At 34.6% G+C, this 119,824-nt stretch overlaps 6 protein-coding genes across 7 annotated transcripts; 3 read left to right on the top strand and 3 right to left on the bottom strand.

Annotated features, from left to right (window-relative positions):
- The first annotated feature begins 8,941 nt into the window (after positions 1–8,941).
- On the top strand, positions 8,942–17,123 carry LOC137404891 (ryncolin-4-like). Its single transcript, XM_068091116.1, has 5 exons — positions 8,942–9,206; positions 10,174–10,410; positions 12,147–12,283; positions 14,494–14,617; positions 17,011–17,123. Exons 1-5 carry the CDS (start codon positions 8,942–8,944, stop codon positions 17,121–17,123), a joined length of 876 nt encoding a protein of 291 aa, XP_067947217.1.
- Positions 17,124–24,245: 7,122 nt separating this feature from the next.
- Positions 24,246–32,344, top strand: LOC137404890 (fibrinogen-like protein 1). Its single transcript, XM_068091115.1, has 5 exons — positions 24,246–24,498; positions 25,449–25,679; positions 27,027–27,163; positions 30,209–30,335; positions 32,156–32,344. The coding sequence occupies exons 1-5, from the start codon at positions 24,246–24,248 to the stop codon at positions 32,266–32,268; spliced, it is 861 nt and encodes a 286-aa protein (XP_067947216.1). The 3' UTR covers positions 32,269–32,344.
- A 4,926-nt stretch (positions 32,345–37,270) lies between these two features.
- On the bottom strand, positions 37,271–41,919 carry LOC137405423 (protein mono-ADP-ribosyltransferase PARP12-like). Its single transcript, XM_068091678.1, has 4 exons — positions 41,825–41,919; positions 41,466–41,608; positions 39,997–40,174; positions 37,271–37,596 (listed from the first exon to the last, which is right to left on the bottom strand). Exons 1-4 carry the CDS (start codon positions 41,862–41,864, stop codon positions 37,346–37,348), a joined length of 612 nt encoding a protein of 203 aa, XP_067947779.1. The 5' UTR covers positions 41,865–41,919; the 3' UTR covers positions 37,271–37,345.
- Positions 41,920–61,566: 19,647 nt separating this feature from the next.
- On the top strand, positions 61,567–102,993 carry LOC137404634 (transmembrane protein 135-like). 2 transcript variants are annotated; one of them, XM_068090859.1, is made up of 14 exons: positions 61,567–61,695; positions 71,548–71,732; positions 74,291–74,384; positions 78,010–78,137; positions 81,737–81,829; positions 85,417–85,450; positions 86,995–87,107; positions 89,791–89,832; positions 90,628–90,817; positions 92,801–92,968; positions 95,487–95,630; positions 97,068–97,166; positions 99,955–100,022; positions 102,500–102,993. In XM_068090859.1, the coding sequence occupies exons 2-14, from the start codon at positions 71,611–71,613 to the stop codon at positions 102,636–102,638; spliced, it is 1,434 nt and encodes a 477-aa protein (XP_067946960.1). In that variant the 5' UTR covers positions 61,567–61,695; positions 71,548–71,610; the 3' UTR covers positions 102,639–102,993. The 2 variants fall into 2 exon arrangements, with proteins under 2 accessions (XP_067946960.1, XP_067946961.1); XM_068090860.1 differs by lacking the exon at positions 81,737–81,829 and adding an exon at positions 81,076–81,165.
- A 413-nt stretch (positions 102,994–103,406) lies between these two features.
- LOC137404629 (EGFR adapter protein-like) lies at positions 103,407–105,634 on the bottom strand. Its single transcript, XM_068090855.1, has 4 exons — positions 105,577–105,634; positions 105,366–105,434; positions 104,370–104,541; positions 103,407–103,832 (listed from the first exon to the last, which is right to left on the bottom strand). The coding sequence occupies exons 1-4, from the start codon at positions 105,612–105,614 to the stop codon at positions 103,710–103,712; spliced, it is 402 nt and encodes a 133-aa protein (XP_067946956.1). The 5' UTR covers positions 105,615–105,634; the 3' UTR covers positions 103,407–103,709.
- Positions 105,635–105,924: 290 nt separating this feature from the next.
- Positions 105,925–111,097, bottom strand: LOC137404888 (SH2 domain-containing protein 5-like). The gene is made up of 6 exons (XM_068091114.1): positions 111,023–111,097; positions 109,394–109,474; positions 108,199–108,273; positions 106,901–107,047; positions 106,509–106,670; positions 105,925–105,951 (listed from the first exon to the last, which is right to left on the bottom strand). Exons 1-6 carry the CDS (start codon positions 111,095–111,097, stop codon positions 105,925–105,927), a joined length of 567 nt encoding a protein of 188 aa, XP_067947215.1.
- Between the last annotated feature and the right edge of the window lie 8,727 nt (positions 111,098–119,824).

Raw genomic sequence — 119,824 nt, 5'->3', positions numbered from 1 at the left:
GAGAGTGAAAGTGAGAGAGAAGAGGATGGCAGAAAGAGTGAGAGAGAGGGGAAAGAGTGGGGATAGGGAAAGGGCAGAGAGGCGAAGAGAGGAAAGAGAGAGAAATAGGGAAGGCGAGGATACACAGTTCTAGCTTAATGTTACCCCAGGTGTCCTCGTGACCTTTCGCGACCTTCAGCTGTCAGTTTCCTGTAGACATGAGTTATGACTGACAGCGGCAGTTGCCTCTCTCAATTGCTCCCATGCCCTTTTTGGATTTGAAAGGGAACCCACATCTGCAGAGTATTCTGAAAAGCAGTTTTCATTATTAAACGCTTCCGGGAATGATTTTCATTGTACTGGCTCAGAGACTTGACAGTAGATTTTTCTTGAAAATGATGATAGCCCTATTTTCAATCTGTCAATCTCCAGTTGGCATTGGTTACAACTCATCAATTTAAGATTTGAAAATAAGCCTAATAAAATGGCCAGATGATAAAAGGAAGCAAATCAAGAATGTTTAGCTTTAGTTGATATCAAGCAATAAAACTTACTGATTGAGCAGTTTAGAGTTCTTCCTTTGTGTCTAATAAATCAAATTCTTCTGTGTTTTTTTTAACTATTGGGCCTTTTTAGCAGGCTTACATGTAAAAAAATGGGAAAAGTTACAATTATTTAGATATATCAACAATCTCAGCTTTTGTTCATTTAGCCCTCTTAATGTAGCATAAAGATAAGAAGTAATATAATAAATATAATAAATCTAGAAGCATAAATACATGCTTCTAGATATAAAGAATAAAATACAATGTTTGTAGAAATAGAATGTCCTTGACTATCTTTAAAGGAAAAGAGACTTGCTTGTTCTTGACATGAAATATGAAACCTGAGAATCATAATGACTTGCAGAACAACTTGATTGTCCAATCTTTACTATAATAAGAGCCGTGTCTGTATGTTCCACGTAAAGAGTGTTATGAAAAAAGATTGCTGGCGTAATGGAATTGAACTCAAAAATACCAGTTTTGCAGGCAGGCACACTAACCACTGAGTCACTCAGTCACCATGCCTAACTATGGAATAGTAGTGCACATATTTATTCCACTAGACAATCTCACTTGGCGCACTAGATTGGCAGCATACTATTCATCGATAACACATAACACTGGCAGACTAGTGCATCGGGAGAGATCAGTAGTTGTGTCTATAAAGTTCAGAGAATAAGAATGCGCAGAACTATTCTGATATGCTAGAAGGCACATGATTAGCCAAGTGTAGGAATGTCATGCCGCTAAACCTACTGTAGGAGCTCAAACCCTCTACGATGGAAACATTTTTCCCAATCCTCTAACTGTGGCTTCAGGCACACAGACAAAACTCTTGTTATTGCAAAACAATTATTAAATATACCAAATGACATTTAGACAAAATTATAGTAAATTAAGAATTGTGGTTCTGCAAGAAAATAGTTTGTATTTTAAAGAGTTTTATAAAACCATGCAAGGCTTGTACTAGCTGATTACATCTGACAAACTGAAAGCTGTGAGGGCTATATAATATATATATAATATATATATTATATATATATTATATATATTGGACTAAAAATAGACTTTTTTAAACATGAACTTTTACAAATCGTTAATAGATTTGATCAGAAAGTATCTTCCATGTTCTATCATTTGCGATTGTTTTGATGTTGGAGATGATCTGACTGCAGAGATGTTTTAAAATTGAAGTAAAAAATAAATTCATCATTGTTAAAACGCTCAGAAGGAAAACATGTGCGAAAAGACATCACTAGTTGCTATGGTTACCATAGTTGATATTGACTATTGCTTTTAAGTTGTAGCATTATGTATTTTTATTCTAACAGTCTCTTTGCAACTATAGACGTCATAATCACACTTTCGCTTGATCTGAACATTTTAACCGTGATCAGGTTTTATCGATTTTAATTTTGAAACATCCTGGCAATCAGATCACCTCAAACATCAAAAACATTCGCAAATAATAGAAAAATACTGATACTTTTTGATAAAATCTACTAACATTTTGTGTAAGTTCATCATACAGACCTTAGATATTGAGTTATTGGTCACGATTTACCTCTATGGGCTACGTAGCAGAGCAGAATATCCTGTGGTACTCTATCTATTACTTTCAACGATTAAATAATGACAAATGTTGCATCATTGTTTATCTTGAGGTAGCGTGAGACATTGAAACTTGTGTATGCACTGTGGAGCATGTGAGGACAATTTCCTTTAGACTTTAATTCTGGCTGGCCAGTCATTGATGAAGTTGTGTTGCGTTAAGTTATTAATGTTTGCCAGATTAACTAGAGTGGAAGGCCTTAAATTCTTCACTAAACGATCAATAGGTGTTCTTTACGCAGATTATACGATGGAAATTTCCACATTTATATTCCTTTTATTCATTTCAATAACCGAACGCCTACAACTTTCTACTCCACTGATATTACCTGTCAATGACTGTTATCACTGGTATTTTAATTCCATGTTTATCTCTTTCTCAGATAGGAATACTATAGACTATTCTATACCTGAATTAGAAAGAGGGCTGTTATTCTTATTCTGTTATTCTGGAAAATTAAATTTTGTAATCAGCACAAATTTATTCATGATGGTTCATTACTTGTCTATTTACTAGTTGCTTGCTCAGAGAATCCAGTATAATCGTTATATTCAAGTTCATAAAATATCAGATGCACCTAACAAAGAAATAAAACATGATGAGACAACTTCACCTAACCATTTATTTCTAGGTAATTAGTGATCTACGAAATCTATGTATTTGTCAGCTTCTATGTGACATATATATATATATATTTAAAACATTTATTATATATATATGAAATATGTTTAAGAAGAGACATGTGTGTGGGGTTTAAAATGCAACAAACTGCTGAATAGTGGTGAGAAGCTAACAGTGTATTCAGGGTATATCAGTGATTCAGTTCCCTGCATTCTGCTGCTCTAGACCTTGTAAACCTTCATAATATGCTATCTTAGCGTTTGCATAGGCCAAATCCTTTCTTGCATATCTACAGCATAAATAGTCATCTCATTACTAAACTAAATGTTACTAAAGGTTTTAGGTAAAGAATAACAAGGACATATTTTTGAACTCTAATACACAAGTACATACATGAGTTCTTTTTTCTCAGGTTCTCTATCCTCGCCTAGAAGTATCCGCTTGACGTCAAGTGGCGCCACATAGTTATTTAACTCACGCGCTATCGATTTTGCATCAGCCAAGCGTTGGGAATCAGTTTTTTGAGTAAAAGGTTGGGAATTCCTTATGCTTTGATTAAATTGGTGATCAGCCCTGGCCAAGGCCCCATGTAGTTGATTATATCTAAAACACAGTTAGGATGTTATATAAGTTTTATACTTCAACAGGATCATCTATAAGTCTGTTTGAACTGCTGAGTGTTTCCTCTGTCACATGACTCTAACAATGAATATAGGTCACATGACTCTAACAATGAATATAGGTCACATGACTCTAACAATGAATGTAGGTCGTGTGCTCTACATTAAACTTCTAACATGTGTAGTTCTATGATCTGTTATTTTAATAAAATAACTAAATGTTGGCACTCATCTCTTTTCTCCCATTTTCTCACTTTTTCTCCTCTTACTTCATATATCTCACATTCATTACTAGCCTTTCTCATAAAACTCTAAGGCTTATATTAGAAATTATTAGTAACAATAATAATTGTTGTGTAAAGAATGATATTTACAATCTTGTCTCTTAGTCACAAGGCTGCTCCCTTAAATTCTGCAGCCTTTGTTGTTCTTCTTCTGCTTCCAGTAAAGTTTCCAGATAAGATATTCATCCGGACATGGCTGCTTTATCCTTTTTGACCTAATTTAGTGAATTATTATGTTCATTACATTTCATAATAAACATGTTATGAATAATAAAAATCACATTGCATAGCACTACTTTTCATATTTTTTAAAGAATACATCAGTGTTATGTATTATATAGATTTGTCCCTTTGACTCAAGAGCACATGTTCATGAGTACCAAAATAGGCTTAAATTTATTGAAAATTTGTTCATTCTTAGCCTAGTCTAAATACTTTTGAGTGTTTGCAATATTTCACAGCTAGTCACTAAGGCTACTTCATAAGAATTTATTTGCTTTAATTAAAATGACAGAAATACTTTTTTATATTATAAGTATTTAATACTCTTATCAAAATTGCTTCAAGGTGCACAAACAAAGCAATGGCGTTAATAGAGCCAATAAATAGAAAGTAACTCTCACTTTTTAATAGCACAACTCCAAAGTTCTCCAAGATGTTATCACTATGTTGAGTGTTGATTCTCAGTAATAACTACCTTATAACAGCTCAATCCAGAAAACACTGTTATATATCAGAGGGTAGCATTGGAGTCAATAAAATGATAAAAGGCTTCATTGAGTCTGGGATCTGAGCGCCACAAAAGTGATTACTATACAAAAGAAACTAAGTCAAAGCCTGCTGACCAACCAACTATAGACCACATAGCAACACCTAGCTTAAAATAAACAAGTGATGTTTCTGGTGCCAGCGCATAAAAGATATTGTAAGGCACACCATTGCAAAGTCTAGCAGGTTAGCGTGGGTTTCATACAACTTATAGAACACAGACTCTCACATCAATAACTAATTCTAAAAGCCTGATTGCCTCCTTTCATTATGAAGGAGGTTGCAAAATACACTGTTCTAATTGTTTTAACAGCGTTCTGTGCATCTCTGAAAAATGCAAAAAAACTTTCAAATATGCGAGTTCATTGGCTATATACTATTAGTGCAGGCATTACTGAAAAACTGCAACTGAGTATATAGAATTTCGAAGAAGGTGTCATAGAAATTAATCATGTAGCCAGAAGCTATTGTTTGCTGTTTCAAAGCAGGTAGTGAAACAAAGCTGGTCAAAGTGTCATCATTTATTTATGTTGCTATAAAAAGTTTTTCTTTTATTTAAATAAAAACAGATATTACATGTAAGAGAAAATATTTACAACAATAATATATATACTTAATATATATATATATATATATATATATATATATATATATATATATATATATATATATATATATATATTTATATAAATATAGAAATATACAACAAAGAAAAAAATTCCTTATTTTTTGCCAAAACTCAAAGCAGATTTGGCTAAAGTGTAATAGAAGAGTGTGAACAATTTGCTAAAAACTTGAGTGTGACAATTCCTTTGTTTAATATAATACTAGAGGATATGACACAGTTGACCTGCTGACTCAGACCACTAGATACTGAGTGTCTACCTCAATGTATGTGAGAAAACAGTATTTGTGTGTGTTTTTTATATCCATATATATATTTCTCAATGTTAGTATGTGTGTCATTCCAGCTATACCTATTAAAACCTTGGAATTAAAATTCCGCATTAAAATGCTTTTGCAAGTAATTTATCCAAGCGCTCTACCACTGAGCTACATAGCCTTCTTGATCAATGTTGTTATCATATTCCCTATACTGTATGGACGCCCTAATTATTTTAGCATTGTGCCCACGCGATGCCCTTATTAAGAAATCTTTTTCGTAAGGTTCAATTGCTATATCTAGGGTCAAGGCCAATTCTTCTCATGCAGACAATTATATTATCTCCGTAGGAAAAGCCTCGCCATTCTCTCTCCGTTCAGCCAGACAAAGACAGTACGATATCTCCTTTTTATATTTGTACCAGTATCAAGAGGCACCAGTATCGTCGTATTTAAAGTTTTGGTGGATAGGTTTTGGTGAAACAGTAATCTTGTTTATACACACACACTTCTATGCAAGAATTGTTATTATTAATTCAACATATTCAGGATTTTTATTTTATTTTTTCAGTTCGTATTATTTGTATCATTGCCGAATCATCTTGTATTGTAATCGTAGCAAAACGGCCTTAATTTAGCTATTACTTGTTAATTATTTTACTTGCTAATTATTTCAAATTTACATCTAAACCCTTTTATAGTTGTTTTATTTTTTTTTTAACTTATTTGACTTGCCCAAAAAATTTTCCTCATGATATGTAGTTTGAAAGGTACAGTTGTTTGACGAAGTTTAAAAACCTTTACAGCTGTTTTTATTTTATTTTTTAATTTATTTCAACTACACAAAACACTTTTCTCACGATATGTAGTTTGAAAGTTAGAATGGCAAATGTTGTTATATGTTAAATACAAATCTATTTTCTGTGCAAAGACTTTTTATTACCTGGGCAATGCCAGGTAGTACAGCTAGTTTGGTATATATTTAGTAAACACTTTGAGAAGGGGAGGAAGGGTTGAGGGGGAGAGGGTGAGAGTGGGAACGAAAAAGGATTAAGGGGAGAGGGAGAGACAGAGAGTGAGAGTAAGAGAGAGGGGGCTACAGAGAGGGAACTAGAGGGGGAAGAGAACGAGTCAGAGATAGGGGGAGAGGGGGAGAAGAGGGAGAGAGTCGAGAAAGAGAGATGGAGGTGGTAAGAAAGAGAGAAAGTGATTGGAGTGGAATGGAAAAAACGGGGAGAGTGAGAGAGAGCAGAGAGAGCGAGCGAGAGAAAGAGGGAGAGATTGAGAGAGAGAAGGAGAGAGAGAGAGAGAGAGAGAGGAAAAGAGGAAACAGAAAGGGAGAGGGAGAGGGAGGAGACAGGGAGAGAAAAAGAGAGAGAGAGAGGGGGAGAGAGAGGGAGAGTGAAGGAGAGAGAGAGAGAGGGAGAGAGAGGGAGAGAGAGTGTGTAGAGAGGAAAAGAGAAGGAGAGAGGGAAAGGGCGAGGGAAGAGAGAGAAGACACGGAGAGAGAAAGGGGGAGTGGGAAAGAGAGATTCTTCATTATTTTGACATATTCAGCACACCAACTGCCATATTTTAATTTGGAGAAAAGTTTTTGTTGACATCATATGGCAAAACAAGTTATATTGTGAGAACGAAAAAACATTGTAAGGCAAAGAAGTGTATAGCAGGGACATTGTCACTCAGAGGCGCACTATAGTTGTTTGATTAGCCTATCATGCGTCCGGTTAATTGAGGGGAAACATCATCTGTTTGTGTTGAGCCAATGAAAAACACGTTTGCATCTCACACCAACCTTAGTTTCACTTCAAAAACATTTTTTTATAGCTACAGCAATTCTTTTTTATGTTCAGACATATTACAGCTACGCAGGTTTCACAAACTGTAGATCAATCGACTTCTGACGATTATCTATTAGGCAATAGTAGTATAATGCCAGCAAATATTTATAGCAGTAATAAGAATACCCTAAGCTATAGTAATAGTAATAACTCGCCTGACTCGGAACATGTTTAACTTGTCAACCACGGTAGTATGAAAAGGACATGAAAGTGTCCGAACTGATTCTGCAACGCATTCGTGACCTTTTTATGACATCGGATGATGTACAATTTTCCGCCAACTCATTTAGTCAAATGTTATGACAACTCAGATATGCCACTATTAAGTATTACCGGTTTTACCAAGTAATTGTCTGTAATTGTAACTGTCTCGTTAAAAAAATTATTTGGTAGCAAAAGAGGTATTGGTAGTGGTAACCATTATTGTTATGATTATTTTAAAAAATTTATTCAAAAAATTTTAAATTTATATTTAAAAATAGCTCAAAATTATTGAAACTCATTAAACATTAAGCTAGCATAATGCCATTTTGTCTGCTTTTAATCAGAATTGTGCGTGTATAAGCCAGACACCTTATTTTGGTAATTTTATTTTGCGCTCTAGAATCGGCTTATATGTGGGGATATACGGCATGTTGTATTACATTCTATTCATTTGTCACAGGAAACGTGCGACGAGCCGGCCAAGCAATAGTATTCATTGTACATTCAACCATTTCTACAAAGTGATGAGGTCCTATGTTATATGTACATAAAAGCTATGGTCGCACTAGCTTTTGTACAATAATCACATAACTGCATTGTCATGGTGTGATTGGTACATTGAAAGATGCTTGCAGGTTATGAAGATAACAAATCTTATACCTGTTGCCAAATATGTGGAATTTGCTGTGCTGCCCGAAGCTCGGAGTACAACAATAATTAATTATGATACAAAAAAGTTCTGGAAACTCTCCATGAAGCACATTGAAGGTAAAGCACAAGGCAGATCCTACATTGTCAGTTGCTAAAAGCTTGCAAAAGTGTTTAAAAATATTTTTTGAACAATTTGCTACGAAATTTATTATTTTTGACATTATACAATCTGTGACCTTATCTGATTAGAGCCTGATGCAGTTCTTCTTCGAAATGAAGTATTTCAATTTTGCAATGGTCAGATTTTACTCCGAAAGAAATCAGTTAACCAATCAAAGCTGTATTTGTGAAACATCCAGCTCTGCTGAATGTCTGTAAATTTGCTGTCACTTTCTGCTCACGAATTGCTCGCACTCTCATTGCGTTTCTGTAGAGTTCCGCAGATGATATGATCTACATTAGACTCAGGACTCATGTAGGCGTAGTCCTAGTTTCTGCTACTAGTTTATCTTATCTTGTGGAAGTTTGAAGCTTTTAGCAAGTTACAAACTACGCTCAGACCTGCCAAGTGTACCAGAAGACAGACAATTTCAAGCCTGAGACCACTCAGTTTTTGGTCAGCAAATACTTTTTATGCTAGATATTGAAAACTTTTGAAACAGGTGATAAAAATAAATAAAAAGGTCTACGAGCCGAGTTCAAAGTAAAGTTAGAGTTATTCATCCTTGAAACTAAAGACTCGTATTTAAACATTGGTTACAAGTCAAAGAGGTAATTACATTAAAGGATGCAAATGTATTCAAATATTGTCATAGTTGGCAAGTCTGGTGGAGTTCATCACCTGTTGTTCTACTCTATGTTTACAAAGACCATGTACTGGTACAGATGTTAACCATTCATCCATTTTTGTTATTTCTCAACATCGAGCTGAAACATGTGGCTGCTCAGCCTACTAATAGCGATTACCTGTGTCTCAGGAGCTCTCATTGGCTATGACAGCCCAAAACAAGAACTTTTTATACTCAACCAGAAAATCAAAATTCTCTACAACCTAATTGAATCACAATGCTCGACTATCGTTGTTAGACGGTCCGCGGCTCAGGACTTGACAGACCCTGTAGAAGTGGTCATTGCGAGAACACTTCACCAAAAACTTTTACAAAAGTACCACGAATGCACACAGAAAGAAAAAATCCAAGGTAAGTTTTCTGCATTTGTTACTTGTGTACGCGCTCCATTCACAGTTCTTGTCTGGATAGAAAAAGGGTAAGATTTCTTTCTTTATATAATCGTGAAGATATATAGAATGGTGCTAGGTCGAAAATGCTGTTTCGAAAAATGGTAGCATTTCTTCACCTATATAATCGCTGCCAAAGCATGCATCAGTCAATCACTCTGCTTGATGGCACCATTTCTCTGCTTTTCTTCAAGAAATCTGCTTTACATCTCCTACACTTTAGAATGATGCTAGATACAACCCTTTAAATGCTGAAATGCTGTAGTGCAAGTTTCCTGACATCATTGCTAGGGTTTGTCTCCCCTCGCTACTCAGTATTCCATTGACAAGCCCACACAAGGAAACAGCTGGCTGTATAAAACTGATTGTAGCTATAAATATATATATATGCATACACATTTATGGATATATATATATATATATATATATATATATATCCACTATAGTATTATGCCTATCTTATTTGTTACATATTATATTAAATTATATGTATTATATAACTGTATTATATTGTATTATATCATATTATACTATATATCTCTTTATTATAATTCATAGTTAGATGTATGTATTGTATTTATATATTATGTTACTGTTATTTTAGTAAATACCTAATATAACTGTAAATTATATTATGCTATATTAATATTATTAAATATGTTATTATTAATATTATTATATTATTATAATTGTATTATTTTATAGTCTAGGTAGATGCATAATGTTTATGCAAACTAAAGTTTATTACAATAATAAGGATTATAATATAATTGTAATAAATTATAACAATTATTAATAAAGATAAAGCTAATATCTAAGATTAAATAATTTTAGGCATTATCATAGAGATGTTACTCCAGAAGAACACTTAAACTGTGATCTACTATTTTATTTTATTTTCATTATGAAGTCAAGGTTGATTTTTACAGCAGGTACTCAAGTGAGAGATTGTCAAGAATACTACGAGAAGGGAGAAACAAAGTCAGGGGTGTACAATATACGACCTGGCAATAATGCATCGCAAGAGTTTAGCGTGTGGTGTGACTTTGATAGCGCGCATGGATGGACTGTATTTCAGAGAAGGAGTAACGCAACAGTGAGCTTTGATAGACCTTGGGATGTGTATAAGAATGGTTTTGGTAATGTTGATGGAGAACATTGGTTAGGTACGCATACTTTGGACACATTTAGTTGTAGTTTTGTCATATTCCTTATTTACTAAAGCTGTGAGCACTAATTCAAGTATTGCTATCACAGTATATGATAGTCTCTGTATAGAATTCTTGGAGTCGTGTTTCCTTGAGCCTTTTTAACAATTTTTTCCTTCATCGACTCAATTGGTTTTGGGTGTTATTTGGCATTTGCATTTGCAACTTAAACAAATTTAGTGCAAATCTTTTTTATAATTTTCTGGTTTAGCATGACCGTGCTAGTCTGATGTTACATTTTACTTGCTTCTGAGTAAACAAGTTTAATTTCCGACAAATGTAAAGTTACTTTGTTTGACGATAATAATTAAAAGCAAAGATGAAACCTGAAAATTTCATAAATGGTATGAGTCTTATGAAAAAGATCCTTGATCTTGCTGTAGATTGTAATGAATAATAATATTTTTATGAATGATAATAGTTGTCATCGATAATAACAGTTGTAATGAATATTATAAGTAATAATGAATAATAACGAAACAGATAAAATTTATGTCTAAAGCATTGTCCTTAAAGATGGCTTGCTGGCATTTGGAATATGCAGGAATATTATTACACTTTAATAATATTAAGAATAGTATTCTAATAGTAAATAGATAATATTATAATATTACTAGCCGAATGCCCTGCGTTGCATGGGTATTAAAAACAGCTTATAAGCAATGGCAAATAATGTAATCGCTTGCCACTTGCTATTAGCCTAACAGATATCTAACTATTGTATTGCTAAACTTACTAATAAGTGCCGTAAGAGCAAGCTTTAGTGAAGTTCCGAGTAGTGAAGATAATGACTCACATCACCTAATGAATCCATAGCATCTTGCGTAGCTTAATTGGTTTGGTTATTGCCTGGTGAGAGGGAGGTTCTGAGATCAAATCAAGCATGAAGTGGATCTTTCATTCCTAGATTTTAATTGCTATAGCTGGACAGACAGACAGACCGATTGATGTATTCTGAAATTTATATACTATAGAAACCTAAATACTATCTACTGCTGGCAGATTTTCAACATAGTTTTGGTCACTTTTTTGTAAGAAATATCAATAATTGCTATAGTGTACAACAATACTTTTCAAATCTTGAAAACACTTTTTACATATAGTGTTTGTGTCACATGATATGACTAATAGTTACTGCAAAAGAACAAAACTCCTTTACGTCTCCACACATGTTACAGTAAAACCAGCCACTGTTTGTGCGTAATAATAATTTTTTTTATAATAAATAATTGTAAATATTTACAATGAAGACTGCCATTACAACAAATTGACACGTCTGTTCAGCTTGAGTACTCTGGCTGTTGTTTGCTGAGAGAGCGCCTTCGGGCCATTTTATAGCTAAGGCTATGGCCTAGGGACCAGTTGATCCTCTTTTCTGTCTAGCTCCTGGCTGGCTACTGCATCCGGGGCCTCGGTCACATCTGTTTTCAAAATTGTTTACTTTTGCTTTTTGGTACCGAATGCACTATGATTCTTAATGTTCTGTGGTCATGGCAGATTACAACTTTTAGTGTAGAAACGTCATCGGCACTCTATATGTGTTTTCAATTATATATCAGAAAATATTGTTTGTAAACTTACAAAAAAACATTAACAGATTGTAAAATTTCTCATTCAACTCAGTGCAGTATTCTCGTCGCTAAAATCTTTTATCATTCTCTTTGTTACGTATTTTGTTACCTACAATATTGTAGGAAATGACAAAATCTACCATCTTACTCAAACCAACCAAATACTGAATATACAGCTCAAAGCGGAAGACAATGTACCAGCATTTGGCACCTGGCAAGAGTTCTACATAGCTGATGAGAAGGACCAGTACAAACTGACTGTAAGTTACAATGATAAGTTTTCAACAGTTTAGACAAGTTTTCGACAGATTTATGAAGGTCTCAGAAACCATAGAGTTATCTCCTTCTAGAGTGATGTTATCACTTTAGAAAAAGATAACTCTATGTTAGAAATGCACAAACTGTCAAACTACATACCATGAAGTATAATCTGCTTACCAGTTACTGGTAAGCAGATTATACTTAGACGACTTCATTAAAAAATGGTTTAATTTGTTGATGAGATTTTGGTACAAGGGTTTGCGACGGCCGTTGATGAATAATTTTCGTTAGTTGTGTGCACATAAGCATTTATCATAAATCTCCTAAACAATCGCTTCGCTCGTGTTTGGTCGTGGGACTATACTTAACAATTTGCAATAGAATTATTTGCAACGATCAAACACGAGCGAAGCGATTGTTTGGGAGATATATGATAAATGCTTATGTGCACACAACTCACAAAAATTATTCATCAATGTATCACATATACGGTAGATGTGCCCTACAGTTAATATGTTGGTCATACTCTGCGTTGTCTACGTGTTATAGTATGTTTACTTAGAAGTTACATTTGCATTGTTTTGAGTTGTTCCTGAGTTTGGAATGTCTCTGAACTAAGAACGACCTTGATGCCGCGTGATTAAAAATAAAATGAATTACTTTTATGTTGTTTTACTTTACGTGTTACGAACCAATTCATAAACAGATATAAGTATAGCCAACACACAAAACACTCCGGTGGGGCCAGCTTCGATATGATCTAAATAAGGCGTCATCATCAGTCATGGTGGTCGCGTTTCGTTGTATAGTCTGTTGTTGATGTAGTCTTAGTTACTAACGCTCCTACGATAAACTACCACTTTTGATGATTGTACAAGCTTATTGCCTATATTACATCGAGCATTGTTATTTGCTTTTTACATGTACAACTTTTGCTCACTACGGTAGTTATGAATAACTTTGTATGATCTTAATTAAGTCAATCTATTAGATACAGAAGTTCTGATTGGTTATTAAAATAATTTTGAACTCATTTATAAATTCAAAATATTTATATAAATTTAATATATAAATATATCTATATTACATATAGATATATTTATATATAAATATATCTTGTTGTTTTTATTTTCCTCTTAATTTATTTTAGCTACACAAAACACTTCTCTCATGATATGTAGTTTGAAAGTTAGAATGGGAAATGTTGTTATCTGTTAAATACAAATCAATTTTCTGTTCAAAGACTCTTCTATTACACGGGCAACACCGGGTAGCACAGCTAGTATTTATATAATGTTGCAAAGTATTTATCTTTAATAACTTAATTTCTGGGAATCAAGTCTATAAATTAATGAACTCTTTTTAGCTTCTTACTACTCTTGTGTTTTCAGTTACTACTGTTGTGTGGCATAATTTGAAAGCATTTCTATTTTCAAAATGAAATTATTGCCAATAAAGTATTATATATCTAACATGCTTGTGTTTCATTAAAGCTAACAAACTTCGTTTTCTGGGAATTGTTTTTTCTTGGTTAACAGTCTAGTGTCTTATTTTATTGAGCTATCACTGAATTTATAAAAAAAGACTTGCATCTTAGCAGTCCAATGTGCCTTCAGAGGTCGTCATTGATAATACAGTCATATAATATGTACTTTAAGCTGGCAAAGAAAACTGACAAATCCTCAACTTTCTGCAATCAACTCCAAATTACTAGTCATGAAATTGTTCTGAGCTGCTATCCTCAGAGCACCGCACAAAATCGGATAATTTCACTGCCATATTACTTTGAGAGGTCACACACCCATAACAGTTTGTTCGACTTGAACAACACGATATGTGAAAATCATTCAGCGCTCTCACAAAAACTGACCAATAAAATGCTACAGCACTAACAGGTCTGAACAAGCCCAATTCACTAACTACATAAATATCTACACGATTATTTTGAAATGCAACAAGGTGGGCGAATGACGCCAATGCTTCCTGACTGCTTACCAGAATCTCCAGGTTCAATCCCTGTGTGATGCAACCTTTTTCCTGGCTCTGGACAAACACGACTTGTATTCATGCTAGTTGCTTAAAACTCTCAAGTTTCCAGTTACCCAACACAACTGTTTCTTTGTAACTTTCAAACTTGTCTTTTGTGAGTTGTCGCTTCTGATTTTCTAATTTCCTTGAACAACATGTTCAGCCAATGGTATAATTACAGGCAAATACTACGGGGTACAATGGCACTCTGATCGACTACCTATCTTATCACGATGGTATTCCGTTTACGACCAGTGACAGAGATAACGATCAGCTCGTCAAAAACTGTGCTATTAACCATGAAGGTACAGTATCATTTCCTAAGTGGATGAATTGTTATTAGCTAACAAAAAAGGAGATTAAAATGATATTAACATGGGTAAACAACTCCAGTAATCATTTTGAGTAGAAGCTGTCGAGTCTGAACAGCCATTAGATATTACATTCCCATTACATATTCTAGTGTCAGAGCTCATGAATTGTGCTCATTAAACTAGCATTATGATCCAACAAACTTTAGTAAAACTTAAGAATATTTTATTTTAAAATAGTATATTTTTCAGTACACTATTGTAAGATAGCATCATAAGCGGTAACAAATTTATTACAAATAGATAAAAGCTGTGGACTTGCATTGATAACACAAAATAATTACTATTATTACAAAAGTATTATTTTATGATTACTTTAAATAAATAGTAACAATAAAAGTGATCCATAAAATGTTAAAAACAAATAAAAGTGGTTGATTAGATTTGCATGGGTCATCGTTACATCAGCAACTAAAAAAGTCGTAGAGCCAAAGTCCCAAGCTTAATCTTCGCTGACCAGTGATTGGCCAACCGTCACACCGTTTGTTTTCATTTGATAATAATAATAATAATTCAACTTATCACTTGTTAGCAACTTGTCCTTTCAACTTGTACTGATAAAAAAATGTGAGTGATCTGTCTCGAAAGGTTACCTCGCCTTTGCCACATTCACTTCCATCCCTTTTCAATATTTTTAAATTATATTTTACTTTTCACATTACTTGAATAATAATAGCTTTAGTCCTACTAAACAGCTGCAAACTCTTAGGCTATGGCTAAACTTTTTCAATCTCGTGAAGAACTACTCTTGGTTTGAACACATTAATTCATATACTTATACACAGGAGTCAACAGATTTATAGGAGTTAAAAAACAATGGACAGTAACTACACTTTCACTTGGGAATTACATTTTTGCAGCAATATTTAATAACCAAATATCAATCAGTATTTTTTAATTAGTTCATGTCTTCTACAAAGTGGCTTGATGATATAAAAACATGCACGTATGTTATGATGTTAATCATGTTACACGTTATAACATGTTATAATATGTTATAACATGTTATAATATGTTATAACATGTTATAATATGTTATAACATGTTATAATATGTTATAACATGTAACTTATTCTTTTTAGTCATCATTTCACCTCTAAGAGCTGTGGCCTTGGCTTAAGGCTGGTTCACATTTGATCGCAGCATGTCGGAGTTGTCCTCTCGGTGATCATTTGTTGACTATGGGTGCCATAGATTGATGGCATTACAGAGGCAATGTCGCTAAGTGGCCAATGTTGAGAAAAACTTCAGCTGTTAAAAATTTCCAAGATTTTGCCATGCATCCATGACAGTCCTTCCAATATACATCACTTTAGTGATCGGGATTGACTGTCACGAATTGCTTAATATATGACAGTTGCTGCGAGACTAGCATTATATAATGAGAATGCTGTGACGCAGAATATTTTCTGAGTAAACAAGGCTGGGTTTGTGATAGTGTAAACGTTGTTATAATGAACAATCACCGATGTATTGTTGGATTAATACAATATATAATATATAAGGCGATTTTGTGTGAAACTGCCATTAGTTGTATTTTGTGAGGTAGATATAAAATATTTAAACTTTGAGCTACAACAGATCTTTTGGATAACAGCAATTGGTTAGCACCATAAACAATCAGCGTAACAGACATGTTGTCGCTAAAGCCCATTGTAGCACTAATTCAAGCACTACACTTTTGTATAATTAAGTTATAGAAAAGTGCTGATGATAAAAAGAACACAAAGATCATAACTATTATTGCTGTAGCGTATAAGCAAATTGTGCTTCCTTCTAAAAGCTTACTGGTTTAGTTTAAAACAGTTCGTATCAGGTTTTGCTTGTTTGTATTTAGGTTATTCTTCTTTCTATCGTTGCACATTTTCAGAAATGCTTTCATCTTCAAATAGAAGGGCTTCATTAACTTTATCTATGTTATTTTGTTGTAAGTGACCAAATTTATTTATTATTATTATATTATATTATTATTTCAACATTGTTTTGTATTGTATAAAAATAAAGAACAATAAAATAAAAATGGAACTTAAACGAAAAGCCGCAGTTTTTCTCACTTTTAATATTACTACGAATTAATATGATAATTATGGAACTCAAAACGCATTCATTCAAAATAGTCTCTTGTACTACTACTAGCTGCTCTGTGCTGTTAAATGGATTATTGATTATTTGATTTATTGACTTATCAGTATTATAAATATAATATATTTTGAAAGTTCACCGAACCCAAAACATTTTGTTTGAAATATCATTTTGTACAATTAACGGCTCTTGTTGCAATCGATTATAAACTTCGTTCTATAAACGATCGTTCTATAAACTTACAGGAGGCTGGTGGTACAAAGGCTGTGGACCTGTTCACCCTAGTAAAAATGGTATGTACTGGGGTGGATATTCGATTGATGCGATTGCTTCACTCATGAGGGTGACGAGAAACTAGGAGACAAACAGACAGACTTCACAAAGCTTACTTCTATATTGTACATTATCAAATCTACCTCCTGATGGGTTAACAATAGAAAATATTGGGTCCCAGACAACCTGCCTGTACTTGTCAAATGTTGTAAATGCATAGACAACAGTATTTAGGTATGAAAATTGTCATTAAATTGAATTAGATTTGTCAAATCGTAGGGATTAGTTATTTGGCAATAAGCTACAGTCTGATCTTGGCTTTTGTCAAAAATTCCAGAAGATCGTTCGAAAAGTGAATTGTCCAAATTTGAAAACGCGTTCTGTCGTAACAAAGAATGCAACCAGTTTGAAGCTGTTCCAAAACAAGAAATCGAACTTTTTAGGCATAATCTGTATATTGAGAAAACAGATAGATATAGATATCAGAGAATGTCTCAAAAATACCCTATTCAAAGATGGGGTTAACCTAGAGAGTATTGCCTTGAAATACAAGTTTTTGTGTCAGTTTACTTGTATCTCAAAGCAATAGTTCTAATATAGAATAACTAAATACAAATTAATCTATCCCTATTTTCTGAAAAAACCCTAAAAACCGGATATTACTCTAAAAAGTTATCAGTTGTTCTAATTCATCAGCCACGCTCGACAGAAACCAATATCTATCTAGTGGTTTTGACGGCAATAAAGTCATTTTATCTTGCCTTTTTCAAGTTACCTGTTTATTTACTTAACTATGTATTATTACTTGTGCTTATCACAAGTAATGATACATAAAAGTTCTAAGTTCAAACTGATCTAACGAGAAAGATCAAGCAATTCTTTTCTTGTAAACAGCTCGCGCATACTCGGTCATCTAATTGCCTCATCGAAAAACCATCTCGTATTATATCTCGCAACAAAAATTGGCTCACATACTTGCTGTATCTGTAAAAGCCTCACTTTTTCAGATTTTGTTTAAAATAAAATAGTGTGCAAACAGCTTGTGCATTTTTGTGATAAAATATGATACTGAGCAGTCTCTCGAAGATATTGTTTGGTGTCTGCTTAGCAGAGGCTGTATGAGGTTTTAAGAGCATTGTTGCACAAACAACGGCTCTGTGATCTTGGCTGGACAAGTTTTAGCTCAGTGGCAAGGGAGACATGAGTAATCTGTCGTAGAGAGTACATAATTAGAATTGGATGTCATTTCTGCCACCATTAGTTGCCTTTTTTGGGAGTTGCACCCCTTACCTGCCGTTTGCACATAAAGCATTGTAGACCACCAAGCCAAGGCTGCACTGAAAGATGAAAAGTAACACTACAATCTATTGCTAAAACACAAAATACAGTCAGTTTTTCGCACACCAAAGTAAGCCCTTTTGCATGAGATAATAGGAGACCATCAGTTGGCTATCGAGCCATGTTAACAGGTTTTTTCAGCTTATCTCAAAAGTGTTCGAGTTTGGATTTCTGGTTCAACATCCAAAGATCAAGATTTAAAGATCCAAACATCAATTTTTTCAAACTCTGCTTTGTTTGAGATCTGAGATTTTTGAAAATTGACTTTGAACCTCATTTGAAATGTTGGTGTGAATAAGACATCTATCTAGGGGTTCTTGAGGAAGTTGGGTGTATGAACCCTCGTAGCTTGCTATAACAAGAACAACTATCTATCTACCTCACAGCAGTGCTAGTGCAGTATTTCGCATCAGAAAGAGAATGTAGTTGTACACAACGAACCCAAAGTTATATCATAGACTCATCGTTATATTGACAAGGATTCATACTCTCTCACTAAACAAAAAAGTTTTTTATCTTTTATAAAAGACAGGACAGCAATAAATCTGACAAAATAATTCATAATTAATAAGAAAAAGCAAAAATTGTTGTAAAAAAGCCTGAAATTTTTTTCAGGCACTCAATAAGGAATATGGAAAAATGCTGAATATAAGGATTGTTGTGGCTGTTGTAAGCAAGGCTTTAAACTGCTTATCTGGATATACAAAAAAAATCTGTTTTATCAATTGAACCGTTAGCTTGTTAAATGTTTTACCTAATAGGAACATAATTTTTCAAGGTGCACAGTTTTTTAGCGGTAGTAACTTTAGGCTAATTATGCAATTCTTCAAGGTATAGATATCGGTATATGTACGATTGCTCACTATATAAATATGCCTAGCAATGCTGCCTAAACATTCCACTGATCAATCGCTTCAATATACAATTGCTTCAACATACAACCGCTTCAACATACAACCGCTTCAACATGCAATCGCTTCAACATACAATCGCTTCAACATACAACTGCTTCAACATACAAATTTTCCTCGGAGTAAAATATTTGTCTTGAAACTTGAAGTAACCTCCAAGATACAACTTTTGAAGTTTCTAAAAATGTTGCAGATTTGTAAATAAAGAGGCTGACAACAACTTAAAATATAATGTAAATAATACCAGAATAGCATGGAATATATAAGATCAGTTAGTTGATACTTCATCTACTCTATGCTAGAGTAAGTTACACCACATATCTACATCACTACCTTCAACTTCAGAACTTATGCAATGCTGATTCTGCTCTAACATTTCATATCTCTACAGTAAAGTAGCACTGGATGTCTTTGGAATGATTACTATTTCTTTAGCAACTTGCTTTTATATATGACTAACTGTACTACCGGCATTGCCCGGGTATTTAAAATCAGTTTATAAACAATGAGAGATAATGAGAGTTGCCTGCCACTTGCTATTAGCCTGGCACATTGACAATTAATAATTTGAGTAACCTTACGAATAAGAGCTACTCCGCTCCATGATGTTACGCCATGACTTCGCGCTTGACTGAAAGCATAGCCTATTTGCTTCCATATAGCAACATATCGCCTAATGAATGTATCAAGCTCGTGTAGCTAAATTGGTAAAGTGTCAGACTGGTGAAAGGGAGAAATTGAGATCAAATATTCTGCTATACGGATTCTTTATTTTAAGATTTTAATAGCTATTGCTTGACATATACAACAACGACAAACTTTGAAAATTATATATATAGATTTACTTTTCATACTTGCACAACATATTTGTTGTAATACTGTGTGATAGTGTAAAGTTGGGTTTCTGAGCAATGGAATGAATTCAGTAAAGGGCTCATTTTTGAGTAAGTATTTTCTCCAACATAGGCCTATGGCAACTTAAACAAGAGTTTTGGAACTAATTCTTTTTGCTTATTGAGTTTGGATCGCATTCTACAGGTGTGAATGCACAGGTGATTTTAAACAAACAAAACTTTATCTGTATGCATTCATTATCTACAAGGGAGAGAACACCCGCGTTTAGCTTACCTGGAGCTAAATTTGGAGAGAGAAAGTCTTTCAGGCTATAACCTTCTCTCCATCATTAAGTGCTATTTCCACAAGCTAAGCTTTATGGTGAAGCTACCATCGCTGCTTCTCAATGCCTCATCATAGTACTTACTAAATCAGAGAATGTTTCATAGAATGTTCTCAGTATGTGAATTTTATAGCAACATAATGTAAAGCTCTCATAAAATGTACATAGAATGTTTCATAAGATGTTCTCAGTATGTGAATGTTATAGCAACATAATGTAATGCTCTCATAGAATGTACATAGAATGTTTCATAAAATGTTCTCAGTATGTGAATGTTATAGCAACATAATGTAATGCTCTCATAGAATGTACAAAGAATGTTTCATAAAATGTTCTCAGTATGTGAATGTTATAGCAACATAATGTAATGCTCTCATAGAATGTACATAGAATGTTTCATAAAATGTTCTCAGTATGACAATGCAATAGCAACATAAAGCTAAAGCTAGATCTTTACTAAAATCTTTACCAAAGCATTACCAATGTTTTGAGTCGAGCCCAAAAATCTTTATGCGTAACGGTCAACAGTGTTAGTTATTAACCCCAAGCAAGCTCTTTAAGCGTGAGTAATTTAACCAATATTACAACTATTTGCTCAATAAATTGATTGTATTTTATGTAGCTTAATGATTAAGTTTCTTGCCTCTAGATCTGGAGATCCTGAGATCAAATCCAGTGCCATATGGGTATTTCATTGCTAGATTTTAATTGCTATAACTGGACACACGGTTTAACATAAAGACAAACATTGAGATTTATTCATATATATAAATATAGATTTATATATATATACATATATATATATAAAATTGTTTCCTCACCCCGGATACCCCGTATGGGTGGTAAATTCTGCTCTAACTCGGGTCTCCTACTAGAGACCTGAGAGTTTGATCACTCGCCTCAAGATCTTAGCTGTTCCCAATAGCGCACTTTTCTGCAACTCATCTGAGTTGATTGTTGTTGGTATTTGGCAAGCCACATTTTATGCGTCGGTGTTATTGCGCCCAGTGCTCCAATGACTACTGGGATTACAGTTGTTCTTACATTCCAGCATTTTTCAATTTCTTCTCCAAGAGGGAGATATTTCTCTACCTTTTCTTTTTCTTTGCTGGCTATATTGTAGCCATTGGGTACTGCTATATCTATTATAGTAGCCCTCTTGTTCTCCTTGTCTACCACCACTATATCTGGTTGGTTTGCTAGGACATGCTTGGACATATATATATATATATATATATATATATATATATATATATATATATATATATATATATATATATAAATGGTGGTTACTGATAGAAAATCGAGAAAAAAACTTTGGCCTCTGCAGCAGCTAATATACCTTTTTGCCTGACTTCGCTTGCCAAGCATCAGTATCCCGCAGCTTAATGTTGTCGAGGTCGTCATAGTTTTACTGAATGAAGTCATGGAAACAACTTTTCATAAAAAAAATTTTTTGGCTGTAAATAATGAAAAGCTTAAATAGCATAGACAATCTTTTACACAAACAAATCATAGACATCAATTGTATGAGTGGTTTGATGTTGATTTACTCACGAAAATGTCAATTAATGAGAACTACATCCCTTTGTAGCCTGGTTTAAACTGTAGCAAAAGATGGAGGGCAGGTTTCTGAGCTCCTTATTTATTTGTTGGAAGTTTATAGTAAGAATCAGAAACCACACTAGCCAATCACAGTCCTCAGTAGCAAGCTACCACATTCACTTTAACTATCCTTACTACAAGAAGTGTTGCGACTCCTTTAGTCAGGTTACGTGTACCTATAAATAAAAATATTATTAATGATACAGTGTTTACAGAGCGAGATACGGTTGAGCATGGTATAGTCAGGGCCATAGGTAAGATATTTCTGACTTCAGCGAACTATGGACTTTCTTTCATTTATTAGTTGCATATTTACAATAACAAAATGTTACTAAGCAAAAAAAACTGCAAAATATGAACAACTTTTAACAAATATTTTGAAAATATCATTGCTAGCTCTTTTAACAGTTTTCTACATAATATCTGGTTTTTAACAGAAAAGGTATCTTGAGCATTATAATATGTAAAACTATTGATTTGATTTTATTGACTAACTGTTCCCCTTGTTTTGTCCCACGACCAAACACGAGCGAAGCGATTGGTTGGGAGATTTATGATAAATGCACATGTGCACACAACTTCCAAAAATTATTCATCAACAATGAGACGAACCCTTGCCTCGAAGTTTCATCAACAAATTTAATCACCGTTTTGTAGAGTCGTTAAAGTATAATAACGATACAAAACGCATATAAGCCTATTTAAATATGTCACCAAGTCTTTGTAAACCGTCGTTATTATCTTAAAACTTACCCATCTAATCGGATTATACACAAATAGACAGATCTATTTGGACGAAAATCGTTATTAAAACTTGCTAAGTCTCACTTTTTTAAATGTTAAGACTGGAAATTGAAATGCCCAGCGACAGGGAATAGAACGATCAAGTCGTGCGCATTTCACTAAAAAATAACGTGCACTTTTCGCCAGTCTATAGCATTGTCGAATTGCCAAAGGTTTCGGTAATTAACGTCAGAGTAATGAAATCTTTTCATTTTTGCCGATTTCAGAGTAACTAACATTTTAGACAATTCTGAGTACTTTGGTATTCTAACTGATGTCTAACGCAGTGTAAGTAAAGGAAATGGCGATGAAATTTTTTTCTAACGATTCTTATGAGATTATCACAATATTTAATTATAAGTTTGGATATTCTTCTTGATATTGTTAGCTATGACATTTGGAAATGTAAACAAAATTGAGCATTGGTTTTCTATTACTACTGTATTACTATATTAATAATATTGGTTATTCTAATAATATCAGTGCATTTTTCTTCTAATATTGCATTTCTCCTATTGCAGGGAGAGAGATATAAACATACAATCTTTTTCTTTCATTATTGCTGTTTGTTGTATATAATAACACCCACACCCAGTACATTATAGCTACCATTGCAGTTATCCTATTTGACTGCTAATATTGCATTTCTCAACCATCAGTACCCTTTCTTTTTTCCAATATAACTTTGGTTGTGGGCTGTATGACAGTGGAATTTCTAGTTATTTGTTTTATGATTTTTTTGGCATCGAAAACATTTCTGCTTGCATTGAAATTATTGCCAACATATGGTATACTGCTACTTTACCAGTGTCAGGTAATGCAGTTGCCTGCCACTTACCATTAGCCTGGCACATTGCCAATGGCTAATTTGAGTAAGCTACTATCAGTATTGCTAAACCCCCTAATAGGAACCGTGAGAGCGAGCTTTAGTGACATTTCGCCTAACGCAGAGTGCTGTGCATATTTTAACTGATATAACGCCCTTATACCGTTCGGCTCATACCGCCCAATGAGTTCACTGCATCTCGTGTAGCTTACTTAATTGGTTATATTATAACCTGGTTAAAGGAAGGTTCCGAGATCAAATCTTCTGCTTTACGGATTTTTCATTCCAAGATTTCAACAGCTATAGCTGGACAGACTTAATTACAGACAGACATTGAAAGTTATATATGATATATATAACATAATAATATAGTATATAATCTATATATTACATAGATTAAGCATTGAAACTCTGTACATAGCAGGTACTTGAATTACATGAGTTGGCAGGTCTGTGCTGAACTATGTCACGTAACCAGTCTGTTTCTTCTTATCAACGTGTAAAGCCTGAATCTTACTACCGGTGCCTCGCCTAATCTCTTGGTATTTCTCAACATCAAGCTGAAACATGCGGCTGCTAACCATACTCATAGCAATTACCTGTACCTCAGGAGGGCTCATTGGCTATGACAGCCAAAAGCAAGAGCTCTTTATCCTCAACCAGAAAATCCAAACTCTGTACAATCTGATTGAATCGCGATGTCCGTCTTACATTCATAAACGATCCACAGATCAGGACTTGTCAGTACTGGCAGAAGTCACTGTGGCAAGGGAACTCTACCAGAAACTTTTGCGGAAGTACAGCGAATGCCTTGGTGAAGGTATGGAAAACTAGAAGTGGATTTTTAGCATTTTTTCATAAATGAAGAGAAATGCTAGATGTTTATGACACTTATGAACGTTTTAATACTTTGGCTCAATTTTTCAGTCCCTTACCATATTCATTAAATACATTCCTTGGTCTACTATGTGGTTGCTTTATTCATTCATTCATTCCAAATTTCTTTTGAAAGTTACAATCATTTTATAAATTAGGCGAATAAGTAGTGGCATAGTAGTAATAAGTTAAGTCAATAGGTAGAGTGACATATTAATAGAAATTAGGTCAATAAGTAGAAAGGCATATTAGTAGAAATTAGGTCAACTAGTGCATGTAGGTGGTATATTAATAGTAAATTAGATTAATAAGTAGAGTGGCATATTAGTAGAAAATATATTCAATCGTTAGAGTAACATACTAACAGTAAATTAGGTCAATAAGTAGAGTAGCATACCAATAGAGAATTAGGTCATTTAGTAAAATAGCATACCAATAATCAATTAGGTCAATTAGTAGAGTGGCATATTAATGGCAAATTGGGGAGTTGACTTTGCATTAATGGCAAACGGAATAAGTCAAAACGTATATGTTACTCAGTGTCTGTCATTCTATTATCTATACAACAAAAAATGTATTGATGTAAATAGCATACTTGATAGACAGCATTAGTTATACAAGTCAACATTCAAAGCAGTTATCAAAAAGTAGCGATTTCATGGAGGGAGAAGCTTGACAAAATGTTAGCGCTCAAATGAGTTATCAAACGTTATCAATGAGCTGACACGATAGCTCTCGCTGATTATCAGTGCTCAAAACTTTTTACCGCCTTTTCTTACCTCTCTATTTATTGGTTTAAACTCTTAAGATGAGACGTATCTACATGTAGAAGTTTTGTGTCACACAATGATTTATAAACGTTTCCCTCAAATTGAGAGCACATGTTTGTTACAGTGACTGAAGCACGAGACTGCCAGGAACATTATGAAAATGGAGCTAGAAACCCAGGAGTATATAAGATACGCTTTGAGAACGCGTCTCAAGATTTCAATGTGTGGTGCAATTTTTCTGACTCGCATGGTTGGACAGTGATCCAAAGAAGAGAAAATGGCTCAGTGCTCTTTGATAGACCTTGGATTGACTACAAGAATGGTTTTGGTGATATTAGTGGAGAGCACTGGCTGGGTAGGCTGGCTACTCGCTTTTTAGTAATTGTATGATTACATATTACTAACATTAAAATATAATATATAATACTATATATAATATATTATATAGAAATATATTTATTTATTATATATATTATATAAAATTCTATATTACATATAATTATATACTATATTATACAATGTACAATATATATTATTAATATACCGTACTAATGTTGCTATTGCAATGCTATTGCTGTATAATTATGTAATCCTCCACTGCTATAGCTTTTAAAAAATTAATCAACATACAAGGCACGTTTTAATGCTGGATGTCCACTTTTCACCTTCAATTGCTTTTTGCTCCAAAATTCTGACTGCAGATTTATCAAAGACATCTTATCGGGGCTTTTGCGTTTTTAGACAAACACACCAATCTTACAATGTGCAATCTTTTCTGTTTTTAATGATTAAACAATAAATGAATAGGTAGCATAACACCCAGAAATAATTGATATTTGGCTTTTACGTTTTGTCATCTAAAGAATCTTCTCTGAATGTGAAAACACATTAGGTGATATTGCGCTGCGTGACGCTAATCTGCGCTAGAACTTGCTTAGCGAGCTCATGCAGAGTGATAACGCTAGACATTCTCTATCACAACTTTATCGCTAGCCAAATGCATTTCGATTGGTTGGTTTTTCCCCAGAAAGCATTTTTATGTCGGGTAATTATTTCTTATTGATGTTCACCAACGTACAGCAGTACCATTTTGCTATATTGTTATAATTGAAACATTATCAGAACGAACACTGAGTTGTTCATAAATTTAAAATAAAACTGCTCCCAGTCCGGTAGGACATAACACAAAAATTACAAAAAGTCCTAGTTAAAAACCAACATTTGGAGTCAATCGTTGCGCAGGTTGATCATCTTGAAAATGGTAAATATTTAATAAATTAAATATAAAAAACTACTATAAAATAAAACTATATATAAAAATGGTAAAATATTACTGTTAAAAATACAAGAATCGTTTTTTCTTGTCTTCTTGTAGTGTACAATTCGTGAAAGTTAGATAGACCTAATAACAAAAGCAGAAGTTGTTTACGTCGTTGCCTAAACAACGCCATATTGACTTACCTAAATTTATTAACAACTCCGAAGAAACTAATGATACGGAATTTTATTGGCAGTTTGTGAGCGTGCCCACTATATCGTTTGCTGGTGAATCATACAAGTGTGTTTAGGCACACACCAGCGATATCTCCGCCCTCCTTAAGACGCACACGATAAAATCGCCGAGTGTGTTTGGACCTTTAAATATATGACAGCTGTTGCAGGTGCTTTTTTTGAAATTGAATTGTTCTTCATGATTTGGCAGGAAATGAAAAAATCTATTTGCTTACCAAGACCAACCAAATACTGAATGTTCAGCTGGAGACAATTGGCTATCCACCAGCATCTGGCACATGGCAGGAGTTCTACACAGCTGCTGAGTCAGACAAGTACAAGCTTTCTGTAAGTACTAACGATTAGCCAACTGTGAATGCTGCAAATCTTTTTCAGCGCAATTCATTCTACAGAAACACATTTTAAGATTGTATATTAATCTAGCATCTCAATAAAAGATGAACTACTGTTGATGAAAAGTTAAAGGAAAAATTATGCTTCAATTCACAAAACAGTCCACTATAAGAGTGAGTTGAGCAATGCATTAATTGCTACATTATACAACCGACTGCTGTGAAGAACATGCTAGCAATATCATCCTAAATACATAATCAAACTCCAGCAATTTTTGACATAGTTTTATGCCTAAAACAACATTTTATTTTAAATAAATTTGTAGTGAAAGCATTTTTAACTGATCTCTTTTTATTTTTCACCTGTTTTGACCTCGCTAATGCATTAGCTTAGCTCCTAGTATATCTACATCATATAAATCTCGGTGTCTGTCTGTCGATCTGTAATTTGATCTGTACAACTGTAGCTATTAAAATCTTGGAATGAAGAACCCGTATCGCAGAAGACGTCATCTCAGAACCTCCCCCAATGTCTAGACAATTAGCTAACCAATTGATCTACGCGAGATGCCAAGGTTTATTGGGCGATATAAGTTGCTATTTAGGTTAAAATATGCATAGTGACAACGTTACGGCGCAACATCACTAAAGCTTGCTCTCACTGCTCTTATTAGTAAGTTTAGCATAATGGATGCTAGCTCGCTCAAATTAGCCTGTGGCAGTGGGCCAGAATAATGGGAAGTGGCAGGCAACTACATTACCTGTCACTGTTTATAAGCTGTTTTAATACCCGTGCAATGCCGGACATTCGGCTAGTAACTTATATTAATTATTTATTAGTTTATATTAATAATTTTGAAAATTGCAAAATGTGTACTATAAAAGGGTACTTGCTAAATGATAATTAACCAATGATTAAACCAAAAAGAGCTATTAGTCTTGAAGAGAAGACAACTCTTTCTTATGCTCAATATTTAGCCTCCTTTTTGCAAAAGTTTGACAAGTCAAACATGCTCTTATATTAATTGCTGCAGTCACTATTTGCGCAAGCAAGCGCTTTTGCTAACTACTTTAGAATGAAAAAAGTTACTTTTTACACTATTACCTTGATGCAAAGCGTATTTCTTAGTTGTTACCTCTATTGTTAAGAAGACAATCCCGGCTTTTACCAAACTAATAACAATAAAGCAGTTGCAAACTAAACAGGATTTTAATCCTCACAATAAGCTTCCTGTTGGTTATAAAAGGTCAGCAAGTTCTACTAGCCAGGTTCAGAGCCAGAGTTATAATTTTATTGTGCTCATTTGGACTAGACAATCGTTGTAACATTTATATAAAAGTAGCTGATTTTGAAAGAACTATTACATTTAGTATCTACTTCAAAACATCTCAGAATTTTATGTTTTTTAATTTTTTAAAGATTATTAATAACTAGCAAAGTACTTCAGCAAATAGTAAATCTATAAAACATATCAATTGTGCAGTGAAACAGGATATTAGATAACAAGATATGAAGGACAAGCATTTACAAAAAACTCCGAGCAGCCTTGAGTCCTTTCGCCCTATCCTGCTGACAAAATTGGCTCAGTAAATTAATCACAAAATTCCCAAAAGGGCTAATTTCAAAATTCCAAATTTGGGCACAGTTAATACAATTATTTTCAATCATATTTTTATTAACTTTTATTTTAGAGCTCATTTTTTTTATTTTCATCGCAAATAACTTTTTTTATTTCTCTACTTCATTATGACATCAATACAAATAATTGTTTATTAAAACCTTGAATTGAGTCAAATATTTTATTCTGTGACTGGCTGATAGAAAGGCTTGCCGTGTCGTTTTGCAATAAGAGTCAATAAGCTGCATGCTAATTGGTCAATCCCAAAATCTTCTTCCGCATATTCTACGTGTAAAGGATTGACTGTAACCTTTTACTGCTACACAAAGAACTAAACCGCTAAGGGTATAAAGGGCAATATATATATATATATTTTTGCTAATATATAAATGAATCATTCAATGCGTGTGCAACAAATGACTGCAAATGATCAGGCTTTCACTTGCTCTGCCAAACTCTGGTCGCTGAACTTCATATATATTATCATCACTGGTAGGCTCCGCCTCTTTTCCAGGATGGCCGACTCGGTAGCAGGTCGGTCCATTCAGTGCTGGCTTTTACCAGCTTGTGACCAGCTGGCCATGTCTTGGCCAGGTCAAGGGCCGTTTCGATCTTTTTTAGCCTCGGTCCGCTGTCTGAGTCTCTAGCTCGAAGGTGATGAGAAAGCCAAAACGTCGAAGGGGCCATGACATTCTCTTGGTCTTGACACGGCTAGCAGGTTGTAATGGCTTTCTTAGGCCCGACTGTCCTTTGCCATTACATTCATTACTTTTACCAGCGTTATTACTAGTTTTCCTTCTGCTAATTGACCACTGGTGAACATTGAACAGTATCTTTAGACACTTTAGCTAGTTGTCTTCACCTGACTAAAAAATAACTGCCACTCATAGATGTGACTCAAACATATTAATTGACACAGCATAAAAGTTCTACAGAGGCCAAGCATCATTTTTTTCTAAAAAAAATATTATTTATAGTTTAAAAGTAAATATCGAAGCTGTACAAGCAGCATTTATTGAATCTATAAAATGAATCTCTGTACCCGTCTGTCCAATTACAGCAATTAAAATATAACTATGAAAAACTCCTTTCACAGAGGATTTGATCTCAGGGCCTCTAGTTCTGGAGAAACAGAGTTTATCAATAAGACTTAATAGACTATGGAGTTCAACTGGTCAGAAGATATTCTTTAAATTGGGTAAAATTCGTAACAATAAACATCTGGCCTCACTAGTTGAATTTTGGGCACTGCGCAGGTAATAAAAACAGCTTATAAACAGTTGCAGGTAATGTGATGTAATGTCATAGGTAAAATAATATAATGTTCATAAACCGTCTTTCATTACCTATGCAACGCAGGACATTCACATAGTAAATATATATCATAACAAATAATAAAATATGAATGTATTTACACACAGGTGAATGGTACCAACTACAACGGATCTTTACCAGACTCTTTCTCAGCCTCTCACGATGGAATGCTCTTTAGTACAAAAGATAGTGATAATGATTTAGCGCCAGGAAACTGCGCTGTTCAAAATCGCGGTAAAATCTTATATCCACCAATGTTATTTCTTATCAACAGAACTTTAAAAGCTAAACTAATATTGAGCTGTCTATGAAAGTAACCATTGCATTTGCTATTCATAAAATGATTTAATCAGTCACAGAAAAGGCATTGCTCTATTCTGATGTAATTGCAGTGTTTTATTTGTAGCTAATAAACGACGTGACTAACAAAGACTCAAGGAACTGTTACATTTTCTAGCAACTAACTACAAACTGAATGATAGCTACCACTTTCTTCATTCATAAGTCTTCATATATGACTATATGAGAAATAATTATGTATATTTGGTTTGTTGAAATGAGGACAGACTACAATTATTGTCTATTGTTATTCCTTCTATCTGAAATCAACTTCGTTTGAGATTTGCTTAAGAGAACTCACAGATTCTTCATTAATAAATAGTGACTTTTGAATAAACTTTACATGATAAAGTGCAGTGTATATGCCTTTATTTTGCATTGCGATAGTAGTCGTTTTAAATGTGTAAACTTTCACATAATTACGAAATTCTGTACATGCAATAATGTATTGGGGTAACTGAAATATTGGCCAACATGGGGCGTGAACACACAACATTCAACATATTAGACTGACGCTCAACCAACTGAAGTAATTGGCCACCTTCAGAAACATTAAAATTGTGCCGATTAGAGAATAAGTGACCGAGAAAGTGAACGATCAAACAATAAAATATATTCAACTAAACTCAGTACAACGCTGTACAATAAAAACATGCCTGATGCCAACTGATCATACAAGCTTCATGATTGGTCTACAGTAGCCATCCATTTGTTTAACTCATAGTTGAGTCACAGAGTATTAACAACACTCAGATAGAGCGTATATATCAGAAAATCAGACAAATATAGGAGGCTTTTGGAACATTGAAAGTTTTTATTTTCGTAAATGTGGAATGATCTAACGTTCACAATCGAACTACAAGAGGATTTGTAATACAGATATGTTTCATCTTTAAGGTCAACCAATCGGATTCATTGAAATAGTCAGTGTTAATGAAGAGACTACCTCTGCACGCGGAATTAATCCGTTACAATATTTGTTTAACAATGACTCAGCGCATAAGTAGTTTTGATTGGTTCATGGTGAAACATGATTTTAACGGACTCCCTAAACTTTAATCAGATTTTTTCGTGCTTTAAATTGGTAATTATTCCACATTCCTTTTGTAAGTAAATCACTGTCTGGTCATGGGCATATGTTGACTAGGCATTAATCATAATAGAGATTGCTTGGAAATGATTTTATTTTAAATTTCGACGTTTGTTTAATTTTGAGCAGCCTATTTTAATTAAAAGTGAAATTATTTCAATTCTTAATCCTGAGCATTTCAAGTCTGTGCATCTCAGCTTGAGTTCTATCAAATTCAAGATGCCCCAAAGTTTAAAGTTTTGTCATACTTTCGACCACGTCTTTTGAAAGCATTGACAAACATGTCTTTGAAACCCTATAGTGTTCCATAGTGGCTCATGTTACTGTAAAAATGAAATGATAATTCTTTTATTGAACAATCTCAAAACTGGTACATGGATGACATGAGATAGGAAGACAGCAATGAATCTACACGCTCAACAGAATATACCGACTAAAAAGTTAGGTTTGTGAATACTTTTTGAGTGACCGTGTCCCACATCTTTGTAGATGTTACTTAATGAAGGAAAATATTTAAAAGATAGGGAACAAATTCTTTTCCTTTCTTAAAACTATTTAAAAAACTTTGTTTGTATTTGATATATGATCTACTCAATTTTGTTATAGCACTACGGTAATCTTTCAGGAGGCTGGTGGTTTTCCAACTGTGGGGATGCTCACGTAGCTGACACAGGCATGTACTGGGGTTACTATGCCTACCGGACAACTTTTTCAGTCATGATGGTGACACGAGACTAAGAGACGAACTAGAAGGGGCCCTAGAGCAAGCCCTACTGAATGAGCTCAGTCTATGTCAACTTAAGTCTAACTGATAACACAAATAGTTACTGCTGTTAGGCTCAGGTTTTAATTTGGGTGAACATCTGTTAGCCTACATCTTATACTGCTAGCTTAAACATCTGCTAGTTATGTAAATATATGTCAATGAAGAACCTTGGGAAATTTGTGTTGAACAGAGTTGTCATAAATTGCATTCAAACCTCTCTACATATGAAGGTACATGTAACAAAAGAAACAGCTTCATATTTTAAAACCATTGTGTGGTTGCAAGCTTTACATACGGCACTCGTAATCTATTCAATTATATCGAAAGCCCAACTACTTCTGACTACATATAGCATAAAACCAAATGCATTGCATGGAGATACTAGCTGAACGCCTGCATTGCACAGGTAATGAAAATGTTTTTGTGCATAAAACTTATTTGTAATGAACATATACATTTGCCATTTTAACTTTTAAATAAAGGCGATTGTTTTTCCTGTGTTCTGAAAGTTTAATTAAGTTTATGCTACATATATACATGTACATATATATATATATATGTACATATATATATAAATATTTATATACGTATATATAGATATACATATATATATACATGTATATATATAAATATATACATATATGTATATATATATATCTATATATACATATATGTATATACATACATATATATATATACATATATGTATATATACATATACAGTGAAACACGGATAACTCAAACTTCAATGGACCGAGCAAAAGTGTTCGAGTTATTAGAGCATTCAAGTTATCAGCACAGTCATAAGTGCACGTAGTTATCAGTAGATACATGTACATATACAAATACAAACTATATATCAATCAAAAGCATAGATTGCTTGTTGCAAGTTAAAGGGTCTCTCGGGTGAAGTTTTAAATATTTTTAATCAGAGAGTATAGATATTTTTCTATCACTTGAGATTTGTTTGTTGCTTTAGGTGATGTGACTGCCAGGACGTTCTCAGATTAAAATTGGCAAAACTTGATCGCGGTTAAAACGCTTAGAAAAAATACATACATATTTTTCTACCGAGCGTTTTAACCAAGATCAATTTTGCAGTAAGTCAGTTATTTCAAAACTGCTTTACTATTAAAAACCCATTATCAATTTTGCCGATATTACTTTAAAGTTATCCAAATTTTACCACGCTTTTCCTGCTTTCGGAGGGCTTATCGCTAAGCGGATGTTTGGTAAAATTTGATTTTTGCAAACCTTTAGAAAAGTCGTTAGTGAAAATATTTGCCGATGTTGGTAATAACAAGGCCTAAGAACTACTAAAAGTCTATGTTTATCTCTATGGCTTGGAATAAAGTGATATTCTAAAGCGATAGTAACAACCGTCTCGGTAGCCGTTTGGAAAAACATGTTCGAGTTAACGGAGTTTCGGTCGAGTTATCTAAAGCCATTTATTATTACGTGGGAACGGACCAAGCAAATGCATTTGAGTTAACCATGTGTTCGATATATCCGAGGACGATTTATCCGAGTTTCACTGTATATAGATATATGTATATATATACATATTGGTATATATACAGTCAACCATGGATAACTTGCCCACGGATAGCTCGAACACATGGTTAATTCGAATGGTTTTTTTGGTCCGTTCCCACGTAATGATAAATTGCTATAGATAACTCAAACTCATCACTGTTAACTTGAACTGTTTTTTGCCCAACGGCTACCGAAATGGTTGTTATCGCTTTAGAAAATCACTTTATTCCAAGCCATAGAGGTAAACCTCAACTTTTCGTAATTCATAAGCTTCGTTATTACCACCATCGGCAAAATATTTTTGGTAACGACTTTTCTAAAGGGTTGGTGAAATTTGATTTATACCAAACATCCGCTGAGCGATCGCCCTTAGGAAGCGAGGTAAAGTGAGGTAATCTTTGCATAAACTTCAAGAAAAATCGGCAAAATTGATCGTGGGTAAAACGCTCAAAAGAAAAAGATGTCTTTTCTTTTTCTTTTCTTCAATGTCAATCTAAAAAATGTCCTGGCAATAACATCACCTCAAACAACGAAGCAATCTCAAGTGATAGAAAAATCTCTATACTTTTTGATAAAAATGTTTTAAAATTTATATTAGAACCATTTAATTTGAAACAAGCCATTTGTGCTTTTTATTTATATTATAGTTTGTATATGTACATGTATCTACTAATAAATAAGTAAATACATGGACTTGTGACAGTGCTCTGATAACTTGGACGCTCTGATAATTCGAACACTTTCGCTCGGTGCCATGAAGTTCGAGTTATCCATGTTTGACTGTATATACATATATGTATACGTATACACATATATATGGTTACCACAGCTTTATTGCCATAACTGGGCATATGAACGACAAACAAGTAGTCCCACGACCAAACAAGAGCGAAGTGATTGGTTAAGAGATTTATGATAAATGCACATGTGCACACAACTCCTGAAAATTATTCATTAACAGCCGTCACAAACCCTTGTACTAAAATCTCATCAACAAATTTAACCATTTTTGTGTAGAGTCGTTTAAATATAATAACGATACAAAATACAAACCTTTTTAAATATGTTACCAAGTCTTTTAAAGGTTACCGCAAAACCCTGAAACTAACTCATCTGATCAGATTATACATAAACAGACAGATTAATTTGGCCAAAAATCGCCACAAAACGCTTAAAAAGCTTGGTTTATTAATAGTTATGACTGACCTACGATACGCCAATAAAGCCATGCGACAGATAGTAGAACTATTTAGCAGTGCACATTTCACGAAAAGAACGTGCTCATTTCACCAGTCTATGGCATTGTTTAATTGCCAAGCAGGTATGTGTAATTAAAGTAGTCTGTTTGAGGCGTAGACCGATTTACAGGTACGAAAATGTGGTACACAGTTTATCAGCCTAAGTTTTGTCCAATTACTGAAAGTTTTTCAAATAATCTAGAACATCAGCCAGACTTCTTAACATCTTATCTACAAGATAGGGCGTTACTACATTGCCCCTTTATGACAAGAATATTTCTTTATTTCACTCCATTTTGCATAAAGCTTCCAGACGCGTGAATGCTAATGCTTGCTTTCTGTTACATATCACTGTCAAAACCATTCTACATTCAACACAACCAGCTTTCAAACTGTTTATTACACGGCCGTTTTACTTTTAATATTGCATTTCAGAGATAAAATAAACACATTTCATTATTGCTGTTGTTAAATTATGTACAGTAAGTTAGGCCTACAACTTGAATTAATGTTTATTTTATTGTTGTAAAACATAGGTTTGAGATAATTAAATATTTATTTTACTAATATTTATTTCTGTTACATATCGTTGTCAAAACCGTTCTGCATTCACCACAACCAACTTTCAAACTGTATATTACAATATATTTTACTTTTAATATTGCATTTCAATGATATAATAAACATATTTCATTATTGCTGTTGTTAGTTAAATTACGTACAATAGTTTGAGTCTACAGCTTGAATTAATATTTATTTTAACCAACAACAAACTTTCAAATTGTATATTACACGGCAGCTTGCTATTTTACTTTTAATATTGCATTTCAATATAATAAGGGATATAATAAACATATTTCATTATTGCTGTTGTTAGTTAAATTACGTACAGTAGGTTAGGTCTACAGCTTGAATTAATATTTATTTTATTATTGTAAAACATAAATTTGAGTAAATCAAATCATAAATCAATGACTTACTTTTTAACAACTTTGCTAGGGAGCGCATCACTCGATTAGCTATCAATGACCAAATCTTACAACGCAAAAGAGAGACTAGACTGTGCGACCTTTAACACATACTGTGTACTTATAACAGATATTGTAATATCAACAATTTACCAATTACTTGTATACCTGGTTTCAACCCAACTTTACCTCCAAAATAAATTGTTAGTTGCGCCTTTTTAGAGTCGTGCTCCCTCAAATTTATTTTATATCATCTCAAACAAGTTTCATTTACACTATATTCTGTCAATTCCTGCTGAGAACTACTTTTTCCGCAACCAACAGTATCCTTTCTTTTTTCCATTATTACTTTGGTCGTGGGCTGTATGACAGTGGATTTTCTAGTTTATATATATATTATAGAAACTATATTATATTATATATATTATTAATGCATAAACAAAATGCAAAAAACTAAACTACCAAAGTTATGATGAATAACAATAGTTTTTATTGCTGCCTTACTTTATAGACACCAAGATGGGAATGGAGGCTCAGCATGCGTAGGTTTGAAGGCTATGTTAGTGGCACAGGCACGAGAATAACTTACTCTGACAACAAACTTACGTTTATATATTTTCTTATTTTTTCATCTTTTGTTCGATTCTAAATTTATTTTTCATGCCTTCACTTACTACGATTCCACAAATTCAAATTTTCAAATTTCAAAATTTCAAAGATTCAACAAATTTGAGATTGTTATATTGACGTTAATTCAGGCTCAGAATGCCATATAGCTCAAATATTACACTGTGTAGTAGAAAGTTCTGATGTTGAGTTGATTGTAAGCAGAGGTTTGTAAAAAGTGTTGAAAAAAGATTATTTTCAATTTACAGAGCGGGAAAAGTGATATAAGGATATTTATTAAGTAAAAATTTGTTAATAGAAAGGAGCAAAGATTTTTGACTTGCTTATTTAAGAAAATAAGAATAATATACAACAATAGTGACCCCAGTGATGACCTGATGCTGCAATCAGTAGCTTTTGCACAATTTGAAATAATATATAACTAACAAAAATATTATTGAAACTACAAAATGTGAGAGAAGAGTACTTAGACCATAAACCCTATAAATTTATGTAAATTTAATTTAATGCAAAGAAAATGCTAGCAAACACTACAGCCTTTTATAACAAGAGTATAATATACCAGTGACGGATAGAGTGTGAAATAAGTCAGTGATGTATGAAACAGACAGACCAGCCTGCAAGTAACTATCCTTATGCCGATCATAAACTGACATCCATCTAACTAGCAAAGGGAGTTATCATCTCCTGAAAGAGATGATGTACTCAGGATAAGCTGCTGCATCATGATAGACAACAAACACTTGTGGACATTCCGTAATGTTTACTGTGGAATGATAACCAGAGGGAAGTGTCTGTTGTGTCATTCCTGAAGCTCCCTGTACATAGCGTCCAACTGTTACACGCGCCAGAATGATGCTACTGTCCCCAGCATAACTCATTGATCCTTGAGAAGTGGTTGAAAAATAGGTGCCTTGACCGATGGCTAAACCTTCAACACGATGCAAAACATTCACTAGTCTGCTACAACAAAATGAGTTATCTTATCTTTATCTCAGACACAAGCGAGTATGACATAAGAGTTAACCTTTTAAACCTTGGCAGTCCTTGTCAATGTGTATCAGCATCCCTGGGCAATTTCTCAAGCAATAGGACGTTTTGAAGCTTTTATTAAAGGTTGGATTGCAACCAAATTCCCATTACAGTGATTTGATATCAAAAAATTCACCGTGTCTTACTCTGCTGTCTTGTAGGTGCCAAATATGTGGAAATGTGATTACAAGCTCTTAAAAGCTCAAAAACGAACAGTTAATCGCAGCCATCACGAGACCACCGTAGATTGGAATAAGTTTATTTCTCTGATGTAGTCATTACATTTGGTTATTGTTTTGTTATGTGATGTTCTCATGTGAATTGAAAGGCCAATAAAAGGCTCAATATAAAACTTTTCATAGCACTAGTTTATGACAAACATTTTGGGTTTTACCGAAGACCCCGTCTGAAGTATAGATGCTCGCTACTTTACAGCTTTGTTTCGGCTTGATGTAATCGTCTAGTCGTAATCTGATCATGTGACCCAATACTTCGCAAATAATTTCTGCAGCACTTTTCGATTATCACAGTGACCAGCAGGCTTGTCATGATTATCAGACAATGATATGTACTCATACTATGTAATGATATGTAAACTAAACAAATTTTTACGTTAAGTTATAATATATCAGTGCTAAAAGTGACAGCATTACGATGACAATAAAATGGACGCGTAAGAACAATAGACATGGTTTTATTGAATGCGTGAAGTATATTTGTGAAAATATTTCAACGAATGAGGTTGCATGAAAGTGTAAACAAGCCTCTCATTGAGCTACGTCCCATTTGAGCCGTTTTGGAAAGAGATTCTAATCTATGGCAGTTTCGTGATGGCTGCGATTAACTGTCCGTTTTTGAGATTTTAAGAGTTTGTAATCACATTTCCACATATTTTGCACCTACAACACAGCAAAGTCAGACATAGTGAATCTTTTGATATCAAATAACTGTAATGTGAATTTTGTTGCAAGTCAATCTTTAAGTATATCTAAACATGTCCATAATGCAATGATATTTGGTGAAATGCTGGTAAAAAAAGTCCAACAACACACACCAAATGTCACCACATATAAAAAAATTGTTTCACAGTTTTTCGGGCTAAAACAATCAAAATTGTTGGTGAAATTTATAAACGATAGACTTCGGCATAAATGACGTTAGGACTGCCTATTGTTAAACCGAAAACAGTCATGTTTTGAGCTTGTTACCTGTGGAAAGTGATCTAATTACTCTTCATTCCTTTGGTGTTGCGAAATAAAAAGTGACAGAAAGGATAATATAATTGAAATAATGAAAAGCGGTGTTGATTTTTTGTATCAAGTTATACTAAAATGCAATATCGTAAATTAAATGTTTGATCATGTTTACTGATTAATCCACATATTATTATATATTATGTTATCATATTATTGATTATCAGTAGTAACAGTGATGTCAGACTTTTTGCCCTACAGCCCATGATATCGGGTCGTTTGTTGTTAGGATGACAAATGACATTGAAATTGACAACGCCCTGTGATTGGATGTCGAAGTCTATTGTTTATAAATTTCACTAAAATTGTTGACATTAAACAAATTCTGAAATCTTTGCAGTAGTATCATATCCATCGAGCCCACATTCATCGGTTTCTCACAAAGGAAGTAGATAAAGATATTTGAGAAGGGTTAAAAATGGAAGCAAAATCTCTGGTCTAATCCTATTAAAAAACTAATTTGATAAGTTTACGCTGTTTTTTAAAAACAACTTTTGTAAACAGAGCCATGTGGATGCCAGTATATCAGCCGTCAGGGTTTGTGACATTTGCTAAACAATGCTAGAATACCTGTTGTAAGGGTTCAAAGGGTTAACTAGTTTACCCACATGAAAAATTAACTACTCTAGAAGACAAAAGGTTACACTTTTATGCATGCTATATGTACACCGCCAGTCATTACGCATTAAATTTAAAACATTTATTAAACACCAATTAGGTTTATGAAAACAAAGTTTTACATGCCTAATATATACCATAGGCTAAAGCTAACTTTTGACATGCATATATTCTTAAAACAGAGCCAGCTTTCCTATAAAGTCTTTACTACATGCAAGCTACCTGCCTGCCTGGAAGCAATCACGGACAATATACTACTTTGAGCAAAGTAAACCGTAATTCTACAAAGCCCATTACATTCTTTCAAGGTTTATATAAAAGCATTGAACAGCTGTAACAGAGCTAACAGCATTTTATAAAAATAAAATTTTTCCAGCATAATAAATTTGTAAAAAGTAAAAATATTTAAGAGTGAAAAAGATGCATACCGGGTTTGGCATAGCTTCTACTGAAGCCATTTGCGCAGATCAGCTGCACATTGCTTCCAGATGTACCATGCCAGAGCTGCCTTTGAACATTATTGCAGGTGCTTCTCGTCTCCTCAGCTATCTTCTCTTTATACGCCTCAGTCATTCTATACAGAGCCAGGTTTTGCACCCGCTTTATCTGTGACACAAACAGCTTACAAAAACCTTTGCAACTGAGAGTCAGGGATAGCAAATAGTATCCATTTATCAGAGTCCTGATTGTTTTTTTTGGTATTTAAAAGAATCGTAAGTGTAGTAAGTAAAATAAATGCAAGTGTAGGTGAGATACAGATGCATGATCAGTTTAGGCCCAATTCTTAACCCTTTGAACCCTGACGGCTAGTATTCCAGAATCCACATGGCTCTGTATACAAAGCTTTTTCCAAATAAAAATACAAACTAATCAAAGTAATTCTTACATAGTGCGTTAGAAAGAAATTTTACTTCTATTTTTCCTCTTTTCGAATACATTTTTTACTGAAACGATATCGCGAAAAAAATCAATACCACACAAGTATTGGATGCGATAGATGATAGGGATGAATGCAGATGAAGAATTATGTGATACTAATTATAATTTTGCTGATGATTTTGTGCAGAAAACAAACATGAAAATTGTCACAAAGTGGTGATGCAATGTGACAGGTTCGAGATATCTGGTGTTGTGATTGTATCCTGGTGTCTGCACAAGGCTAAGAGTTAAGACATCCGTCTGGGTGTAATATTGCAGCTAACTATGTATAAGTAATATAGTGTCTATGTAATAATATGCCGAAGATTGCTGTGAGAGTATAAAATAATCCTTTATTGCTGACTTGTAGACCTGTACACTGTAAACTGAATTGTTATGAACTATTTATTATAACACTGTCTTAGCTGCAGTCAGACTATTTATACCTTCTTACAATTATTCTAGAAAATTCCAGAAAATCCATTCAGGAAAAATCTAGCAATAGAACAATATTCTAAAATTATGATCATGACTCCTCAAAACATGTACATCTACATATATAGAGGGCTAATCATAATCCGCTGTACTACTACTGTATGATTCATCAGCGTATTGCACAATAGCTATTGTCATACTATAACTTTGTTTACTATACTACGTGCATAGTATATACAGTACTCAGAATCTGTGACAAAAATGCTCAATGGATATGATGCTACTGCAAATATTTCTAGGATTTATTACAATGGTATGAATTTTGACGGTTTTAGCTCAAAAGAGTGTCATTTTTTTTTCGCAGTGTGTTGTTGGACTTGTTTGCCGATGTTACACCAAATATTATTTGATTAGGAGCTGATTTAGATTTATTTAATAAAAATTTCAGAATGTCCTACTTCTTAGCAAATTGTCCAGTGATACACGCATTGATGAGGATGTCCAGGGTTCAAGGGGTTAAATTAGGGTAGGACAAGTAACATACCTGTGTGACAATACATGGACCAGATGTTCGCAGAAACATTGTCTGAACATCGGTGTATTCCTGTGTTGACGGGCTTAGTACTACAAAATATTGGCCTCTACCAAGTGTTCTCTCCCAGCTAGAAGGGAATGGGAGAAAGACGTCTACAAAAGTAATAAAATTAAGAAAATGTTTTAAACTGTTGATTAAATGAAACAGAAGTGTCCTTCAAACCGATAAGAGAGTCAAATTATGAGTTTTTTGTAATTGAAAGCTTATTGCATGACTTCCTTTTGTCGACTGGTCGATTTCATCGACTTTCATTTTGTCGATGTAATTTGTGTCATAGGCAGTGTTTGACAAGGAAGCCTAAAAATGACCTTTTAAGGCGCTGGATATTCTGTCGAATAAGTTGCTCATGTCCGATTTACATCCTTCTATTATAATCCTGTCAGGCTGTTTCTTCACGACTGCCTTAAGACTTATCTCCCTGGTTACTCATTACCCGGTTCCGGTTCTATATTAAGCAAGGCGTTTCCTTGCTTAATATAGAACACAACCTCAAACTGCATGCTAAATCTATCATAAACCAATCATCTCTTATTTATTCATACCGAAGTCTCTTAATAAAGACCCTGCTACGTCTGGTTTGTGCTTTGTGGTGTGACAAACCATGGTTTGGGCTGGTTATGCAATGATTGTGCAGTAGTGCATTTTTCCAAGGCTTGTTCGTGGAAAGAACTGGCAAGACAGGAATTTATGACTGGATATTTTCAATTACAAGCCTGGAACTTTCCAATATCTTTTAACTTAAAAGTTTACAATAGTGTCTGCAATGACCCACGACATAAACCTGCAAGATCTGTTGGTCCAAAGCACGTCATAAGGTTGACCTTTTTAAATCTGCTCAATGATGTCTCACTTTAAGCATTGGTAAACGGCAGAGTGATGGCAAGGTCGATAACGTAGATCCGCATTTAGGTGTGGCACATTGAATTTTTGGTTTCAATGTTCATGAAATAATTTTAAAATGAAAAATTATAATCGCTACATTTATTGCTTCACTATGACATGATGTTATTGGCAGTGTTTTAGATGTTATTTTAGGACCGACTTTTTTTCATGAGCAAAATCATTTCGGAAAAGGCATCTTTGAAATAGTCTTACAACCAAAGTATCGATGAAATTATTATCAATCCTTTCTGGCATAAAACGACATTTTACCAGTTTTTAAATGTATTAACATTTTGTCAATGAATTTTGTGTCATCAGTAGTGTTTGACAAGGAAGCCTAAAATATGACCTTTTAAGGCATTGGATATTCTATCGAATAAGTTGCTCATGTCCGATTTACATCCTTCTATTATAATCCTGTCAGGCTGTTTCTTCACGACTGCCTCAAGACTCAGCCCATTGGTTCTTCTCTCCCACTCAGTCATCTACAAACAGTTAACCCCTTCACACACAATCGCTTTAAGAAAGACTTGAATGGCCATTTATGGTCCTTGCAAGCTTTTCAAGCAATTGCAAGTTACATTCTAATCAAACTCAGTTATCAAAATTGTGTAATGTGACCATAGAGTGATGTTGCCAAGCCATGTGACCATAGAGTGATGTTGCTAAGCCATGTGACTGTAGATTGATGTTGCCAAGCCATGTGACCATAGAGTGATGTTGATCTGCCATGTGGCCATAAACGTATGCTGCTATACAATGCGACAATAGAGTGATGTTGCTATACCATGCGAGCATAGAGTGATGTTGCCATGCGACCATAGTGATGTTTTATACCATGTGACTATGAAGTGATGTTGCTATATCATGTGACCATAGAGTGATGTCGCTATACCATGTGACCATATATTGATGCTGCTATGCCATGTGACCATAGAGTGATGTTGCTATACCATGCGAGTATAACATGATGTTGCCATGCGACCTTAGTGATGTTTTTATACCAAGCGACCATAATGCGACGTTGCCATGCGATCATAGAGTGATATTGCTCTGGGTCCCCTATGGAGACTCTAACTTCATTGTGCATGAGTGTAAATGAGCGTGAAAAACTTTATTTAAAGTACATTTACTGACATAAATAGCTTGCAAAACTACTATATGCAGAAAATTATATTCTAGTATAATCTAATCTGAGAGTCCGTTTTTACATCTCAATTGCAATAAACTAACAACAAAAATTAATTACAGGTTATTTCCTACTGTTTTCTCTGATACCATAATCTTCTATTCCTTTGCATACCTGAACTTGATCCACACCGATGAATTCGAGTTCAATGACACCTTTGGGAGCAGCTGTTTCATTCATAGTCACACGGAGAGCCTGCAATACAGGTGTAATAAGGGTAACACAGGTGTAGCAAGGGCGATACAGGTGTAATAAGGGTAATACAGGTGCAGGAATTGTAATACAGGTGTGGTAAGGGTAATACAGGTGCAGGAATTGTAATACAGGTGTGATAAGCGTGTGTCAAGTCACAAGCCTTATTTGAAGTGGAATATGAAGACCTGAAGACCTTAATCATGGGGATTCTTAATGCTTAACAAGATCAGCATTTGTGTCACAAAACTGTTTATAAAGAGACAAAAAAGGATTCGCTATTAATTAGGTAAATTTACAGCCTGTTTATCTAATAAATGGACTAATTTATATCTGGCATACAAATGTAAAAATTTGGAGAAGCATTCAGGTTACTCTCACTGCCAAATGAAGTGACTATGCAAAGAGTTGTCTGCTCTTTTTTATTGTATATTAGAACAGAAGAGAAGACATTTGGTGATTAGCAGAATAATGAACAGTTGCTCATACTGATTGTATTAGTGACTCATTCATGGAACCAAAAAAAAATTGGTGAACAATTCACAGCTTTTCAAAATGGCATGAGTTTCATCAAATGGGAGCATTGAAAATACTAATAAAAGTCCTTCAAGACAAACAGTGAGCTCAGTTACGGCACTAACGATGGTGCAAAAAATGTACAACATTTCCATATTATTTTATTAATTATAATTACAAAATAAATACTATATTTCTAAAAATGTAACACAAAACATGTAAGTCAACTAGTGAATATGAAAAACTCAAAGGGTATCAATGATAGTATGCTTAAATGATAGGTTGACCGAATACATGATCAACCTATGAATCTTCTTATTAAAGATGTAGTTGCGTCAAAAAGGTCGATTTAATGAAATTAAGACCAATAAAAGGCTAAAACATCAGTTACAATATGATGTCATTTTTGTCTTTGTAGACTAACCCTGTTTGAATGAGGCCATATTTTAAAAAGCTCAGATTCCAGCGGGTGCTTCATTCATGACGTAATGAGTGATACATCAGAAAAGAGTCCGAGAGCGATAAATATAAGATCGCTTCATTAGCCAATCATCAGCACAAAATTTTTATATAGGTCATAATAAATGTTATCACTCGTAAAATGCGTTGTCTGTGATCTCAAAGTTAGGAATTTTACTCTATTATGAAATTGCATCGACATCGATATTTTCTACATTAATTAACATCGTTACTTTAATGAATTACTCAATCGACACGTTTTATTGACGAACAACCGAAATGTAAAAATGCTTCCAGTTACTGCGAAGGTGACTCTGAGTTTTCTGAGCATCAGGTGGTTAAAGTTTGGGACAGACAGCTTATAATTAGAGCTGACAGGCGTCAGCAGCGTTATGCTACAGAAGAAGATAGGAGAATGGAGGTAAATTTATCTTTTACTTAGAGTCTCCTATAGACATACTGTTGTTTGCATTCAGATTATCTTTTCCTGTTTGAGACTATAATTTAATTTCCTGTGCGCGCGTGCGAGATTTGTGAGTTGTTGCACAGTGAGTTGCACAGTGAGATGTTGACGGCTTTTTTTTTAATCCATAGCATCTAGCAATACAATGGCTTAGATTGATGAATATACTAAAGGTAATATTTAGTACTCATGAATACATTTACTAATCCCACGACCAAACAGAGCGAAGCGATTGGTTGAGAGACTTATAAATGCACATGTGCACACAACTCCCGAAAACTATTCATCAACAATGAGACGAACCCTTGAATCAAAATTTTATCAGCAAATTTAACCATCGTTTTGTAGAGTAATTAAAGTATAATAACAATACAAAACACATACAAACCTATTTAAATATGTTACCAAGTCTTTGTAAACCGTCGTTATTATCTTAAAACTTACCCATCTGATCGGATTATACACAAATAGACAGATTTATTTGGACGAAAATCGTTATTAAAACTTGTCAAGCCTCACTTTTATAAAAGTTAAGACCGGAAATTGAAACGCCGAGCGACAAAGAATAGAACGATTAAATCGTGCGCATTTCACGAAAAAATAACATGCACTTTTCACCAGTCTATAGCATTGTCGAAGGTTTCGGTGATTAACGTAGGAGTACTGAAATTGTTTCATTTTTGCCGATTTCAAATTAACTGACATTTCAGACACATTTGAGTACTTTGGTATTCTAACTGATGTCCAACGCAGTGTAAGTAAAGGATATGACGATGATATTTTTTTCTAATGATTTTTATGAGATTACGATATTTAATTATAAGTTTGGATATTCTTCTTGATACTTCTTGATATTGTTAGCTATGACGTTTTGAAATGTAAACAAAACTGCGCATTGGTTTTCTATTATTACTGTATTACTAAGTTTGGATATTCTTTTTGATACTTCTTGATATTGTTAGCTATGACGTTTTTAAATGTAAACAAAATTGTTCATTTGTTTTGTATTATTACTGTATTACTATATTAATAATATTGGTTATTCTAATAATATCAGTGCATTTTACTTCTAATATTGCATTTCTCCTATTGCAGGGGGAGAGATATAAACATATAATCTTTTCCTTTCATTATCGCTGTTTGTCATGACCAAACACTTTTTTAAATAGATTTTCTAAAAATCTATATAATAAATATCACTTTTTGATATTGTTAGCTATGACATTTTTAAATGTAAACAAAATTGTGCATTGGTTTTATATTATTACTGTATTAATAATCTTGGTTATTCTAATAATATCAGTGCATTCTACTTCTAATATTGGCCAATATTGCATTTCTCCTATTGCAGGAGGAGAGATATAAACATATAATCTTTTCTTTCATTATTGATGTTTGTTGTATATAATAACACCCACACCCAGTACATTACAGCTACCATTGCATTTATCCTATTGCACTGCAGTGTCATTTGACTGCTAATATTGCATTTCTCAACCATCAGTACCCTTTCTTTTTTCCAATATCACTTTGGTCGTGAGCTGTATGACAGTGGAATTTCTAGTTAATAGAATTATAACTTTTTGCTATCACTAATCATCGTTTTATAATTTTTTATCGTTTCACCTAGCCATATTTGCTTCAAATTTTCTTTGGCAGTTTTAGCTAGTAAATTTGATTTATGATTTGACTTTAGATGTTCACTTCTCACTTGTCGAAAGTGAGGAAAATCGATTGATCAATGCACATCTTTAACTTCCAGAACCAAAGCTTCGAATTGTTGGCTTGGCATACTTATGCTTTTGTTAAACATTAATTTATTTTTAAAATTACACTCGCAATTTATATCCCAATTTGAATGCTTTCAGTAGATACGCATTAGAATGACATATCTATGAATGACATATATTTAGTGCATTCGTTTTATTTATTGCAGGATGTTTATGTGATCCCACCAGCGAAGCGGCTTTGTCAGTGTGGAAACTGCCATAAATGGGAAAGAGGGACTTGAATGTGTGCTGCATAAACCATGATGTTTTGTTTGAGTTTGCTGCAGTAGATGAATTGGTCCTATTGTATGAGCTGAAACTATGTGAGTGGCCACGAATTGGATGAATATTTTTAATAAAAGCTTTATGCCAAGATGAAAATTTTTTGCTTGTAAAAATTATATAATAAAATAATATTGTTGAAGATGATGCAAGACATGATTTGCAGAACATTAAATACATCATAACCCCGTTGACACCTGTGCTGAAATCTTGTCTGATAGATATCGACAGGTACTCTTGCATAGCTCGACTATTCGTTTAGTACTTGAGTCAACTAATCAAATGTGACTGGTGAAGTTTTTTCTACAGATTATTACCAATAATGACTCGATAACGTTGACTATACAATGTACATGACTTACATGTAAATTATGTAAGGAACGCAGTTGGTTTCGCCACATATTCTTTTCAAAGACGCAGCTTGCTTATTTTACTTAGTAACTAGTTTCCGGTGTGGTAGCGACGGAAATGTGCCGATACAAAGACCTTATTCTACTTAGTTTGATTGACATAATTAGCGTAGACCAGTAGAGTTGGTAGTCGGTACTAAGATGTTTACACAGCATTTAGAGGAAGCTAATATGACCAGTTTTAAATTTCCCTTATTTGAGGCGTTTGAGACATTAATAATAATATATCTGTAGCTGGATTTAAAATTTTATTCTAGCCAACATGAGCCAATACAAGATAAAATATGTGCCAATAGAGCCCCGTAGGACTAGACTTTTATTGCAATAGCCGATGTGAATACGAGAGATAGAGACAGGTTGTATTACGCGTTACATCATTTTGGGCAAGTCGGGACATGTTTTTTTGGCCTGAGTGTTTTTACCGCAATCAATTGTTTTCGATTTTAATCTTCAAATATCTTGACAATGAGATTGCCTAACACAACAAACAACATATCAACTGATAGACAAAAAAATGCTTTCTTTTAAAATCAACTCAAATTTGACGCAACCACATCTTCAACTCAAAATTATTTGAACTCACGAATTATTAGACAGATGCAAATTAATGAATGCAAACAAAAATAAATACAAATATGAATGAATAAATTACTAAATGAAAATATCTTTATTAATATAGTCTACTTAATCATTGTGTCTGTCTGTTAGTCTGCATGAATGCTATAAGCTTCCACATTTTTGACCAAATTTATAAAAAGTTCACACCAAATATATTCGCGACCTTCTTTTATCAGGTTGCTAAAATATTTGATTTTAAAACTCCACCTGGTGCGTTAGAACCATTCCTTACAAACAGCCACCTGCTGACTATTTGAAAAATCTATCTGGAAAAATCTGACTATCTGGAAAATAAAAGAAACGCCTTGCAACACCGGGCTTACTGTAAGTACCGTAAAACCTCTACTTGAGCGCCGCCTTTATTTGATCACCACTATACTATAGAATGGTTGAAAAATAGAGCTCAGTGGCATTCAAATAGAGGTTTTATGGAAAATTTGAATTACTAAATACAAATTTGAACTCATGAACACCGATTGTGAAGGCTGGTGAAAGGTTACCATCAATATCCTTAAAAATCCATGAGATGAACTAACCATTGCTACAGATGAAAGTTGTCCCGTAGAATTGTGCCACACGCCGACCTTGTTGAAACTTCTCTCAGGAGTTCGGGCTACCTATGAAGTGTGAATGACATCAAATATTTTACAATCTCTTGCGAGCAACAACTGAAAGCTTTTATAAGAAGCTAATTTGCAAAATATATTACTATGGCTTGACTCTAAATTTGAAACAGTACAGTCATCTACAATATTTGGCAAGCCAGTTTGCAAGTAGTTTAAACTTCGGTGATTAGTAAGATGCAAGATCAAATTGTAATTTTTTTACCTACCGTTTGTTGCGTTCCTTCAACAGTTATGAGCAGACCAATTCACTAATGCATGAATCTGTGCAACAGAGTGAAAGGCAGTGTAATAAAGAAAAATAAACCGGAATAGGTTGGAATAAGCAACTGGGTAAAACTCTAACAGCAAACAATCGATGTTTAACTTTAGCTATTTTTACTTCTGACTTATCAAAACTCTTCCAGCTATCTAGAGAATATCATAGCTATATAGCTATAAAGGTTGCTATACAACTATAAGAATGGCTATGCGGCTATAAGAATTGGCAAAATGTTTTATGCAGGCTGCTAACTACTAACTACTACTAGGCTAACTGTCCAATCTGTCTTTTGAAATTGTATAGTGGATAAAATAAAAGGCTCAAGGTGGTCTCGGATCCTCTAAGCATAAGGGTATGCGTTTAATGTACATATGCAGCGTTCATATTCCAATCATGTAGTTTTTACCTTAATTGGGGTACATGGAAGTACACACTTAACGATTCACTTACTCAGTTGATGATAGACAAGCCTGTGTGAGGCCATGCATTATTAAACACATCACCAAAAATTTTAGGTTATGATCACGGAATCTTTCTTTATAATAAGTGTGTTCAGTGTATGTTAAAAATCCTTTACTGATTGCGTTCGCATGTCATGGATTGAGTAGCCATATCGCCAGGTCATATAGTTGAGTAACCATGTTGATCACAGAGTTTAGAAGACAACTTCAAATTTAGGAACACACATACACAATGTTTCCATTACAGATACACTGTTTCTATACAGATTCCCATGATGAGAATTTCTTGTAGATTGACTCAATGTTGCGTGTCATGGAAACATAATGTTAGGATGACAAATGCTTGTCACATACACTATCACACAATCAATATTTTTTAACACTTTGTCTAGTGGAACCCGCGAGGGAACTGGTAGAGAATCCAAAGGCGTCCATATTGTCAATTCTAATAACTATTAAAAAACACATGCTATCTATGTTAATTTGGCTGAAGCTATTTTCTAAGAGTGTCTAGTGACAAATCATCAATGATGGATAAATACAATTCTAATAACATGGCTATCATTTGAATCGAATTAAATTTTAACTCATTCAACCAAAATCATATGGTTACCCAAGCAGTATAAGACAAGACGAGTAGCTTTATGATTCAACCAACAAACTCAAATGAGAAATAGAACAAACCACAAAATTCAGAGCGATGTAGCTGTTGGTTAGAGTCAGCCAACAACAATCAACTTCCAAGATGCTGCTTCCCAGTGATTGATCAGAGAAATATAAATGCGAGACAAGTATGTAGAAAGAAATGTGCTAAAGTGTCATTGTTTCAGGAAACTGATAAGTTTTTTGAAAATATGATAAAGAATACTGGATTGTGATTAAAAATACTTATTCGACAAGATAATAAATGGGGAATTTTGGAAATTGCTGTAAAAGTCCCCTTCTGCTTAGTTCAATCTGTTCTGATTGTTTGCTGGAGATCACTTCAATATGTATATCACAGAGTGATACCGTCTTTATCTAATAATGTTTTATCAATGAACATCATACGACTGAACTTAGCAAATGTGGGAGAGTGATTTTGAGCAGGTGCAATTAGATAAGGAGGACTGCATGAGGAAGTAAAATGGTGGATACGCAAATTGGGTGACATTGATACTGACTCAAGCGTTTAAAAGGCGAAGCGACATTTATGCAGCCTCTATTTTGCACTATGTCACGGGGAGAGTGACATTAGTGTCATGGGCTTCAGCATTTTTTCAAAACAGTTTTCGAAGTTAAACAAGATACTACTTTGAGTAAAACAGATTAGACCAATTGAATTATTACTTATCTAATTGTATTACTTTGAAAAAACATCTAAAAACTCTGGAGTTTGAAAACCTCCAAACGACATGCCATATCAAGGACGGCTCCAGATGCTAGTGCGTAATACGCTGCTCCTAAAGAACACTCTAATAATCAACTTAAGCGTTTTAAAGTCTTCAGATCAGATGTGAACCACTTTATGGATGAATCTGAAAACAATGAGTCACATTCAGACTATTGTGCCTTCGACTCAGAATATAATTCTGATGATCAATTCTATCAGTTACAATCATCTCTAAAACCACGTCATCCACAACCATGAAAAAATTTGTCTGTATATCGGATATAATTTAGTCGATATTAGTATCCGTGTGTAAAACATTTTCTAAACACTTTTTTATAAATATCAAACAAACCATTCATGAGTTATGTCCAAAATAGTCAATGTTTAACATATTGACCAATTTTAAAAATTTATTCACCCACGGGAAAGGGAAACTTTAAAAAAATTGAAAGGGGTTATGCCTTTTGGGATTAGTTCAAAGAGCTTGTGCATCACGCTTTTCCAATAAGGAAGAGTATATTTTCTGTCGTTTGAGACATTAATAAACATGTTAAGCTGTTAACATGTTAATTAATTATAATAATTAACATGATAATTAACATGTTAATTATTATATAATGTAAATATTATATATTAATATATATTATTATATATATTTATATAGATATATAAACCATAGATATATAAACTATATCTATGGGTTTACTATATCTATGATTATCTGTTTCAGTTGCAACACATTGATCACTAGCTAGAATACAAGTTATTCGTTAAGCATAGCTTAATTGTCAACAATCAAGTGTGTTACATGAGAAATTAATAGACATTAAAATAAATAGCTAAACATTATATAATGTTGAGGACAATACCATTATATAAAATAAGTTGTTTAAAAAAAAAATTGTTTCTGGTTCTATAGTTTTGTGTAAAGGCCACCAACTTGACTGTACACCAACCACCAACTTGGTTGTATAACAAATAAAACAAGCAGAGAGACTCCCTCTGCCAAAAAACCTCTTATACTATCAACTGAGTACTTTTATCAAACTAATAGGTGTCCAGAATACATGTCAATGGATCCAAGTAGATTTTTTCTCTCCTGAATAAATACCTAGATTTCAATTTGGTAGTTATTTTGCTTTTTTGAAGCACTTATGTAAGTTCCTTAGAGGTTGACTTGCAACAAAATTCACATTACAGTTATTTGATATCAAAAGATTCACCATGTCTTACTCTGTTGTGTTGTAGGTGCCAAATATGTGGGAATGTGATTACAAGCTCTAAAAAGCTAAGAAACGAACAGTTAATCACAGGCACACGAGACTGTCGTAGTTTGAATTCTCTTTCCAAAACGGCTCAAATGTGACATAGTTGTGGGAGATGGTTTCTGTTTACACTTTCATGCAACCTTATTTGTCGAAATATTTTCACAATTATACTTTATGCATTCAATAAAACCATGTCTATTGTTCTTCCGCATCTGTTTTATCGTCATTGTAAATGCTGTCACTTTTAGCAGTGATATCTTATAACTTACCGTAAAAATTTGTTTAATTTTTTAGCTTTACCTCGAAGGAGTACATATCATTGTCTGATAATCATGACGAGCCTGTTGGTCACCTGCAATAATCGAAAAGTGCTGCAAAAATTATTTGCAAAGTATTAGGTCTCATGATCAGATTACGACTTGCCGATTAGACCAAACCAAAACTAAACTGTAAAGTAGCGAGCATCTATATTTGATACGGGGTCTTCGGTAAAACTCGAAGTGTTTGTCATAAACTAGTGTTACGATAAGTTTTATTTTGAGCTTTTTATTGGCCTTTCTATTCACGTGAGAACATCACATGACAAGACAATAAACAAATTTCATGACTTTGTCAGAGAAATAAACAGATTCCAATCTACGGCGGCTTTTTGTTTTTGAGCTTTTAAGAGCTTGTAATCACATTTCCACATATTTGGCACCTACAACACAACAGAGTAAGACATGGTGAATATTTTGATACCAAATAACTGTAATGTGAATTTTGCTGCAAGTCAACCTTTAAAAAATTATATCCAATATTTTTTGCTATGGGTAAACATTGCAAATGCATATCTCAACTTAAACGTGTGGCCCCTCTTAGATGTTAATTATAATTGAACGTTATTTAACGAACAACAAATTCGCTCATTTCAGCTTTGTTATAAGTTTCATTCAACCTCACTTGTATTCTGCCTGTAATAACTGTAAATATTACCTAAACTATTACTTGAGTTAGTCATTTTCATTGTTTTATTTTGTAGCAACCAGAGTAATTATAATACTATCAAATAATACCATTACAATACTAAATTAAAACTAACTAAAAATACGTTTTAATGCACCACTTTACTCTGTTGATTTACTCTGGGGCAGATATTTGATAATATATCAAAAACTTTGCTGGCAGTTGAGGAACAAACTACTGTAACTTCATCTTTATTGGTAAACTCAATGAATAATGTTTTCAAATTAAGTAATCGACTTCACTTGGGCACAAAAATTAATGGAAATTATTCCGCTTCCACGCAATATCTATTCGAGCAAAATACCGGCATTCAGCGCTGTTTTTAAAACTCATGTATGAAACGAAATGACTTTAATCTAGAGCTCAAACTAACAGAGGGCAAAACCTAACTCGACACGGCCTCTGGCCAGCTGACTTATACACCTTTCTTAGATCCTCCTTTTATATCTTCATTAAAAAGTTCGAAAGCTGACTCAGCATTTGGTAACTTTTGATTGACGGATTCTTTTTGTTTCAGTTGGAAATGTCCAGATTTTTGGATAACCCGTGATAAATGAAGAATTTCATGAATAAGAAAAATTAATGAGGTCCTAAGAGCTTTTTTGTTTCTTCTAGTTTAAGGTGGCCTTGACTATGCCAGTTTATTACAAAAAATTGTTAAAACGTACACCGCAATAATATGGCGTGAATGTGAATATATGACTTTTTCCGTCTGCTGATTATGTGTTGTGGTGATTCTGCTCTAGTGAAGACAATAGAATCTTTATTTCTATGTTGATTATATACTGTTATGACAACTGGGACTAATTTTACAACTTTGGGCTTTACTGGTGTGTTGAATGCTGCTGAAATGCTTTAGTATTATACTTTAGTACAGTAGATCCTGCTATAACTTTTACCTTCTTGTTATAAAGTCACCACATGTTGTAATCCGGTGGGAACTATATTTTACATATTTGTTGGCTAATACTGCTAAAGACATTATCCTGTATAGCTGCGGTCTATTATCCTATATACATGTAGCTGTTACTATTTTGTGTTCAGTTGTCGTTTAGTCAGTCAAACATAAACATGTACAAATCCTGAACTCTCACCTGTTTCATATATAACAATGACTAATACATGCTACAAGCGATTTAACACTCCTATAACATAAATTCCAGATAATATAAAATACCTAAATTATGCAGTTTTTGTTTCGCACTACGTAAAATTTTTTATATAATGTAAAGTTTCAAGCCGGACAGTTTCTCAATTTTGATATGAATGCTAACATATCTCCTCGCAATTTCAAAACAAAAAATGATGTATGTATAGCGTTAAAACTATTATAGACACAACTTCCATGACATTTTAGTTTGTCATGATATATCATCAGATGTGTCAACTAAACAGAGAGAATAAGTAGATGAACCATTGTTTATAAATACGTCAGAGGATCAATTGATGCAGGCGTTACAGGGTTGGCCTACCAACATAAATGTCACAAACTTGAGTATCATTGAAAGCTATATTTTATCCTACCTTGAACCCAGGATACAAATAGACGACAAGCAGATAGATGTTGCACTATTTCTAGTACAAATATATTTCGTTAAGCTTATTCGTAGGCGTATAAAATATTTGTCATCAATTTTACTCTGCAGAATAGACTGATGTCTAGAAAAAATAAACAAACTGATGCAGAAGATGTGCGTTTCCCATTAACTTATTGTAAAATTAAAACCAGTAAAACTGATCAAAATAAAGAGAAGTTGTCAATGCGAACTAATAATATTGCAGCTACGGTACAGTCCACAAATTAAAAAGTTTAGCATAGTTTTTATTTTTTGTCTGTTCTGTATTTTACTGTTATAATCTGAAATCCCTATAACATAAACATTCCTGGAAATAATTATTTACGTATTTGGGCATCTACTGTACTTTAGTAAAAAGTAAATATAATTTTTGTTATGGCAGAAAGGTGTTTACATTTGGCATAAAACAAATGCGCTATTGAAAAACAGCAACTTCATGTAAAAAGGTGGGGAAATTATGTGAACTTAATGTAAATATCCGAGGTAGTTACTGATAGTAGTAGTTACTGTTAGTTACTGATTACCGACAAGCCCAGCTTTCTAATCCTCACCCAGAATTACAAACTCTGGCATGGAAAGTCAGCTTTTGTATTACTGGGTGACAATTTACAACCCGCTAAGTAAATGGCATTGAATCAGTGTTAGGGAGGAAGCCTGATGAAAGGGTGCAAAGATTGTGTAGGGGAAGGCGGGGTTAGTTGGACCACCGGGTAAGTTGGACCAGGGAATGTTTCAGCCAAAGTAAAAGTCCTACAGGTTCAAGTCTAAAGTGAAACTTATTCTAATGCAAGTCACATGACTTCCTGTTTAGAGATTGACAAAGAAAGTTGACAGGTGAGACTTTTATCATCATTTTATGATATTTTCCTCACAAATGTATAATTTCAAAACTATAAATGAGTGACAAATATTATGTGATTATCAATTGTTTTAAAAGTGGTTTTTATATGGCTGGATTGCTAACTTATGAGGGCCATTTTCCAAGATTTAAAAACTTTCTATGGTTAAAACATGTGGAGATATTTGAAATTCTTCAAAATGGTGGCTGGTGGGGCAAGTTGGCCCACTGAACAAGGGGTAAGTAGAACCACTGGTCCAACTTGCCCCACAAATGTATTTATATATATAACATAATTTATATATCCCAAAACTACATTGAGATGTTATTATACTAGAGGAAATGCATAATATAATATATACCATTGTCCATAATATTTGATGTAGATACACTTCAAGAATTAATCAGAAGCACTCTCAAATATGGTGAGGAATAAGCAGCGCAAGACTGACAGAGGACCGTCTAATGATTTACTCAAGAGGGCAGCTAAAGATGTGAAAGATAACGGTATCTCTAAGAGACAAGCTTCTTCCAACTATGGTGTGCCCAGGACGACACTAAAGCGCTACATATTAGCTAGCACTCCGGAGAAGCAGAAGATAGGCACATACAAAGGTGTCAGTGAGGCGCATAGTGTGTTTACAAGTGAACAATCTAAAGAGTTGGCTGACCATATTGCGGCTGTTGATAATGCATTCCATGGTCTATCGGCAAGACAGACGAAAGAACTAGCATACCAGTATGCCAGCCGAAACTACTTTCTTAATATTCCAAACTCAGGGAGACCAACAAAATGGCTGGTTAATATTTAGTTCAAATTGTACTTATCAGTTAGACCTATGACCTGCTGCCTATTTAGAATGAAATAGAAATCGGCAATACTATATTTGTTCTAAGATCTTTTAGGGGAGGAATGGTTTAATGTGTTCTTAAAAAAAGAGCAAATTTCTCTGAGAAAACCAAAAGCGACTTCGCGAGCACGACAGAGTACGTTCAATAGGCATGTAATAGAAGAATTTTACACCAAGTTGTCGGATGTCTACGCTAGGTATGTATAGGCTAAATGTAAAACAATTATTAGCTTATCTTCAAAGCAGAAGCGATCTTCTTAAAGATGTAGTTGCATCAAAAAATTCAATTTAATGAAATTAGGACCCATAAAAGGCTAAAACATCAGCTACAATTTGATGCCATTTTTGTCTTTGTAGACCGGCCCTGTCCAGAGATATATGCGTTTGAATGAGGCCCTCTTTTAAAAAGCTCACGTTCCAGCGGGTGCCTATTTCGTGACGTCACAAGCAAGGTATCTGAAACGAAACCACGAGCAATAAATATGAGGTCGATTCGTTAGCCAATCATGCGTGTGAAATTTTTATATAGGCCGTAATAAATGTTATCACTCGTAAAACGCGTTGTCTGTGATCTCGAAGATTCTCCTAATTAGAGAATTCATTCTTATTACTCGTTACTGATTCAACGCGTTTCAACAATTACTAAGTTATACATAGTTTTAAAATGGCTTCAAGTTCGAGCGACCGCTACTCAGAGTTATCTGAGCAACTTTTAGTAAAAGATTAGAGTAGACAGCCTATGGCCAAAGCTGACAGGCGTCAGCAGCGTTTTGCTGCAGAAGAAGACAGAATGGAGGTAAATTAACTTAGAGTCTTCTATACTTAAGTAAATGTAATATTTTTTATAGTCATAAATACATATACTAATTAATAAAATGATAATTCTTTGCTATCTCCAATCATCGTTTCATAGCTTATCTGCCGTTTTACCTAGCTATATTTTTTTCGAATTTTCTTTGGTAAACTAGTCATGATTACAAATTATTTTCACTCGTAGGAAGTGGGTAAAATCGATTGATCATTGCAAATCTTTAATTTCCAGAACCAAAGCTTCGAATCGTTGGCTTGGCGTACTTGTGCCTTTATTAAATGTTTATTCGTTTTTAAAATTACACTCGCAATCTATTTAACTCCCAATTTGGAAGCTGTCAATAGATACGCTTTAGAATGACATATCTATGAATGACATATTTATTGCATCTACTTTGTTTACATTTACTTGTTTTACTGATTACAGAATGTTTATGTCGTCCCACCAGCCGAAGAAGCTTTGTCAATGTGGAAACTGCCATAAAGGAGAAAGCGAGACTTGAATGCGTGCTGGATAAGCCATGATGTTCTGTTTGAGTTTGTTGCAGTAGATGAATTTGTCTTATTGTATCAGCTAATACTATGTGAGTGGCCACGACTTGATGAATATTTTTAATAAAAGCTTTATGCCGAGATGAAAATATTTTTGCTTGTAAAAATTATATAATAAAATAATATTGTTGAAGATAATGCAAAACATGATTTGCAGAATATTGTAGTGAATCGGATATGATATATGGGTGTCCGCAGAACTGGAGAATGTGAGTTCAAATCCAGTTTGCAGCAGACTTCTCATCCTTAAAACTTTATCCCTGTCTATATTCTTTTCAAAGAGGTGGCTTGCTTATTTCACTTATTTAGTATTCGGTAAGAATACTACTAGTAAGAAACTAGTACGTAGGCAATAGGTAATAGGCGACATAATGTGGGCGGGGCTTATGGGAGGCTGTATATCGTTTGTATGGGTAGCTGCAGAACTGTGCTGATACAAAGACCGCGTTCTACATAAGTGACTTGACAGAATTACCGTAGACCGGTAGAATTGGTAGTTGGTACCCAAATGTTTACACAACATTTGAAGAAAGTGAGTAGAACAAATTTTCAATTTTCGTTATTTGAGGCCTTTGAAACATTCATAATAATGCATCTGTAGCAGGATTTAAAATTTTATTCTAGCCAATATGAGCAAATACAAAATAAGATATATGCCAATAGAGCCGCGTAAGACTAGACTTTTATCGCAAATACCCGATGTGAATACGAGAGATAGAGACAGGTTGCCAAACGCGTGACATCATTTTGGGCAAGTCTGGGCACGTTTTGGTGGCCTGAGCGTTTTTACGGCGATCAGATTTTTTCGGTTTTAATCTTCAAATATCTTGGCAATGCGATTGCGTAACACAACAAACAACATATCAACTGATAGAGAAAAAAAAATGCTTTCTTTTAAGACCAACTTAAATTTGACGCAACTACATCTTTAATACAATCTAATAATGAAAATAAAATTACATGTAATTTTAATATTCAGCCAGGAAAGAATGTTAAATTGCAATTACGCTTGAACTGAGAAATGAGAATTATATTATTCCATATCCTGTTTAGATACAAGTTCATGCCCAAAGACATTTACAACATGGACGAAAGCAGATTTACCACTGTGCAGACACCAGGCAAAGTCGTCAGCAGCCTAGGAAAGAAGCAGGTTGGTGCATCAACGTCGCAGGAACGAGGAGAACTCACAACCATCGCTTGCACCATTAACGCTGCAGGAAATGCGTTGCCACCTTTTTATATTTTTAAACGGGTCAGATGGAACAATGCCTTTCTTAATGGCACTTCAGTAGGCTCGACCGGTGCAGCCAACAAAACGGCCTGGATGAATACAGAGGTATTCTCTGATCAATACCTTCCATTTTTCATCAACAACAGCAGGTGCTCACAAGACAAACCAGTTTTGTTACTGCTAGCCAATCATGTGTCACATGTTTCTCTAGAGACTATTGTGCTGGCTAAGAATTCTGGTGTTTTGTTACTAACATTGTCCCCTCATACCTCGCATCATCTACAACCACTGGATCAGACCGTATTTGGTCCGATGAAAATATTCTTCAACAGAGCACTCGATGACTGCATGAGGTCAAACCCTGGCCGATCCATTACCATTTATGACACTGGAGCTCTGTCTGCCCGTGCATGTGTTAAAGCAATGACACTAGAAATTTTTTTATCTCGATTTCGATGTACTGGCATATATTTACTAAACAGAGATATATTTACTGATACAGGCTATGCACCGTCGACTGTAACTGATAGAGAGCTGCCCGAAGTCACTCTGCCAGAACAACAGGTGATGGCTATCAATGCCAGCACTTCCCAACCCGCAGCCAGTACTTTCACCGTTACAACTCAGCTTCTACCCAGCATCCCAGACGTTGCTGGCGAGCTTGTAGCCAGCACAAGTTCTGCCACTCCTGTACCCTGAGCCAGCGCCATCACTCCTGCGGTAACTCCTCAAGATATATGCCCACTACCAATGGCAGGACCTCGGAAGGAGGGTAACAGACAGCAAAAACGCGTTAAGAGTGCCATCCTCACTGATACGCCAGAAAGGGCAAAAATTTAGAATGAACGTGAAAATAGAAAACGACCAAAACCTTCAAAACCTGAAAAGAAAAGTAACAACTCCCAATTCAAGCAGCTCCGAAGAGGACAATTTGGCCCCACCGATTGTAGAGTCCGATACAGATTCAGTTACGGAGTCGGAAGTTGAGGGTGAGTCTCCCGAAGTAGAGATTGGACAATTTGTTCTCGTTAGGTTTGATCTGCATCGAAAATCAGTTGAATATGTTGGTATGGTTGTGGCAAAGTCTGATGGCAAATATAAGATAAAATTTTACAAGCGAACACCCCAAGGCGCATATGTTCAAAATGATGAAGTCGCATTTGTTGACTTTGCGCAAATCATCCAGATCATCGGGGCTCCAATGTCTTCCGGAACAACGGCTCGCACATTGGGCAGTGTAAGCTTTGGTGGTAAAATAACATGCAAGGACTATGAACTGCGTTAGCCTCTCGTCACTTCCTCCACTATTATTATAACTTGATGCTTCATATATTACATTGACTCAATAATGTAATGTTGATATAATTTTGATGGTTTAATACTACCAATTTACATGCATGTATATTGTTTCATATTGCACTAATCCCATCTGGTTCATCATAAAACAATAAAATACAAGTTCTTTGCGATTACGAACTTCATTTACACAGTCAGAAGTGGATTAGCTAGAATAGCGATAGCGGTTCAACTAGCCCCGCGCACCATATATGATTGGTCCAATTTACTCCGGGGCCTGGGTAAGTTGGACCTCAGGAAGTGATACCTCAAATCAATTTTTTTATCATTTTTGTGTGATCAGATCTAAAACCCTATGACTCAATTTGGACAAATAAATTATCTATCTAATGCACAAGAAATTAGAAACATACGACTGATCTGGAACCACTGATAACCAAAAATGTGATTTTTGGTTCAACTAACCCCACCCCATTCTCCTACCGTTGAGTTGTCATGCCATGCTCGTCGTTGCAGCTTGGTGTTGCATCAAGACTGTCGTTTTTGTTGTTTTGCTCACAAAAAGCTCTAAAATCTACGATTGGGATGTAAAAGCAATAGTGAGTTACATTTGATAAATTTTTTAGATATAGTCAACGAAAAATTAGCCTTTTTAGTTGCTTGTTTGGCTGAGCTTGAGAGTACGTTATGCATAGGTTTGCACTACTGAAGTACATTTTCATAAATTCCCTTGACCAAAATAATTTCAAGGGATTACAGATATTAAATAGTAGATGAAGGTTAACGACCACCTAACTTAGGTCAACATTAATTTAGTTACAAACGCTAAATAACAATAATAATAATAACAAACGCCCATGCCTATCGTAAAAAAATACAAGCACCGACTTAAAGCACTTACGCGGTTGTTCGATATCACGTGAGGATGTCACGTGTTGAGTGCCGAGTGGGCTTAATACATTTTACGATCTAACCAAAAATCTAATTCATCGTACTTATATTCGCTATAGAAAGCGCGGTTTCTCTATAGCTAAGGTGATTAAAAAGTAAATAATTATATCGATGACTTCATGGTACGACGTCTGATAACAAATTTCAGGCTATGGTTTTATTGGCTGCGAGTTAGTAAACGTATGGGACAAAGTTCAAATGATTTAGGCAGCGATTTAGGATTTGCCCGCTGTTTTGGCTTCAAGATTTGCTACCGGTGGTTGGCCTCCGTGTACTTTAACTCATAAGAGGACAAATAGGTTTGTAAGACTATTTTAAACCTTGAATTCATCGTTGCAAGTGTCAGGTTGAATTTTAAAGTTATCTTTTAAACTTTAATCCTTATGAAGCCCTCTCAAAAGTATCAATTCGATTCAAAAGGTTTAGCGTGGCAGCCCGACTATTAATTTCGCAATATTAACATTTATTTATATTGCGTTTTGCCATTTTCCTCAATATGTTGTTAGGTGCAAGGTTTTTATTCACAAATTGAAATAATGCATTGCAATAAGTTTGTCATTGCTCATAATGCTGCTTGCTGCTTCAGACTGGGCTTAGCGCAATTTATTTAGGGAGGATACAATTCCAAACCCTTCGGTTTGGCGAACTGTAATCATGGCTGTGACCATTATAAAAACATAACTGCGCATTGATATTGATAAGTACTCATTAATGCCCTGATGTAAAATGCATTGAATTAATTTTTTGTCTGGATATTTATTTAGCTACATTAGCAATGCAGTAGCAGAAGCAATCGTGTCATAGTCATGCATTATCCAGTGTAATTGCAATATGTGCTTTTGCTACTGTGTAGTACGCATTATACACGTTGTACATGTACAACTATTTTCTAACGCGCAGTAAGCACCCTTGGTGTAGTGGGGTACCTATTGTTGGTGTACCTATTGCACTGTGCTGGATGTTTTGAGAGTGTTGCTATGTGTATTTTGCAAAGCTTGATGCAGTAGACCCTTGCATTGTACTGTACATACATGTGCAGGACATTTTTATGAAATCTCATAGAATCAAGTATTGAATTGACTTGGATGCAATCTTCGATACACTTGCAAGATGTGAATTGTGCTTAAACTTTAGTACTTTAGCTTTAACTTTAGGCAAATTGATCACAATCAGCACGTTGTACGTGTTTGAAATGAGAATATGTTATGGTTTTAATATACTTGTATGCTAAAGGTTGACTTGCAACGAAATTCACATTACAGTTATTTGGTATCAAAACATTCACCATGTTGTACCTACAAATCTGCTGTGTTGTAGGTACAAAATGTGTGGAAATGTGATTACAAGCTCTTTAAAGCTAAAAAACGAACAATTAATCGTAGCCATCACCGAAATGCCGTAGTTTGGAATCTCTTTATTTTTATGTCGTTCTCAAACATTGTGGTTATTGTTTTGACACGTGATGTTAAAACGTGAATTGAAAGGCTAATGACAGGTTCAATATAAAGCGTCTCGTAGCACTAGTTTCTGACAAACACTTCGGGTTGTACCGAAAAGCCCGTATCAAATATAGATGTTCGCTACTTTTCAATTTCGTTTCAGCTTGATCTAATCATCTAATCATAATCTTATCATGTGACCCATACTTCCTGCCAAACAGCACACACAGTTTCTGCAGCATTTTTCGACAATCACAGGTTACCAACAGGCTCATCATGTTTAACAGGGGATGATTAGACATCCCCTGTTAAACATGACATTGACATCATTAGATGACAGCATCTATTTCATCATGATGATGAAATAGATGCGAAAGAACCATAGACATGGTTTTATTGAATGTGTGAAGTATATTTGTGAAAAGATTTCAATGAATAAGGTTGCATGAACGTGTGAACAGAAGCACATCGTGTTCAACTACGTCCCCTTTGAGCCATCTTGGAAAGGGATTTCAATCTACGGCGTTTTCATGTTGGCTGCGATTAACTGTTCGTTTTTGAGCTTTTAAGAGCTTGTAATCACATTCCCACATATTTTGCACCTACAACACAACAGAGTAAGACCTGGTGAATCTTTTGATACCAAATAACTGTAATGTCTTAACTGAATTTTCTTGCAACCTTTAAAGAGAATACAATACGAAGACCGCAATTTCATTGAAATGGTGATAATGCTGGACTCCCTATTCCGAAATGGAATGAAAGTTAGACTTTATGACAATTTTATACGATGCATACGCATGGAAAGCTTGTAGCGTCAGTTGATTCACAGTATTGACCTACTAATGCGCAGTTGCAGTATGCATGAGTATTCTCAGTTTTAGGCACTGCGTCATAAAAGTAAATTTCGCAGTAAATTACAGTGAGCAATTTGCTGTAGGAACGCAGTTGCATTAGCAGTAAATTGGCACACTGCATTAACTAGTGATCAATGTGTTGCAACTGAAACAGATAACATTCCAGTCATGTAATGTTATCTGTCAAGCGACCTGTATTTTTCTTCTAAGCATTTTAACCGCAATCAAGTTTTTTCCATTTTAATCTTGAAGCTTCCTGGCAATCGAATCAATTCAAACATCAAACAAATTGCAAATGATAGAAAAGATACCAACACTTCGATAAAATCTATTAAAGTATTGCGTAAGTTCATCTTTAAAGCTTTAGTAAGCTTTCCGAAGTTATCACTTGATGAGAGCAAATCTGCATCTGCTTGAAACAATTTTGTAGTAATTAACTATCAGTTAAGGGCTCATTATATTATATTACATATATACAAAAAAAATTGTTTCTTCACTCTGGTTTACCCAAGTAGGCCGTAATTTCTACTCAATCTCGGATTTCTTACCAGATACCTGGGAGTTTAAGCACTCTTCTCAAGATCTTAGTCATTCCCAATAACAATCTTTTCTGCAACCCATTCGTATTGACTGTTGCCGATCTTTGGCCCAGCCACATTTGATGTGCAAATGTTATTGCAGCTAATGTACCAATGACTAGTAGAATTACAGTTGCTCTTACATGCCAGCACTTTGCAATATTCTATCCAAGTAAGAGATATTTCCCCATTTTTCCTTTTCTTTGCTGGCTATGTTGTGGTCATTGGGTTCTTCTATATCTATTATAGTAGCCCTCTTGTTCTCTTTGTTCACCACTACTATATCTGGTTGGTTTGCTAAGACATGCTTGTGAATCTGGATGTTGAAGTCACAGAGCCCGTTGAAGTCGAAGTTAGCCTAATCATTCTTTAGCGCTTACCACCAGTTTTATGGTTTATTGAGGCTGTACCCATCGCATGAAGCTTTGTACAGTACACTTGCGACATGATTATGCTGCTCAGTGTGTGCTAGTCCTATTAGCTGCTATTAGGTGAGGAATTGAACGATCTCTGACGCATCCTTGCACAACCTGCACAGGACCATTTCTAGTGTAATAAATCTGTGTTTGGATTTGCCTGCTTGGGAGCACTTGGTTTTTGAGCCGCCATGGTTAGTGACTCAGTATTGGTCGATAGATCACCTTTCCTCAGCCACATATATATGTCTGGTGGAGGCTGCCAACCTCAGATACTTGTCTGTGGCTCCGTGGAAAGAGTCGGTGTGCCAGTCAGTTTTCTCATCAGCGTGTGATTCCATTGTCACAGCAGCCGAGTCAACTTAAGCTAGTAACTTGTCTGTGGTGGTCACGGCTCCTCGGGCTTTCATACTCTGTTCTTTCGCTGCCTGCTGTACATTTTTGATCTCCCTTCCCCGATCTTTGACTTCGGTTGGAGACATAATCATCAGCTTGCTAGTTGCTGTATGTTTCTTTGATGGCTTCCCCAGTTCAACTTATTATGCCTGCTAGGTATCTTATTAACCCTTTCCATTCTAATTATGAATGCATCATATAACCTGCTATGACTAATCAATCTTTCATGCAATTTCGATACTAAAACAAGTTTGCATTAAAACTGGGATTGCACAGTTTAGGATTGTCAGATTTTTTTCTAGTTTTTTTGCATTGGAAAGCTGACATATTTTTTACCAGACTGTAGTGCATCCTTAGCTATATTTTTTCTGAACTCTGTATAGAATCACGGATATGACATAAGACTTCGTTCAGAGCTTCACGTATGCCAAGTTTGGCGAGTATGATATGCTTCTTAAAAGTGTAGTATCACAATGAAACTTTCAGATACTGCCTAAATATGTTCCAAGTAAGCTCACAAAAAATCACGGCAAAATATATTTTACATCAAGCGATACAACAAAATTAGTACAAAAACTTCAAACAGACAATTAACAGAGTTATCACATTTTTTCAGACATTATTGACAGCAAAATGTTCACCGATTAAAATTAGTAATTTTGCTTAGTGACTTTTTCTCAGATTTACAAGGGAATACATTTAACTACATCCATTGCAAATCACGCTCAGTATGCCTAGGTACTATGTCTATTCTATGTCCACGCCCGTCACTCGATCGCTATCATGATCTTGTGGTGTTGAAGCTCTTGGTCCATGATCAGATAGTTCTAAACTAGTTACATCCTCTCCTAAATGCAATGATAAATGTAAGGGATCATTGTATTCAGTGTTTTCTGCATGCTACTGATTCTACTCCTACTACTACAACTATTACTCCCAGTTCCATGAGCCGGATTGTCATTCCTACCTCTTAAAAATACTGGAGTAATTTTATGGCGAATATTCACATACACAGAGGAAATCATCAACCTAACTGTAACTGGCTATACTGTAAATTTTACAATCTCTTTCGCTTGATTGACAGTTGTTGCATTGCTATGGAAACAATATACAAGTAAAAATATTTTGGTCAGCTAAATTATTTTTATTTCTACCAGTTACTAGGACTTGTACTCACCTTGCTCTTCTAAATTATCATCAAAGGTATCTTGATCTTCATATCTATCATCATCTAATTTGTTTCATCACCTGAGCTAATAGCAATGCAGGAGGTATTTGAGAATGGCTTTTCATAATTACCGAGAGCCAAAAAATGGCTGAAAACTGCTCATAGCGCTTTTTAATATGTCAATAAAAATGGCACAGTGCCCATCAGACACTTAGAACCTAAGGTAATATATTCCTAAGATGTCCAAGCATTGAATAAAACCATTCTTTTTCCTATGGAATTACTGGACAGCTAGTAGACTATGTCTAAACCGCACCCACTTGGAATCCTGGTTATTCCGGGATCAGGGTGAAGAGAGCATAACTGCTTCTCGGAATATCCGGGATCAGACTGGAAAGGGTTAATGGTAATAAGTATTTCTTGTCACAATTTAGTTCTTGACATTGAGCTGATTTCGAAGGACCTGCTGACTACGTTTTTTCTATTCGGTGATAGCCTTGTGACGCACGTCTGTTTCAAGTTTAATACTCCTTTGCATTATCTCCAAGTACTTGTACCCTACTTCTATATCTTTGATGATGCCATTTGCTATTTCCAACCGATCTGTTTGAACATCATGGGCTTTTTTGAGAAATAGCCTTTTTCAATACCGAGTGTCATTCCACTGTCCTTGCTGTAGACCTGAGTAAGGAGTATTGGCGAATCACTGTCCCTTTCTGTCGTTGCATATGGTTTGATGTCATCTATGTAGAAAACGTGGTTTATCTTGGTGCCTCCCTCAAACTAGTACCCTTATTGGATCTCCTCCTGCGTATTGCTGAGAGGCTTTAGGTATATGCAGAAGAGCAACAGTGATAGAAAGTCAGCTTGATTATGTTACTCTTGAGTTTTACACCCGTCAACTTTTTACCATTGGCTTCCAGTTTTGCTTTCCAGTGTGTCATCGACATTTTGATGAACGCCACAGGCACGTATTCCCTGGGGTGGCTGAGCCGCCCCAACTTTTTAGTAATTTTCGGCGGCTACGTACTAAGAATTGCGATCTAAGCTCATCCACTTGGAATTTCCAAGTTGGAAATTCACGGTTGGAAAAAGCGGTTGGAAATTCCAACAATTAATCTACTAGCTACTAGCTTTCTATATTGTCTCTGTGGTGATCTCGCCAAATGAGTGAGTGAGTCTTTGTTAAGACTTGCAAACTGAACTTTATTGCTTATAGTGGGAGTGAAAAGAAGACCCCTCAAACTTGCATTTTCACCAATTTTCAGGCTCACTAATCTAGTAATGGTTTTCCCTGCCACTAATGCAATGAGTGAGAGATCCTTTTCTGTATTGAAGCGAATCAATACATCGACGAGGAGCACTATGGAGCAGGCTCGGTTAGATAATCTTCTTATATTACACATATAGAAAGATGTTGAAACAGATACAGAATCAGTTGTGAAAGATTTCTGTCATGGACACATTGACAGAACTAGAGCTATTGCAATAAAGAAGTAATAGCTCTTGTTCTGTCAATGACCTTTACAGGAATCTGTAGTGTCACGAGTTTTATATTTTTCGTTGAATAAAGAAAAAGTTTTGCCTACTATGAACCATAAAGAATATATTTATGTAGATTTTGATGCTTATAATTGATTGCATTTAGGCACACCTTGAGGGTTGTTGATGCTTAAAGGTTGACTTGCAACAAAATTCGCATTACAGTTATTTGATATCAAAAGATTCACCATGTCTTACTCTGTTGTGTTGTAGGTGCAAAATATGTGGAAATGTGATTACAAGCTCTTAAAAGCTCAAAAACGAACAGTTAATCGCAGCCACACGAGACAGCTGTAGTTTGGATTCTCTTTCCAAAATGGCTCAAATGTGACGTAGTTGTGAGAGATGGTTTATGTTTACACTTTCATGCAACCTTATTCGTCGAAATATTTTCACAAATATACTTCACGCATTCAATAAAACCATGTCTATTGTTCTTACGCGTCTGTTTTATCGTCATTGTAATGCTGTCACTTTTAGCAGTGATATCTTATAACTTACCGTAAAAATTAATTTAATTTTTTAACCTTACCTCGAAGGAGTTCATATTATTGTCTGATAATCATGACGAGCCTGTTGGTCACCTGTGATAATCGAAAAGTGCTGCAAAAATTATTTGCGAAGTATTGGGTCACATGATCAGATTACGACTTGCTGATTAGACTAGGCCGAAACAAAACTGTAGGGCCTAAAGTAGCGAGCATTTATATTTGATACGGGGTCTTCGGTAAAACCTGAAGTGTTTGTCATAAACTAGTGCTACGATAAGTTTTATATTGAGCTTTTTATTGGTCTTTTAATTCACGTGAGAACATACGTGACAAGATAATAATCAAATTTCATGGCTACGTCATCGAAATAAAGAGATTCCAATCTACGGCGGCTCTTCATTTTTGAGCTTTTAAGAGCTTGTAATCACATTTCCACATATTTGGCACTCACAACACAACAGAGTAAGACATGGCGAATCTTTTGATACCAAATAACTGTAATGTGAATTTTGTTGCAAGTCAACCTTTAAAAGGTCCAGAGCTCCGGGGCGCTGCCCCGAACCCAGTTGGGGGCTTACACCGCCCCCAAACCCCAGGTGATCATAACTAGTCGCCTAACATTTGCAGCCCCAACTTGCAACCAGGGAATACAGGCCTGGAACGCCACTCGGGCAGGGTGGACCTTGCAACAAGCATAATTGCACAAGCACAAGGAATTGAGTCATGGGCCATTTTCAGTCAATCGAAGCCATAGCAAAGGTGGTATGCCTTTTTCTGCTGTCTTGACAGACTGTCCTATCTACTAGCAATTGGTATTTGGCTCCTCGTGTGCTGCTTCCAATTCCTTCCTGTGCACTGGTCATATGCTTACTCTTGTGCTCTGCCAGTTTGTCTGCAACTATTCCTAAAAGCAGTTGCTAGGCATTGCATTAGCTGGTAGTTTTTGTGAATTGACCCCTGCTTGGGATCATTCGTCAGAAGTACAGTACGTCCTTTGGTCAGCTCTTCTGGATGGTCACTTCCTATCAGGCATTCAATTTGCTTTACCATTTCATTGTGCAGGGATGTCAATTTCTTTAATCAGAAGGCACAGATCATATCAGGTCCAGCTGCTGCCCAGTTATTCATCCGCTGCCCTTTGCACTTAATGTCTGTTTTGCTGATGGTGAGTGTTGGATGGGCCACAATCTGTTGGCGCATTTAATTCAGCCTTTTCAGCCGATCCACAGTGATGTTATGAGTAGCTTATTTCTTCCAGATATTCTTCCAGAACTTTGAGGTCATGAATTTTGGAGTCTCTGGCATTGGCCTTTACAGTTGACCCTTAAACTGGGAATACACTCATAATAGATTATGAGTGAACAATTTGTTCATTCTCTTGTCCTATTCTTTGGTGTACCGTATAGTACTGATGGTACTGTCATACTATCAGCATATAGCTTACTTCATTTTTTTGCTATCATGAACCGATGTATTGACTTTCGTGGTAATTTAAGTACAGACCATGAGTCGATGAATCGGCTAAGCAATAAAGTTTCACTTTTTGTTACGAAGCCTATACATTAGCTAGACCAATTAAATTTTTTCTCCAACAAAACAATTTGGTTGCCAATCACGTCCAACCAATCAAAGATTTTTTTGCTAAGCAATTCCATATCTACTTGATTTTCAAAACGGGGAAAACAAGATCGCTATTGTCATGGCAATAAAAAAGTCGCCGCGTTCATTCGATGTAAAGGAAACGTCAGAGATTTTGTGAGAGTGTGATGCAATAAAGATTTTGATCTTATCTTGCAGAGAATTTTGTTCTGAATGTGATGCAAGTTACAGTAAAACAATATCTGCATTGGTTCTCAAGATATTGCATAAATACTGGCGGTATATCGATTTTACGAAAATCTGTTTGAATTCATCGGGTCAGAATAGCGTTTTTAGTGCAGTAACAAAAAATTTGAGAGCCTATCAATCTGCACCGATTCTATCATTTTCATTTGTAGCTTCCCTATTTGTTCGAACTGTGGTTGGATCTTTCACCGAGTTGGCCAACGTTTTTGAGAAAACTCATGATCTTATTTTCAAACCTCGTCTGTCTCGACGGAATAGTTAGATGCTTGGCTGGCAGTTGCTTAATACCCATCTCCTCGAGGATTCTAGTTGCTATACTATTGATTAGCCAATTAGTCTCAGTGATTGATTAGATCAGTTTTCAGTGTGAATTTCAGTGCTAGGTGGATATCTTTGAGCAGCTTCTTAGGTATGGTCTTTCTGACTTTCCGTAATAATGTTCTGCTTTGATGATCAGTAGCAGCTGAGAGCTGTTGTCTCTAAGCTCTTTTCATTTTTCGGAGAAGGGTGTCAGATTCAAGATGCATATCTTCAACAACAAATGAGTCAACACAAGATGCCATGTGTTCCCCTCTGTGCGTTTATACACATATTCTTCATTGGAGGTCATTTGGGTCACCTTTCGTCTTATTTCATCTACCTTAAGTTCTGATAGCAACAGTTCCTTGACTATGTTGCTTCACTGTACAAGTTGCTTAGCAGTGAGAGGCAATTACGGGTGCATCTCTATCCACTGTTGTAATATCCTTTCCACATAGCCCCACTTCTGAGGCTCATCCATTGTGAACCAGAAACCTATTTGTCATAGCTTTATACATGTATATATTTATATATTTATACGTATAGATCTCAGTGTTTGTCTTTTGTTGGTCTGTCTGTCCACATGTCCAGTTATAGCAACAAAGTTTTAGGAATGAAAAACCACTGAATTGTGAAAACCACTGTGCACTGAATTTGAACTTAGAACCTCCAGTTTTGCAGACAGGCATTTATCCAATGCACTATGCTATGGAATACATTTTGCACCTATTACACATGCCAATCTTTTATGGCTTCACGCTAAATATTTTAGCTATCACTGTGCTAGAATTGTTGGTTAGAAAAAAAATGTTTGAGCTCACATGGGCAGGAAGACTATTGCAATCAGTATAGAGCTGTAGTTGGAACTGAAGCTAGTACAGTATGAATTACACAGAAATAAATAAACACCTTCATTTAAAGGTTAGAAAGGTAGATGTTGTATACGTTGATTAAAGGTAAATTTTCTGTACAAAAACTTTTTTATTACTTGTGTCACGCTGGGCATTCAGATAGTTTGCATATATATACTTTTATTGAGCAGTCCAAAGTCATTTTCATAGAAAATGTTTTATGTATTGTGCCCACATTTGACCAATAAAATTGCGTTATTCTTTGTAGGAATGCAACCGGGTGTCCGGACCTTTCGTCTAGAGTTAGTTACTCCTGTTTTTTAATGACATAATGGCTGATGCTCAACGAGGGGCTGTGTTTAGACTACTCCTTCTCACAATCAGGCAACTCAAAGCACTGGCTAAGAAGTTGTTTGGCTTTCAGAAACTCAGATATACTTGCTATGAGTTTGGGTAAGGAGTGTGATTGTATTTGTTAAGTAATTATTATGCTAGTTATTGGAAAGCATATTTTTAATGGCTGCGAGGTTTTAAATAATTATATTTTTTATGAAATTGGATGTTTTATCTTGCCTTACAATGGAATAATTGTGGGCATACTTAACACACCTGCAAATCTTTAATGGCACATGGAACTGCCAGTTTACATGAAGAAAAGTATGTGCCTAGACTTTCCCAAAATGCTATGAATGAATATATGTACAAATTTAAGCGTTTGTTTGTTGGTCCATCTTTCTGCAGTATGTCCAGTTTTAGCGATGTTATATGCAAATGAAACAAAAGCGTCACACTAGAATTGGACTCGGAATCTTGGGTTTTGCAGACAGGTGTGCTAACCACGACATCATGCCGTCGCATTGCCGTACTATAGAATGATTGCCATACAATTTAATAATCTAACATGCTTGAAGATCATGATTGCGTGAGAAATAATGGCATATAACGATTATAAGTACAATTATTCCAAGCCATGGCTCGCTTGGATAAAATCTACAAAAAAATTGTGTAAGATTATCTTTAAATGATGTCATTGAATGATGGTATAAAGCCATTCCTATAAATTGCATGCTTGGAATTTTTTCTAAAATTTTTTTTTAGCTGTTTTATCAATTACAAATATTTACTCCTCCAACTGATGTCATAATTGCTAAGGCTAAGAAATGTTTAACCTCGACTGACATTTTAGGCTAAAACGAAGATTGATTTTTGGGAATTCCAATAGTCGTTAGGGGTGTTATGCGCATATCCTTTGCCAAAACAATTAATTCATTCGAACTTAATATAGGTCACAGCTTTATAGGCTGTATGTTATATCACAGAATTTTAAAATGAGCTGTTTTAATATTGGCGCTGTTTAAGTTTCATTGAAACATCTTAGAAAAAATAAAGTATCGTCTAGTTTACATAAAAATGAGTATCCAACGGAATGTAGGATGAGATGAAAGATCAGTTTCGTTTAGGCAGTCACGTTTTAATAAAATTTCTCAGGTCGTCTCATCTGCCTGTAGAGCTTAGTGGTAGTGTCCTTGGTTTCACATTCGCCAAATGTCCGTTACTGTGAGCTTTAATCTTTTTTCATAATGCCACATGGCTCTTATTATAGTAAAAATTTTAAATAGCTCAAATTAATTAAATAAAAAAACTTAGCCAAGGGTAACTATATTATCTGCCACTGTTTATAAGCTGTTTTAAATCTCGAATGAATGCTTAGCATAAGAAGTAAGAAATGTTTTCCAATAATCTGGTTTAGCTATACCTCGAACTTTCGAATATTTGAATTATGCATTCGCCGGACACACACAGAATGAACAAACACCTTCATTTAAATGTTGGAATGGTAAATGTTGTATATGTTGGTTGAAAATAAATTTTCCATGCTAAAACTTTTTTATTATTTGTGCAACGCCGGGCATTCATCTAGTATGTATATAAAGTATGAACTTAATTAAACCTGCAATTGGCACACGCAGAAATAAACAAACACCTTCATATTACTTTAAAATGGTAATTGTTGTTTACAAATAAATATTCTGTGCAAAAGCTTTTTCCATTACTCTTACAAAGCTGGGAGTGCAGCTATTTTGTATATATAATGTACAAGCTTTAAATGCTATGAGTAATTACTTGCAAAGTCTAGTGATGTCGTTTTCTTTTTGAAAATGAATCAAACAATATATAATGAGGTCATACAAAAATATTTACTTCAACGAATGACAGTATCGACATTTGAAACAAATGCTCAAACAGATTGGCTTTGTATGTTGAGGTTGCGGCAAAATCAAACCTTATATTAGTTTTGACTTAATCAAGTTCATACCTTTTTAAAATGTCTACCTGTCAGCTTCACCAAAATAGAAAAGAAGTGCACGGTTTTTGCTCTGTGTTGCGACCACTCTGCAAACCTTTTGCAACAATCTTTTTGAAAAAATTTGCAAAACAAGTTTGCAACATTTTGCCAAACAAGTTTTGCAAAACTTTGTTTGCAAAAAGTTGCAAACATTTTTGCAAAAGTTGCAAATTCTTTGCAAACCTTTTGCAACCACTTTTTGCCATCTTGTAGGGTTTCTCTTGTTATTTGTCAGTGACATTTACTAATATTTAAAACATTCTAGTAAAATCAACTCTACATCTGTTCAAAATACAATCATGCAGTATTAGTTATGATTCCTTCACAATCAAACTTTGTTGTTCATCAGCTTGGTGATATACTTTAGAATAGGTATAACACAGTCCAATATAATGATGAACCAAATATAATACGATCTAGGGAAATGGAGGTTAAATTAAGAAAAGGAGGAAAACACATTTCAACAAAAACCTAGTAAAAACTCATGAAAAAACCTTATAAAAACTTTATATAAAGCAGTCTCACCTATATTGTGGTCATGTTTTACCTCTCTTCCTCGCTTTGCCAGTGTATTTATATGTTTGCTTGTTTAGTTTGCTAATTAAAGTGAGCTTTTGGCCAGCAATTTAGATTTGGTTAATGCAACCGCAGATATGCACTGCAGGCACACATGGACACCTTCTTGTCGGGATGCAGCATTTGGCGTGCTCTGGTCTAGTCTGAAAGCTAGCCTTAAGATCTACTCTACAGTTTATTTGGTAGGTGCCAGTCTTTGTATTGCGTAAAGCCACCTGTGGCTCATATGGCTTTTCACTATAGCAACTAGTGAAAGGCTCGTGGCTCATATGATCTTCAACTATAGTACCTTTAAAGAATAGAGAAAGCATAATATTTTTATGCTTTATTATTCATCTTGAGGTGTTGACTGATGTTCTAAAAAAAGAATCAAGGAGATTGACCAACCAGAAGCTGAGATATAGCCAGCCAAACACAGGTCTACCAAAAAACATAAGTTTTTTGGTAGTCATCAATATATGACGTATGAAATCGACTCGTGTGCCATTGGGCAATTAAGCTAACTAATGCGCTCTCTTATAACAATCACGGCGTTTTAATTGGTTTAATCCCTGGAAGTATAGAACAATCAAATTGGACCTAACAATCATTGCTCTGAGAATTCCGAACCAGTCCCTCTGACGTGTAGATTAGTTTTAGAATAAAATAATTACACGCATCTATTATTTCGCAACATTCTGCTATCAATTTCTACAAATTATATTAGTTACATCATTTATTCTATACGCAGTTATATTATTATTTTGTATAATATGCATTATGATTATAATATTAATCATAAAAAATAATCATAGATAAGATAATAGATCAATAGAAAAATCAAATCAAAAGTTATCGTTTTCTTTTTTTACAGCAAGAGAAGCACGGTCAAGTTATTCTTTTTAAGATTATGGCTGTAGTGAACTTACAGTCTGTTAATAGTGACGATAATCATGAAAATCAACTAAATGCTGCGGTAGATACACAATAGAAAAATGATGAACGAACAAAAATTCACATTCTCATTTCTTATTCTAAACGACTTGCAATCGCGGATGTCGCATATAGACTATACACGCGCCGTTCGTTGAACAAAGGATCTTCGGAGCATATCCGTGGAGATCGAGGTTAAAATTTGAAGCACAATAGTCAAAATATGCTCTTCTGTTTTGACAAATCACGTCGAGGGGTTGTGGGCAAATGCCTTTACCACATAATGTTTGCTTGATTTTCCCGAGAAACCAGAGCTAGTCTGTAAATTATTTACTATCGCGAGTAGCTTTTCACATCTCGTAGCCAAAACAATCATTATACGTAACGGCGGTAAGGGTGCACAACTCCGGCACATGAACATTAAGTCGATTTCATACGTCACAGTTTTCGGGATTTTCGAAGTGTTTTCCTCTGATTCTTTATTAGGTAGACCTGTGTTTGGCTGGCTATATCTCAGCTTCTAGTGGGTCAATCTCCTTGATTCTTTTTTTAGAACATCAGTCAACACCTCAAGACAACTAATAAAGCATAATAATATTATGCTTTCTCTATTCTTTAACTATCCCTATGTTTCCATGGCGCATGATGTGCAAATTGGAGCCGATCCGCAAGTTAATTGCATCGTGGAAACAGTATAAATCCGCAAACAAAGCGAGTTTTGCTATTCGCAAAACTTTATCGAATCCATCATGCTTGCAAATAATAGAAACAGCACTTGCGAATGATGGGGATTAATGTACCGCGCCAGCTATTCAATTTAAAACATTTTCAATACTTCCATTATCCTTTCTTAATCAGGTTTTACGTGTTTGCGTTGCTAACACGTGCGTCGCTAATTATTAACTTATAGCATACAATTCCTTACCTTTTTTCAACAAGGTGCCGGAATTGATCCGCATCATGGGAATGTCCATAGAAACACTTAATTCGCACGGTAACGCAACGCCAAATCCGTTTGATGCGCGTCATAGAAATGTAGTGTATAGCAACTAGTGGCATCATTTTGGCGCATATTTTTCTTCTGAGCGTTTTAACCGCGGTTAAATTTAGGTAATTTTTATATTGAAGCATCCTGACAGTTAGATGACCTCAAACATAAAAAACAATTGCAAATAATAGAAAAATACTGATACTTTCTGGTAAAATATACTAAAATTTTGTGTAAGTTCATCTTTAAATGATGTTATCAGGTTGTATTGATCCATTCCTATAAATTGCATGCTTAGAATTTTTTTCTCAAAATGGAGAAAATTTAGCTGTTTTATCGATTCCACATATTTACTCCTCCAACTGATGTCATATTGCTGATGATAATTGCTAAGGCTAAGAAATGTTTAACCTCGACTGACATTTTAGGCTAAAACGAAGATTGATTTTATATAAAATAAATATAAAGAAATAAATATAAAATAAAATCTTAATCCACATCTTAATAAAATCTCTCAGGTCGTCTCCTCTAATTTTAAGTTTCAGCCAAATATATCGCAAGCTTTAATCTGCACGAGCCTCATCATCATTACTTTCCTATAAGTAATTGGTTTACGTAAAAATCCAGTTTCGTCCAAATCATTGATTCAACCAATGACAAGACAGTATATATGCGATATATTACTCTCCCACACACAATTCACGCATAGCAAATATCTAGTCTCATCTTATAGGGAGATGAAACAAAGTTAACCACTCAAATGTATCGAACCTTTTCCTACTCTTTACTATATAATAAGAGCCATGTGTATCCAAGGCCACGCTTAGTGCATTAAGAAAAAATATTGTACATCATGGGAGTTGAACTCGGGTAACTGAATAATTGGGCACACACTGCTTACACAGGATGATCTCTCATGGCAGCCAGTGTACTATTTATTGATCTTATAAGACCTAATCTTAGTTGATCTCTAAACAAAAGATCTCTCTTCTAAACCTAAAGTCTTTTCAAGGATTCCATAGATTACCTAGTACCTCGACTGTCTCGTATAAACTAGGAATGAGAGAGTGTCCACAATGGAAAGTGTGTCGAGGCCGGCATATAATGAGGAAATCATAATTGTTCAGCTGTTAGAATAGCTTAACAAATCTTTAGCAGGTTAAAACAGCTTTTAGAACAAATTTAAGACTTGTTTACCTATGTGAAATTATTTTCAGAGAAACAGCTCTAGCCTTGGGCTGGGCTGCTTTCTGTTGTTTATGTTTATGGTAATTTGTTGTGGGTCACTGTCGTAATATAAAACAGTCCACTAAGGCTATGTGTTATAATGTAAACCAATACACCAAACTACTGTATTGCGAATACCAAGGCTGTGTAATGTTTGTGAGTACTAAGTCTATTTCAAGTATTTTAAAATACTTAAGGCTATACACTATATTGCAGGCTGGAAAGAAAAAGATTTGTGTGATTTCTAAAAGCCTGAGTTTAGCTTTCAACCAATCACTGGAAAGTTGAAACTGTTTGCGAATTTCCGATCAATAAATCGAATCATATGATTGGATCATCAATAGATCGGATTGATGTACTATGATCCTCGATCATAGTACATCAATCCATATCTAGTTAGTTTCTGTTATTTATTTACTAAATTATACATAAATCTTTTATTATTGATGTTGATTATTTGACTAAATAATATGTTTTTAAAATGACAACGTAATTTGTATTATTATTATCACTGTATGTGAGTGTGTTACCTGATAACAGATGAGTGAGTGGCAAATGAGGATTTGATCGCTCATTGGGTTGTCTCATCTTACTCCTTTAGCCATTGTTACTCATGTGTAGCTCATCATGTAGGCTATATGCTGTGTTGTGGGGTACTAAGGCTATAACTTATATTGTAGGTCACGGCACTCATCAAGAGAAGAAAACTAGACTATTATCTCCACGTTGTCTGGAAGGACATCCTTCGCTCGACAGCGTTTCTAACAGCTAATGCATTCTGTTTCATCGGCACGTTCTGCTCGTGGAGGTAAATTTTATTGGGCAACTTTAAACTGTGCTAATACGTGTTGCGCTGAAGGTTGGCTTGTTCACTGATTATTTATTTAGTTATACCTAAGTTTTTGCTATTGATAGATTATTATTTTCAAATTTGCTTTCACTCAAAGAGCTGAAAGATAGGGAATATACATATAGGGAGTCGTCATACTGCTGGTCATCCTTGAATAAATGTAGGTTTTTAGCCAGCAAATTGATGATACTGCTAGTTTACATTGAGTTAAAACTATATAGTCGTGTTTTCATGGAGGACTCTTCATGGACCACAGTTTTTAGGAGTTGGTGTCTCTCAAATATCTTTGGTCATATTGTTTAATATTTGATATTAGCCTGAATTTTTATAGGATTTGTCTGCTCACTCACATGGTATACTTACAACCCTCTACTTACACTCAGTTTACTGTATAAATTTTCTAACAAACAGTTCATATAAAAGCTCAAGCTGATATCGAATATATATAGCTGTATTCAAGGGACACAGGCTAGTGGAAATTGAAAAATTGGGAAATAGTCCATGAGAAGACAAATCTTCTGATTACTATGACTAGTACATACCCAGACTACTAGTTAGATCAGTAAGTGGTTGATCTCTTCTAAGAGTTAGTGTTTTAGACATTCTCTCTTATAATAATTATGTGGAGAGCTTGTTATCTCTAGTGCTTTCATCGGAAGGAAAGCTGAGACTGTAGGCTATAGAAGTTTCTGCCTGGTCCAGCAGTTTTGGATCTTTTTGAAAGTCGACGATCAACACTTAATTATTAGCTCGAGTTATTTTTTTGAGAAATTTCTCTTGTATCTGAGTTGATGTCATGTATTATTAGCAGCATTTACTAAGGCAACGCCTTAGTTATTACTTATGCAGCGTTAACTTACTTAGAAGTTATTACTCATGCAACGTCGAGCATTCGACTAGTTTGTATATATTATGTACAATTTCTAAATGCTATGAGTAATTACTTGCAAAGTCTAGTGATGTCGTGTTTATCTTGAAAATGAATCAAACAGTATATAGTGTGGTCATACAAAGAATATCTACTTCAACGAATGACAGTATCGACATTTGAAACAAATATCAATATGTTTACAGTCGCAGATAAGTGTTAGTGTAAGAATGAGGCATAGTTTTTAAAACTGTAATCCACGCAGTTTGAATCTCATCAAGCATTGTTATTTCACTATTTCTTTTTGTGAAATCATTCTTAATACTTTCAGTAAAATGCTACTCATTGTATGTAGTCGGTCAGATTCTTTTTTGTCAATTTGGAGTTGTTTTAACGGCTGCTCTATCATTTGCCGCGTCGTGTCCTTCAAAGGTGGTCTTGTTAAAAGTCATTGTCAAGCTATTGTCGAAGATCATCTCCAGCAATCTCTCTCTACTCCATGGTTCAGTTTTTGTGGTTTCAGAACTTCGCAGGTTAAAAATAATAATAAATATCTAAGTAATAAATATCAATAAATTAAAAATTCAGATAAATTATTAAAAAGCTAAAATATGTGCATCAATGTGATAGCAGTTGTCGTGGCTCACCGTTTTTCTTATTAAGTTTTTTGAGGTGTGAAAGTGCTTGTGACACCTTTATTATGCCCCGACCCTCAAAATTGTCTAATGAATGTAAGAAAAAGGCAAATGTTTTCAATTAGTGAAAAAAATTTTTTATTAAATATGAGTTTATCAGTTTTTATTTTGGGGATTTGCACTTATCACGGGGAGTTGTCTGTCCCGATTGACCCCGAAAATTGAGGAATTATTGCATAACCCAAATCCCTTGAATTAAGAATTTTTTTTGCTGCATGGAAGCACTTTAAGTTTATAGGTTATTGCACACTGTTTCCAACCAATCGGACTATTCTTATAGATTTTTATTGGCAGCAATTCTATTTCAAGTTAATATCGTGGTAAATTGATTTTTAGTATTTGTGACAGTTATATGACCACGGTAACAGTTGAAACACACTGGAATCCAAACTATGTAGTTATGGCTGATTATTATATATTACTCGTTTGAAAGATTTCAGCGTGGAACAACTTATAAACATTTATTTAAAGGTTTCTTTTAAAAACTGAAATATTTATATGACTCTGCCATCAATGGACTAAAATTTAAAATACGGAAACATTTACTCCTCTCAGGTAGTTTTAATATCAGGTGTTATTTCCCCATGGAGCATTGCGTTAACTCAAGTTCTCGGTGCAGTTTCAACAACATTCAGTAATTCACTTTTAAGGTTTGTGACTTTTTATAGATTATAATTTTACTGCAAAAATTATAGTAGCCTCATAAAATTGGGATTCCGGTGAAGATATTGTCTCTGGACTCGCACAAATCCAGACACATTCCAAAGAGTTCATTGGCAGATTTGCTACGTCATTCCTTTCGGAAGATTTAAAAAAAACATCAAATTCTACATTTTATTTTGCTGATCATTATGTTTCTATGATCAAGTTGTTTTATAGATCATCACAAACACTTTTGTCAACTTCTCGCAGCTTCACCTCTGTTAACCCTGTCACAGTTTGCTTCACATACACAAATAACGATGCGGCTTATATTAAAATTATTGATTATTAGAATATATATAATAATATATATATTATTATATATATATAATAAAATATTAAAATTTGTACCGTTTCTAATATAGTTTTTTATCTATTTAATATCTATAATATCAATTTTTTTATCTAGTTTATAGTTTTTATACCATTAATCTGTTTTGTTGCTTGTTGTTGTCAAGTTATCAGAGCTTTCCACATGTGACTCAGTCTCGTCATTTCAGATATCTCACCCTCTTTTACGCTAATCTCTCTGACTTAACTTTAAATTCCTGCTAGCATGTTTGTTAGCAGGGGTTGTTCAGTATTGGGGAAGAAAGTTATTGCATTGGCAGCTTCTCGCTACTTTTTGCAGAAAGGTGGTGGGATTTTACTGTTACTACTTTGTACCAGTCTGTGCTATCCCTCTCAACGTCTGCTTGCTTCACATTGAACCGAGGAAGAGGTAGAGAACAGTCTGCGTGCCTTTTTTATCGCTGGCTGACACTGCTTCAGTAGTTATTAACAGCAGCTTCACACGCACCACCCTTTCTATCGCTTTTTCAGTTTGATGACTGGACTAGGATTTTTATTGGTAACTAGTATCCTGGAGGTCTAGTGTGTTGTGAGAGATGTCAGGTCAGGCCAATTAAGCTTGGAAAATAACTATCTTTACAATTATAATTAAGTGTTGAAAGTTGGTCGATTAGAGTGCAGGTATACCATGGTCAATGTTCAGTGTTCGAAACCCTTATGGTGCAATATTTTTTCTCAACAGGAGGTTTCAGACGGTACTGTCTAGTCAAAGAATTAAATACAAAACTACAGTAGGAAAGCATCTAAAATATCTAGGAAAAATGTACTGTGAATAATTACAAAGCCGCTTTCTTCATTTTTCACTAAATTCCCTATTGTTTGGTCTGTCAGCACCTATTTTCTGGAATAGACACCCTACAGTTTAAGCTTTCCTTCAAGGTTCTGTTTACTCACTGGCACCGGGTCATGTTTGTCCATTTTCTCTTATTTGTTTCTCGTAGCCATCTGGTCGGCGGGTTCGACAGATTTAACACCTACGCCTCATCTGCTTTAGCCTCAGCTCTTGCTCTTGCAGCAATTGAACGACCCTCCAGGTAGGTGTTTGCACGAGCCTGTGATCATTGGTGAAGTTGAAGTCTGAAAAGGAAACCATGTCTTGTGCAGACGTCTTTCGCAACCATGTCTTAGACGTCTTTCGCAAACTTAACAGAATAAACAACTTTTCCATTATTGTTTTTTAAAACCAGTTTCAGATTTGTCTCCCTTGGTCTGCCCTCATAAGGAGGCTGCACCCAAATGTTATCAACTATGCATGTTCAAGAGGCCTACTCAATATTTCATATAAACTCGTGTAGCAAAAACAAAAATCACCTGTTTTCATATTTCAAGTGCCGCAAAAATGTGAGATTTTGCATTGGCTTTGGTAATCTTTAAACAAGTTTGATGGAAATTAAACAAAGATTTAAATAACCTTTGACCTTTTAGACACGGTTTTAACTATATAGTATAGATCATGTTGATAGACAAAGACTCAATTCTTAGCAATGCGTTGTTGAGTAATTAAGTTTGATGAGAAGCACCCTTAACAATAGTTTTAGCAGGCTTAGTCTTTGTGATGAATATTAGGCTATTTTAAACAGTCTTACGAAATCTTTAGACATGATAAAATGGTGCAGTAGTGATGCTTTGTTATATTATTCAGTTGTTTACTCAAGTACATAGTAATCTACATAACTATAATAACAATAATTTGTTTGTTGGCTTTTGCGGCAGCTCAGGTTAAAAATCAAAACGCAATTAATTGGAAAAATCAAACTCTAAAAACGTTCATTTCAGATAAGATGTGCTGCTTTGTATGCAGAAGTTGGAAAAACAAAATGCCTCAGAGATTAGTTATTGTCAATTTTTGTTCTTTTCTTTTCAGTGGTTGTTCTTTCATTTCTGAAGAGAAAACAACTCCAAATATTTTTGGTGATTCAAAGCTCATGTTTCATCACTCGTCGATTGCTTTTGCCTTTTTTAAAACACTGCAAATTCACTCCATCATGTCTACTAATCTCTTGTGTTTGACAGCTTCTATTCAAGATATTGAATATGTTCCTAGTAATTGCTGTCGTGGGTATATCTGCAGAAATACCCTTAGCCATAACACCACCTAGACGAGTGTTGTTAGTGTGGTTTGCGCACAGTGCTTTAACATTTTCCTTTTACCTTATGCTTTTCTCATTCAGTTTTGCCGGAGATAATCCACGTGTGTTTATTTATCTTTTCAATTGTAATTAGGATTCTCATTTCATGTAAAACAAGTATTGAAGTTTCTCAAGTGTGTAAGCATCGGTACATTTTTAATTTATACGGTGTTAGTTATTTTCTAATATTTTATGAAAATCAGCGGTTTTTACTAGGGTTGCACGATAGGTCGATAGTCGATTGCGATATTCGATAGTTGTCTTCTCGATATGAATATGCTTGCCTATTTTTAGCCTATCGAAACATCCGAAACTAATATATCGTTATCGAATAATAAAAAGTAGTATAACCCAATAGTTATCGCCCTCAGATAGCTCGAACACATGGTTAACTCGAACGGATTTGTTTGGTCTGTTCCCACGCAATGATAAATTGCTTTAGATAACTCGACCTCAACTTGGTTAACTCGAACAGTTTTTTGCCCAACGGCTACTGCGACGGTTGTTATCGCTTTAGAATATCACTTTATTTCAAGCCATAGAGATAAACCATCAACTTTTATTACATAGTTATCAGGCATCATTATTACCATCATCGGCAAAATATTTTCATTAACAACTTTTCTAAAGGTTTGCAAAAATCAAATTTTGCCAAATATCCGCTTAGCGACGGCCCTCCGAAAGCTAGGAAAAGTGAGCTAACCTTCGAATAAAAATCGGCAAACTTGATCTTGGTTAAAACGCTCAAAAGAAAAAGATGTATTTTCTTTTGAGCATTTCAACAGCGATCAAGTTTTGCTAATTTTAATCTGAAAACGTCCTGGCAATCACATCACATAAAACAACAAACCAATCTCTAAGTGATAGAAAAGTCTATGCTTTCTGATGAAATTTTTTTAAACTGTACACTAGAAGCCTTTTAATTTGCAGCAAGCCCATCTATGCGTTTGATTTATATATGGTTTGTATATGTACATTTATCCACTAATAAATACATGGACTTGTGACAGTGCTCTGATAACTCGAACACCTTTTCTTATCCCTTCCCACAATTCTTGATCTTTTCGGGCACGGTAATACGATGGTTTTACCAACTACAAAGTCACGCTACAACTATCAGTGAACTCGGTCTGCTCATTAATAATTTGATACTATCGCTATTGGTGGGACAACTCCAACGATAGTCGATAACACCTTTTCAAACAACAATGCCATACTTAGTTTTTACATAATGTGATCTTTGGCACGCTCTATTATTTCTATAAAGCAAACTATTTCCTAAGTTAGGATCTGCTATTGCTATTGGCTATTGCTCGTAAATAGTTTTGTTTCTGTTCACAAATTTTATTCGCAGTTTTCTGCATATTCTGAAGGAAAAAATTGGGTCTTAGTTTTATGCTTGAATATTCCATAATAAGTCAAGCTTATAGTTCTACAGATATTTCAGCATATACAGTGAAACATGGATAACTCGCCCACGGATAGCTCGAACACATGGTTAATTCGAACGGTTTCTCTGGTCCGTTCCCACGTAATGATAAATTGCTATAGATAACTCGAACTCAACACTGTTAACTCGAACTGTTTTTTGCCCAACGGCTACCGAAACGGTTGTTATCGCCATAAAAAATCACTTTATTCCAAGCCATAGAGGTAAACCTCAACTTTTTGTAATTCATAAGCGTTGTTATTATTACCATCGTCAAAATATTTTTGTCAACGACTTTTCTAAATGTTTGGTGAAATTTGATTTATACCAAACATCCGCTTAGCGATCGCCCTTCGGAAGCAAGGTAAAGTGAGGTAATCTTTTCATAAACTTCAAGAAAAATCGGGAAAATTGATCGTGGGTAAAACGCTCAAAAGAAAAAGATGTCTTTTCTTTTGAGCATTTCAACAACGATCAAGTTTTGCCAATGTCAATCTAAAAAAACGTCCTGGCAATAACATCACCTCAAACAACAAACCAATCTCAAGTGATAGAAAAATCTCTATACTTTTTGATAAAAATGTTTTAAACTTTATATTAGAAGCATTTAATTTGAAACAAGCCATTTGTGCTTTCAATTTATATTATAGTTTGTATATGTACATGTATCTACTGATAAATAAGTAAATACGTGGACTTGTGACAGTGCTCTGATAACTGGAATGCTCTGATAATTCGAACACTTTCGCTCGGTCCCGTGAAGTTCGAGTTATCCATGTTTGACTGTATACAGATGCAGATGTGTATATGTATGTAAATTAATAGTTTGACAATTTTACAGATTCAAGTTGTGAATATGGAATGTGAAATGTGAATGTGGAATGAATGAATTGTGTTTGCAATAGATGAACAAAACATTTGTATCAACCACTACTTTGTTTCCCATAAATACAACAACGCTTGACAGTTTTTGTGTTGCTTTTATGTAACAATGTTACTCATTGTAAAGACAACTCCAAGTTGTTTTTAGAGATTCGTTACTAAGCTTGCTTTTCTTTTGCAGACATGGAATGTTGGCTTTATACACGACTAACTTGGTATGTATTCACTTGTGTATGGTATATTTGGTACACTTGTGTATGCCATCATTGCTAGCACTGACTGCTAGCTAATCTGTCTTTACTATATTTACTTCTGCAGTTCATGATTGGCCCACTGTTGGTCAGCCAGTGTATTTTGAAATCATAGAGTGTGAATGAAATCAGAAATGCGCTGAAATGAAATATATTCGAATTGCAGTAAAAACTGAGTCGTTCTTGCATAGTGTACATGTAAAGGCAGTTCAGGATATGAATTTATTGAAAAAAATTTATAACATTTGTTAAAAATTTTGTAATTTTGTAAAATATAGACTAGTTTCACCTTATTTCAAACTTCCTCATTTCTGCATTCTTGTTACAGATTTCAAAATAATGCCTAATCTATGCCCAGAATATTTGTATATATCCTTCCACACCTATGACAAATATTGTTTTGTATTCTGTAACACTAACATACTACATCCATCTTCGTATGTTTCAGTTTATGAATTTTCTGTTACTCCAACCTTGAATTCACTATCCTGACCCCTCTCCTGACCCCTCTCCTGACCCCTCTCCTGACCCCCTCTCCTGACCCCTCTCCTGACCCCTCTCTTGACCCCTCTCCTGGCCCCTCTCCTGACCCCCTCCCCTGACCCCTCTCCTGACCCCTCTTTTTTTAATTTCTGTTATTTTGGCATGTAATGAAGAACACCATTTTGTTGATTACCAATGTCAATTGTCAATGAAAGGTTATACAGACGTATAAAAAGCATAAATGAATCCTTGCTTGTATATTCTGTGACAGTTGTTGCAAAAGTGGTGCAAATAGCAGTCTTCCCCAATGCGCTTTCTTCTTTAGCATTTTCTTAGAGGGTTTGACCAGACTTCATACCTTGTCTTTTTTCATCACAATTGATTTTAAATTTGTTGAAGCTAGCAAAAGTTACATTATTAATGCTTTGCTTTTAATATCTGTCATTTAATGAATTTAAAGAATGTTCATAAATCAGGAGATACACCAAGTCTGGGCTTAAATACAGCATTAGCTGTTAACTTCTATCCAATATTTTCACTTGTGACTGATGGCTTGACCGATACAGCTCTTGCAAATTCAAATCATGGAGAGTTAGTCATAGCATGGCTCCTAGATAAGGCTTCCTTACCATATAAGTGTGAAGTCATTGTTATGGCCTATTATTTTGTACTTCAATGGCATTTATCCACGCACACAAATTCTCATGTGGTACAAAAATTCGTAATAAAATTAATGATGTTCACTTACTAAAAAAGTACATGAATAATTTCAAATCTTTTCCTGTTCTTCACATCAGTTATTTGGAGTTTGTTATCTGGAACGGCCTCTCTTTTCTGGTTGGCAAACCAGCATCTATAGAAAAATGTTTCAATGTTATCAAGTATAACTCTACTTTTTAGATGAGTGCCCGCAGTAAACTATGTTCCTGATGTTCCTCGGCTAGATAAGCATTTTAAAAATCTGACTTGTCAAATGTATACAAAGAAGGTAACTCCCATTCTATGCCACATATTCATATGCATAGGCTCTGGAAACACTCTGCAACATGCTGACTGATCGCGGAATCCTTCCTAGAGTCCCCTTCGGTGAGGTGATACTCTTCTCTTCGGCCATGTCTGGCTTCCTTCATCTTTTCCGGTGAGATTTCTGTTCTGTGCTATTTTAAGTCGGCAGCTTCCTGTGTCAGCCTCACCTTGCTAGAAATTTCTTTCGGGTGTGTTCTACCCCCTTGCTAAAATATGTTTTTTGGCACACTTTATGATGTTATGTATTAAGAGGAGTTCTTTGTTTTGTTTGGAAGCTGAATTCAAATTTTAAGCTGCTCAATTTTATAATTGTGATCTTGAAGGTTGACTTGCAACAAAATTCACATTACAGTTATTTGGTATCAAAAGATTCACCATGTCTTACTCTGTTATGTTGTAGGTGCCACATATGTGGAAATGTGATTACAAGCTCTTAAAAGCTCAAAAATGAAAAGCCGCCATAGATTGGAATCTCTTTCTTGGAATTCTCTAACATAGTCATGAAATTTGGTTATCGTCTTGTCTTGTTATCGTAGCACTAGTTTATGACAAACACTTCGGGTTTTACCGAAGACCCCTCATCAAATATAGATGCTCGCTACTTTACAGTTTTGTTTCGGTTTGGTCTAATCGGCAAGTCGTAATCTGATCATGTGACCCAATGCTTCGCAAATAATTTCTGCAGCACTTTTCGATTATCACAAATGACCAACAGGCTCGTCATGATTATCAGACAATGATATGTACTCCTTCGAGCAAAGGCTAAAAAATTAAACGAATTTTCACGGTAAGTTATAAGATATCAGTGCTAAAAGTGACAGCATTACAATGACGATAAAACAGATGCGTAAGAACAATAGACATAGTTTTATTGAATGCGTAAAGTATATTTGTGAAAATATTTCGACGAATGAGGTTGCATGAAAGTGTAAACAGAAACCATCTCCCACAGCTACGTCACATTTGAGCCGTTTTGGAAAGAGAATCCAAACTACGGCAGTCTTTGGCCTACTGCAAATATTTGGCACCTACAACACAACAGAGTAAGACATAGTGAATCTTTTGATACCAAATAACTGTAATGTGAATTTTGTTGCAAGTCAACCTTTAAATAATTTTTAAGGGCTTGTGTGAAATGATTCACTTGTATACATGTATGCCTGGGCTACAAGACTGCCTATATACAGAAAATACAGACCTTGAATCGACCGAAATAATCGTGGAGAAGTAATCTATTGGGAGGACTTTATTTATTAGGTCAAACATGGGCTTTGACTGCTTTGCTAGCTATGCTTAGCTTAATCGCTAAGGTTTTTCACATTAATAAAATCTACTAAAGCACATGCTAACCCATTACAAAAGGTATGGATATGACTACATCTTATTATGAGCAATGTCTACAATTGACATCCCCTGGAAATGTGATTAATTTAGAGGCTAGCAAGTATTCTGATTGTATGAGGACTCTATTTTGATTGACGAGCAAAATGATTGACGAACATATCACCTTTAAAGATGAACCTACACAAAACTTTAGTAGATTATCAGAAAGTATCGGTATTTTCTATTGTTGTGATTGTTTTTATGTTTGAGGTGATCTGACTGCCCGGATGTTTTAAAATTAAAATTGACCAAGCTTGATCACAGGTTAAACTCTCGGTTAAACACAGAGTTATAATATAGTTGCACCTCATCCTTTCAATTATTCTTGCAAATCTTCATCTAATAAAATAACAGATTTTATTAATTCATCTAATAAAATAACAGATTTTATTAATTCAGGTTGTATATTTTTAAATATTGTTGATCTCCAAAGTCACGAGATTAGTTTGCTATATATAATTGCTATACATGCATATCTATGTTCTTTGTAGATATATACCATCTAAGCAACACTTAGTAATCAAAATGGTGTAATATTTAAACATAAATGTCATGAATTTATGTTACTACAGATTGAAACCCTTTTATGGCGAGAAATCTCTTTTATGGAGTCCTGGAATTAATAAACCATGTAGATATTGTTCATACCTGATTGGATAAGAAACGCGGTACATTTTACACACCAACCAACTATATTTTATAACACAATTTAGATAAACTCAATGATCCTTGATGGGACATATTTTTTATTCTTTACAGAGGATGCTTGAACTTTTAAATAGCTAGATAAACTGTTGTGTTGAATTTGGTGTAAAAAACTTCTAGTTCCATGTACGTAGCTGCTAAAAATATTTTCAAGTTAGGGCGTGATAACTCCCTAGTAGTTGTCAGTTATTGTAAAGCCATGCTTTAAAATGGATATTTTTATAAGGCTAGGCTTTTAATTATGTTTTATAATTTGTTAGTCACTACACAGAAATAACAAGCCAGACATGCTTTGACTATGTAAAATGTATCACTTCAATAGTGTGAAGAACAGTAGCTTTGTTTAACGAAATTTTGCCACTTTCATTGTCTCCCCTGTACATTGATTTCAACTAAAATTCGTGAGCCAATCAGTGCTAGGATAGCAAAATGGTGCAAGGTGTTTGTGTCAGTCCTCTGTAGATGAAGGAGAGATGGTCAAATTACATTCAGTAGCCGAAAAGTGGTATTGAAATATTCTTAGTAGAGATTCCATTTTAATCACTGACATCAAGCAGGGGGGCTTTCATATTAATAGACTGTGCTCCCTATTCATGCCTTAGTCCTTAGTGATAAGACTGACAGTTTATCTCTATTTTGTTTCTTATGCTCGTTTATCTCTGAAAGCTAAATAGATTCTTAGCCTGTAAAACTGTCATCTCTTGCAGCACTGCTGATGGCCTAGACAGTTTTACGAAGAGAATACTCATGTGAGTAGGCTATCTCGTAGCATTTCTTTCCCTCACTTGCTGTGTGTTGTTGAAGTTACGCTGCTGTAATTGGTTAATTTTACTCCTTAGCATCATAAAGCCAGATTTGTCAAACACATCCACATATTTTAATTTTCTTATAAAACACTCTAAAATATCACTATTACAGTGGTACCCCTCGTTACAATTATAGTATCAGTAACATACATGGATGTATGCACTCAAATTTCTGCATACAAAGTTACTTTGTGTTAGGTTTCACTTTTCAAGTTATAACAGTCATATGTTGAAGCTAACATTTCATGAGAATGTATATTAATTGGTTTAATTCGTTCTATACCCTAAATTCTATGGTGACTTGATAATAACTACTGCAGTCACTGCATCTATCATTCAACAAATGCATTATATAAAACAAAGTAGAAAATTAAACTGTTTGATTAAATTAAATTTTAATTAATGGCGATTTAAAATTAACTCAAATTACATTTAATTAATTTTAAATTACTTAAGTATAATTTGATCAAATTTAAAATTATATTGTAATTTAAATATAAATTATAATTTATATTTAAATATAATTTTAATTTAAACATAACAGCTCATAATTTAAATATAAATTATATTTAAAAAATAAATTTCACAGATTTATAATTAATAGAAACAAGTTTTTGTTGTCATTTTTGTTTTAATAGGCTTGGCGATGCATAGTTTAGTTTCATAATTAGATGTGATAGAACTGAGTCAGTTACCTCCATGGTGCAACTTACTGACAGGCATCTGAAAATATTTCAGTTTCATTTTTGGAACAGACGAACTGGCACAAGATTTAAGACCCTCTCAAGAGTTCTCCTTGGCGAGCTTAGCCTGCCACATTCCTCAATACTGTAAGGCTCCACTGGCTAGGTTTTTATCCATGCGTTGCTTCATGGTTAAACATGCCCGCTGTACTCACCGTTGGGGTTGTCTTCTTAACAGTCTAGAGGTAAGACAACTCTTGTGATATACACATAACCTTTTACTGTAAGATTCACCATTAATTTGTATTAATAGTTTAACGGATTGTTTAGATCACAGGCTATTAGTTCTAGCTGTTTGTATAACCCTGTGTTGTTTTTGTTTACAAACTGAATCTCAAGGCTGAGATTGGGGTTTATTCTATCAAATCACGCATCAGTTCATCCGCATATGAGCTTGTTTGCTTGTAGAACCTTTTTCATATGCCATAGCTAGCTTGTGTTGGAGCGCATAGTCTAAAAAATATACTGTATTTTGTTTAATCTATTTTATTAACCAAAAATATTGATAATATACTACCGGTAACTATATAGAGAATTAAAACAACTGAATTATATAAAGCTAAGTAAAAACTAAATTAATGCAGTAATAATCAATAACAAGACATTCTCATCATCGCTTTACACTAGTGATGGTTGACAGCTAGGCGGTGCTGAGCTAGCTGTCCTAGCTGAGACACAGACAGCGTGTCAGTGGAAGTGCTGATAATCATAGTAATGCTGATACTGACGATCCGATTTTTTTATTTTCATATTTTTTACATTTTATGTTGCAGTGTTATGAGCAGCTTTTCCACTTTTTATCACATTTTCTTCACAATAGCCACTAGAGTACGTATCAAATTAAAAAAAATCAAAGATACTTTGTCATTTTTTGGTAATTGTTTGCTTAATTCTTTGGAAAGTATTGAATGCTATAATTGCACTAATTCTGTTGCAATCCGTGATTTAAAAAAATAAAACCAGTAAGGTATGAAGCATTGTTTACTATTAATTGAGTACCGTAGTACTAAGACTACAGGAGTACTATAGAACCAGAGCTATGTGATGGAGAACTGAGTGCATGTGCACTGATTTAGCTGATTTACAAAAACACAAAGTTTGGAGAAGTTAATTTATGTGACTAGTTATTTATTCACTCACATTTTGTGTAGAAATATTTGTATACTAAATAGTGATTGTAGGTTAGAGTTTATCTGCTACTGAGATGGCTGCATTTACTGACCACATAATGAAATATAAAAATACATTGTTATCAGTGTTTTAGGTTAGTTTTTTATACTTAGCTGTACCTATGATGTTACTCGATGTGTTGACACTGTGAGGTATGAATCCCATGATGGGGCCTATATTTCCTTGAATTGTGTTGTCAGCCTCTGATCTGTAGGAAATACTGACTGTTGAGTTGGTTTTCATATGCAATCCAACCTCTGTATTCAAGCATTTCAAATTTAAAGCAAATCAAAGTTTGAATATAAAATTTGAAGTTGTTTGCTTCAGATGATAAACAGGACAGAGGAACTTAAAAATTCCTGAGGTCGTCAGTTTTTGACCAAAAGCTGGTTCATAAAGCCATTTCTTTCAATTTCGAAACGACTTACAAATCCATGGGAGGCTTCTATAACATAAACCTCATTGTATATAGATTTCTCTTAACATAAAGAAGTTATGTGCAGTTTTTGATTATTGCGTAAGAAATTTTATATAATGTGATGGTATTATTCAGCTGTCGACTGATGCCCTCTGGTTGTTAATAGGTTAATGCTTGTTGAGTTGCGATTGTTATAAACAAAAAAAAAATTTTTAAAGTTTCATCAACCGTCTGTAATGGGATATCTATTAGTAGACTAGCACAGAATTTATTTCTGCATTTTTTTATTTTGAGACCTTGCCCCAACTTGACTCTTTATGGAATTTAAGCTTTACATATATTCTCCATGTTAAGTGGAATGTACATAAAATGAGTTGTGCATTATAGGGGCATCCGTTGTATTTGTAAAGAATATTTGTTGTGAAATTTAAAGAAATTGTTCTGCAAACAGCTTTCTGTGCCGGATTATTGATAAAAACTGAGGGCAAGCTGCATTTCTGTTGTTAAACTCGGTGACTTATTTATTACCCATTACTATAACTCCTCTGTTCTAACTTTTCCAACTTAATGTTTGCTGTAGAAGTTCCTTCGTGGCTTTGGTATCGGCTATGGCTTGAATGCATTACTCCAAATACCTAAAATGATTGGATTGCTGCGACAAGGCAAGAATCCAATTGGTCAATTATTGTCGTCTCCCGGCAACTACTCTTGTGGACTTTTCCTGGCAACGTTATCATCTATACATCAGGTGGGCACAACTCTAAGACCAATTATAAACGAGTGCTCCATTAGCCGCGGTTTATCTTAAATTCTAGTGAGAATTGTATTTATAAAAAACAAGAAATGCTGGCGTTGTCCATTTTGAATTATGTCAAACACCTGCTTAAAATACATCTGATTTGACTGGTCATGAGGTTTGAGAAAGATTTTTATATCATTAGAATATTTTAAGTGCTGCTTTTACTATGACTTGACTATCACATCAGAATATTTGTATATATTCTTCCACGCACATGACAAACATCATTTCTCTATTCCGTAACACCAACAAACTACATCCGCCATTGTATGTTTAAATCTATGAACTTTCTGTTACTACAACCTACAATTCACTATCCAGACTCCTCTGCAATGCTATTAGATTACTAACTTTTAAAACTTTGATTTCTGATTTTGTTTTTTTTTTTTTATTCTATGAACTTTATCAAAAGTGAACAACATCATTTCTGCTAGACGTTAACAAAGTTTAATGAAAAGGTATACATAATAAATTTGTTGTTTATTTATCATTAGATTTAGATTTTAGATCATATTTATCTATAGACTACCACCGTTATGACCATGAACTACCAAGATTAAATGTGACTGTAAACTACAATCACTCTCACTATGACTGTCACTACTCATCACTTCTGCATACCAGTACTGTAACTGATCATTATAGCTACCTCCACTCCTATTTATAGGCCTACCAGTAATACTAGCTATCATTGCTAATGGTTGTCACTAAGGTTACTAATAATTTTTGTCAGACCTCTCAATGGGAAGTATTTTTAATTTGAGCTCTTCTGATTTTATCATTAAAGGTTGACTTGCAACAAAATTCACATTACAGTTATTTGGTATCAAAAGATTCACCATGTCTTACTCTGTTGTGTTGTAAGTGCCAAATATGTGGAAACGTGACTACAAGCTCTTAAAAGCTTAAAAATGAAAAGCCGCCGTAGATTGGAATCTCTTTATTTCGATGACGTAACCACAAAATTTGGTTATCGTCTTGTCACACATGTTCTCACGTGAATTGAAAGGCCAATAAAAAGCTCAATATAAACTTATCGTAGTACTAGTTTATGACAAACACTTCGGGTTTTACCGAAAACCCTGTATCAAATATAGATGCTCGCTACTTTACAGTTTTGTTTCGGCATTATTCAATCGGCAAGTCGTAATCTGATCATGTGACACAATACTTCGCAAATAATTTTTGCAGCACTTTTCGATTATCACAGGTGACCAACATGCTCGTCATGACTATCAGACAATGATATGTACTCCTTCGAGCTAAGGTTAAAAAGTTTAACGATTTTTTACGGTAAGTTATAAGATATCAGTGCTAAAAGTGACAGCATTACAATGACGATAAAACAGATGCGTAAGAACAATAGACATAGTTTTATTGAATGCGTGAAGTATATTTGTGAAAATATTTCGACGAATAAGGTTGCAAGAAAGTGTAAACAGAAACCATCTCTCACAACTACATCACGTTTGAGCCGTTTTGGAAAGCAAATCCAAACAACGGCGGTCTCGTGTGGCTGCGATTTTCTGTTCGTTTTTTAGCTTTTAAGAGCTTGTAATCACATTTCCACATATTTGGCTGTTACAACACAACAGAGTAAGACACGGTGAATCTTTTCATATCAAATAACTGTAATGTGAATTTTATTGCAAGTCAACCTTTAAGTTTATCTTATTTTTTGTTGTGTTGTTGTGAATATGTTTTTATGAGCTGAAAATGCTTGCAATATAGTTGTGCTACTCGGCATTGCTCGGGTAATAAAAAAGTCTTTGGACAGAAAATTGATTTGTGTTTAACATATAACAACATTTGCCATTCTAACTTTCAAACTACATATCATGAGAGAAGTGTTTTGTGTAGTTGAAATAAATTGAGAGAAAAAGTGAAAACAACTGTAAAGGTTTTCAAACTTGGTTAAACAACTGTAACTTTCAAACTTCATATCATGAACAAAAGGTTTTGTGCAGGACAACTAAATTAAAAATAAATAAAACAACTGTAAAGGTTTTCAAACCAATGTAAATTTAGAATTTCATAACTTTCGGGGACGTATATCTTTTAATAATGTATAGTGGAACCTCAGTCTTGAACATAATCCGTTCCAAAAGGTTGTTCGAAAACCGAGTTGTTCGATTCCGAAACATTTTTTCCCAATAGAATAAATTTATGTAAATTTAATCTGTTCCAAGGTGAGAATACAACTTTGGTAAAGTATTTTTTCAACATTTTACACCATAAACTGTACTGTACACTACATACTATAAATAAAAATGGATAGATATAGATTGTGTTTAATTTTAATAAAATGTTTTCTATTTATGATGATGGAAAAAGAAAACAAAAGTTAACATTTCGTATGTATTGCTCTTAAAACATTAAAAGTTAAGATACAATACCAAAAATTGCAGAAATTGATAATAAAACAGCAAAAAAATTGCACCATTCTTTATCATGAGTTCTTTTATAGGCTATTAGTTGCTCTCTGAGGTGGGTACGGGGTAAGACCCAGCCCAACGTTGATGGTCTTATATCAGGAGCTGTGGCTGGCTTATCTTTGTACTTCTACAGAAGTTCCGCCGTCTCTTTATATGTCTTCATCAGACTCATTGATGTGAGTACTTGGCTGGTCATTTCTTAGCATAGTATGAGAGTGGACAACTCTTAAAACAGCTAACGAGTTGACAACTCAGCATAGCGTGCTAGCAAGAAACTCAACGTAGAACAAGGGAGATGGCTCTTAGCTTAGCAGTTGAGCCAATAACTTTTAAGATCCAAACACACTAGGCGATTTTATCGCGAGCGTCATGACGAGGGCGGAGATATGCTGGCGTGTGCCTAAACACACTTGAGCGATTCACTAGCAAACGATATAATGAGCGCGCTCACAAACTGCCAATAAAATTCCGTATCATTAGTTTGTTCGGAGCTGTTAATAAATTTAGTAAGTCAATATGGCGCCATCTAGGCAACAACATAAACAACTTCCACTTTTGTTATTAAACCTATCTCACTTTCACGGCTTGTGCACGGTCTACACTACAAGAAGACAAGAAAATCTATTATTGTATTTTTAACTGTAATATTTTACGATTTTTATATATATTTTATTTTGTTTTAGTTTTTTATATTAAATATTTACCATTCTCAAGATGGTCAACCGGCCGACGATTGACTCCAAATGTTGGTTTTCAACTCAGATTTGTTGTAATTTTTGTTTATGGTGTACAAGAGTGGAAGTGCTTTTATTAAATTTATGAACAGTTCAGTGTTCGTTCTGAAGATGTTTCAATCGTAACAAAATAGCAAATTGTCGCTGCTGTACATTGGTGAACATGGATAAGAAATAATTACCCGCCATAAAATTGCATTCTGGTAAAAACCAACCGATCGAAATGAAATGAAATCGAAATTAGCGCCACTCAGCGCGATATCGCTCTAAATATCGCCTAGTGTGTTTTCACCTTTAGTTTAGCGCTTGAGTAGACAGCTCTTATACCAATATGTAGGTAGACAACTTTTACCAAAACATGAGTAGACAACTCCAAGTTTAGTCTATGAGTCTGTACAACTAAAAAGTGTTGATCAATCGATTCCGTTTTCAAAATGATTTTTTTTGTTTCTCTGTAGTTCGATCCTCTCATGTACATGCTCGACCCTCACGAGAAAATATCATGGTAATCTCACTTGGGAGTTGCCCAATCTTTGATGTCATCATATTTAAACTTTTCTATTAACGTGTTGCTGTATGTCTAACATGAATAAGAACTTTGTTGGCTATCATTAACTCTATTAATCTTGTCTTTGGTACTTCTCTTCCTTCCGGTGCTATTAAAGGAGATGAAACTTTAAATTACTTTTCAACAATACATTGTGCACTTTTAATTCTAGTAGCGCTGGCACATTTCATATCTCTGAACCGAACTGTATGGTTAAGAGGAGAATTACAGATTAAGGGTTTTCTATCCACTTTACAGTAATGAATTATGATTGTCCCCTCTTTCACCCCAGCTGCCGCCTTCTCATCAATCCATCATTAATATATTTTTAGCTTTTAGTCAAACGTCTGTCTACCAAAGGTTGGCTGCCGACAGTGGAGAATGGTTACGTATACCTGTACACGCTGACGACTGCTTTGCTTTTTCATGCGGTGAGTGTCACATATGGCTGCCACTGATTGTGCGACAGAGTGTTTTTGTTTTTTTAATGACTTATTCATCAGTCGCATTGTTATTTGTTTTTTCAATGTTGCATATTTAGAAGGTTCCTTGTGACAAGTGAACCAAATATGTGGCAGCCATAAAAGTTTAGCAAAATGTGTACCAAATATATTTGATATGTTCACTAATAGCACCTAATCATACATGTACCTTTCAACTGTACTAGAAATTCCCCTGTCATACAGCCCACGACCAAAGTGATAATGGAAAAAGAAAGGGTATTGCCAGTTGAGAAATGCAATATTAGCAGTCAAATGGCACTGCAGTGCAATAGGATAACTGCAATAGTAGCTGTAATGTACTGGGTGTTATTATGTACAACAAACCGCAATAATGAATGAAAATATTATGTGTATATCTCTCCCCTACAATAGGAAAAATGCAATATTAGAAGGAAAATGGCAAGCTGCTGTTAATATACACAGGCTGGGGGGCTGTATATCATTGGTCATAGCAATCAAAATCAAGAAGTTGTGATATTTATCTAGATTTCTGTATTTATATATAAAAAATTATGCTGAATTTAAAAATCTAAACAGATTTTAGCTGGTTGTCATAGAAATAAATGTATATCTATAAGAAAATGTAGGCCTATTCCTTAATTTTGCAGATATTAAAAAACGGTTTGGCAGTACCGCGATATTGGACACAGCCGCAGTATCGTCAACAAAATCTTTAGAAAAATAATAACAGTAACATATTGCACACCATCGGTCACTATATACTTCGATCTTGTAAATTCGAATGATTATTCTTATAACTAAATCTCATAATAATCTTATAAAATCGAATAATTATTCTTACAATTAAATATTGTAATAATCTTATAAGAATCGTTAGAAAAATACCATCGTCATTTCCTTTACTTTCACTGCTTTGGACATCAGTTGGAATACCAAAGTACTCATTATAAGTGTCCAGAATGTCAGAGTCCGGTAGAATCGGCAAAAAAGAAACGATTACTTTTCAGTACTTTTACATTAATTACAGAAACCTTCGGCAATTGGACAATGCCATAGACTGGTGAAATTTGCATGCTTTTCTCGTGAAATGCGCACGACTTAATGGTTCTACTCTCTGTCGCACAGCCTTATTGGCGTTTTGTGGGCCGGTCTTAATTTTGATTAAAAAAGGCTTGTCAATTTCTTTTTGCGATTTTAGGCCAAATTAATCTGTCTATATATGTATAATCCGATCAGATGAGTAAGGTTTAGGATATTGTCTACAAATGTCAAAGACTTGGTAACATATTTAAATAGGTTTATATGTGTTTTGTATCATTGTAATACTTAAAGAAATCCATTAAAAAATGGTTTAATTTGTTGATGAGATTTCGGTACAAGGGTTTGCGACGTTGTTGATGAATAATTTTCGTGAGTTGTGTGCACATATGCATTTATCATAAAGCTCCCGAGCAATCGCTTCGCTCGTGTTTGGTCATGGGACTATTATGACAGGTAGAGTAGTACGTAGCTAGTACTGATAGGACCAGGTGATTAGTCATGGTGCAATATTATATTTATTTGTAACTGAGAGCCCAGCGCTATAAGTGTTGCCATTCTGTAGCAATAATGACTTTTTATATTCCTTTTATAACTACAGTGCCGTCAGAAATTATGAGACCACCTCACATTTTAAGAGACAAGGTGGTAGCAATGATTTACTGACATAGTTTTACAAAAAACTATCATAAACCATATACCATTAGATGCGGAATTTTCTACTGATTAATATGAAGCAAATTTCCATCACATAACAATCCATACTTATTTTTTATCTCAATCGAAAGGCATATGCAACTGATATGAATAAAAAAACGAAAAGATATTTTCATTTTTTTATTCATTTTATTATTTTATTCATTTTTTATTTTTTATGCCAAACTATTTGACTTTGTGAGATTAAAGAATGCACAACACATAGTGATGACATCACGTTTTACCACTAACAAGCTATGTGGTCGGACACTGAAAAAATAACTTGATGACACTAATTCTATCACCGATGCTGTAAAAAAACAATGAAAGACTCCTGATTTACTTTACTAGAACAAGGAGAAATTTCTGCATCTAATGATGTACAATATGTGGCAAATGAATGAATTAATATGGTGCCAGCAGATGTGCAAAGTTGAACAAAGGCGAGAATTATTGGGTGGTCTCATAATTTCTGACAGCACTGTACTTTATTGTCCATTCGCATTGACTCCCTTTTTGAATAATAATATTAATAATGAAGTTCTATTGTCCATGAAGACTAGTGAGATGTTTGTGATAGTTACTAGAAATTTTCTACAATGTGTTTTTTTTAGACCAAGTTGCTCACTTTGATTTTTGGCAACCTATTTTAAGTTCAGTTAGTCTGTACATTTTAGTAACTTTTGTAATCAATAAAATTGCATATTTTGTCATAATTTGGTGTTACTAAATATCCCAAGTTCGTATGGTTTATGTTGGAGCATATGAAAACCAATAAATTCCTACAAAGCCAATTGTGCTAAAAATAGATTTTCAATTTTCACCGAATTATTAACCAACATGACTCAGCATTTTTATCTGTTAATTCAATTATCAGAAGTTCAGGTTAGTGTAGGTTCAGGGATGATGACATTTCAACTGCCAGCCCCATTAAATTTGATTATCATCTCCATAGACCCAACCAATTATCTGCATGGTTGGCATTGTGCCAATAATAACGTTTTTGATATATACTCTGCAGGCGATTTGGTCTCCTCACAATATTCGACCTCCATACTGGAAGTTTATGCTCAACATCACAGGTGGAAAGTGAGTCAATATTAATATGCTCGTTGAAACAAGTGTTCCGAGTCTCTAGGGTATCATTTGCCATTTCAGTGTCACTTGAGGCTGCTTGGATGACTACTTTAACTTTTGGGCACAATGCTCAGCAATGTTAAGATATTGACTTTGGCTCACAAGGGGTTGGAAGGTTTTAAAACTTTGATGCCCATGCTAAATACTAAACATATCATACATCCAGCTGCAACAAGCTGTCAACTTGTTGCAGCTTGTTGCAACAAGTTCCAACTTAGAACAGGTCCAACTTAGAGTGTCACTAATAACCATCATCGCTTGCCTGGCATTCAGTTAGTAAATAATAGTTTGTTATTTTTATGTATTTACCATTCGAGTTAGTATTCTGACTTAAGCAGTCTCCTTCTGTCATGATTTTCTCCAATTCATAGACATTTTAAGAGTTTTCTCGGTAGAGTTTTCCATCATGGTTTCCCGTTGCCTGCCTCGTGTTTCTGGCCTGGTTATCTCTCATAGCAGAGGAGTGATTTAAGACTGGGGCCCTTTCTATCACCCTGTAATGCCTTCATTCCGCTAGTGTCAATCACTATATGCTAGCTTTTCCATGCTCTGTCAAGATATCTGGCCAATTTTCTTCTACCAGCTCCATTTATAAGTTTGGCCTCCCAGTTAGGTTTGGTGGCAGCCCTATCATGACCATTATTCCTTGCACCTACCTTATATGTTGTGTTCATCATTACTCTTACTTCCTTATATGGTCATATTCATCATTACTCTTACTTCCCTATATGGTCATATTCATCATTACTCTTACTTCCTTATATGGTCATATTCATCATTATTCTTTACTTCCTGATATGATCATATTCATCATTACTCTTACTTACTTATATGGTCACATTCATCATTACTCTTACTTCCTTATATGGTCACATTCATCATTACTCTTACTTCCTTATATGGTCATATTCATCATTACTCTTACTTCCCTATATGGTCATATTCATCATTACTCTTACTTCCCGATATGGTCATATTTATCATTACTCTTGCTTCCCGATATGGTCATATTCATCATTACTCTTACTTCCTTATATGGTCATATTCATCATTACTCTTACTTATATGGTCACATTCATCATTACTCTTACTTCCCGATATGGTCATATTCATCATTACTCTTACTTCCCGATATGGTCATATTCATCATTACTCTTACTTCCCGATATGGTCACATTCATCATTACTCTTACTTCCCGATATGGTCATATTCATCATTACTCTTACTTCCCGATATGGTCATATTCATCATTACTCTTACTTCCCGATATGGTCATATTCATCATTACTCTTACTTATATGGTCACATTCATCATTACTCTTACTTTCCGATATGGTCATATTCATCATTACTCTTACTTACTTATATGGTCACATTCATCATTACTCTTACTTCCTTATATGGTCACATTCATCATTACTCTTACTTCCTTATATGGTCATATTCATCATTACTCTTACTTCCCTATATGGTCATATTCATCATTACTCTTACTTCTTTATATGGTCATATTCATCATTACTCTTACTTCCCGATATGGTCATATTCATCATTACTCTTACTTCCTTATATGGTCATATTCATCATTACTCTTACTTCCCTATATGGTCATATTCATCATTACTCTTACTTCCCGATATGGTCATATTCATCATTACTCTTACTTCCCGATATGGTCATATTCATCATTACTCTTACTTATATGGTCACATTCATCATTACTCTTACTTCCCGATATGGTCATATTCATCATTACTCTTACTTCCTTATATGGTCATATTCATCATTACTTTCACTTCCCGATATGGTCATATTCATCATTACTCTTACTTCTTTATATGGTCATATTCATCATTACTCTTACTTCCCGATATGGTCATATTCATCATTACTCTTACTTCCTTATATGGTCATATTCATCATTACTCTTACTTCCCTATATGGTCATATTCATCATTACTCTTACTTCCCGATATGGTCATATTCATCATTACTCTTACTTCCTTATATGGTCATATTCATCATTACTCTTACTTCCCGATATGGTCATATTCATCATTACTCTTACTTCTTTATATGGTCATATTCATCATTACTCTTACTTCCCTATATGGTCATATTCATCATTACTCTTACTTCCCGATATGATCATATTCATCATTACTCTTACTTCCTTATATGATTATATTCATCATTAGTTTTACTTCCTTATATGGTCATATTCGTCATTGGTTTTACTTCCTTATATGGCCATATTCATCATTGGTTTCACTTCCTTATATGGACATTTGCCACAGCTCCTTTACATGATTTCTTTTTCTGCTTCGATGCTACCATTTTATCTCCTCTTCTGAACATCATTCTCACAACCCTTCTGTCTTTTAGCTACGGCCTATAGCATTGTTTGAGCCAATTCTTACACTTTCAGGTTCAAGGAGATGAATAGAAGGTTAATAGATAAGAAGTTTGGCACCGACTGCTCGAGACTTTATCCCGACTTCTGGCCCAACTATGATGCAAGGTTCACTGACCTTCTGACTGCTGACTCATTGAATCAACTACGTTAGTCACATGACTATCATGTGTTATTTTATCAGTTCACTGGGTATTTATGGACCGAGTCTGTGGACTTTAATTGTTTTCCTTGCTGCTCAGTTTTTCATGTGTGCTTTTTACTCTCTTTTATAATTTCCAAATGCTCAATTCTGTATATCCATCACTTTATCTACTTGTTGGATTCATATGCTGTTTTGATTGTCAAGTATTGCATTCCTCATTGCATATGTAACTGTATAAAAGAATCATTTCATCATTGCATGGAACAAAATTAAACCAATGTTAGTGTACAAACAATTGCTGGACAGATAGGCTCGTACATATACATTATCTTATTTAGGCATGGAATAAATCATAGATTAACTCCATGTTCCTTTATCAACTGTTTTGGGCTCAACTTATTTTGTATTCACCATACTTCCTTCATATCGGGGCATGTGGTGCATTTCTTCATATTACATATTTGATCTACCATACTTTTCGGACTGTAAACAGCACCCCTATATAAGCCGCATCTGCTTAATTTGCCAAAAAAAGATAATAAAACAATACATAGGCCGCACCTTTGTATTGGCCGCAGAACTCAGGATGGTGCTTTTTAACGTGACAGCAACTTTGTTGTTTAAAACGGAACAGTGCCTAACGGCACTGTTTCGTATTAACCGACGCTTTTTAACCTAGTGTCTAACGGAACAGTATCATTAGGCATTGTTTTGTATTTTCTTTCACCGCTAGAGGCGCATTAACCGGAGATTCTGGTTAATGTGCCCTAGCGGTGAAAGAAACAGCCTCAGAATAGCCGCACCCTTATATAAACCGCATGGCTCAAATCGTCAGAAAAAAATAGCGGCTAATAGTCCAAAATGTACGGCATATATTCAGAGCGTGAAATTAGTTGAACTCTGAAAAGCTCGAATTATAAAGTGAATTGTTTTGGTCAGCACAAATGTTGGCTGCTTCTGGCCACTCTATTAGGGGTGAAATTCTATGTTCAGAAAGGTATATTGCTACTTGAAGTTGAAACTGCTAAATATTGTAGTTTTCCATTCATGTAATTTAGTCTAAAACTTTGAGGCGCTAGTTTATTCTTCCGTGGCACCTTTCACCATTTTATCCGGTAGAAGGAGCGTGCAGGGCAGCAGCTCAGGTGCGACACTGTGATGCACCACGAGTGCTGCAAGATTCGACCACTCCTGCTCAAGTCCCTGAAAAGTATAGTTTGCAGATAACCAGGCGATGGACATTATAGCAATACAGAAGCACATACAAGAGATCCTACAAGTGTAAAAACGCCTTCTGTTGATCTTAGGGCCATGGAGACACCTACAGGCGATTCTAGGGCTGTAGAGACACCTACATGTGATTCTAGGGGTGTAGAGACACCCACAGGTGGTTCTAGGGCTGCAGAGACACCTGTAAGTATCTGCTGCAGTAATCATCTAAAGGTAATTTTTGAACTGTGGAGACATTTACAGTTGGTCACACAGCTGTAGAGTTAACAGGTCACCCTACTGCTTTAGAGGCAAGCTACAGCAGTCAGCATGCACTTTTCAAAAACTTTCAGCACATGAATAGTAAGTAAGTGCCTCTAAAACTAAGGTTCGTTTTATCAGAACAGGCATGGATTTTTTATGACATTTGCTTGCAGGTACTTCTATAGCTGTCAAAAGAAGGTCCCATGTTAGACTAATGCCTTACAGACAAGTACGTAGTAGTAGTGACAAACAGTGACTCTTACTCACCTTGAACTTTACACCGTCTGCAGTTTTCTCCAGAAGATAGTGGCTTACGCCAGTCGGATTGTCACTCTTCTGGACGCGCATTGAGAGAGAGTAGGATGACTTGTGGCTAGTGCTCTCTCGTACCACAAATGACCCTACAGGTCGTCGTAGCAAGTAGTCCATGACCTTTTCCCTTAAGGGAAATATATGATTATAACCATAATGTTGTCATGGCAAAAGGTGCATAAGCTAGTTACAAATTCTTTATATTTTTTTGTCATTTTCACATGTTGTGTGAATGCAGAATGCAAGTGACTATCTTTGTTAGTACCTAAAACTGTATCGACATTCTAAGCTATTTGGCTCTGTCACTTGAACAGGGTAAAGTTTCTATGTAACCTAAAGCACAACTATTTTCCCACAGCATTACAGTACTAAGAATTTTTTCTATTTTTAATAAATATTTCAGTTAACCTATATATAAAGTACATAAGTGCAAGCCAATTAGAGTATGTATAAAAATGATAATTTTTTTTACATGTAATGCAATTTTTACAAAAAAACTTAAATATGTAAAATATATTTGAATATTAGCTGTAAAGCTCGTGATCAGCAGAACGGATTTTATTTTCAATCAGATGAGTTTTTAAAAACCAGATGAAGTTTTGAAACTAAATATTTTCAGTGACCTGTCAGGCAGCACGAAGCGGACATCACGAAGCGTTTGAAGTTTGGATAAAATAGGCCTACAAAATTCACGCTAACAGACACGCACGCACTTAATAACAAAAGTGGAATTTTTCGATAAAGATTTTAATTAACTCCGAGTTATCTTTTATTAGCAGGTATTTCAAGTGGAATTTAGAAGTCACAAAATTTTCATAATGTGCAGCTTCACTTCCTCTCTGACCCCCTGGTGTCATCATTACTGTCATGGATCTTTGTACACCTTGTCAATCACGTTAATGTTTATAGATTGAAACTTAGAACTTGATTGAAAGACAATCAATACTTTACCTGGTCATGTCTGGCTTGTACCAAGTGTATGTTTCCAGTGCCACTTTATTGCTTTCGGTATTGCTTCCCCTAAACACACAATTAATTTGACAGCTTAAAAAATTGACAATTTCCATAGATGTAGTATTACTAGATAGTCGTTATTAACTGATACCAAGAATAATGGCGCTATGAAATATATAGAGTAGTAACTATGTAAGTTATTATTCACCGTTTCTCTCCAGGTAGTGAAGAAAGTTTACCAGACATGAGTTTCTTGTTCTAAAATTAAATGAAAAATTGAATAATATACAATTAAATAATTATGATGATGATAATTAATAGGTGACTTGAAGTGTGAGACAAACAGCTGGATGATGGTGAGAAGTACCTGTTCACATGCTCTGGCGTATGTTATTCTATTTGTTGATGTTTTTCAGTAAGATAATATTTAGCAAGAAAAAACAGTAGAAAAGTTGCGACTCCATCACTACCTATACAAAAGGTAACATATACCTCTTGTATATGTTATATGTTATTGTATATATTACGCATATACATGTATATGGGTAATATATACCTAATCACAAGAAAGGTCTAACACAAACTAAAACATTAATTTGTGTCAAAATGCAAAAAAAGCTGCATATTCAAAATCGAGAGTTGCCCACACTATACGAATTCTTGTTTTTGAAAAACTGTTGTTTTTGTCTTTATATAAAGCATCAAACTATCTATGAAACCTATTAAATGACTTTTCTAGTCAGGGGGTCTTTCCTAATATATACAGTTATATGATAGGTGTAAGTACAGTATATATACAGTTATATACTACGTGTACGTACAGTATATATACAGGTATATGATACGTGTAAGTACAGTATATATACAGGTATATGATATGTGTAAGTACAGTATATATACAGGTATATGATACGTGTAAGTACAGTATATATACAGGTATATGATATGTGTAAGTACAGTATATATACAGGTATATGATACGTGTAAGTACAGTATATATACAGGTATATGATACGTGTAAGTACAGTATATATACAGGTATATGATATGTAGACCTTTAGATGATTACGTATGATACGTAATCGTCTAAAACATAAATCAGAAAATGTCTTTAGGTTATTTTATAAAATAAGAACAAACCCGAGCTCTGTCGCTGTCGCTTCTCCGTTGTACTTCTGCGTAAAGCTCTCTTTGCTCTTCAAGCTTCTCTGCTATTCGTTCATTAAAGGTCGCCGGGGGTCCGCGTTGGGCTGAGTGAGCAGCCTTGAAAGCATTACCAAGTATTGTATTCAGTTCCTCCACCTGTTAGAGAGCAGCAGCGAGTTTAGCAAAAAGTGAGCAAATCAGAGCTATTCAAATATTTCACTCACTAAAAGAAAATAAAATTGACCATTCTTTTGTTTTCTAGTCAGCTGCAAAACTGGCTGCAATAATATAAAGACAACCCAAACGTTAAGTGAGGAGACAATTTCCACATGCAGAGTTGAGACAGATTTATCCATATGAATATATGTGTGTCACGGAAAGCATACCTGACTCTGTTTGGAACCAGTGAATGCATGACAGAATTGCATATTAACGGGACCCTTTGGTTCTCGGGCTAGGAAACAGAAAAGGCGATCTTCAGGCACACAGGAGCAATAGGAGATCCTATGCAATGCATGTGCCATGAGAAGCGCCTGGAACAAACAGAATTACTCATAGAATTGCGCAAAGTAATTCACAAAATTTATCGGTGTATTAATTTAATGTATTAGACAAACATTCATCTATAGATTTAATCAAAGATATATAGAGTTATCCAGTGAGCTAGTCAACCAGTCATTTACGTGGTTGCTTGAATGTTTGCATAAAGAAAGATTTATATATCTTATATTTACTAGCCGAACGCCCCCCCCCCCCCCCCCCCCCGGAGTAAAATAATTATCTAATGAGTTTGAATATCATACCTGGAAAGCTAGATCTTTATTAAAATCTTTACTACAATCTTTACTAAAAACTTTACTAAAATGATACCCTCATTTTGAGACGGCTCAGCAATCGTTACTTGTAACGATCAACAGTGCTAGTTATTAACCTTAGAAAGCACTTTAAACTGGAGTATCTTAACCAGTGTAATGGATATTTGCCCAATGACTCCATTGTATTTTGTGTAGCTTATTGGCTAAGTTGCCTCTAAATCTAGAGGTCCCGAGATCAAAGCCAGTGTCGTGCAGATTTTTAATTGCTAGATTTAAATCGCTATAACTAGACGCAGGGTTTGATAAAAAGACAAAAACAGAGATTTATATAGAGATGGTAGACAATTACTAAAGCTTATCAAGGCATTAAATTTTCAACTTTTAGTTATCTTTTCATCAGCAGGCCTTGTGAGACTAGGAAAAATCACGTCAAGGGTAATCATAGATTTAACCTCAGTACTATTCACAAAATTATTCGTATATGTTTATAAAGTTTGACAAAACTATCTCTCAAGTTATTCTATATTATCAGGTGTTTGTTTATTTCTGTTTAACACATTTATTAAAACACTTTTTCAACTGACATTAAAATTGATTTACCACTTGTAAATGTAAATTAGTTGAACAGTTGGCAAAATAAAGTTTTAGATAATATTATGAATATTTATCAAAACAATAGAATTGCTACTAGCTGCAGAGTTATTATAATTGAACTCATTTTAAATACAACAAAATAGTTCACAATTTAGTATCGGTGCATATTCATGACATCAACCATGTGACTTGTTTTTGTTGCATGCATAGAAGTACCTAACTTTGACTTTCCCTCTGGCTGTTAGAAAACTAAACTAACTGGTATATTATCGTACCTTACCCTTCTTGTCAGTGACCTTGACACCTTTGGCTGAAACGATCACCAGTATAGGTCTGCTTCTAATAGTCGTCTGCAAAATATAGAATAAAATCTTGAAGTTATTTATTTATTCTTTTTGTTAATTTATTACATGAATCATAATGTATTATATACCTGGATATGTATGTACTATATATATATATATATATATATATATATATATATATATATATATATATATATATATATATATATATATATATATATATATATATATATATATATATATATATATATATGTATATATATGTATATATGTATATACCTACATGTATCATCTCTATATATATTTCTCAAAGTATGTTCGTGTGTATGTCGTATGTCTGTCTGCATTTGGGCTATAGTTATTATTAGAATAACTGCAGCTGGACAACAATGCTGACGCAATGTCATGGAGTACCGTCATTAGAAGCCTAACAGCTTACTGCAATTTTCCATTGGCAATGTGCCAGGCTAATAGCTTGAAAGTTACAGCTGTTTGACAAAGTTTTAAAACCTTTACAGTTGTTTTCATTTTTCTCTTAATTTATTTCAACTACACAAAACACTTCTCTCATGATGTGTAGTTTGAAAGTTAGAATGGTAAATATTGTTATATGTTAAATACAAATCAATTTTCTGTCCAGACTTTTTTATTACCCGCGCAATGCCGGGTAACACTGCTAGTATAACTGTATATATATGTAGATATTTGCGCACCATCTGATATATTCCATTTCTATGTAATTATATATAAACACATACAGTTTTATATTGTATAGATGCATATATATACAATACATTAATTACTTTAGCTCATCAATTTATCAGCTGGCTGTTAAAACCAATTCTTAAAGTTTTTTATACAAAAATACAAAACTTCATCGGCAAATTGATATATATATATATATATATATAAATTTGTATAAGTACACATGGATATAGATTATATACAAATACATGCAATAATGCATATATGTACTATTTGATGTACATAACTACTTCATTATTTTAGAAACAAATTTGCATAAATCTGTCTCTTTGGTGCTGAGAGGGACCCCCAGCGAGTCAAACTAAAAATATAACATTTGCAGCATTTAATAATTATTAACATTAATAAGATATTAAACAAATAATGTATTTTTTCAAAATAATAAAGTGACAAATCTTACCCTCATCAGCTCAAGTTGTTTCCTGACAAACTCAGAGCGGATTCCATGATCTGTACCGGGCACTGAGAAGGAGCCCATATACTGTAGTAGAACCAAAGGCAATCACTAGTGTTTAGATGTTTCAATAAGGTTCTACGAGCTGATAGATTTCAAGGTAAATCATTAGTGTCTGTCTGCTAATATTGTAAATACTTTTATAGTAACATTTAAATTTAACTGGAAGTAACTTTCTTACAATTGAAGCAATTTTTTTGTTTGAAACCTTTAATGGAAATCTTTACTAAAACAAGAGCCATGTCTACCCTTACGTCCGTCCAAAGACGTATTGACAGAGTTTTGCAACCAGGTATGCTACTATCTGGACTACTTGACCAAATTGATGAAGTGAAAAACAATTGTCCACATAGTTATTACATCTGAAAATCACATGCACACGGGACTACCAGCGTACTAATTAATAATAACATCTTGACTACTACAGAGGAGCAAATATCGCTTTACCATAAAAAGACGTGACTAGAAAAGTTATAATAAACTTATCAGGAGATAGTAGAGTATTTAAAGATACGTGAATGTTGACCTTTGGTCTGAAATCAACTAATCAAACTTGGATCTTTCTTCAAAAATAAGATCTTCAAAGTGTTTACTTGATGCAATGATTTCAAAAAGTTGATATATATCGAACAACCTGTTCGACTAAAATGAACAACTTACTAACAAATCAGGATAAAACTAGGTGATTAGTTCCTTGTGCAGCCTGTTTATCATAAAAGGTGGCAACCCAGACTATTTAGGGGTCAGTGGATAGGTTGGCCTACCACCTGTTTTACTCAAGTATTGTTAGTCATAAAAAACCTTATGATAATGTATAACGGGTAGTGCAACAGATTTTCTTGAGGATATTTTTAGGCCAGGTTATTATCTTTTAATTTAACTGTTTTTGGAATTTAACAAAATTTCATGTATGTTACAGAATAAATGAAAATCTGGTCATACTCCTAGCCTGAGAGAGAAATTAATTTCTATATGCAATGAATGTGCTCGCTCGCCAGCTCAAATTGTAATGATAACCAGCTATATTTGTGCTGGTTTTGCTGTAGGATTGTCTGCAAAATCTTTTCCAACTCCAACTTATTTTCTTGTTTAAAATTTCTGCAAATATTTTAAAGAAAACATTTTTTAGATGTTCTTTGATAAAATATAATAAATGATAACAAAAGTATAACATAATTACTCACTTCAGCATAACGGATAAATGCGCTTTCGTTGTGGTCTTTTTGAAGAATATAAGGAGCAATATGGCCGCCGAGTAATTCTCCTGGTTCGAAATTCTTTGCAGAATCATTAAGGTCTCTTTTCTCGCGCCTCCTTTGCATGTACTACAAATACCTATTTCTAGCAAGACACCAACATTTCTGGCAGCTTGTGATGCCAAAGGAATTATGAAATCAAAGATGCGTAGAAAAAATAGTGTATGTAGTGTGGGGTGACAGATGAAGCTATGTATGACACTTGACAAGCTAAAGATGGCACGTAACAACAAGTGTTTTCTGGTGTGGCAAAAGGTTGTAGGCAAAAAAATGGAAGCTTGCAAGTCGGAGCAGGTAAAAATAAATTGTTTCTACCAACTTTGTCCTTTTTAGCTTTGAACTCCAGGAAGTCTTGCGTCTCGATGTTTTTCTTGGCTTTAAGTAAGTGCGACATTTTTTCCTTCTTTGCAGTTGTTTACGGTGGTCTAAAATTCCTTACGGTGGTGTTTCTGCCTGCCTCCTGCTAATATTTTTGGTAGTGAAAGTAGCAAATTATTCAAATATTTGATCTATTGTTGAGCTCCACCACAACTTACTGGTCAGTTGCTGGTCATAAGCTGTAGCCATTGGTCAGTTTCTAGCTACAAACAGTAGCCATCGGTCAGTCATTAGCTACAAACAGTAGCCATTGGTCAGTCGCTAGCTACAAACAGTAGTCATTGGTCAGTCGCTAGCCACAAACAGTAGCCATTGGTCATTCATTAGCTACAAACAGTTGCCATTGGTCAGTTGCTAGCTACAAACAGTAGCCATTGGTCAGTCGCTAGCTGCAAACAGTAGCCATTGGTCAGTCGTTAGCTACAAACAGTAGCCATTAGTCAGTTGCTAGCTACAAATAGTAGCCATTGATTCATTGCTAGCTACAAATAGTAGCCATTGGTCAGTTGCAGGCTACAGAATGAAACAATCGGTCAGTTGTTGGCCACTAGCATAGCCATCAGTTAGTTGCTATCCGTAAGGAACAGCCATTGGTAATCTTCAAGCCAACCCACAAGCTGTAGCTAATGGTTAGTAGCTCGCCACAAATTATAACTATTGGTCAGTTGTTAGCCTCGAACTGTAGCTATCGGTCAGTCATTAGCGACACACTATGACCATCAGTGAGTTTCTATTCACAAAGAGCAGTTATTGGTCAGTTTTTATCCACAAAGAGCCGCTATTGGTCAGCTTATTAGCCACGATGACCAGCTATTGGTCAGTTTTTGCAACAAACTGTAGCCATTGACCAACTGCTAGCAAGCAGCATTAGCAATGCCAGTCAGCCAGAATCAGAAAGTTGCAATTTTAAAAATGTAATATATGTGAACAGTTACCAATAGGTAAATACAAATGTAGGTATTGAAAGAAGTAAGTCAAAGAAAAACAAGGTTTTAGACAGAACTCCAGAGAGAATATAAATGAGATGAGCTTTTCCTATATTGACCGTGGTGACATCTTTAGATGATATGAAATAGCATCGAAAATTCAACTACGCGTGTGTAGATTGGCTATTGTTTGCAATATTTAGTAACGTAACCATAATGAGTAGATTGAAGTTGTCTTTTTCTGAACCTATATGATGGTAGGTGTGCACGCATTACCCAACTTTGTTCACATTTATGCTCATCTATTATACATGGCTCTACTTATCCACCCACAACTAGTGTCATATTAGAAGGTTTCAAAGGTGACTCAATCACCATAAACCTGTTCTACCGATGAGACAACTCGTTAAACCTGAGGATTTTAGCTTCAAACATGCTGAGAATTTCATAGATAAAATTGTACTAATCAGTTACTAATGCTTATGAGGCTTTTTACTTGTTACTGTAAGTCATTTTTATTGATAAACTAAAAAAATTAGTGAAGCAAAGGGTTTTTAATAACTGGCAAGTTTTGGAATAACTGAAAATGCCAAATAGTTGTATGTGTTCACTAATGCATTGTCTATGTCCATGCAAACTGTAAGTATTTAGCAAGTTTTTAGGACCGTAAGTCGTGAGATGGGCAGGTGATAAACGCGGAAGAGTTGACGAATGACCACCAAAGAAAAAGGAGTAACTCCTGGAAACTACTTACTCACTAGCCGTAGGCGTTCGCTACTAACAGAATAAATTGCGAAAAATAGTTGGAAAAAAAACAATGTCTATCATAGTTTTAAAGCTTAAAAATTAAACTCATTTAAATAGAAGCAATGGATTTATTTGCAAAAACATTGCACCATCACATTTGGCAATTGTCTTCTCATGCAAGAGATTTTTCAACATCAATTATAGTTTATGTGTTTTTGTGCATAGTATAAATATGACAAACCTTTATATTATAGAATCATTTCATTGGTTAACGGAAGTTATTTCAAAGAGTGCATTTATTTTAGATGTCATTTAATGACAGTCTAAGAAATTTGCCAGTACGAAACCTAACTCTGAACTAGTAGTGGACGTCCTTGACGATTGCAGATTTGCTGCTCAGTGTGTAGTTTCATCAATCAGGTGAAAAAGATAATGCTTGTTTTTTCATGTTTCAGGACAGTTATTTGTAACCACTAATATAATATTCATGTATTTATAATATATAATTTATTTATATTTATTCTGTCATGTCTACACTCCAAGAATTAAATAAGTGTAAGTTATAAATTATGAATCATCATAATTTAATGAGAAGATAATAAGCAGATTAGGTGTGCTTAGAAAACAGTTTGGTCTTTGAAAATGTTTTACTCTTTTTCTGACGCTTTTTTTTCTGTCTCAACAGTGTCTTTTCTTCCTGTAAGTTCAAGAGTTTGATGTTATCTCCGACCTCTTCAGCTGTCTGCAAATCAAATCTCATAATTTAAAACTGCAGCAACGCAAGAGTATTTCTAATGCTGACATAGATCTTCTGCTAGGACGTGTAACTGTCAGACACAACAAGGCTCTCGAGATAAATGCTTCACAAACAGAGAGTAAACAACTTCTAAACAGTAAAATTTGTATATGAAGGTCATATGAATGAAACAGAAGCCAGTTTGATAAGACAAATACAAGTGTTCAACAGTAAACTTAGATATGAAGATGTGACTCCTTTGATTGTTTAAAAATGAACATAAAACATCAGTTTCCTAAATTGATAAATTTTGCTTTGTTATTGTGTGTCGGGTGCATACGCTATGAACTTCTGCATTTGTTGGATTTTGCCTAAACTTCAGATACAAATACTCAGCGCCTTTTGCCAGGTTGCCAAAGGATTTGGTTGCTAAACTCTGTCAGGTTCTTAAGAACCGGCCTCTAAATACACTCTGGTTAAAAATGAAAGAATTTCCTGGCACCACCAGGCCTACTGCTAGTATTATGTAAAGAAACGAAATTTTCTCTAATAAAAAAATTTTTTGTTATGAGTTTGTGTTTTTTTCAAAACTATTGCCGTAAAACAAATAAAAAAAATTTGTTCATTAAAAATAAATATATTGTAAATGGGCATAGTTCAAAGAACAGTTTGCCGGTTACCTAACCATGATATTCGACAATGAAGGGGTAGTGAGAGACGACAAGGCAACTGATTTCCATACTACTGAATATTACTATCTCATGTTGTTATTACAGTGTGATAAACATAGCTGTAATGATCGCTGAAGTCACAATTGAACCAACATATAAACGGGGAGATTTGAAAGGTCTTTGTTACAAATGTATAAGCCTGGCTACCTCCACCGATGGAATGCATCACCAATGCTTAGTGCATATATTTGTTGCGGCTACTCACAATGACACTACCAAACAATACGTTGCGTCGCTAAATAGACTGATCAATGATTGACCATGATATGTCTCTGCTGGACTTTTCAGTACCCTTACCGGCATCTACACGTAAGTATCATCATGATACTTACTATATAACATGGATCATCAAACACTTGTGATTGCAATAATGTCTGTACAAAATAATCTACATTCATGGTATACATTGAACTACACAAAGAGATTTCAACATAATTATGATAAGAATTAAGTGAAATGTTTTATGAAATTATGAAATGTTCTAATTTGTAATATATGAGCTGCCATATTGCTGCTATGAAAAGAGAAATGTTTTGTCATGAATAAATAGTTGTATGTGTGAAAAAGCAATGTTGTGACCGTTCAAAAACCAATTTTGCGTGCCATCAGCTAGAAATAATTGAGTCGAGATCGTTATAACTGACTATTTCCGCCAATCACAGTTGAGTCAGTTTCATTTCTATATTGAAACTGTTGGAACTACGGTATTCTCTATGTTTGAACTATGCATCACCAACACACCGGCAATGCAAACGATTCATTTTGTTGGCATGTAAACAGGCCTTCTGTAATGATTCTCAAGTAAAAGTTTAGTTGTAAAATAACACGTCAAGAATAATCAATAATCAATTCATATCAATAATAACACCTCAAAAGTTTTTTTATTGATATGAATATATCTGATGGCGCTGGCCACTAGATAGTAAATACTGATATTCATAAAATTATATTCTTAACTTGTGTGAAATATATAAACCTTAAACACCTTTATGAGCTTACCAGCTACTATTATGACAGTCCAAGAAAAGTGCGAACGTTTTTCAAATAGCTTCCAGTTTAATACTAGAGAAAAACTGTTTAATTGTTGTTTGGCTGTTACCATAGTTACAAAGTGTACCGTCAAAAGCTTACGCCCACCTTTATGATATCTTCCAGAAACTTCCATCTGTTTGTCATGATGGTCATCCTCTGATTAAGGGAGGCAATTTCTTTCTTTACGACTTCTGTTTTTGTGTTCATGAGCTTAAAATCATTAATATCTCCATTGATTTCATCTCTTAGCCTTTGTGTCTCCATCAGCGCTGCATTCGTCTGTATAAACAGCAGACTATCTTTTTCGGATTGCTCGTTTTTAACTTAATTCAGACAGTTTAGTATTCATAGATGTATTCATAGAGGTAGACAAACTAATACATGTAGTTTAAAATATTCGTAAGTTAAAAATATTTTGTAGTTAGAATTCTAACGAATATAAAATGGAAGCTGATTAGCAGACGTAACTCGAACATGAAGACCAAACAACACTGGTTATGACCAACTGTGAAATATCTGATGATTTAATGATGCACAGTGAGTCCAATTGCAAACCTTTTACTTTCATGATCTGCGGTATGTCCATAACCAAACTTCGACTCTCATTAAAAACAGCAATAAATATGCAAAGATCGAAGACAGCTAGAGTAGATGTTAAAGATGAAGTAGATGAGTAGATGAACTTACAGAAAATCTTTTGTAGATTTTATCAGAAAGTATCCGTATTTTTTTATTATTTGCAAATGTCTTTGATGTTTGAGGTGATCTGACTGTCAAGAAGTTTCAAGAGTAAAATTAATAAAACTTGATCGTGGTTAAAAAGCTCAGATGAAGTGAAAGTGTGGTTATGACGTTTATAGTTGCAAAGGGACCGACAAAATAGAGACGCGTAACACTTCAACTTAAACGCAATAACTAATATCAACTATAGCTATGATGACAACTAATGACGCCACTTTTGCTTCTGAGCTTTTTAATGCCGATCAAATTTTATAAATTTTAAACTAGAAACATCCTGACAGTCAGACCACCTCAAACATCAACAACAATTGCAAATGATAGAAAATTACTGCTACTTTTTGATAAAATCTATAAAAAATTTTGTGTAAATTCATTTTTAATAATTAAAAATTTTGAAAATAAAATCTAAAAATTAGACCAGAAAAGATCAGCATTTATATCTAGATCAACCATTTGGCTGGCGTAAAAAATAGTCCCACCTTCAAAAAAGTGATAAAACTTGATTCTTATGAATGGCATTCTATAGTGTACCATGTTAACCACTGTTAACTGATGTTACCATGTTAACTGCTGCTAACCCTGATAACTGATGTTACCACATTAACTGCTGTTACTATGTTAACTGCTGTTACCATTTTAACTTCTATTACCACATAAACTGATGTTACCATGTTAACTGCTGTTGACCCTGTTAACTGATGTTACCACGTTAACTGCTGTTATCATGTTAACTGATGTTAACTGCATTGTGAACAAACTTTCTTAGGTTTCATCAGACCAATAAATGTAGTGTAATGGTGGCAAAATTGTCTGATTAAAACTGCATAGTATTTTTATCATAACTTCCATAAGAACTGCCCCTCTATAATTGTAAGCATACTTTTACGATGAAAAAGTGGTATATATTTTCCAAATGTTTGTTACTATTTCTAATAATTTCTCTACCTGCAGGCACATCATTACAAGGCTTGACCATCTACAACAATCTATAATGCGGAACACGCCGAACTTATAATATATTAATAAATAAAACTAGAACTCATATATAATATAATAACATATGTATTATAATACATAATAATATTATACATATAATATACTAATAGTAATACTATAGTATGATATACTATAAGATAATACACTAATAATATAAAGTAATATAATTATAATATAGTAAATTTCATTTTGCAGATCTGACAATTCTCACCTTGTTGATGAGCTGATACCAAGTGTCCATCTCACTGTCAGCATCTAATGAATATTTGCACTTGATGCCTGATTGGCTAGCCGCTGCGGTAGACTGCCTCTCTAACACAACTGAATGCAAGCTCTTGTTTTTTGAATGATGATCCGAATCCTTATGGCAGCGATTGGATACCTCATCCGCTGTCTGCTCATGCTCAGGCTGTCTAGCTTCCTGCATGGCTTTCACAGCTCTAAATTTTGGTCCAATAAGGGTATAAGACACAAATTTGGGAATAGTAAAATTTACTAAAAAACTAAAAATGCCGTTTAGATGTTCTTTTTTAGTATTTTTGCAAATGGCTGACTTTGTATGCAGTTTCACTGGTAATGCAAATGTTACAATAAAAAATTCAGTAACCTAACGCCTTTATATTTAAATGTTATTAGTTTTGTTGAAAAACAGAAAACTCTATAAATCTGCCAGCGAAAGCCGGGTTTGTAGTAGTGAGTACCAGGTATGTTGTATATATACATATAAAGATTTTAGGTAAAATTAGCTTATAGAGATTTCTCACCGTTGTTCACTCATCTCTGCTTGAGAAATCAGTTTTCTTCCCTGAATTTTCTTAACACCCCCAGCAGCTAGTTTTACCCAAAGCCAAAGACAGGAGTTATCCTTCTTGTTGCTCATAGCCAAGTCTTTGAACAGTGAAGACGTAGTGCTACGCATCACGCTTTCAGTTCAGTTGCATAGAATGGAGGAAGCATCTATGATTAATAGGGCAGCAAGATAACCCTGTAAAACATAGGTGAAAAGATAGTTGTCGGGCAGTGTCTGATGTCTATGGTAAATATTGACATAGTATAAACACACCCACTTACCAGTTACCAACAGTGTCAGGGAGCCATTTTGCTATAGTAAGCAAGCTCCGCAGATCGTCGAAGACTGTAGGAGTACCGATCCACTTTACTAAGGAACTATGAGTTGCACTGGCATAAAGCCAATAGAGTTTTCTAAAAAACTCAGTAATTTTATTTACAAAATTTATATTGCCATCTTTTACAAAACGTTGGCAGAATTATCGCCATTGGCTAAAAAAAGTTTCTAATAGTTATAAATTCTTAGCCCATCAGTTGAACGATACACGTATAAAATACAGCAACAATATTGTTATGTGCGACATTTTTACTGGTCAAGTCTGTTTATTTGGAATTCTTTGGCAGCAAAATATCATTGCAAACGTCATTCTCAAAAAAGACCGTATTTCAGTATAATATCATGTTGTCATTTTTAGCTCTCACAAGGACAGCGAGCTGTCTATTTTTTTGATATATTAGTCATTGAACTTTTTAACTCTTGGCCAGCAAAGAATATGGCACAGCTGCTAGAAGACAGACTAGTTTTAATATCTATAAAACCGGACGACTAGGACACGTCTGCCAACAGCCTAAACACAATCCCTGAATACAAAAGTTGAATTGTACCAACTCATAGTATCTAGTAGCCGGAATGCTCGGTGTTGCGCGGGTATTAAGAAACAGCTTATAAACAGTGACCGGCAATGTAGTTGCCTGTCACTTGCTGTTAGACTGGCACATTGCCAACTGCTAATTTGAGTAAGCTGTATATGTATTGCTAAACTTACTAATGAGAGCCGTGAAAGCAAGCTTTAGGACGTTGTTGCGTAACGCGGAGTGCTATGTGAATTTCAATCTAGATTATGATTCATATCGCCTAATGAATTCATTGCATCTCGCTTAGCCAAATGGGTTCGTTTATCGCCTGATGAGTGAGAGGTTCCTAGATTGAATCTTCTATGATACGGACTATATACAAATCGCCAAAGGTAGACGAAATGCTAACGGAGATATATATATATATATAGATGACAGCAATAATTACTCATCCAATTTTGGAAAATATCATTTCTAACATGCAGATGTCCACATGAAGTTTTGACTAGGGAGACTTATCAGGCCCTGTTAAATTTAGAATGTGTGGACTTTTGATGAATCCAACTTCTTGAATCAAGCCTTAGAAACACCAACACTGACATATTATTATCCCATGGGTCCACAATAAGAATACTGTACTAAGAATTCTTACCTAGTAAGAATACGCTGTAAGGTTGTAGAATCAGAGGTTAAACTTCTACAGAAGACTCAATGAAATTTAAAAAGAAGTCTATAATTTTCTGGGTAGATGTAATTCAACAGATAAACGTGAAAATGTCGTAGAAGCAAATTTTGGAATAAACTGCAACCACAGTAGTAGCGCTAGCCATCTCCAAAATTTTGCCATCCTCACTTCATGTTGCTACTTACGTCCTACAGAAAGAAATAATCAAACCACACCTTTATTTTCTGAAGCGCAGATTTTTTTTCTGATTGTTTAGTCCTCTCATAATGGGAGAAAAATCCAAGAACGAAAAATAGGCGCAAGAAACTCAGAGATCCTACTCTGGCAAATATCTGTGGCATCAACGCCGAACATGGTTCCGCGTGCAGCTCCGTGTCATCTTCTATTATGACTTGATTCAAAACCACATGACTTCCTCACATATTTGAAAACCTTGATGTCACTAAACCGCCACAGGGTGACCTGAGGGAATCGTGACTAAGGTCAAGAGAATAGTTATACATAT

This window comes from Watersipora subatra, chromosome 9 (genome assembly GCF_963576615.1).
Source record: "Watersipora subatra chromosome 9, tzWatSuba1.1, whole genome shotgun sequence".
Lineage (NCBI taxonomy): Eukaryota > Metazoa > Bryozoa > Gymnolaemata > Cheilostomatida > Watersiporidae > Watersipora > Watersipora subatra.
This window is presented reverse-complemented; position numbering and strand designations above follow the sequence as displayed.

What these genes read in the sequence shown, in the direction of transcription:
- LOC137404629 (XM_068090855.1), bottom strand. Translation starts at nt 105,614, where the DNA reads ATGTCTGGTAAACTTTCTTCACTACCTGGAGAGAAACG. An exon ending in TCACTACCTGGAGAGAAACG is followed by an intron (nt 105,435 to 105,576) that starts GTGAATAATAAC and finishes TTGTGTGTTTAG; the next exon opens with GGGAAGCAATACCGAAAGCA. An exon ending in CAGACGGTGTAAAGTTCAAG is followed by an intron (nt 103,833 to 104,369) that starts GTGAGTAAGAGT and finishes TATACTTTTCAG; the next exon opens with GGACTTGAGCAGGAGTGGTC.
- LOC137405423 (XM_068091678.1), bottom strand. Translation starts at nt 41,864, where the DNA reads ATGAGCAACTTATTCGACAGAATATCCAGCGCCTTAAAAG. An exon ending in AATATCCAGCGCCTTAAAAG is followed by an intron (nt 41,609 to 41,824) that starts GTCATTTTTAGG and finishes TTACTTTTGTAG; the next exon opens with ACGTCTTTCTCCCATTCCCT. An exon ending in TAGAAGCTATGCCAAACCCG is followed by an intron (nt 37,597 to 39,996) that starts GTATGCATCTTT and finishes ATCGTGTTGAAG; the next exon opens with GTTTAGCCATCGGTCAAGGC.
- LOC137404891 (XM_068091116.1), top strand. Translation starts at nt 8,942, where the DNA reads ATGTGGCTGCTCAGCCTACTAATAGCGATTACCTGTGTCTCAGGAGCT. An exon ending in ACAGAAAGAAAAAATCCAAG is followed by an intron (nt 9,207 to 10,173) that starts GTAAGTTTTCTG and finishes TGATTTTTACAG; the next exon opens with CAGGTACTCAAGTGAGAGAT. An exon ending in AGGACCAGTACAAACTGACT is followed by an intron (nt 12,284 to 14,493) that starts GTAAGTTACAAT and finishes GTATAATTACAG; the next exon opens with GCAAATACTACGGGGTACAA.
- LOC137404890 (XM_068091115.1), top strand. Translation starts at nt 24,246, where the DNA reads ATGCGGCTGCTAACCATACTCATAGCAATTACCTGTACCTCAGGAGGG. An exon ending in CAGCGAATGCCTTGGTGAAG is followed by an intron (nt 24,499 to 25,448) that starts GTATGGAAAACT and finishes TGTTTGTTACAG; the next exon opens with TGACTGAAGCACGAGACTGC. An exon ending in CTGCGCTGTTCAAAATCGCG is followed by an intron (nt 30,336 to 32,155) that starts GTAAAATCTTAT and finishes GTAATCTTTCAG; the next exon opens with GAGGCTGGTGGTTTTCCAAC.
- LOC137404634 (XM_068090859.1), top strand. Translation starts at nt 71,611, where the DNA reads ATGGCTGATGCTCAACGAGGGGCTGTGTTTAGACTACTCCTTCTCACA. An exon ending in GCAATTGAACGACCCTCCAG is followed by an intron (nt 81,830 to 85,416) that starts GTAGGTGTTTGC and finishes TTTCTTTTGCAG; the next exon opens with ACATGGAATGTTGGCTTTAT. An exon ending in TTTACGAAGAGAATACTCAT is followed by an intron (nt 89,833 to 90,627) that starts GTGAGTAGGCTA and finishes AAAATATTTCAG; the next exon opens with TTTCATTTTTGGAACAGACG.
- LOC137404888 (XM_068091114.1), bottom strand. Translation starts at nt 111,097, where the DNA reads ATGTCGCACTTACTTAAAGCCAAGAAAAACATCGAGACGCAAGACTTC. An exon ending in TCAAAGCTAAAAAGGACAAA is followed by an intron (nt 109,475 to 111,022) that starts GTTGGTAGAAAC and finishes GTTCTACTACAG; the next exon opens with TATATGGGCTCCTTCTCAGT. An exon ending in CTGGTTCCAAACAGAGTCAG is followed by an intron (nt 106,671 to 106,900) that starts GTATGCTTTCCG and finishes GCTCTCTAACAG; the next exon opens with GTGGAGGAACTGAATACAAT.